The following is a 105,000-nucleotide window of genomic DNA, read 5'->3' as shown; positions in this document are numbered from 1 at the left end:
TCGACTGCATCCTTATGTAATACATGTATCACTAGCCACTTTAACTATGCCACTTTGTTTACATACTCATCTCATATGTATATACTGTACTCGATACCATCTACTGTATCTTGCCTATGCTGCTCTGTACCATCACTCATTCATATATCCTTATGTACATATTCTTTATCCCCTTACACTGTGTATAAGACAGTAGTTTAGGAATTGTTAGTTAGATTACTTGTTGGTTATTACTGCATTGTCGGAACTAGAAGCACAAGCATTTCGCTACACTCGCATTAACATCTGCTAACCATGTGTATGTGACAAATAAAATTTGATTTGATTTGATTTGATTTACTATATGTTAGGGGCGTGGTTTCCTCACCACTCAACAGTGAGTGAGAGTGTCGTTCCAGTTGATCTATTGTGTTGTGTTAAACCATTACACATGTTAAACATGACTACGGTCAGCGAGGGAGTCTTGTGTAAGACTGACGTTTGGCCTTGCATCAACTGAGACCTGTCGAAATCATGTCCTTATGGGACCCCCAGTCGTTCCAGAGCTGGCACTCCTGATTCAACTTGTTAATTAACACAATCAAACCAGTGGTTGTCATTCATCTCCTTATGGGACCCCCAGCTGTTCCAGAGGTGGCACTCCTGATTCAACTTGTTAATTAACACAATCAAACCAGTGGTTGTCATTCATCTCCTTATGGGACCCCCAGTCGTTCCAGAGCTGGCACTCCTGATTCAACTTGTTAATTAACACAATCAAACCCCACGGTATTTCAACAAGTGCCCAGTATTGTTCTTCAAATGGTTCTTTATAGAACCAATAAAAGGGTTCTGCTATGGTTACAAGCCAAAGAACCCTCATTGGGCACTATGTAGAAACATTTGTTTTTAGTGAGTAAATTAGACATCACACAACTAGGATTGTGTACCAAATGGCACCCTATTCCCTATATAGTACACTACTATAGACCAGAGCGCTATTCCCTATATAGTGGTACTACTATAGACCAGAGCCCTATTCCCTATATAGTGGTACTACTATAGACCAGAGCCCTATTCCCTATATAGTGGTACTACTATAGACCAGAGCCCTATTCCCTATATAGTGATACTACTATAGACCAGAGCCCTATTCCCTATATAGTGGTACTACTATAGACCAGAGCCCTATTCCCTATATAGTGGTACTACTATAGACCAGAGCCCTATTCCCTATATAGTGGTACTACTATAGACCAGAGCCCTATTCCCTATATAGTGGTACTACTGTAGACCAGAGCCCTATTCCCTATATAGAGGTACTACTATAGACCAGAGCCCTATTCCCTATATAGTGATACTACTGTAGACCAGAGCCCTATTCCCTATATAGTGGTACTACTATAGACCAGAGCCCTATTCCCTATATAGTGGTACTACTATAGACCAGAGCCCTATTCCCTATATAGTGATACTACTGTAGACCAGAGCCCTATTCCCTATATAGTGGTACTACTATAGACCAGAGCCCTACTCCCTATATAGTGGTACTACTATAGACCAGAGCCCTATTCCCTATATAGTGGTACTACTTTAGACCAGAGCCCTATTCCCTATATAGTGGTACTACTATAGACCAGAGCCCTATTCCCTATATAGTGGTACTACTATAGACCAGAGCCCTATTCCCTATATAGTGGTACTACTATAGACCAGAGCCCTATTCCCTATATAGTGGTACTACTATAGACCAGAGCCCTATTCCCTATATAGTGGTAGTACTATAGACCAGAGCCCTATTCCCTATATAGTGGTACTACTATAGACCAGAGCCCTATTCCCTATATAGTGGTACTACTATAGACCAGAGCCCTATTCCCTATATAGTGGTACTACTATAGACCAGAGCCCTATTCCCTATATAGTGATACTACTATAGACCAGAGCCCTATTCCCTATATAGTGGTACTACTATAGACCAGAGCCCTATTCCCTATATAGTGGTACTACTATAGACCAGAGCCCTATTCCCTATATAGTACACTACTATAGACCAGAGTCCTATTCCCTATATAGTGGTACTACTATAGACCAGAGCCCTATTCCCTATATAGTGGTACTACTATAGACCAGAGCCCTATTCCCTATATAGTGATACTACTGTAGACCAGAGCCCTATTCCCTATATAGTGGTACTACTATAGACCAGAGTCCTATTCCCTATATAGTGGTACTACTATAGACCAGAGCCCTATTCCCTATATAGTGGTACTACTATAGACCAGAGCCCTATTCCCTATATAGTGGTACTACTATAGACCAGAGCCCTATTCCCTATATAGTGGTACTACTATAGACCAGAGCCCTATTCCCTATATAGTGGTACTACTATAGACCAGAGCCCAATTCCCTATATAGTGGTACTACTATAGACCAGAGCCCTATTCCCTATATAGTGGTACTACTATAGACCAGAGCCCTATTCCCTATATAGTGGTAGTACTATAGACCAGAGCCCTATTCCCTATATAGTGGTACTACTATAGACCAGAGCCCTATTCCCTATATAGTGGTACTACTATAGACCAGAACCCTATTCCCTATATAGTGGTACTACTATAGACCAGAGCCCTATTCCCTATATAGTGGTACTACTATAGACCAGAGCCCTATTCCCTATATAGTGGTACTACTATAGACCAGAGCACTATTCCCTATATAGTGGTACTACTATAGACCAGAGCCCTATTCCCTATATAGTGGTACTACTATAGACCAGAGCCCTATTCCCTATATAGTACACTACTATAGACCAGAGCCCTATTCCCTATATAGTGGTACTACTATAGACCAGAGCCCTATTCCCTATATAGTGGTACTACTATAGACCAGAGCCCTATTCCCTATATAGTGGTACTACTATAGACCAGAGTCCTATTCCCTATATAGTGGTACTACTATAGACCAGAGCCCTATTCCCTATATAGTGGTACTACTATAGACCAGAGCCCTATTCCCTATATAGTGGTACTACTATAGACCAGAGTCCTATTCCCTATATAGTGGTACTACTATAGACCAAAGCCCTATTCCCTATATAGTGGTACTACTATAGACCAGAGCCCTATTCTCTATATAGTGGTACTACTATAGACCAGAGTCCTATTCCCTATATAGTGGTACTACTATAGACCAGAGCCCTATTCCCTATATAGTGGTACTACTATAGACCAGAGCCCTATTCCCTATATAGTGGTACTACTATAGACCAGAGTCCTATTCCCTATATAATGGTACTACTATAGACCAGAGCCCTATTCCCTATATAGTGGTACTACTATAGACCAGAGTCCTATTCCCTATATAGTGGTACTACTATAGACCAGAGCCCTATTCCCTATATAGTGGTACTACTATAGACCAGAGCCCTATTCCCTATATAGTGGTACTACTATAGACCAGAGCCCTATTCCCTATATAGTGGTACTACTATAGACCAGAGCCCTATTCCCTATATAGTGGTAGTACTATAGACCAGAGCCCTATTCCCTATATAGTGGTACTACTATAGACCAGAGCCCTATTCCCTATATAGTGGTACTACTATAGACCAGAACCCTATTCCCTATATAGTGGTACTACTATAGACCAGAGCCCTATTCCCTATATAGTGGTACTACTATAGACCAGAGCCCTATTCCCTATATAGTGGTACTACTATAGACCAGAGCCCTATTCCCTATATAGTGGTACTACTATAGACCAGAGCCCTATTCCCTATATAGTGGTACTACTATAGACCAGAGCCATATTCCCTATATAGTACACTACTATAGACCAGAGCCCTATTCCCTATATAGTGGTACTACTATAGACCAGAGCCCTATTCCCTATATAGTGGTACTACTATAGACCAGAGCCCTATTCCCTATATAGTGGTACAACTATAGACCAGAGCACTATTCCCTATATAGTGGTACTACTATAGACCAGAGCCCTATTCCCTATATAGTGGTACTACTATAGACCAGAGCCCTATTCCCTATATAGTGGTACTACTATAGACCAGAGCCCTATTCCCTACATGGTGGTACTACTATAGACCAGAGCCCTATTCCCTATATAGTGGTACTACTATAGACCAGGGCCCTATTCCCTTTATAATGGTACTACTATAGACCAGAGCCCTATTCCCTATATAGTGGTACTACTATAGACCAGAGCCCTATTCCCTATATAGTGGTACTACTATAGACCAGAGCCCTATTCCCTATATAGTGGTACTACTATAGACCAGAGCCCTATTCCCTATATAGTAGTACTACTATAGACCAGAGCCCTATTCCCTACATGGTGGTACTACTATAGACCAGAGCCCTATTCCCTACATGGTGGTACTACTATAGACCAGAGCCCTATTCCCTACATGGTGGTACTACTATAGACCAGAGCCCTATTCCCTATATAGTGGTACTACTATAGACCAGAGCCCTTAACCCTCTACATGCTGACAGGAGTAACAGACCACTCCCCCTGTGTTGTCAGCCAGTCACATTAACCCTCTACATGCTGACAGGAGTAACAGACCACTCCCCCTGTGTTGTCAGCCAGTCACATTAACCCTCTACATGCTGACAGGAGTAACAGACCACTCCCCCTGTGTTGTCAGCCAGTCACATTAACCCTCTACATGCTGACAGGAGTAACAGACCACTCCCCCTGTGTTGTCAGCCAGTCACATTAACCCTCTACATGCTGACAGGCGTAACAGACCACTCCCCCTGTGTTGTCAGCCAGTCACATTAACCCTCTACATGCTGACAGGAGTAACAGACCACTCCCCCTGTGTTGTCAGCCAGTCACATTAACCCTCTACATGCTGACAGGCGTAACAGACCACTCCCCCTGTGTTGTCAGCCAGTCACATTAACCCTCTACATGCTGACAGGAGTAACAGACCACTCCCCCTGTGTTGTCAGCCAGTCACATTAACCCTCTACATGCTGACAGGCGTAACAGACCACTGGAGACTAGGATAAAGTGATATCAGACAGAAAGCCCTGAAACACACTGGCCATGTTTGGAAACTCCCACTATAGTACTAAATAGTATGCAACATTTTGTACTTTTATCGTATGTGACATTTTGAAAATAGTACTCCAAATTCATCTACAGTATAATCTATAGCTTCTCCCCACTCTCTCTGTGTGACTCTCTCTGTGTGTGTCTGTGTGTGTGACTCTCTCTATGTGTGTCTGTGTGTGAGACTCTCTCCGTGTGTATGAATCTCTCCGTGTGTGTCTGTGTGTGTGACTCTCTCTGTGTGTGTGACTCTCTCCGTGTGTGTCTGTGTGTGTGACTCTGTGTGTGTGACTCTCTCCGTGTGTGTCTGTGTGTGTGACTCTCTCTGTGTGTGTATGTGTGTGACTCTCTCTCCGTATGTATGTGACTCTCTCTGTGTGTGTCTGTGTGTATGACTCTCTCCGTGTGTGTCTGTGTGTGTGACTCTGTGTGTGTGACTCTCTCTGTGTGTGTCTGTGTGTGTGACTCTCTCTGTGTGTGTCTGTGTGTGAGACTCTCTCCGTGTGTATGACTCTCTCCGTGTGTGTGTGTGTGACTCCGTGTGTGACTCCGTGTGTGTGACTCTGTGTGTGTGACTCTCTCTGTGTGTGTCTGTGTGTGTGTGACTCTGTGTGTGTGTGACTCTCTCTGTGTGTGTCTGTGTGTGACTCTCTCTGTGTGTGTGACTCTCTCTGTGTGTGTCTGTGTGTGTGTGACTCTCTCTGTGTGTGTGACTCTCTCCGTGTGTGTATGTGTGTGAGACTCTCTCTGTGTGTGTGTCTGTGTGTGTGACTCTGTGTGTGTGACTCTCTCTGTGTGTGTCTGTGTGTGTGTGACTCTCTGTGTGTGTGACTCTCTCTGTGTGTGTCTGTGTGTGTGTGACTCTCTGTGTGTGTGTGACTCTCTCCGTGTGTGTATGTGTGTGAGACTCTCTCTTCGTATGTGTGTGACTCTCTCCATGTGCGTGTGTGAATCTCTCCGTGTATGTATGTGAATCTCTCCGTGTGTGTGTGTGAATCTCTCCGTGTGTGTGTGTGAATCTCTCCGTGTGTGTGTGTGTGTGTGTGTGTGTGTGTGTGTGTGTGTGTGTGTGTGTGTGTGTGTGTGTGTGTGTGTGTGTGTGTGTGTGTGTGTGTGTGTGTGTGTGTGTGTGTGTGTGTGTGTGTGTGTGTGTGTGTGTGTGTGTGTGAATCTCGCCGTGTGTGTGTGTGAGATTCTCCAGCAGCAGGCCAGGACATTGAGGACATTGGAACAACGTCCCCCTGACAGGAACCTCCATAGGTAACAGTGTATTCAATACAACATCCAGATAGATGACCCCCAGTGTCGCCATCACAACGGGATATTTATTTCTGACACTGAGGCAGAGGACAATAATAAGGAAACAAGAAACATTATGATGTCACGTTTATTTTAATGAACAACACTTAAACACACACTGTGTTGTTTTCCTGGAAGTAAACAAGTTGTATGCATTAATGTGAAGACATGAAGCATTTAAGAAGAGCGACCCGAGGACTGGCCGACCAATAAATAACTGTATCAACATTTAAAAATAAAAAAACAGATTCACAAAATATAAATATAATATGACATTAATGAACAACTTCCTAAATACTGAACACTTCTCATACAACTCAAGTCAAAATAACTTGAATAGAAAAACTAAAAACGACCCAAATAAATACATGAATAAATTAAATGAGAAACCTGGCAACTTCATAAATACTGGTCTTCTCATGAAGATCAATCAAAATCTGCTTGAAAAGAAATGTTGTTCACTCCTGTGACCGACAGTGAGTATATACAAAACATTAGGAACACCCCTCCTCCACTTTAGCCCTCAGAGCATCCTCAACTTGTCAGGTCGTGGACTCTACAAGGTGTTGAAAGCCTTCCACAGGGTCTCTACAAGGTGTTGAAAGCCTTCCACAGGGTCTCTACAAGGTGTTGAAAGCCTTCCACAGGGACTCTACAAGGTGTTGAAAGCCTTCCACAGGGTCTCTACAAGGTGTTGAAAGCCTTCCACAGGGACTCTACAAGGTGTTGAAAGCCTTCCACAGGGACTCTACAAGGTGTTGAAAGCCTTCCACAGGGTCTCTATAAGGTGTTGAAAGCCTTCCACAGGGACTCTACAAGGTGTTGAGTTAGCTAGGGTTAGCTAATGTTAGAGTTAGCTCGGGTTAGAGTTAGCTCGGGTTAGAGTTAGCTCGGGTTAGAGTTAGCTCGGGTTAGAGTTGCGTAAATTCAAATCTGGTATCAGGATAAATATAACAATGAGTCACCGATTTTATAGTATGCATTTTTTATTAGCTAAGTAATAAATGGCAAATGCAACTTTCGTATATACGGGCTCTCTGTAATACCACGCAGGGCAGAACAGAGAACTGACAAGACGTATGTAAAACAGTATTCTTTATACTGTGATAGACAGTTCCAACCCGTCTGTTGGCCTATCACAGTAGAGGCTGGGCGTGGTTTAAACTTGCTCGGCCTATTGCAGGCGCTCAGGCGGGTCCCCGCCTCTTGGCGCTTCTGTTGATAGATGTAACTTGCTTGTGAAGAACTTCCAGGTTCTCATACCGTTATCTCGCACCTGGCTCCTGTTATCTAACAAAAGGCCGCTTGTTCTCGCAACACCCCGCTCTGAATGTGCCCCCCTCCCAACTCATTGAACAGTTCCTGTCTTCATGCTTCTCTGTATTTTTCCATCATGAGAAAGTCCCATGGCCCTGATACTTTTAACAATGTTTCAAGTCAGCTATGTTGCATAACACATACATACATCCACACAAGCCAACAGCAGATAATATTCAATCATATATATGGTAATGGCTATAATGTAAAATACAGGATCCAACACTCGTGATAGCTAGGGTTAGAGTTAGCTAGGGTTAGAGTTAGCTAGTGATAGCTTAGGTTAGAGTTAGAGTTAGCTAGTGATAGCTTAGGTTAGAGTTAGCTAGGGTTAGAGTTAGCTAGTGATAGCTTAGGTTAGAGTTAGCTAGGGTTAGAGTTAGCTAGTGATAGCTTAGGTTAGAGTTAGCTAGGGTTAGAGTTAGCTAGGGTTAGAGTTAGCTAGTGATAGCTTAGGTTAGAGTTAGCTAGGGTTAGAGTTAGCTAGTGATAGCTTAGGTTAGAGTTAGCTAGGGTTAGAGTTAGCTAGTGATAGCTAGGGTTAGAGTTAGCTAGGGTTAGAGTTAGCTAGTGATAGCTTAGGTTAGAGTTAGCTAGGGTTAGAGTTAGCTAGTGATAGCTTAGGTTAGAGTTAGCTAGGGTTAGAGTTAGCTAGTGATAGCTTAGGTTAGAGTTAGCTAGGGTTAGAGTTAGCTAGGGTTAGAGTTAGCTAGGGTTAGAGATAGCTAGGGTTAGAGATAGCTAGGGTTAGAGATAGCTAGGGTTAGAGTTAGCTAAGCCAGTTTGTCCCAGAGGTCTTGGCTGTAGAGACACACTTGATAGAGGATAGCCAGATCCACCAGTACCTGAGTCAACCCACACAACAGGAACTGGAGCGGGCTCTCCTTCAGGGCAAAGTAGGCCGTCTTGAAGCTGTCCCCGGCCATCCACAGTAGGACCATGTTCACACTGAAGACAGAAAACATGTCAATAAGAAAACAGGATCATTGACCATCACTTTGAATGACAGAGTCACTGAGAAGCGGAAACATGGTGCTGCACCTGTTTGCCTCCAGGTGTGTCTTTAGATCGGTTTGAGCACCGAACTGAAGAGGTCATTATTGATCATCAGTGTCAAATAGGTCCGACTGGTGCCCGAGGCAGTCCAACATGGGGCCAATGACACCCAGAAGGTCTGTAGGCCAGGCCGACTGGTGTCTGAGGCAGTCCAACATGGGGCCAATGACACCCAGAAGGTCTGTAGGCCAGGCTGACTGGTGTCTGAGGCAGCCCAACCTGGCCCTATAGCCCTATAACACCCAGAAGGTCTGTAGACCAGGCTGACTGGTGTCTGAGGCAGCCCAACCTGGCCCTATGACACCCAGAAGGTCTGTAGGCCAGGCTGACTGGTGTCTGAGGCAGCCCAACCTGGCCCTATGACACCCAGAAGGTCTGTAGACCAGGCTGACTGGTGTCTGAGGCAGCCCAACCTGGCCCTATGACACCCAGAAGGTCTGTAGGCCAGGCTGACTGGTGTCTGAGGCAGCCCAACCTGGCCCTATGACACCCAGAAGGTCTGTAGGCCAGGCTGACTGGTGTCTGAGGCAGCCCAACCTGGCCCTATGACACCCAGAAGGTGTAGCAGAGTCCTCTTTAGGACTAACTAGCACACGATGCCGGCTCCTGCCTGATGTGTACCGGAGTCCTCTTTAGGTCTGGCTAGCATACGGTTACCGCTACCTACTGTACTGGAGTGCACCTGGCTCCCGGAGTCATAGCATAACATTTTTACCCAACGAAGTATAAAGAGGGATTCCTGCAGATGAATGGCGGTCTGCAGTCGCACCGTTCTCCCTGTGCCAAGCCACAAACTGGTATAAGCTTAGCATCTGTATATGTAGCTTATCTTAATGATGATCTATCATATCCAATTTAAACAGAGGAGCATAGCATGGTTGACAGTCTCACATTATCGTGACCTCAACTCTGCAATGTGCCAAGCCACAAACTGGTATTAGCTTAGCATCTGTATATGTAGCTTATCTTAATGATGATCTATCATATCCAATTTAAACAGAGGAGCATGGCATGGTTGACAGTCTCACATCATCGTGACCTCAACTCTACAATGGTTGTTGACTTAATGGTGGTTCTTCATTATCATAACCAACAGGTTTTGGCAGACAGCCGGGTGTCATCTGAGTATTATTAGATCACATCCCAAATGCCAACTTAATCCCCAGATAGTGCACTGTGTAGGTGCATTGCATTATAGGTAGGGAATACGGTGCCATTTTGAGACAAACTTAGTTCATTTAGTAGGTCAGTTAGTGTGTCTCAGGGTACGGCTGGAACGCGTTTCAGAGGATGGCTCTCGTCAAGTCTGGGTTCTGGGGAGGGACATTTTAACGTCTGGGTTCTGGGGAGGGACATTTTAACGTCTGGGTTCTGGGGAAGGACATTTTAAAGTCTGGGTTCTGGGGAGGGACATTTTAAAGTCTGGGTTCTGGGGAAGGACATTTTAAAGTCTGGGTTCTGGGGAGGGACATTTTAAAGTCTGGGTTCTGGGGAGGGACATTTTAACGTCTGGGTTCTGGGGAAGGACATTTTAAAGTCTGGGTTCTGGGGAAGGACATTTTAAAGTCTGGGTTCTGGGGAAGGACATTTTAAAGTCTGGGTTCTGGGGCCTGGGAAAGGACATTTTAAAGTCTGGGTTCTGGGGAAGGACATTTTAAAGTCTGGGTTCTGGGGAAGGACATTTTAAAGTCTGGGTTCTGGGGAGGGACATTTTAAAGTCTGGGTTCTGGGGAGGGACATTTTAACGTCTGGGTTCTGGGGAAGGACATTTTAAAGTCTGGGTTCTGGGGAGGGACATTTTAAAGTCTGGGTTCTGGGGAAGGACATTTTAAAGTCTGGGTTCTGGGGAGGGACATTTTAAAGTCTGGGTTCTGGGGAAGGACATTTTAAAGTCTGGGTTCTGGGGAGGGACATTTTAAAGTCTGGGTTCTGGGGAAGGACATTTTAAAGTCTGGGTTCTGGGGAGGGACATTTTAAAGTCTGGGTTCTGGGGAAGGACATTTTAAAGTCTGGGTTCTGGGGAGGGACATTTTAAAGTCTGGGTTCTGGGGAGGGACATTTTAACGTCTGGGTTCTGGGGAAGGACATTTTAAAGTCTGGGTTCTGGGGAAGGACATTTTAAAGTCTGGGTTCTGGGGAAGGACATTTTAAAGTCTGGGTTCTGGGGAAGGACATTTTAAAGTTTTAAAGCTATTTTTTGCCGTTTTAAAGCTAATTTTCTGTAACAGTACAAATGTTTCCATGGCGCAAAGATAATTTCGCAGTTTAAAAAAAATTAAATTACAGTGCTAAACACATTTTTGGGGGGAATACAAGAAGTAATGCATTGAAAACTGGATAATTGATAGAGTGGGCCTACTGTGGATTCCTGTGAGCCTCCCAGGCTCCGTTGTGCATCCAAGGGTAACCTATATTATATCATTGTATTATATTGCTAAATTGAAATTATTCGCTCCTATGGCCTATTTATTGCCTACCTCATCATGCCTTTTGCACACACTGTATATAGACTTTCTTTTTTTTCTACTGTGTCATTGACTTGTTTTATTGTGTGTAACTCTGTGTTGTTGTCTGTTCACACTGCTTTGCTTTATCTTGGCCAGGTCACAGTTGTAAATGAGAACTTGTTCTCAACTAGCCTACCTGGTTAAATAAAGGTGATCTGGTCTACCTGGTTAAATAAAGGTGATCTGGTCTACCTGGTTAAATAAAGGTGATCTGGTCTACCTGGTTAAATAAAGGTGATCTGGTCTACCTGGTTAAATAAAGGTGATCTGGTCTACCTGGTTAAATAGAGGTGACACCCCACCCCCCTAGTTTTCATAAATAAACACACACCACTCTCTCGGTGTCCAACAAACACACACTGCTCCCAACTTTAAAAAAATGTTAGGCACCAAACAGAATTTAAGTAGCCCAAGAAAAAGATAATTATTTTATAGTTTAGTCTTCCATTAGGCCTATATGAATCCTATATAGTTTAGTCTTCCATTAGGCCTATATGAATCCTATATAGTCTCCCATTAGGTAGGCCTATATGAATCCTATATAGTATAGTCTCCCATTAGGCCTATATGAATCCTATATAGTATAGTCTCCCATTAGGCCTATATGAATCCTATATAGTTTAGTCTTCCATTAGGCCCATATGAATCCTATATAGTTTAGTCTTCCATTAGGCCCATATGAATCCTATATAGTTTAGTCTTCCATTAGGCCTATATGAATCCTATATAGTATAGTCTCCCAATAGGCCTATATGAATCCTATATAGTATAGTCTCCCATTAGGTAGGCCTATATGAATCCCATATAGTATAGTCTCCCATTAGGCCTATATGAATCTTATATAGTATAGTCTCCCATTAGGTCTATATGAACCCTATATAGTCTCCCATTAGGCCTATATGAATCCTATATAGTATAGTATCCCATTAGGTCTATATGAATCTTATATAGTATAGTCTCCCATTAGGTCTATATGAATCCTATATAGTCTCCCATTAGGCCTATATGAATCCTATATAGTATAGTCTCCCATTAGGCCTATATGAATCTTATATAGTATAGTATCCCATTAGGTCTATATGAATCCTATATAGTCTCCCATTAGGCCTATATGAATCTTATATAGTATAGTCTCCCATTAGGCCTATATGAATCTTATATAGTATAGTCTCCCATTAGGCCTATATGAATCCTATACAGTTTAGTCTCCCATTAGGTAGGCCTATATGAATCCTATATAGTCTCCCATTAGGCCTATATGAATCCTATATAGTTTAGTCTGCCATTAGGCCTACTTGAATCCTATATAGTCTCCCATTAGACTTATATGAATCCTATATAGTTTAGTCTCCCATTAGGCCTATATGAATCCTATATAGTTTAGTCTCCCATTAGACTTATATGAATCCTATAGAGTTTAGTCTCCCATTAGGCCTATATGAATCCTATATAGTCTCCCATTAGGCCTATATGAATCCTATAGAGTTTAGTCTCCCATTAGGCCTATATGAATCCTATATAGTCTCCCATTAGGCCTATATGAATCCTATATAGTTTAGTCTCCCATTAGGCCTACTTGAATCCTATATAGTTTAGTCTCCCATTAGGCCTACTTGAATCCTATATAGTTTAGTCTGCCATTAGGCCTATATGAATCCTATAGAGTTTAGTCTCCCATTAGGCCTATATGAATCCTATAGAGTTTAGTCTGCCATTAGGCCTATATGAATCCTATAGAGTTTAGTCTCCCATTAGGCCTATATGAATCCTATATAGTTTAGTCTCCCATTAGGCCTATATGAATGCTATATAGTTTAGTCTCCCATTAGGCCTACTTGAATCCTATATAGTTTAGTCTCCCATTAGGCCTACTTGAATCCTATATAGTTTAGTCTCCCATTAGGCCTACATGAATTCTATATAGTTTAGTCTGCCATTAGAAAAAAGGTGTCTCTGGTAAAATGTCTCGTGTTTTTTAAGACGAGGCGTTTTCCTTTCTGTAATGCTGAAGACATGCCTGTCGCGAAGCTGTGCTCCATTTTCCCTCTGGCACTCAAGAGACTGTGTGACAGGCGAGCAAACGTGTAATTGCAAAGCTTACTCAGACTGGCCCGTGCTCTTGGTTATACCAGGAAATTAAATTATACAATGTATCAAGTTGGCTCGCTCTGCTCCAATGTATAACATGTTCAAATGTAACAACAAAACACTCATCAGGGTCTTCATCCCCGCTCGCCATCACGGCTACATTATATTATAAAACAGAGAGGAATAGATGGGTATGAAGAGCGGACAGAGAGACGCAGGTGAGTGAGGGCTGGTAGGATATGCTGAGAGAAGCAGGTGAGTGAGGGCTGGTAGGGGATGCTGAGAGAAGAGAAGCAGGTGAATGATGGCTGGTAGGGGATGCTGAGAGAAGAGAAGCAGGTGAATGATGGCTGGTAGGGGATGCTGAGAGAAGCAGGTGAGTGAGGGCTGGTAGGATATGCTGAGAGAAGCAGGTGAATGATGGCTGGTAGGGGATGCTGAGAGAAGAGAAGCAGGTGAATGATGGCTGGTAGGGGATGCTGAGAGAAGAGAAGCAGGTGAATGATGGCTGGTAGAGCATGCTGAGAGAAGAGAAGCAGGTGAATGATGGCTGGTAGGGGATGCTGAGAGAAGAGAAGCAGGTGAGTGAGGGCTGGTAGAGCATGCTGAGCGAAGAGAAGCAGGTGAATGATGGCTGGTAGGGGATGCTGAGAGAAGAGAAGCAGGTGAATGATGGCTGGTAGGGGATGCTGAGAGAAGAGAAGCAGGTGAATGATGGCTGGTAGGGGATGCTGAGAGAAGCAGGTGAGTGAGGGCTGGTAGAGCATGCTGAGAGAAGAGAAGCAGGTGAATGATGGCTGGTAGGGGATGCTGAGAGAAGAGAAGCAGGTGAATGATGGCTGGTAGGGGATGCTGAGAGAAGCAGGTGAGTGAGGGCTGGTAGGGGATGCTGAGAGAAGCAGGTGAGTGAGGGCTGGTAGGGGATGCTGAGAGAAGAGAAGCAGGTGAATGATGGCTGGTAGGGGATGCTGAGAGAAGAGAAGCAGGTGAATGATGGCTGGTAGGGGATGCTGAGAGAAGAGAAGCAGGTGAATGATGGCTGGTAGGGGATGCTGAGAGAAGAGAAGCAGGTGAGTGAGGGCTGGTAGGGGATGCTGAGAGAAGCAGGTGAGTGAGGGCTGGTAGAGCATGCTGAGAGAAGAGAAGCAGGTGAATGATGGCTGGTAAGGGATGCTGAGAGAAGAGAAGCAGGTGAATGATGGCTGGTAGGGGATGCTGAGAGAAGCAGGTGAGTGAGGGCTGGTAGAGCATGCTGAGAGAAGAGAAGCAGGTGAATGATGGCTGGTAGGGGATGCTGAGAGAAGAGAAGCAGGTGAATGATGGCTGGTAGGGGATGCTGAGAGAAGAGAAGCAGGTGAGTGAGGGTTGGTAGGGGATGCTGAGAGAAGCAGGTGAGTGAGGGCTGGTAGGGGATGCTGAGAGAAGCAGGTGAGTGAGGGCTGGTAGGGGATGCTGAGAGAAGAGAAGCAGGTGAGTGATGGCTGGTAGGGGAAGCTGAGAGAAGCAGGTGAGTGAGGGCTGGTAGGGGATGCTGAGAGAAGCAGGTGAGTGAGGGCTGGTAGAGCATGCTGAGAGAAGAGAAGCAGGTGAATGATGGCTGGTAGGGGATGCTGAGAGAAGCAGGTGAGTGAGGGCTGGTAGGGGATGCTGAGAGAAGCAGGTGAGTGAGGGCTGGTAGAGCATGCTGAGAGAAGAGAAGCAGGTGAATGATGGCTGGTAGGGGATGCTGAGAGAAGAGAAGCAGGTGAATGATGGCTGGTAGGGGATGCTGAGAGAAGCAGGTGAGTGAGGGCTAGTAGGCGATGCTGAGAGAAGCAGGTGAGTGAGAGCTGGTAGGGCATGCTGAGAGAAGCAGGTGAATGAGGGCTGATAGGGGATGCTGAGAGAAGCAGGTGAGTGAGGGCTGGTAGGCGATGCTGAGAGAAGCAGGTGAGTGAGAGCTGGTAGGGCATGCTGAGAGAAGCAGATGAATGAGGGCTGATAGGGGATGCTGAGAGAAGCAGGTGAGTGATGACTGTTAGGGGATGCTGAGAGAAGCAGGTGAGTGATGGCTGGTAGGGGAAGCTGAGAGAAGCAGGTGAGTGAGGGCTGGTAGGGCATGCTGAGAGAAGCAGGTGAGTGAGGGCTGGTAGGTGATGCTGAGAGAAGCAGGTGAGTGAGGGCTGGTAGGTGATGCTGAGAGAAGCAGGTGAGTGAGGGCTGGTAAGGGATGCTGAGAGAAGCAGGTGAGTGAGGGCTGGTAGGCGATGCTGAGAGAAGCAGGTGAGTGAGGGCTAGTAGGGCATGCTGAGAGAAGCAGGTGAGTGAGGGCTGGTAGGCGATGCTGAGAGAAGCAGGTGAGTGAGGGCTGGTAGGCGATGCTGAGAGAAGCAGGTGAGTGATGGCTGGTAGGGGAAGCTGAGAGAAGCAGGTAAGTGAGGGCTGGTAGGGCATGCTGAGAGAAGCAGGTGAGTGAGGGCTGGTAGGGGATGCTGAGAGAAGCAGGTGAGTGATGACTGTTAGGGGATGCTGAGAGAAGCAGGTGAGTGAGGGCTGGTAACCTTTATCTGAGTAGAGCGGGTAGTAAATTTCCTGAAGAAAATGTGTTTGTTTCCTTAGCCTCACCTCATGCCGGTGGTGGAGTGGTTGCGTTGGTTCTGGAGCAGCTGTGGTAGCCCCAGCATGGCCTCCGTCAGCACGGCCAGGAAGCCCAGGGACTCAACAAACAGAGAGGAGTCCAGGAGGAGAAGGGTGGTGAAGGCACAGGGCAGCGTGAAGGCCAACAGGAAGATGAGGTAGTCCTCAAAGCCATCCCAGCTCCAAAAGAACCGGGGTTCCAGATCTGATAGAGAGAGAGATGGGGTGGATGGAGAGAGAGAGCGAGACAGAGACACAGAGAAACACAGACAGAGACAGAGACACAGAGATACAGACAGAGAGAGCGACCGACATAGACACAGACAGAGAGACAGAGATACAGACAGAGAGACATGGATACAGACAGAGAGAGACAGAGGAACACAGACAGAGACAGACACAGACAGAGAGACATAGATACACACAGAGAAACACAGACAGAGACACAGAGATACAGACACAGACAGAGATACAGACAAGAGACATAGATACAGACAGAGAGACATAGACACAGACAGAGAGACAGAGAGAGATACAGACAGACAGAGAGAGAAATACAGAAGGTAAATATTGGAAGGTTTTTGTTTCCTCTTTCCTCCCCAATAGCTCCCTCTAGTGGTAAAACAATAGAACAGCTGGATGGTTATTACATGGTGGATAGATGGGTGATAGATGGCTGTCTTATGGTTTTTAAAAGGATGTTGTTAGCCTTTGCTATCATCTTTCAACGTAACCAAACGCCTGGAGACGAAGTCAGATGGCTGTTAGATAGTTATTCTACGGGTGCTATATGGTTGTTGTTACCTGTGATGTGGTGCTGTTTGGTGCTGATACGGTTGGTGTTCTGTACAGAGCAGCAGAGGTTGAGCATCACCAGCATGGTGAGAATCATCACCACACTCTGCAGGAGCAGAGTCACCTCAAACTGCTTCCCAAACCTGCAGGTGTGAAAACACACACACACACAAACAAACAGGCAGACGCACACACATACACACAGGCAGACGCACACACAAACACACAGGCAGACGCACACACATACACACAGGCAGACGCACACACAAACACACAGGCAGACGCACACACATACACACAGGCAGACGCACACACAAACACACAGGCAGACGCACACACAAACATACACACACACACACACAAACAGGCAGACACACACACATACACACAGGCAGACGCACACACACACACACACACAGACGCACACCCATACATACACACACACACACACACACACACAAACAGGCAGACGCACACACATACACACAGGCAGACGCACACACAAACAGGCAGACGCACACACAAACATACACACACACACACACACACAAACAGGCAGACACACACACATACACACAGGCAGACGCACACACACACACACACACACACAGACGCACACCCATACATACACACACACACACACACACACACACACACACACACACACACACACACACACACAAACAGGCAGACGCACACACAAACATACACACACACACACGCACAAACAAACAGGCAGACGCACACACATACACACAGGCAGACGCACACACATACATACACACACACAAACAGGCAGACGCACACACACACATACACACACACACACACACACACACACACACACACACACAAACAAATAGGCAGACGCACACACACACACACACACACACACACACACACACACACACACACACACACACACACACACACACACACACACACACACACACACACATACAAACAAGCAAACAGACGCACACACATACACACAAACAAACAAACAGACGCACACATTAGCGGAAAACCTGACACTGCATTACCCCCAGGTAAACCTTACCCCCAAACACCCAAACCCACTCGCCAGAAGAGGATGCGGAGGATGTTAGCGACCAGCAGAACCAGGCAGACGCGTGTAGAGAAGCCGTCTGTGTTCTTGGTCCGAAGGATCTGCTGGTACTGTGAGGCGTAGGGCAGAGCCCCTCCAACCACCATCACACAGGACGTAAGCCAGTCCAAAGAGTGCCACAGCGTCCCCACATCTCCCTCCTCTTCATCACCCTGACCCAGTCTGTTGTCCATGTCGCTCACAACGAATAGGACACCACAGCACAGCTTTCCACCAGTAGGCTCTGATCCAATGCACCGAACATAACGTCAGACTTTAGTTCCGTTAGTTCAATAGTGCATATAGGTATAGGCCCTAAACAGAATCTGTAAGATTTTGTTGTAGTTTTGTTCATTTACTTTTTAACTGCAAATCAATCAGACAGTAAACTGTAACCTATTTCAAAGCTGAAAAGTCTGCTGAGCTCGTATTCTGGCATGAATTACAAATCAACACGAGGTGAGAAATAAAAACGGACTGTAGCCAACCTACCTATATGACAGGGAGGCTTTTGTTAATCAAAGCCAGGATAAGAAAAAGTCAAGAGTTGAGTGAATTCAACCGGCAGAAAATGAATGCCGATTAAATAAATGTCCGTTTCATAAATCAAATCGAGGAGGATGCAATTTCCTTTGAAATATATATTTCCTACTAAATGCTTGTTCGCCATGCATCATGTTCCAGGTTCTGCTCTATTTCTTCCAAATACTCACTAATGTTGTTGCATTATATTATAAACGCTTCTAATCCAATACCTTTTGCTCGTTTCCCGTTTTGGTAAACTCGCGAGATTTATCATGCGCATGCTTCACTGTTTACTCGTTGGGGGTCTGTAGCTCGTCAGTGAGGGATTCGTTTCATCTCGCTCTGGCGCCCGTGTTAGTGTGTTTTACACCGGCTCAAAGTTGAACGCATTTGGAACCGGGCTGCTTTTGGGCATGAGCAAGGTGCCATGCCCTGACCGTCAGGTTGCGAAATCGACTCAAAACAAAAGTTTGGTAATCAAGCACATGTAGTAATTAGTTAGAGTATGTATTTTTCCATGTGATTGCTTTTGATTAAAAAAAACCGCTTTATCTGCCATCCCAATTAAAACTAATTAGAACATGTATTTTATTGGAAAATATATGTTGTATGTTTCTGGACGATGCACCATGCTGCCTTGTTGACAACATGACCAAGTGGTGTCGATTACTGTTCCATTTGAGAAGGGCGCTCCTCCCTCTCCGTTTTTGGCCGATGAGGTAAACGGCCATTGCCCAGTTCAATCCAGGCCAGTGTAAAATAATTCCCTCAATCATTCAAGGTTGTTTCGCTTCGACTGCAGAGAAGGAAGAAGACGTCTCGGACGAGCCAGTGGTTTATAAGTACAGCAGCGCCACGAATTTAGTGCAATGTCAGAGATCCAGGATCCGAAATCTGTACAGGACCTGACTGGGGTGGTGAGTCTTATTAGACCCAAATCCTTTCCATATCCTGTCCCATTTGAAAACCTGAGAACTAGCTAGCGTTAGCTAGCAGGCTGGCTAACTGGCTAAAGTTACTGTTTTTTTTTCTCCCCCAATCGTTTTTGTAGCAACATTAACTTTTTTTGTTGTTTTATCTCAATGAAATAGTTGCAGTCAAATTCTGTTTAGCTACATTACCTTTTGTTTTAGTCCTATTTAGCTAGCTAGCTACAACTATTGTTATTGAAATGTAACTGATAGATGGGTGATAGATGGCTAAATGTAATTGTGTTCCCGGCTTGTAAAAGCTTGACTTTTGTTTTTTCTTGACGACAAAACTGCAAATCCCCATGGTTTCCATGGTATCAGCGGTGTAGGCATCAGAGGCAGCTTCAACGCCCACAAAGTTCAATAGTATGCATGCATGCAATACGATTCTGCTAAGCTACAGGATATAAACGTGTCCACCCACACATAGCAACAAACAGTGATTACATGTTCTGTCCTCCTCTCTTACAGGTCCAGACATTGCTGCAGCAGATGCAGGATAAATTCCAGACCATGTCAGACCAGATCATTGGAAGAAATATCCTGCCTTTTTACAATTTCAATGCTATTTTTCACCATTTCAATGCTATCAAAGACAGACTTTTAGAATGACACCGTTTTATGTTACAATTGAATTGGATTGCTCATAGCGTAGTCTAATGATATCAATGACTTGATCATTCAGATACATGTAATGCACTCAACCCTGGAGGTTTTGTCAGCCCGGGTTTGAAGCAATTGTGTAAATCAATCACTATTATTTGTCACATGCTTCTTAAACAACAGTTGTAGACGAACAGTGAAATGTTCAACTTTTGCTAACATTTCCAAATACAGAGCATTAATATCGGCGTTGTATTACTGATGGACCGCTGTAACAAGCAGACAGATTGGGCCAAAGGGATTGGTGCTACATAGTTCTATGGATAGGAGTTTGGGATGTTTTGTAAAGTAGGCATGGTACCTGAATGTTGTTCCCACTTCCTTGACAAGAGTACTCGATGAGATGAGTGGCCGCATCGATGACCTGGAGAAGAACATTGGTGACCTGATGACCCAGGCTGGCGTGGAGGAGATGGAGGCGGAGAACAAGGTCAAGGAGGAACAGGGCTCTGCTTAAAAGGTAATCAACATGGAGTCCACTGAGCGTTCTTGCTTGTTTTTGTCATCTCCTATAGATCTCTCTGTGTGTGTGTGTGTGTGTGTGTTCGAAGGGTTTTTCCAATTAAACTGTCCAATATTTGTCAACAACACTGTGTATGTTTTCAGGTTGTAACTACTAGAACCAGATCCATATGTTGTTGTTTTTTTTTGGGGGGGGGGGGGTCTGATTACTATTTTTGGGGTGTCAAAAGTTCCCGATGCCAATATATTGTCTTTTTTAGAGTGGGAAATGAAAACGTGTCATCTTTCTACTCTGAATTCTCAGACATTTCCCTCCAAAAGAGCAATTGTCCAATAACTATGCTTCAAATGTCGATTTCATATTTTGTGACGATAATAATGTCATGCAAAATGGCTGCAGGTGTTCAGATCAGCGTGAGATTCCCTTGTTTCATTCTATTTATTCAATATCGGTTATCAGTGAATATCCGCCCGTACCTATTTAGTGGTTAAAAAGGACAATGTCGGTGATAGTACTGGTACCCCTTGACTTAATTACACATTTTGCGTTCCAGTCTGAATTTAAAATGGATTTAATGTATTTTTTTTGTCTAATCCATTTATCTACACACAATGCCCTATAATAACAAAGTGAAAACATGTTTTTTTGTTGAAAATATATTGAAAGATGAAATACAGAAATATCTAATTTACATCAGTATATACACCTCTTTGCTATGACGCTACAAATTGCATCCAATGTCCTTTGATCATGCTTGGGTATGTCTCTTAAACTTGATTTGAAATCTACATGTGGACCTGATTTCGAAAAAAAACACAGCAGTGTGTGTAAATAAAGTCCCACTGTTGACAGAGCAGAAACTATAGCATGAAGTCCAAGGAACTGTCCCGTAGTGCTCTGAGATATACTGAATGCTTAATCACAATTAAATCTGGGGGAAGGGTATAAAAACTGTTTAGATTGTTGAAGAAGTTTCCATGAGCCCAGTGGTCTCCATCATAGGAAATTGAAAAAATATGGAACTACCCAGACTGCTTAGAGCTGGCTGTCTGACCTAACTGAGCAAGAACCCAATGACCACTGTAACAGATCTACAGAGTTTCTTGGCTGAGATGGGAGAACCTGTCAGAAGGACAACAGTCTTTACAGCACTTCACCAATCTGGGCTTTATGGGAGAGTGGCCAGACAGAAGCCGCTCCTGAGAAAAGGGTACATGACCTGGTGTTTGCAAAAAGGCATGTAAAAGACAGAGCATCAGGCAAAATATCCTGTGGTCTGATGAGACAAAATATATAACTCTTTGGCGTGAATGTAAATCAGTGTCTGGAATAAACCAGGCACAGCTCATCACCTGTCTTAACACATTCCCTACTGTGAAGCATGGTGGTGGAAGTGTCATGCTATGGGGGATGCTTTTCAGCAGCAGTGACTGATAAGAATAGAGGGAACAATGAATGGAGCCAAATACAGGAAAATCTGTGATAAGAACCTGCTTCAGAGCGCAAACAACCTTAGACTGGGAGCAAAGAGTTACGTTTCAACGGGACAAGGACCCCAAGCATACAGCCAAAGCAACGCTTGAATGGCTTCAGAACAAGAATGTGAAAGTCCTTAAGTGGCGTACACTTGAGTCCCATTTAAAATCTGTGGAAAAACTTGAAGATTGCTGTTCACCGCCACTCCCCATCTAACTTAAGAAAGCTTGAGAAAATCTGCAAGGAAAAATTTGAGAAAATGCCCAAAATCCAGATGTGGAAAGCTGATACAGACATACCCGACACGACTCTAAGCTGATACGGACATACCCGACACGACTCTAAGCCGATACGGACATACCCGACACGACTCTAAGCCGATACGGACATACCCGACACGACTCTAAGCCGATACGGACATACCCGACACGACTCTAAGCCGATACGGACATACCCGACACGACTCTAAGCCGATACGGACATACCCGACACGACTCTAAGCCGATACGGACATACCCGACACGACTCTAAGCCGATACGGACATACCCGACACGACTCTAAGCCGATACGGACATACCCGACACGACTCTAAGCCGATACGGACATACCCGACACGACTCTAAGCCGATACGGACATACCCGACACGACTCTAAGCCGATACGGACATACCCGACACGACTCTAAGCCGATACGGACATACCCGACACGACTCTAAGCCGATACGGACATACCCGACACGACTCTAAGCCGATACGGACATACCCGACACGACTCTAAGCCGATACGGACATACCCGACACGACTCTAAGCCGATACGGACATACCCGACACGACTCTAAGCCGATACGGACATACCCGACACGACTCTAAGCCGATACGGACATACCCGACACTAAGCTGATACGGACATACCCGAAACGACTCTAAGCCGATACGGACATACCCGACACGACTCAAGGCTGTATTTGCCTCCAAACGTGCTTCCACAAAGTATTGACTCAGCTGTTAAAATTGTATGTAAATTAGATTTCTGTATTTCACGTTAAATAAATGAGCAAAAACTTCTAGACATGTTTTCACTTTGTCACCGTGGGGTATTGTGTGTCGATAGGGGGAGGTGTAAGATAATGCATTTTGAATTCAGGCTGTAACACAACCAGATGTTGAACATTTTCTAATGGCATTGTATCGGTCAGGCTCCAGTAACTAGTGTTTTTGTGATTTGAAAGATCTTTGGTTTATTTAACATGGCCTCTTCTCTTTCCACCCTCAGGTTTCCAAGTAACAGGATGGTGGAGACTAAATGGGAAACAGACAATTTTTCAGGAGTATTGTATATTTAAGTTTTTTTGTTTTAATTATTAGTATTTTAATTTACTGTGTCTGTAACATGTTTTATAGTAACTCTTGTAATAATGTTCACTCTTGACATTTTTTTTTTTTTTTGAATTGACTTTTTTTTTTTTTTGAATTGATATTTAACTTAACTTGAGACACTATCCTGAATAATGGCTCACTCAGGTGACTCGGGCTCACTCAGGTGACTCGGGCTCACTCAGGTGACTCGCTGGGCCAGTAACTGATTATGTCAACTAGCCAATTGAACATTTTAACAATATTTCAACACAAAACATTTACTGCTATTCAAATGTTCTAAAAAAAATTGTGTGTTAAGATTTCTTTACTTTCAGTCTTTTTCACAATAAACCAGGGCTTGCATACACTTTTGGTCCTCTTCTCTCATACAGGTTGAAAACAGCAGTGCCTCGAGGACATGAGTTGTGCACAAAATGCTTCAAAGAAGCTGTCAATATCTCTGAATAAATGCCCCCTCGGGAAGGATATAACGCCCAGTTTAAAAAGCAGTGAACACCCACATCCACCATACTCAAGGAGTTGGGTTTTAAAAATGTAACAGAGGGAAGGATATAAATCCCAGTTTAAAAAGCAGTGAACACCCACATCCACCATACTCAAGGCGTTGGGTTTTAAAAATGCAACAGAGCGAAGCATGAAATGGAAATGCACAATTTGTATGCTACTGCAATTTATTCTAATATTTTCAATTGGAAAGTCAGTGTATGACACATTGCAAACTGGTACATGTTACAAATGTGACATTACTCCGACTACCATGGAATTACATAGGTTTGGGCACTGATCTACACTGTCAAAATAGAAAGGACAACAACCCTGAAATATCTTGCTTCGTTTGAAAAGTTGGTGCAGAATGTCTTGCAAGTCCATCAGGACAGGGCAATTCACCCATTGGAGCCAAATCGGCCCAGCTGTGTGTGAGAGAAAGTCTTGCAGGTGGCAGCGTTAGCTTCTTTATTTTTTGTATGATTAAGAATATTATGCTTTGAACATGACATCAACAGAGGTGTCTTTACAGCTGAGATTAGACAAATAATGTTGTTTATATTTCAGATTTTTGTATTACCCCTCTGTGCGCAGATTTATAGATATATCGTTTGCTGTCATATGGATTTAACTACAACTACCTTAGAACCATAGCTACCGCACATCAATTTGTGCCATAGATAGGTCGACCGGGAAACCGGTTTCTGAACAACTGGTTAAATTGTACTTGGGGGGAAAAAAAGAGTAGTGGTGAGAGTCAATGTAGTATTGCCGTATAGAATAGTCCTTTGTGCTCACATGCCATCTTTATGCAGATAGACTTATTGCACGATATTTGCTGCTCTTCACTTGCTTTCTATCGGAGTGTGACTGCAGAAGAGCGTAGATCCTATCAGCTGTCGTTGGATTCTTAGGAAGCGCTTTAGAGGTTGTTTATGCAGCACTACTTTTGTGTACATCCGATTATTTTTTAACAAAGTCAGGAAATAATAGTGTTATATTTTTCGAAATCATCAGTTAACTTAATTTAATTGTCAAAACGACTTTAATATATGTTTAATCTTAAACTATTGGACATGATTGATGCCGAATGGCTGGAGTATTCCTCGGGTCTATTTCTTCTGGATGGCAGTGCTTCGCCTTTCTCCTCGCTCCCTGTGCTATAGCCGCCATCTTGAATTTTAATCTTAATTTCTGAAATGTTTTGTTTCCGACGATATTTTTTCCCCGATTACAGTGTCGTACCTATCCTGGATTATTTTTTTTGTTGTTGTTGAAGGATTATCTAATGTTCCTGCTCATCTTGGAATAAATATTGAGTGAGTATTTTTACGTTAATTGTTCAATCGGTGAATGGTCGTTGCAAGACGTCCCTGACACTTTTCTATGGGTGGAAAAATGTTTTCAGAACGTAAGTTACCTCGCTAACAACTGTGCCGTTTTGTAGCCAGCTAGTTACGGTAACATTTGTCAGGTAATGTAGATAACTAGAGGGCTATTAAACATCCAAACTCAGCCATGATAGTAAGTTACCTAGTAATAAAGAAAACAAACGAGATATGGACAAGCAAGTCAGTTTTCCTGAACTAGCGATGCTAGCTGGCTAGCTAACCTCGGTTATTGGGCCTGGGCGAGTATTTTGTCTATCTTGCTTTTCAAAAACAGATAGTTAACGTTTAGCTACGTGTTGTTTATCGTACAGTGTTTGTATATTAGAGGTGTATTTACGATCGACTTCTGTGTTGAAAATCACTAGCTAGATTGTTTCGGTACCTATCTGGTAGATAATTAGCTAGCTGTACAGATGATTTGCTTTAGCTAGTTAACACGGGTGTTTTACTCTACTGTTATTGATTGTTAGCTAACTAACATTACTAAACCCTGTTAACACCAAGGCATTGAAACGAATATCAGTGCCGGTGAGTGAGATGTGTATGTCAACTTTCTGTAAATGGTCAGTCGCTTTCAAGTTTAAGACATCCATAATTTGTTAAGCTAATGCCGGGCCAACCTACATAGCTATGTAACATCGCTAAATATTGTGTAATGTCCACCCTCTGACATGCAAATAGACTACATTAACGACGAGTTGGCTATCATCAGGCCTCTGTTTGAAATGGAAAGTTGGCAAACATGTATCAGTGGTGTCCTTCCGGGTCCTCGTTGAACACTTTTCTCAAAACAGTCAACTAACTAGCGAACGTTAACTCGCACATGATATGGTAACGTTTCTGACATTGATATACCCCTCAGAATGAGGTGTTGCACTAATTTGCCAGCTGGTTTTTGACAAGAGGCCCTGTCAGTACAACCTCTTGTGTTGTTGTTAGCTTGTACTGACGTTACGCCGGGGCGTATTTCAATTGCTAGTGTTCAAGGCTGTAGCTAGCTAAAGAAGTGTTACCAAATCCATTGTTCCATAAAATAAATGCATGGCTTCTATTGCCCTTTAGTTTAACTTCCGATCAATATTTTATTGTTATGTGTGTATCTGGCTGGCAAATAAGACATCATCACACACGTCTCAAACGTACCAAATTTGAGTCAGCCAAGGCGGCTTCCCTCATTCGACCACTAAGTGGCGCTGCAGATATAATCTAAATCAGAATCTGAAGATTCTACACCATTTATATTTTCGATTATTATATAGATTTTTTTTTACTGTTGAGAGTTAAACTATAAATAACTTTTTTATTTATCACATGCTTTGTAAATACAACAGGTGTAGACTAACAGTGAAATGCTTACTTACGGACCTTCCCAACAATGCAGAGAGAGAAATAGAAGAATTACAGAAAGATATAACGTTTTTAGCCAGTAGGAAATATGATATATATATTTTTTACTTGTCCGAAAGCTTAAGCCCCCCCCCCCCCCCCCCCACACACACACACACATAAAAAAGGTCTAACACAAATCAAATGCATTACTATCTATCTTTCCATAGAGCATCAGACAATGTAGGCCTGTCTCAAAATACAACACGGCCCCTTTTAAGGCTTGCCTGGAGGTTGGTGCACCACCCTCGGTAGCCTGTGAAATATTGCAACATTACAATTACACCTAAATACTTTTGGTCTTTTTCTAAAATAATACCCTCCAGGGCTTGAAATTGAGGCCATCCTGTCTTCCCTGGGACAATAAGATATACAGTACCAGTCAAAAGTTTGGACACCTACTCATTCAAGGGTTTTTATTTGTTTTTTTTACTATTTTCTACATTGTAGAATAATAGTGAAGACATCAACTATGAAATAACAAATTGAATAATGTAGTTACCAAAAAAGTGTTGAACGAATCAAGATATATTTTCGATTCTTCAAAGTAGCCACCCTTTGTCTTGATGACAACTTTACACGTTCTTGGAATTGTGCCAACCAGCTTAACCTGGAATGCTTTTCCAACAGTCTTGAAGGAGTTCCCACATATACTGAGCACTTGTTGGCTGCTTTTCCTTCACTCTGTGGTCCATCTCATCCCAAACCATCTCAATTCGGTTGAGGTCGGGTGATTGTGGAGGCCAGGTCATCTGATGCAGCACACCATCACTCTCCTTCTTGGTAAAATAGCCCTTGCACAGCCTGGAGGTGTGTTGGGTCATTGTCCTGTTGAAAAACAAATGATAGTCCCACTAAGCGCAAACCAGATGGGATGGCATGTTTCTTCAGAATGCAGTGGTAGCCATGCTGGTGAAGTGTACCTTGAATTCTAAATAAATCACAGCAAGTGATTTATTAGTGTCACAGCAAAGCACCCCCATACCATCACACCACCACCTCCACACTTCAGTGGGAACCACACACACGCAGAGATCATGCATTCACCTACTTAGCTTGTTGATGTGGACACCAAGGAACTTGAAGCTCTCAACCTGCTCCACTGACCACGCGGTCAGGTCTCTGACCTCCTCCCTATAGGGTGTCTCGTCGTTGTTGGTGATCAGGCCTACCACTGTTGTGTCATCGGCAAACTTGATGATGGTGTTGGAGTCGTGCCTGGCTGTGCAATCATGACTGAAAAAGGAGTACATGAGGGGCCTGAGCATGCACCCCTGAGGGGTCCCCGTGTTGAGGATCAGCGTGGGGGATGTGTTGTTACCTACCCTTACCACCTGGGGGCGGTCCATCAGGAAGTCCAGGATCCAGTTGCAGAGGGAGGTGTTTAGTCCCAGGGTCCTTAGCTTATTGATGAGCATTGAGGGCACTATAGTGTTGAACACCGAGCTGTAGTCAATGAATAGCATTCTCATACAGGTATTCCTTTTGTCCAGGAGGGAAAGGGCAGTGTGGAGTGCAATAGAGATTATATCATCTGTGGATCTGTTAGGGCGGTATGCAAATTGGAGTGGGTCTAGGGTTTCTGTGATAATGGTCATGAAGTGAGTTATGACCAGCCTTTCTGTTAGGCTAGTTCTGTTAGGCAAGTCAGTTAAGAACAAATTCTTATTTTCAATGACGGCCTAGGAACAGTGGGTTAACTGCCTGTTCAGGGGCAGAACGACAGATTTGTACCTTGTCAGCTCGGGGGTTTGAACTTGCAACCTTCCAGTTACTAGTCCAACACTCTAACCGCTAGGCTACACTGCCGCTTAGGAGATGGGCTGTGGGCCTACTGTTGTTCCCATCTATTAAGTTTAGAACTAAACGATAGGTTCGTCTTTTCATTTTCTTCTCTTTTAAAAACAGTAGCCATTTTGCTTTCCAAACTATGTTTTCCCACCATTGTATTGATAAATGTTGCGATATGCCTGGCTGGGCCGTCTTTTACTTTACACTGACTGTCACAACTCAATCATCTATTAGGGTATTTACCAAGCTGGCTGCCTTTCCTTACAACTGTAGGCAATGTGATTTAAAAAAAAAAATATTAATTACGGCTAGGGGAAGCTAATGACCCTCTGTGGCCAAATCATGCTTTAGTAGCTTATATAAATGATTTGATTTAGTTCTGTACAGACAGGAGTAGGCTAATTAGGCTATGTAATTTTGGCAATTTAATTCAATTTACTTAGGCAGTGTGTCTATAAGAAAGACTCAGGGAAAGCTATGTCAATCTACCATCCCCCCCATTGTAGAAAAGTTGCTCTATTCTATTGGTCAGCTTGTCCAGAAAGAAATGGCCCCAACCAGACTCCGGGATGATAGATCACAAATTCATACAACCAGTAGGCCTAGGCTAAGTAAAAATAAAACGATCAGAACGTTTTAGCTTCAAATGTTGATCAACTATTATTTGTTAACATTATTAGTGCAGTAGGGTATGGGTGAATGGGCATCTGGCTACCAGACAATGAGAGAATGTTGAAAACCAACAGAATATGAGAGAAAGAGTCTACTGGTTTCAATGATATGTCTTAATAAAACAATAGACTGCTGGTTTCAATGGTAGATGTCTTTATAAAACAATAGACTACTGGTTTCAATGATATGTCTTAATAAAACAATAGTCTACTGGTTTCAATGGTAGATGGAAGTCTTTATTAAACAATAGACTACTGGTTTCAATGGTATGTCTTAATAAAACAATAGACTACTGGTTTCAATGATATGTCTTAATAAAACAATAGTCTACTGGTTTCAATGGTAGATGGAAGTCTTTATTAAACAATAGTCTACTGGTTTCAATGGTAGATGGAAGTCTTTATTAAACAATAGCCTACTGGTTTCAATGGTGTGTCTTTATAAAACAATAGTCTACCGGTTTCAATGGTAGATGTCTTTATAAAACAATAGACTACTGGTTTCAATGGTAGATGTCTTTATAAAACAATAGTCTACTGGTTTCAATGGTAGATGTCTTTATAAAACAATAGTCTACTGGTTTCAATGGTAGATGGAAGTCTTTATTAAACAATAGTCTACTGGTTTCAATGGTAGATGGAAGTCTTTATTAAACAATAGCCTACTGGTTTCAATGGTGTGTCTTTATAAAACAATAGTCTACCGGTTTCAATGGTAGATGTCTTTATTAAACAATAGACTACTGGTTTCAATGGTATGTCTTAATAAAACAATAGACTACTGGTTTCAATGATATGTCTTAATAAAACAATAGTCTACTGGTTTCAATGGTAGATGGAAGTCTTTATTAAACAATAGTCTACTGGTTTCAATGGTAGATGGAAGTCTCTTTTAAACAATAGTCTACTGGTTTCAATGGTAGATGGAAGTCTCTTTTAAACAATAGACTACTGGTTTCAATGGTATGTCTTTATAAAACAATAGTCTACCGGTTTCAATGGTAGATGTCTTTATAAAACAATAGACTACTGGTTTCAATGGTAGATGTCTTTATAAAACAATAGTCTACTGGTTTCAATGGTAGATGTCTTTATAAAACAATAGACTACTGGTTTCAATGGTATGTCTTTATAAAACAATAGTCTACCGGTTTCAATGGTAGATGTCTTTATAAAACAATAGACTACTGGTTTCAATGGTAGATGTCTTTATAAAACAATAGTCTACTGGTTTCAATGGTAGATGTCTTTATAAAACAATAGTCTACTGGTTTCAATGGTAGATGGAAGTCTTTATTAAACAATAGACTACTGGTTTCAATGGTATGTCTTAATAAAACAATAGACTACTGGTTTCAATGATATGTCTTAATAAAACAATAGTCTACTGGTTTCAATGGTAGATGGAAGTCTTTATTAAACAATAGTCTACTGGTTTCAATGGTAGATGTCTTTATAAAACAATAGTCTACTGGTTTCAATGGTAGATGTCTTTATAAAACAATAGTCTACTGGTTTCAATGGTAGATGGAAGTCTTTATTAAACAATAGACTACTGGTTTCAATGGTATGTCTTAATAAAACAATAGACTACTGGTTTCAATGATATGTCTTAATAAAACAATAGTCTACTGGTTTCAATGGTAGATGGAAGTCTTTATTAAACAATAGTCTACTGGTTTCAATGGTAGATGGAAGTCTCTTTTAAACAATAGTCTACTGGTTTCAATGGTAGATGGAAGTCTCTTTTAAACAATAGACTACTGGTTTCAATGGTATGTCTTTATAAAACAATAGTCTACCGGTTTCAATGGTAGATGTCTTTATAAAACAATAGACTACTGGTTTCAATGGTAGATGTCTTTATAAAACAATAGTCTACTGGTTTCAATGGTAGATGTCTTTATAAAACAATAGACTACTGGTTTCAATGGTATGTCTTTATAAAACAATAGTCTACCGGTTTCAATGGTAGATGTCTTTATAAAACAATAGACTACTGGTTTCAATGGTAGATGTCTTTATAAAACAATAGTCTACTGGTTTCAATGGTAGATGTCTTTATAAAACAATAGTCTACTGGTTTCAATGGTAGATGTCTTTATAAAACAATAGTCTACTGGTTTCAATGGTAGATGTCTTTATAAAACAATAGTCTACTGGTTTCAATGGTAGATGTCTTTATAAAACAATAGACTACTGGTTTCAATGGTAGATGTCTTTATAAAACAATAGTCTACTGGTTTCAATGGTAGATGTCTTTATAAAACAATAGACTACTGGTTTCAATGGTAGATGTCTTTATAAAACAATACACTACTGGTTTCAATGGCATATGGAAGTCTTTCTAAAAAATAATTGCCTCCTTTGATATGGTGGGATTTTGCCAAGGCTACTTTGTGGCATGGTAAAACATGTTAAACGTCCAGTCCCTGAGTCCCGTCCAGGACAGCCCTCACCCCTTGGTTCTTCTCGGGGGCTCCTCCATCTGGCTTCTCCGTATACACTTACAAGCTGGTCCGGTGTCTCGGTTATCGAAACGGATCATTCTGGAAATAATCAGGAAGTTTTCCAGAGACATTGTTGCACGGAAAGGTTCTCTGTCAGTTTCTGCATCCCACAGGGATTCTGTGGATTCTCCATTTGGATCTGAAAACACCAACAAGGAGAAGAACCCCAGAGTTTGCATGTTAATGAGTTTGGTCCATCTCCTTCCATCTCGCTCCAAAAACACACCTTCCCTCCCAAATTAGTGCAGTCCTGAATGATTTTCTGTATGGTGTCTGGGATAAACAGTTGAAGAGAAGACTTTATGTCCTACTCTGCTTGTATGAACTGAGTAACCGCCATCCGCGTCGTCCCTGGTTCCATCCTCCCCGTTAGCAGTCGTGTGGGGGGGGGGGGGGGGCTCATTCCTTGGGCAAGAACACCGTTCAATTTCACCATTTTTTTTAACGTCCATATTTCTCCTCCTGCAGGCTGATGATGAGCTAGTTGCTGACGGGCTGACCCTGGGGCTGGTCCTGAGCCTGGGGCTGGTCCTGAGCCTGGGGCTGGTCCTGAGCCTGGGGCTGGTCCTGACCCTGGGGCTGACCCTGGGGCTGACCCTGGGGCTGACCCTGGGGCTGGCCCTGGGGCTGGCTAAGGGTCAATCTCATCCTCTTCTTACAACTCACTGTTAGATTCTGAATTGACAGAGACATGATCCTCATTCCAAAGTGGAAGACGCTCCTCTCTCTGCAAAAATTGTTTCTAAGGCCCTCTGAGCAGAGATTATTTTTGCCATACTGATTGATTGTGGTAAGGAGTCACACATGCAAAGCTATTTATTTGTTGTGTCCCTCCCCCAATTTGCACCTGGCTGGGGTAAAGTGTGGGGAAATACAGAATTTTTTACAATGTATCGAAATAATGTACTGTAATAACATTGTGCAGGTTCCCGCAAGACATTGTGTAGTTTCACACACTACAAAGGGTAAAGAGTGTGAGAAAAGCGGGAGACAGACAGGTTCTTGGTGCTGTGTGTAAACAGCAGGCCCAGGGAGGAAGGCAGGGAGACAGGTTCTTGGTGCTGTGTGTAAACAGCAGGCCCAGGGACGAGGAAGACAGGTTCTTGGTGCTGTGTGTAAACAGCAGGCCCAGGGAGGAGGGAGACAGGTTCTTGGTGCTGTGTGTAAACAGCAGGCCCAGGGACGAGGAAGACAGGTTCTTGGTGCTGTGTGTAAACAGCAGGCCCAGGGAGGAGGGAGACAGGTTCTTGGTGCTGTGTGTAAACAGCAGGCCCAGGGAGGAGGGAGACAGACAGGCAGGGAGACAGGTTCTTGGTGCTGTGTGTAAACAGCAGGCCCAGGGAGGAAGACAGACGGGCAGGGAGACAGGTTCTTGGTGCTGTGTGTAAACAGCAGGCCCAGGGAGGAGGAAGACAGACAGGCAGGGAGACAGGTTCTTGGTGCTGTGTGTAAACAGCAGGCCCAGGGAGGAGGAAGACAGACGGGCAGGGAGACAGGTTCTTGGTGCTGTGTGTAAACAGCAGGCCCAGGGAGGAGGAAGACAGGTTCTTGGTGCTGTGTGTAAACAGCAGGCCCAGGGAGGAGGAAGACAGACGGGCAGGGAGACAGGTTCTTGGTGCTGTGTGTAAACAGCAGGCCCAGGGAGGAGGAAGACCGAGTGAAGGCACACAGCAAACCTTTTTGTTTAATTTTTCATTGTTTTCACCAACACACACTTTTCCACACTTGTATTACCCTCGGGTCCAGCTGGCCTAACACCACATATGTAATATAAATGTGTAGGGGGGTGCACAGTGTGCCCTCAATGAAAATGAGCCAAGGCCAATGTGTCTCAGGTTGAAAAAATAAATCATAGTATAATTTTTCTTTAGTAAACGTTGAAAATTGGTCCCACAGACCCGAACACCACAAGAGTTAATGAAGCCGATGACTGATGAGGTAAACTCTTCAATGCCATCGTTTGAATCTCGGAACATATTCCACTCTGTGCTAGCAAAACAGTCCTGTAGCTTAGCAACCGCTTCATCGGACCACTTCCGTCACTGGTACTTCCTGTTTTGAATTGTCCTGTAGCTTAGCAACCGCTTCATCGGACCACTTCCGTCACTGGTACTTCCTGTTTTGAATTGTCCTGTAGCTTAGCAACCGCTTCATCGGACCACTTCCGTCACTGGTACTTCCTGTTTTGAATTGTCCTGTAGCTTAGCAACCGCTTCATCGGACCACTTCCGTCACTGGTACTTCCTGTTTTGAATTGTCCTGTAGCTTAGCAACCGCTTCATCGGACCACTTCCGTTACTGGTACTTCCTGTTTTGAATTGTCCTGTAGCTTAGCAACCGCTTCATCGGACCACTTCCGTCACTGGTACCTCCTGTTTTGAATTTTTCCTTGTAAGCAGGAATCAGAAGGATATCGTTATGGTCATATTTGGCCAAATGGTGGGTGAGGGAGAGCTTTGTATGTGTTTCTGTGTGGAGTGAAGGAGATCAAGACGCCTCTAGTTGCACAGGGGACATGTTGCAATTTATAAATGTGGTTGTGCATCAGCAGTTTCTCTCATATCATTCACTGACAGTCACTCAATTACTCAATTAGCCCTTGTCAGCAAAAAACAAATTATATTCGTAAGTTAGTCTAGCGGCTAGCTATCTAAACTTGTAGTAATCATGGTTGAATTACCGACCACTTTTGATTTTTAGTTTCTCTCTCACTCAAATATCATATTAAAAACTGCAAACATTTCTCTCCACCATGTGGAAAAGTATATAGATTTGAAGGAAATAAGCTGTAAAACTACATGTTTTTGACTCTGCTAAAATTGCTAAATCTTCTCTTCGCCCCATGGCAAAATGTGTAGAATGGCAGGAAATTCATTTTTTAATACATTTTTTTTCTCTGCTGTCCGGTGGGGGGCTAAAGTGATTTGCTCGCAAGGTGGGGGGGAAACAATTTCTCATAGGGGCCCCAAAATGCTAGGGCTGGCTTGGACTGAAAATATGGGTACGCAGGCACTTTGATCGGGCCCAGGGTGGAGACCATGTCTTCAGTATGACTGGATGATGTAATGAGATGGTGTGTGTGGTCTCTAACCGGGCCCACACCCATCTCTTCAGGGTGGAGACCTTTTCTTCAGTATCACTGGATGATGTAATGAGATGGTGTGTGTGTGTGGTCTCTAACCGGGCCCACACCCATCTCTTCAGGGTGGAGACCATGTCTTCAGTATGACTGGATGATGTAATGAGATGGTGTGTGTGTGGTCTCTAACCGGGCCCACACCCATCTCTTCAGGGTGGAGACCATGTCTTCAGTATGACTGGATGATGTAATGAGATGGTGTGTGTGTGGTCTCTAACCGGGCCCACACCCATCTCTTCAGGGTGGAGACCATGTCTTCAGTATGACTGGATGATGTAATGAGATGGTGTGTGTGTGGTCTCTAACCGGGCCCACACCCATCTCTTCAGGGTGGAGACCATGTCTTCAGTATGACTGGATGATGTAATGAGATGGTGTGTGTGTGTGGTCTCTAACCGGGCCCACACCCATCTCTTCAGGGTGGAGACCATGTCTTCAGTATGACTGGATGATGGTGTGTGTGTGGTCTCTAACCGGGCCCACACCCATCTCTTCAGGGTGGAGACCATGTCTTCAGTATGACTGGATGATGGTGTGTGTGGTCTCTAACCGGGCCCACACCCATCTCTTCAGGGTGGAGACCATGTCTTCAGTATGACTGGATGATGGTGTGTGTGTGGTCTCTAACCGGGCCCACACCCATCTCTTCAGGGTGGAGACCATGTCTTCAGTATGACTGGATGATGGTGTGTGTGTGGTCTCTAACCGGGCCCACACCCATCTCTTCAGGGTGGAGACCATGTCTTCAGTATGACTGGATGATGGTGTGTGTGTGGTCTCTAACCGGGCCTTCATCCATTCCTCTTCCCACCCCAGGTGACAGCCCCTAGCTTCCAGTCTTCCCCACTCTGAGTGCTCCCTCAACTCAGAGACTCAATGCAACTGGACCAGGGGGCTTGTGGGCATGAAGTGGCTGGGCCAATCCAAGAGCATGGTGTTGAATGGCAGCAGGTACTCCACCAGTGAGCAGCAGCCCGTGAGCCAGAGCCAGACCCGCTCCCAGCAGCAGCTACACCCACAGAGGAGCTCTCTCCGACCAGGGACTGGCAGCAGGAGATGTAGCCGCCGTGAGTACTGGGACTGGGAATATATTCTATCATATGTGGGTCATATTCATAAGTGTACACCGTATCAAAACATTTTACAATGGGAAAACATTTTGCAGCAAAAAAACAAGAGTTTCTTATTGGACGCGTTCAGGTAATCCTGTCCCATTTTCAGTCCGTTGGCTTCAGTTTGTTTCCTCGTGAATGACCCTGGGCCTAGTTCAGTTAGGACACAACATTTTGAAACAGAGCCGTACGTAGGCCTACTGTGTACTTGATACTGTCCAATAACAGCACAGGTTTTTAGCTTTCTGTTGCAAAATGTTTCGCTATGGAATGACCCACTTATCCGAACCTTAACCAATAGTGGGGAAAATGCAACAAGATTCGCGTCTTGGGAGCAGTTCCCAACCTTTTTCCGTTCCCGGGGAACACCAAATCACTGTCAAAAGCTCCACCATTCACGGAACCATTTTAACCTCTCTTGGGTAGGGGGCAGTATTTTCATGTCCGGATGAAAAGCGTGCCCAAAGTAAACTGCCTGTTACCCAGGCCCAGCATCTAGGATACGCATATAATTGGTAGATTTGGATAAAAAAAACTCTAAAGTTTCCAAAACTGTTAAAATGATGTCTGTGAGTAGAACAGAACTGATATGGCAGGTCGAAACCCTGAGGACAAAACACCCCCCCCCCACCTCAACCAACCACTGATTTCAATTGCTGTCACTTTTATTATAAGGTGAAATCCTCGCAGATTGTTGACATCTAGTGGAAGCCCTAGGAACTGCCGCCTTTAGAAAGAGTTTCATGCTGGTTTTTGGAAAAAATTAGCCAGAAATGGTAGTTTTTCTAGGTGGCTCCCATTTTTGGCTTTAGTGTTTCCAAGCGTGTGGAAGAGAGCGCGTTCTTTGGTATTTTTCTCCGGTAAAGACAATAACGATTCTCCGTCTTAACTTGTATTGTTAATTGACGTACTAGGGTACCTAAGGTTTGATTATAAACGTTGTTTGACTTGTTTGGAAAAGTTTATTAGTAACGTTTGGGATTCATTTTGTATGCATTTTGATGGAGTGAAACTGGGTGGATTATTGACTGAAGCGCGCCAGCGAAACTGAGTTTTTATGCATATAAAGAAGGACATTATCGAACAAAAGGACCATTTGTGATGTATCTGGGACCTTTTGGAGTGCCAACAGAAGAAGATCTTCAAAGGTCACGCATTTATTATATCGCTATTTCTGATTTTCGTGGCGCACCTGCCTGGTTGAAATAGGTTTTTCATGCTTTTGTACACTGGGAGCTGTCCTCAGATGGTGAGCTTTCGCCGTAAAGCCTTTTTGAAATCTGACACAGCGGCCGGATTAACAATAAGTTAAGCTTTATATTGATGTATTACACCTGTGATTTTATGAAAGTTAAATATTTATAATTCTGTAGTTTGAATTTCGCCCCTCTGCAATTTCACCGCATGTTGGGATGCTACCGTCTCACCTGCCCATACTGAAGTTAACAACATATATCGGCGGGCAAATGTTGTCCATTTTTGCAGTGAAACAAATGAAAGGCTTATTATTATTATTATTATTATTATCATTCATTATTATCATTATTATCATCATTATTATTATTATTATTATCATTATTATCATTATTATTATTATTATTATTATAATTCATCATTATTATTATTATTATCATTCATTATTATCATTATTATCATCATTATTATTATTATCATCATTATTATTATTATTATTATTATCATTCATTATTATTATCATTATTATTATTATCATTATTATTATTTTCATTCATTATTATTATTATTATTATTCATTATTATTATTATTATTATTATTCATTATTATGATTATTTTCATTCATTATTATTATTATTCATTATTATTATTATTCATTATTATTATTATTTTCATTCATTATTATTATTATTATTATTATTCATTATTATTATTATTCATTATTATTATTATTATCATCATCATTATTATCATCATTATTATTATCATTATTATTATTATCATTATTATTATTATTAGCATTATTATTAGCATTATTATCAGTTCGTATTGTGAAAAGTAATGTAACATTTCTTTATTATTTTATACTCCCAATTGTTATTCATTTTGTGGAAGAAAACATTTATAAATCATAATAATTTGACGAATGTCCACGGTGGTCCACAATTTAAATTATTTATTTTTACAAAATGTTTTTTTTATTGTTCTTTTTTAAATGAATTACAGTTGGGAGTATTCATCGTATTATAATCAATATTACATTACGCTTCACAATGCAAATAGTTAATCATAATATGACCGCCAAGACATGTTAAAATGGTTCCGAGTATGGTGTCCTCGAGCTTTTAAATATTGATTTGTGTGTTCCCTCGGAATGGGAAAGGTTGGGAACCGCTGGTCTTAGGGGTAACTTCACCGTACTCATTTACTCTCATGTTTTTCCCAGGGTTCAGTGCGGCCAGCCTGGAGGCGGAGCGACGCTGTATCCCGTCCTCTGGGATGACCGCCAAGGAACTGTGTGAGCACGATGACCTCACCACCAGCCTCATCCTCGACCCGTATCTGGGCTTCCAGACACACAAGATGAACACCAGGTCAGTCTGGGGCCTTAACCCTAACCTTAAACCTGACTCTGACCCTCATCCTCATCCAATACCTGGGCTTCCAGACACACAAGATGAACACCAGGTCAGTCTGGGGCCTTAACCTTAACCTTAAACCTGACTCTGACCCTCATCCAATACCTGGGCTTCCAGACACACAAGATGAACACCAGGTCAGTCTGGGGCCTTAACCCTAACCTTAAACCTGACTCTGACCCTCATCCTCATCCAATACCTGGGCTTCCAGACACACAAGATGAACACCAGGTCAGTCTGGGGCCTTAACCTTAAACCTGACTCTGACCCTCATCCAATACCTCATCCAATACCTGGGCTTCCAGACACACAAGATGAACACCAGGTCAGTCTGGGGCCTTAACCCTAACCTTAAACCTGACTCTGACCCTCATCCTCATCCATACCTGGGCTTCCAGACACACAAGATGAACACCAGGTCAGTCTGGGGCCTTAACCCTAACCTTAAACCTGACTCTGACCCTCATCCTCATCCAATACCTGGGCTTCCAGAAACACAAGATGAACACCAGGTCAGTCTGGGGCCTTAACCCTAACCTTAAACCTGACTCTGACCCTCATCCTCATCCAATACCTATGCTTCCTCTGCTAAACTCTAGACTGATTTTAAAGAGTGTGAGATTTTGGCAAATAAACTCATGGATATCATTTTTATGTCTGTGTGCAGTTTGAAGGTTGCTAGCTAGCGTTAGCTCAATGACTGGATGTCTATGGAGTTCTAGTCATTGTGCTAACACTAGTTAGCTAACCTAACCGGGCCGCGTGGAGACGGGGCCGCGCGCCGCGCGGCGGGCCTCGTCTCCCCGCGGCGCGGCAGGCCTCGTCTCCCCGCGGCGCGGCGGGCCTCGTCTCCCCGCGGCGCAGGGACATCATTATGTTAATGTGTTTTTTTAAGTAGAATGTGCGTTTTAAAAATTCCCCAGAATATCTCTGCATCATTTGTGTGGTGTTGCCAGGCAACCTGTCTATATCCCGAACTGTATTTACAAAGCATCTCAAAGTAGGAGTGCTGGTCTAGGATCAGGTTCCAGGTTTCTTATTCAATAGGATTTAAAAGGCCAAACTGATCCTAGATCAGCACTCGGGGACACTTTGCGAATATGGACCCAGGTATAGACCTCTTTCCTCCTCTCTCATCACTGAGCCAGGTCTAGACCTCCTCTTTCCTCCTCTCTCATCACTGAGCCAGGTCTAGACCTCCTCTCTCATCTCTGTCAGAGTGCTACTGTCTGGAAAAGCAGTACAGATATTGAATCAATTGCAGTTACTCACAATGAGCACTATAGAATGATCAGGAAATGTTTTTGTATGTGAAATGTTGTCTCTTATTCACTTTATAGTCTTCCTGCTAGAACCTTTGCTAGATAATATGAATGGTATTTGGAAACCGGAATGTTTTGTTGTTATCGACGACACCTGTGATGTCGTGACAGGTTTCGACCAATCAAGGGAAGACAGGAAGAGCTGAAGGAGATTATCGAGCGGTTCAAGAAGCACGACAACCTGGAGAAGGCTTTCAGAGCACTGACCTCTGGAGACTGGTCCAGACACCACTTCCTACACAAGTCTAAAGCCCAGGAGAAGCTCTTCAAACAGCACGTGAGATTACAACACCACAGAGTCACACATGACACCCGATGCCAGGTCACATACAGGACTCTGGTGAAAAGTAGTGCACTATATCATTTGGGATGCACTCCCACAAGTAGCACGGTTCATAGTGAACCACACATCTCTTATTGATGGGGTGCTGGGCTGATGAATAGTCATTGTGTAAGGCAACATCTCTCTCTTAGTGATGTGGTGCTGGGCTGATGAATAGTCATTATGTAAGGCAACACATCTCTCTTATTGATGGGGTGCTGGGCTGATGAATAGTCATTGTGTAAGGCAACACATCTCTCTTAGTGATGTGGTGCTGGGCTGATGAATAGTCATTATGTAAGGCAACACATCTCTCTTAGTGATGTGGTGCTGGGCTGATGAATAGTCATTATGTAAGGCAACACATCTCTCTTATTGATGTGGTGCTGGGCTGATGAATACATTTACATTTAACATTTAAGTCATTTAGCAGACGCTCTTATCCAGAGCGACTTACAAATTGGTGAATTCACCTTCTGACATCCAGTAGTCATTATGTAAGGCAACATCTCTTATTGATGTAGTGCTGGGCTGATGAATAGTCATTATGTAAGGCAACATCTCTCTCTTATTGATGGGGGGCTGGGCTGATGAATAGTCATTATGTAAGGCAACACATCTCTCTTATTGATGGGGGGCTGGGCTGATGAATAGTCATTATGTAAGGTAACACATCTCTCTTATTGATGGGGGGCTGATGAATAGTCATTATGTAAGGCAACACATCTCTCTTATTGATGGGGGGCTGATGAATAGTCATTATGTAAGGCAACATATCTCTCTTATTGATGGGGTGCTGGGCTGATGAATAGTCATTATGTAAGGCAACACATATCTCTTATTGATGTGGTGCTGGGCTGATGAATAGTCATTATGTAAGGTAACATCTCTCTTATTGATGGGGGGCTGATGAATAGTCATTATGTAAGGCAACATCTCTCTTATTGATGGGGGGCTGATGAATAGTCATTATGTAAGGTAACACATCTCTTATTGATGGGGGGCTGATGAATAGTCATTATGTAAGGCTCCCGAGTAGCGCAGCAGGTTTAAGGCACTGAATCTCAGTGCTAGAGGCCTCACTACAGACCCTGGTTCGATTCCAGGCTGCATCACAACCGGCCGCGATTGGGAGTCCTAATGGGGCGGCTCACAATTGGCCCGGTGTCGTTCAGGTTAGGGGAGGGTTTGGCCCGGCGTCGTTCAGGTTAGGGGAGGGTTTGGCCCGGGCGTCGTTCAGGTTAGGTGAGGGTTTGGCCCGGGCGTCGTTCAGGTTAGGGGAGGGTTTGGCCCGGGCGTCGTTCAGGTTAGGGGAGGGTTTGGTCCGGGCGTCGTTCAGGTTAGGGGAGGGTTTGGCCCGGGCGTCGTTCAGGTTAGGGGAGGGTTTGGCCCGGGCGTCGTTCAGGTTAGGGGAGGGTTTGGCCCGGGCGTCGTTCAGGTTAGGGGAGGGTTTGGCCCGGGGTCGTTCAGGTTAGGGGTGGGTTTGGCCCGGCGTCGTTCAGGTTAGGGGAGGGTTTGGCCCGGCAGTCGTTCAGGTTAGGGGAGGGTTTGGCCCGGCAGTCGTTCAGGTTAGGGGAGGGTTTGGCCCGGCAGTCGTTCAGGTTAGGGGAGGGTTTGGCCCGGGCGTCGTTCAGGTTAGGGGAGGGTTTGGCCCGGCAGTCGTTCAGGTTAGGGGAGGGTTTGGCCCGGGCGTCGTTCAGGTTCGGGGAGGGTTTGGCCCGGGCGTAGGCCGTCATTGTAAAATAGGAATTTGTTCTTAACTGACTTGACTAGTTAAACCAAGGTTCAATAAATAATACTAAATGAAGTAGAGTCTGCACCAATCAACTGATCCAACAACATATCTTTTATTAGGTCGGTCATGCACAAGATCCAGTCCCTTCTTTTCCTTGTAACTTGTTTGTTTGTTTTCCATTTTGTTCCAGGTGTTTGTGTATCTGCGGATGTTTGCGGCTGACAGTGGGTTTGAGATTCTCCCGTGTAACCGCTACTCCTCGGAGCAGAACGGAGCCAAGATCGTGGCCACAAAGGAATGGTGAGGAACGCTGTTTTTTTTTCTTCTTCTTCACACTTCCTGTTGTTCTGACATCATCGTCGTCATTGAAATGGACCGACAGTCACACTTCCTGTTGTTCTGACATCATCGTCGTCATTGAAATGGACCGACCGTCACACTTCCTGTTGTTCTGACATCATCGTCGTCATTGAAATGGACCGACCGTCACACTTCCTGTTGTTCTGACATCATCGTCGTCATTGAAATGGACCGACCGTCACACTTCCTGTTGTTCTGACATCATCGTCGTCATTGAAATGGACCGACCGTCACACTTCCTGTTGTTCTGACATCATCGTCGTTGAAATGGACCGATCTTCTTTCAAACCACTAAAATCACTATGCTCTTTAGTCCTTGATTTTCTGTGTTGTATTGATCACGTCCCTTATTTGGATCGACATTTCTATCTTTTTCTCTTTCTATCTTTCTTTCTCTCTCTTTCTTTCTTTCTCTTCCTTTATTTCTCTTTCTTTCTCTTGTATTTCAGGAAAAGGAACGATAAGATTGAGTACTTGGTGGGCTGCATCGCCGAGCTGTCGGAGAGCGAGGAGAACATGTTGCTGCGTCACGGGGAGAATGACTTCAGTGTCATGTACTCGACACGCAAGAACTGTGCTCAGCTGTGGCTGGGGCCTGCAGCCTTCATCAACCACGGTACGACAGTCTCCACTGCCAACACAGTACAGGTTGTCATTGGAAATACCAACGGGATCTTCATTCACTTACCTTTATAAATTACTACACCACATTTTAAATGAATCAAAATATAACAAGTAAACCAACTTACATGAAAAAAATACAGCCAGCACTCCCAAATAAAGTTTACCGATAGATGTATTCTGGGTAGTTACAATGGACAGATTTATTCTGGACAGTTACAATGGATGTTTGGGTCCGTCTCCAACACGGAAACAGATAATAGGTGTTTAATATCAGACCCTGGTCCAAAGTAGTGCACTAAATAAGTACCAGGGTGCCGTTTGGGGCGTGACCCTTTGTCAAGTGTTCCAGAAGAACAATTGAAGTTATGCTGCAGTCTCTCTCTGTGAGGAAACTGGGATCCTAATCTTCTGTGTTGCTTTGTTTTTTTTCAGATTGCCGGCCAAATTGCAAGGTGAGTGTGACGAAGCCCAGGGCTCAATACAATAGGCTGCTACCCTTGGTGAGTGTGACGAAGCCCAGGGCTCAATACAATAGGCTGCTACCCTTGGTGAGAGTGACGAAGCCCCCAGGGCTCAATACAATAGGCTGCTACCCTTGGTGAGTGTGACGAAGCCCAGGGCTCAATACAATACGCTGCTACCCTTGGTGAGAGTGACGAAGCCCAGGGCTCAATACAATAGGCTGCTACCCTTGGTGAGTGTGACGAAGCCCAGGGCTCAATATAATAGGCTGCTACCCTTGGTGAGAGTGATGAAGCCCCCAGGGCTCAATACAATAGGCTGCTACCCTTGGTGAGTGTGACGAAGCCCAGGGCTCAATACAATAGGCTGCTACCCTTGGTGAGAGTGACGAGGCCCAGGGCTCAATACAGTAGGCTGCTACCCTTGGTGAGAGTGACGAAGCCCCCAGGGCTCAATACAATAGGCTGCTACCCCTGGTGAGAGTGACGAGGCCCCCAGGGCTCAATACAATAGGCTGCTACCCTTGGTGAGAGTGACTAAGCCCAGGGCTCAATACAATAGGCTGCTACCCTTGGTGGGAGTGACGAAGCCCAGGGCTCAATACAATAGGCTGCTACCCTTGGTGAGAGTGACGAAGCCCAGGGCACAATACAATAGGCTGCTACCCTTGGTGAAAGTGACGAAGCCCAGGGCTCAATACAATAGGCTGCTACCCTTGGTGAGAGTGACTAAGCCCAGGGCTCAATACAATAGGCTGCTACCCTTGGTGAGAGTGACGAAGCCCAGGGCTCAATACAATAGGCTGCTACCCTTGGTGAGAGTGACGAAGCCCAGGGCACAATACAATAGGCTGCTACCCTTGGTGAAAGTGACGAAGCCCAGGGCTCAATACAATAGGCTGCTACCCTTGGTGAGAGTGACGAGGCCCAGGGCTCAATACAGTAGGCTGCTACCCTTGGTGAGAGTGACGAAGCCCCCAGGGCTCAATACAATAGGCTGCTACCCTTGGTGAGAGTGACTAAGCCCAGGGCTCAATACAATAGGCTGCTACCCTTGGTGAGAGTGACGAAGCCCAGGGCTCAATACAATAGGCTGCTACCCTTGGTGAGTGTGACGAAGCCCAGGGCACAATACAATAGGCTGCTACCCTTGGTGAGAGTGATGAAACCCCCAGGGCTCGATACAGTAGGTTGCTACCCTTGGTGAGAGAGACGAAGCCCCCAGGGCTCAATACAGTAGGCTGCTACCCTTGGTGAGAGTGATGAAGCCACCCGGGCTCATACAATAGGCTGCTACCCTTGGTGTGAGTGACGAAGCCCAGGGCTCAATACAGTAGGCTGCTAACCTTGGTTAGCGTGACGAAGCCCATGGCTCAATACAATAGGCTGCTACCCTTTGTGAGAGTGATGAAGCCCCTAGGGCTCAATTCAATAGGCTGCTACCCTTGGTGAGAGTGATTAAGCCCCCAGGGCTCAATACAATCGGCTGCTACCCTTGGTGAGAGTGACTAAGCCCAGGGCTCAATACAATAGGCTGCTACCCTTGGTGATTGTGACGAAGCCCAGGGCTCAATACAATAGGCTGCTACCCTTGGTGTGGAATGAGGTTAACACAATACACTTGGTGTATTGATTAAGATGGCAGAAACAGGGTGGTTCACACACATACAATAAAATATATTATTATTTTTAATTTGTAATTTTTTCTTTCTTGGTGACAACAAAAGATTGGTAAAACATTAAAGATGTGACTGAAAATGTTCACTTCATTAAAAGTTTTTAATTATTTTCCTTTGCTTTGAATTGTTCCCTTCAGTTTTTGTATTCTGCTACCCACCTGTGATTAAAGGTGACCTCAGGGTCCATATTTATAAAGTGTGGATTTTAGGATCATGTCCTTCTCCTCCATATTATCGTATTCATCAAATTGTATTTTGTCATATGCGCCGAATACAACCGTTACCCAGCGCCGTTAAATGCACCGGTACCCAGCGCCGTTAAATGCACCGGTACCCAGCGCCGTTAAATGCACCGTTACCCAGCGCCGTTAAATGTACCGTTACCCAGCGCCGTTAAGTGCACCGTTACCCAGCGCCGTTAAGTGCACCGTTACCCAGCGCCGTTAAGTGCACCGTTACCCAGCGCCGTTAAATGCACCGTTACCCAGCGCCGTTAAATGCACCGTTACCCAGCGCCGTTAAATGCACCGTTACCCAGCGCCGTTAAATGCACCGGTACCCAGCACCAACCTTAGCGTTAAATGCTTAATTATAAGCCCTGAACCAATGCAGTTTTAACAAAATAAACTAAAGAAAAAATAACAATAACAAGGCTATACACATGGGTACCAATTCAGTGTGCGGAGGGTACAGGTTAGTCAAGGTCATTTGTACATGTAGGTATGGGTAAAGTGACTATATATAGATAATAAACAGTAACATCAGTGTAGGTAGGGGTAAAGTGACTATATATAGATAATAAACAGTAACATCAGTGTAGGTAGGGGTAAAGTGACTATATATAGATAATAAACAGTAACATCAGTGTAGGTAGGGGTAAAGTGACTATATATAGATAATAAACAGTAACATCAGTGTAGGTAGGGGTAAAGTGACTATGTATAGATAATAAACAGTAACATCAGTGTAGGTAGGGGTAAAGTGACTATATATAGATAATAAACAGTAACATCAGTGTAGGTAGGGGTAAAGTGACTATATATAGATAATAAACAGACAGTAACATCAGTGTAGGTAGGGGTAAAGTGACTATATATAGATAATAAACAGTAACATCAGTGTAGGTAGGGGTAAAGTGACTATATATAGATAATAAACAGTAACATCAGTGTAGGTAGGGGTAAAGTGACTATATATAGATAATAAACAGACAGTAACATCAGTGTAGGTAGGGGTAAAGTGACTATATATAGATAATAAACAGACAGTAACATCAGTGTAGGTAGGGGTAAAGGGACTATATATAGATAATAAACAGTAATATCAGTGTAGGTAGGGGTAAAGGGACTATATATAGATAATAAACAGACAGTAACATCAGTGTAGGTAGGGGTAAAGTGACTACATAGAGATAATAAACAGTAACATCAGTGTAGGTAGGGGTAAAGTGACTATATATAGATAATAAACAGTAACATCAGTGTAGGTAGGGGTAAAGTGACTATATATAGATAATAAACAGTAACATCAGTGTAGGTAGGGGTAAAGTGACTATATATAGATAATAAACAGTAACATCAGTGTAGGTAGGGGTAAAGTGACTATATATAGATAATAAACAGTAACATCAGTGTAGGTAGGGGTAAAGTGACTATATATAGATAATAAACAGTAACATCAGTGTAGGTAGGGGTAAAGGGACTATATATAGATAATAAACAGTAACATCAGTGTAGGTAGGGGTAAAGTGACTATATATAGATAATAAACAGTAACATCAGTGTAGGTAGGGGTAAAGTGACTATGTATAGATAATAAACAGTAACATCAGTGTAGGTAGGGGTAAAGTGACTACATATAGATAATAAACAGTAACATCAGTGTAGGTAGGGGTAAAGTGACTATATATAGATAATAAACAGTAACATCAGTGTAGGTAGGGGTAAAGTGACTATATATAGATAATAAACAGTAACATCAGTGTAGGTAGGGGTAAAGTGACTATGTATAGATAATAAACAGACAGTAACATCAGTGTAGGTAGGGGTAAAGTGACTACATATAGATAATAAACAGTAACATCAGTGTAGGTAGGGGTAAAGTGACTATATATAGATAATAAACAGTAACATCAGTGTAGGTAGGGGTAAAGTAACTATATATAGATAATAAACAGTAACATCAGTGTAGGTAGGGGTAAAGTGACTATGTATAGATAATAAACAGACAGTAACATCAGTGTAGGTAGGGGTAAAGTGACTATGTATAGATAATAAACAGACAGTAACATCAGTGTAGGTAGGGGTAAAGTGACTATGTATAGATAATAAACAGTAACAGCAGTGTAGGTAGGGGTAAAGTGACTATATATAGATAATAAACAGACAGTAACATCAGTGTAGGTAGGGGTAAAGTGACTATATATAGATAATAAACAGTAACATCAGTGTAGGTAGGGGTAAAGTGACTGTATATAGATAATAAACAGACAGTAACATCAGTGTAGGTAGGGGTAAAGTGACTATATATAGATAATAAACAGTAACATCAGTGTAGGTAGGGGTAAAGTGACTATATATAGATAATAAACAGTAACATCAGTGTAGGTAGGGGTAAAGTGACTACATAGAGATAATAAACAGTAACATCAGTGTAGGTAGGGGTAAAGTGACTATATATAGATAATAAACAGTAACATCAGTGTAGGTAGGGGTAAAGTGACTATATATAGATAATAAACAGTAACATCAGTGTAGGTAGGGGTAAAGTGACTATATATAGATAATAAACAGTAACATCAGTGTAGGTAGGGGTAAAGTGACTATATATAGATAATAAACAGTAACATCAGTGTAGGTAGGGGTAAAGTGACTATATATAGATAATAAACAGTAACATCAGTGTAGGTAGGGGTAAAGTGACTATATATAGATAATAAACAGTAACATCAGTGTAGGTAGGGGTAAAGTGACTATATATAGATAATAAACAGTAACATCAGTGTAGGTAGGGGTAAAGTGACTATATATAGATAATAAACAGTAACATCAGTGTAGGTAGGGGTAAAGTGACTACATATAGATAATAAACAGTAACATCAGTGTAGGTAGGGGTAAAGTGACTATATATAGATAATAAACAGTAACATCAGTGTAGGTAGGGGTAAAGTGACTATATATAGATAATAAACAGTAACATCAGTGTAGGTAGGGGTAAAGTGACTATGTATAGATAATAAACAGACAGTAACATCAGTGTAGGTAGGGGTAAAGTGACTATGTATAGATAATAAACAGACAGTAACATCAGTGTAGGTAGGGGTAAAGTGACTATGTATAGATAATAAACAGTAACAGCAGTGTAGGTAGGGGTAAAGTGACTATATATAGATAATAAACAGACAGTAACATCAGTGTAGGTAGGGGTAAAGTGACTATATATAGATAATAAACAGTAACATCAGTGTAGGTAGGGGTAAAGTGACTGTATATAGATAATAAACAGACAGTAACATCAGTGTAGGTAGGGGTAAAGTGACTATATATAGATAATAAACAGTAACATCAGTGTAGGTAGGGGTAAAGTGACTATATATAGATAATAAACAGTAACATCAGTGTAGGTAGGGGTAAAGTGACTATATATAGATAATAAACAGTAACATCAGTGTAGGTAGGGGTAAAGTGACTATGTATAGATAATAAACAGTAACATCAGTGTAGGTAGGGGTAAAGTGACTACATATAGATAATAAACAGACAGTAACATCAGTGTAGGTAGGGGTAAAGTGACTATATATAGATAATAAACAGACAGTAACATCAGTGTAGGTAGGGGTAAAGTGACTATATATAGATAATAAACAGTAACATCAGTGTAGGTAGGGGTAAAGTGACTATATATAGATAATAAACAGTAACATCAGTGTAGGTAGGGGTAAAGGGACTATATATAGATAATAAACAGTAACATCAGTGTAGGTAGGGGTAAAGGGACTATATATAGATAATAAACAGTAACATCAGTGTAGGTAGGGGTAAAGTGACTATATATAGATAATAAACAGTAACATCAGTGTAGGTAGGGGTAAAGTGACTATATATAGATAATAAACAGACAGTAACATCAGTGTAGGTAGGGGTAAAGTGACTATATATAGATAATAAACAGACAGTAACATCAGTGTAGGTAGGGGTAAAGGGACTATATATAGATAATAAACAGTAACATCAGTGTAGGTAGGGGTAAAGTGACTATATATAGATAATAAACAGTAACATCAGTGTAGGTAGGGGTAAAGTGACTATATATAGATAATAAACAGACAGTAACATCAGTGTAGGTAGGGGTAAAGTGACTATGTATAGATAATAAACAGTAACAGCAGTGTAGGTAGGGGTAAAGTGACTATATATAGATAATAAACAGACAGTAACATCAGTGTAGGTAGGGGTAAAGTGACTATGTATAGATAATAAACAGTAACAGCAGTGTAGGTAGGGGTAAAGTGACTATATATAGATAATAAACAGACAGTAACATCAGTGTAGGTAGGGGTAAAGTGACTATATATAGATAATAAACAGTAACATCAGTGTAGGTAGGGGTAAAGTGACTGTATATAGATAATAAACAGACAGTAACATCAGTGTAGGTAGGGGTAAAGTGACTATATATAGATAATAAACAGTAACATCAGTGTAGGTAGGGGTAAAGTGACTATATATAGATAATAAACAGTAACATCAGTGTAGGTAGGGGTAAAGTGACTACATAGAGATAATAAACAGTAACATCAGTGTAGGTAGGGGTAAAGTGACTATATATAGATAATAAACAGTAACATCAGTGTAGGTAGGGGTAAAGTGACTATATATAGATAATAAACAGTAACATCAGTGTAGGTAGGGGTAAAGTGACTATATATAGATAATAAACAGTAACATCAGTGTAGGTAGGGGTAAAGTGACTATATATAGATAATAAACAGTAACATCAGTGTAGGTAGGGGTAAAGGGACTATATATAGATAATAAACAGTAACATCAGTGTAGGTAGGGGTAAAGTGACTATATATAGATAATAAACAGTAACATCAGTGTAGGTAGGGGTAAAGTGACTATGTATAGATAATAAACAGTAACATCAGTGTAGGTAGGGGTAAAGTGACTACATATAGATAATAAACAGTAACATCAGTGTAGGTAGGGGTAAAGTGACTATATATAGATAATAAACAGTAACATCAGTGTAGGTAGGGGTAAAGTGACTATGTATAGATAATAAACAGACAGTAACATCAGTGTAGGTAGGGGTAAAGTGACTATATATAGATAATAAACAGTAACATCAGTGTAGGTAGGGGTAAAGTGACTATATATAGATAATAAACAGTAACATCAGTGTAGGTAGGGGTAAAGTGACTATGTATAGATAATAAACAGTAACATCAGTGTAGGTAGGGGTAAAGTGACTATATATAGATAATAAACAGACAGTAACATCAGTGTAGGTAGGGGTAAAGTGACTATATATAGATAATAAACAGTAACATCAGTGTAGGTATGGGTAAAGTGACTATATATAGATAATAAACAGTAACATCAGTGTAGGTAGGGGTAAAGTGACTATATATAGATAATAAACAGTAACATCAGTGTAGGTAGGGGTAAAGTGACTATGTATAGATAATAAACAGTAACATCAGTGTAGGTAGGGGTAAAGTGACTATATATAGATAATAAACAGACAGTAACATCAGTGTAGGTAGGGGTAAAGTGACTACATATAGATAATAAACAGACAGTAACATCAGTGTAGGTAGGGGTAAAGTGACTATATATAGATAATAAACAGACAGTAACATCAGTGTAGGTAGGGGTAAAGTGACTATATATAGATAATAAACAGACAGTAACATCAGTGTAGGTAGGGGTAAAGTGACTATATATAGATAATAAACAGTAACATCAGTGTAGGTAGGGGTAAAGTGACTATATATAGATAATAAACAGTAACATCAGTGTAGGTAGGGGTAAAGTGACTATATATAGATAATAAACAGTAACATCAGTGTAGGTAGGGGTAAAGTGACTATGTATAGATAATAAACAGTAACATCAGTGTAGGTAGGGGTAAAGTGACTACATATAGATAATAAACAGACAGTAACATCAGTGTAGGTAGGGGTAAAGTGACTATATATAGATAATAAACAGTAACATCAGTGTAGGTAGGGGTAAAGGGACTATATATAGATAATAAACAGTAACATCAGTGTAGGTAGGGGTAAAGGGACTATATATAGATAATAAACAGTAACATCAGTGTAGGTAGGGGTAAAGTGACTATATATAGATAATAAACAGTAACATCAGTGTAGGTAGGGGTAAAGTGACTATATATAGATAATAAACAGTAACATCAGTGTAGGTAGGGGTAAAGGGACTATATATAGATAATAAACAGTAACATCAGTGTAGGTAGGGGTAAAGTGACTATATATAGATAATAAACAGTAACATCAGTGTAGGTAGGGGTAAAGTGACTACATATAGATAATAAACAGTAACATCAGTGTAGGTAGGGGTAAAGTGACTATATATAGATAATAAACAGTAACATCAGTGTAGGTAGGGGTAAAGTGACTATATATAGATAATAAACAGTAACATCAGTGTAGGTAGGGGTAAAGTGACTATGTATAGATAATAAACAGACAGTAACATCAGTGTAGGTAGGGGTAAAGTGACTATGTATAGATAATAAACAGACAGTAACATCAGTGTAGGTAGGGGTAAAGTGACTATGTATAGATAATAAACAGTAACAGCAGTGTAGGTAGGGGTAAAGTGACTATATATAGATAATAAACAGACAGTAACATCAGTGTAGGTAGGGGTAAAGTGACTATATATAGATAATAAACAGTAACATCAGTGTAGGTAGGGGTAAAGTGACTATATATAGATAATAAACAGTAACATCAGTGTAGGTAGGGGTAAAGTGACTATGTATAGATAATAAACAGTAACATCAGTGTAGGTAGGGGTAAAGTGACTATATATAGATAATAAACAGACAGTAACATCAGTGTAGGTAGGGGTAAAGTGACTATATATAGATAATAAACAGTAACATCAGTGTAGGTATGGGTAAAGTGACTATATATAGATAATAAACAGTAACATCAGTGTAGGTAGGGGTAAAGTGACTATATATAGATAATAAACAGTAACATCAGTGTAGGTAGGGGTAAAGTGACTATGTATAGATAATAAACAGTAACATCAGTGTAGGTAGGGGTAAAGTGACTATATATAGATAATAAACAGACAGTAACATCAGTGTAGGTAGGGGTAAAGTGACTACATATAGATAATAAACAGACAGTAACATCAGTGTAGGTAGGGGTAAAGTGACTATATATAGATAATAAACAGACAGTAACATCAGTGTAGGTAGGGGTAAAGTGACTATATATAGATAATAAACAGACAGTAACATCAGTGTAGGTAGGGGTAAAGTGACTATATATAGATAATAAACAGTAACATCAGTGTAGGTAGGGGTAAAGTGACTATATATAGATAATAAACAGTAACATCAGTGTAGGTAGGGGTAAAGTGACTATATATAGATAATAAACAGTAACATCAGTGTAGGTAGGGGTAAAGTGACTATGTATAGATAATAAACAGTAACATCAGTGTAGGTAGGGGTAAAGTGACTACATATAGATAATAAACAGACAGTAACATCAGTGTAGGTAGGGGTAAAGTGACTATATATAGATAATAAACAGTAACATCAGTGTAGGTAGGGGTAAAGGGACTATATATAGATAATAAACAGTAACATCAGTGTAGGTAGGGGTAAAGGGACTATATATAGATAATAAACAGTAACATCAGTGTAGGTAGGGGTAAAGTGACTATATATAGATAATAAACAGTAACATCAGTGTAGGTAGGGGTAAAGTGACTATATATAGATAATAAACAGTAACATCAGTGTAGGTAGGGGTAAAGGGACTATATATAGATAATAAACAGTAACATCAGTGTAGGTAGGGGTAAAGTGACTATATATAGATAATAAACAGTAACATCAGTGTAGGTAGGGGTAAAGTGACTACATATAGATAATAAACAGTAACATCAGTGTAGGTAGGGGTAAAGTGACTATATATAGATAATAAACAGTAACATCAGTGTAGGTAGGGGTAAAGTGACTATATATAGATAATAAACAGTAACATCAGTGTAGGTAGGGGTAAAGTGACTATGTATAGATAATAAACAGACAGTAACATCAGTGTAGGTAGGGGTAAAGTGACTATGTATAGATAATAAACAGACAGTAACATCAGTGTAGGTAGGGGTAAAGTGACTATGTATAGATAATAAACAGTAACAGCAGTGTAGGTAGGGGTAAAGTGACTATATATAGATAATAAACAGACAGTAACATCAGTGTAGGTAGGGGTAAAGTGACTATATATAGATAATAAACAGTAACATCAGTGTAGGTAGGGGTAAAGTGACTGTATATAGATAATAAACAGACAGTAACATCAGTGTAGGTAGGGGTAAAGTGACTATATATAGATAATAAACAGTAACATCAGTGTAGGTAGGGGTAAAGTGACTATATATAGATAATAAACAGTAACATCAGTGTAGGTAGGGGTAAAGTGACTACATAGAGATAATAAACAGTAACATCAGTGTAGGTAGGGGTAAAGTGACTATATATAGATAATAAACAGTAACATCAGTGTAGGTAGGGGTAAAGTGACTATATATAGATAATAAACAGTAACATCAGTGTACGTAGGGGTAAAGTGACTATATATAGATAATAAACAGTAACATCAGTGTAGGTAGGGGTAAAGTGACTATATATAGATAATAAACAGTAACATCAGTGTAGGTAGGGGTAAAGGGACTATATATAGATAATAAACAGTAACATCAGTGTAGGTAGGGGTAAAGTGACTATATATAGATAATAAACAGTAACATCAGTGTAGGTAGGGGTAAAGTGACTATGTATAGATAATAAACAGTAACATCAGTGTAGGTAGGGGTAAAGTGACTACATATAGATAATAAACAGTAACATCAGTGTAGGTAGGGGTAAAGTGACTATATATAGATAATAAACAGTAACATCAGTGTAGGTAGGGGTAAAGTGACTATGTATAGATAATAAACAGACAGTAACATCAGTGTAGGTAGGGGTAAAGTGACTATATATAGATAATAAACAGTAACATCAGTGTAGGTAGGGGTAAAGTGACTATATATAGATAATAAACAGTAACATCAGTGTAGGTAGGGGTAAAGTGACTATGTATAGATAATAAACAGTAACATCAGTGTAGGTAGGGGTAAAGTGACTATATATAGATAATAAACAGACAGTAACATCAGTGTAGGTAGGGGTAAAGTGACTATATATAGATAATAAACAGTAACATCAGTGTAGGTAGGGGTAAAGTGACTGTATATAGATAATAAACAGACAGTAACATCAGTGTAGGTAGGGGTAAAGTGACTATATATAGATAATAAACAGTAACATCAGTGTAGGTAGGGGTAAAGTGACTATATATAGATAATAAACAGTAACATCAGTGTAGGTAGGGGTAAAGTGACTATATATAGATAATAAACAGTAACATCAGTGTAGGTAGGGGTAAAGTGACTATGTATAGATAATAAACAGTAACATCAGTGTAGGTAGGGGTAAAGTGACTACATATAGATAATAAACAGACAGTAACATCAGTGTAGGTAGGGGTAAAGTGACTATATATAGATAATAAACAGACAGTAACATCAGTGTAGGTAGGGGTAAAGTGACTATATATAGATAATAAACAGACAGTAACATCAGTGTAGGTAGGGGTAAAGTGACTATATATAGATAATAAACAGTAACATCAGTGTAGGTAGGGGTAAAGGGACTATATATAGATAATAAACAGTAACATCAGTGTAGGTAGGGGTAAAGGGACTATATATAGATAATAAACAGTAACATCAGTGTAGGTAGGGGTAAAGTGACTATATATAGATAATAAACAGTAACATCAGTGTAGGTAGGGGTAAAGTGACTATATATAGATAATAAACAGTAACATCAGTGTAGGTAGGGGTAAAAGGACTATATATAGATAATAAACAGTAACATCAGTGTAGGTAGGGGTAAAGTGACTATATATAGATAATAAACAGTAACATCAGTGTAGGTAGGGGTAAAGTGACTACATATAGATAATAAACAGTAACATCAGTGTAGGTAGGGGTAAAGTGACTATATATAGATAATAAACAGTAACATCAGTGTAGGTAGGGGTAAAGTGACTATATATAGATAATAAACAGTAACATCAGTGTAGGTAGGGGTAAAGTGACTATGTATAGATAATAAACAGACAGTAACATCAGTGTAGGTAGGGGTAAAGTGACTATGTATAGATAATAAACAGACAGTAACATCAGTGTAGGTAGGGGTAAAGTGACTATGTATAGATAATAAACAGTAACAGCAGTGTAGGTAGGGGTAAAGTGACTATATATAGATAATAAACAGACAGTAACATCAGTGTAGGTAGGGGTAAAGTGACTATATATAGATAATAAACAGTAACATCAGTGTAGGTAGGGGTAAAGTGACTGTATATAGATAATAAACAGACAGTAACATCAGTGTAGGTAGGGGTAAAGTGACTATATATAGATAATAAACAGTAACATCAGTGTAGGTAGGGGTAAAGTGACTATATATAGATAATAAACAGTAACATCAGTGTAGGTAGGGGTAAAGTGACTACATAGAGATAATAAACAGTAACATCAGTGTAGGTAGGGGTAAAGTGACTATATATAGATAATAAACAGTAACATCAGTGTAGGTAGGGGTAAAGTGACTATATATAGATAATAAACAGTAACATCAGTGTAGGTAGGGGTAAAGGGACTATATATAGATAATAAACAGTAACATCAGTGTAGGTAGGGGTAAAGTGACTATATATAGATAATAAACAGTAACATCAGTGTAGGTAGGGGTAAAGTGACTATGTATAGATAATAAACAGTAACATCAGTGTAGGTAGGGGTAAAGTGACTACATATAGATAATAAACAGTAACATCAGTGTAGGTAGGGGTAAAGTGACTATATATAGATAATAAACAGTAACATCAGTGTAGGTAGGGGTAAAGTGACTATGTATAGATAATAAACAGACAGTAACATCAGTGTAGGTAGGGGTAAAGTGACTATATATAGATAATAAACAGTAACATCAGTGTAGGTAGGGGTAAAGTGACTATATATAGATAATAAACAGTAACATCAGTGTAGGTAGGGGTAAAGTGACTATGTATAGATAATAAACAGTAACATCAGTGTAGGTAGGGGTAAAGTGACTATATATAGATAATAAACAGACAGTAACATCAGTGTAGGTAGGGCTAAAGTGACTATATATAGATAATAAACAGTAACATCAGTGTAGGTAGGGGTAAAGTGACTATATATAGATAATAAACAGTAACATCAGTGTAGGTAGGGGTAAAGTGACTATATATAGATAATAAACAGTAACATCAGTGTAGGTAGGGGTAAAGTGACTATGTATAGATAATAAACAGTAACATCAGTGTAGGTAGGGGTAAAGTGACTACATATAGATAATAAACAGACAGTAACATCAGTGTAGGTAGGGGTAAAGTGACTATATATAGATAATAAACAGACAGTAACATCAGTGTAGGTAGGGGTAAAGTGACTATATATAGATAATAAACAGACAGTAACATCAGTGTAGGTAGGGGTAAAGTGACTATATATAGATAATAAACAGTAACATCAGTGTAGGTAGGGGTAAAGGGACTATATATAGATAATAAACAGTAACATCAGTGTAGGTAGGGGTAAAGTGACTATATATAGATAATAAACAGTAACATCAGTGTAGGTAGGGGTAAAGTGACTATATATAGATAATAAACAGTAACATCAGTGTAGGTAGGGGTAAAGGGACTATATATAGATAATAAACAGTAACATCAGTGTAGGTAGGGGTAAAGTGACTATATATAGATAATAAACAGTAACATCAGTGTAGGTAGGGGTAAAGTGACTACATATAGATAATAAACAGTAACATCAGTGTAGGTAGGGGTAAAGTGACTATATATAGATAATAAACAGTAACATCAGTGTAGGTAGGGGTAAAGTGACTATATATAGATAATAAACAGTAACATCAGTGTAGGTAGGGGTAAAGTGACTATGTATAGATAATAAACAGACAGTAACATCAGTGTAGGTAGGGGTAAAGTGACTATGTATAGATAATAAACAGACAGTAACATCAGTGTAGGTAGGGGTAAAGTGACTATGTATAGATAATAAACAGTAACAGCAGTGTAGGTAGGGGTAAAGTGACTATATATAGATAATAAACAGACAGTAACATCAGTGTAGGTAGGGGTAAAGTGACTATATATAGATAATAAACAGTAACATCAGTGTAGGTAGGGGTAAAGTGACTGTATATAGATAATAAACAGACAGTAACATCAGTGTAGGTAGGGGTAAAGTGACTATATATAGATAATAAACAGTAACATCAGTGTAGGTAGGGGTAAAGTGACTATATATAGATAATAAACAGTAACATCAGTGTAGGTAGGGGTAAAGTGACTACATAGAGATAATAAACAGTAACATCAGTGTAGGTAGGGGTAAAGTGACTATATATAGATAATAAACAGTAACATCAGTGTAGGTAGGGGTAAAGTGACTATATATAGATAATAAACAGTAACATCAGTGTAGGTAGGGGTAAAGTGACTATATATAGATAATAAACAGTAACATCAGTGTAGGTAGGGGTAAAGTGACTATATATAGATAATAAACAGTAACATCAGTGTAGGTAGGGGTAAAGTGACTATGTATAGATAATAAACAGACAGTAACATCAGTGTAGGTAGGGGTAAAGTGACTATGTATAGATAATAAACAGTAACATCAGTGTAGGTAGGGGTAAAGTGACTACATATAGATAATAAACAGTAACATCAGTGTAGGTAGGGGTAAAGTGACTATATATAGATAATAAACAGTAACATCAGTGTAGGTAGGGGTAAAGTGACTATGTATAGATAATAAACAGTAACATCAGTGTAGGTAGGGGTAAAGTGACTATATATAGATAATAAACAGTAACATCAGTGTAGGTAGGGGTAAAGTGACTATATATAGATAATAAACAGTAACATCAGTGTAGGTAGGGGTAAAGTGACTATGTATAGATAATAAACAGACAGTAACATCAGTGTAGGTAGGGGTAAAGTGACTATGTATAGATAATAAACAGACAGTAACATCAGTGTAGGTAGGGGTAAAGTGACTATGTATAGATAATAAACAGTAACAGCAGTGTAGGTAGGGGTAAAGTGACTATATATAGATAATAAACAGACAGTAACATCAGTGTAGGTAGGGGTAAAGTGACTATATATAGATAATAAACAGTAACATCAGTGTAGGTAGGGGTAAAGTGACTGTATATAGATAATAAACAGACAGTAACATCAGTGTAGGTAGGGGTAAAGTGACTATATATAGATAATAAACAGTAACATCAGTGTAGGTAGGGGTAAAGTGACTATATATAGATAATAAACAGTAACATCAGTGTAGGTAGGGGTAAAGTGACTATATATAGATAATAAACAGTAACATCAGTGTAGGTAGGGGTAAAGTGACTATATATAGATAATAAACAGTAACATCAGTGTAGGTAGGGGTAAAGTGACTATGTATAGATAATAAACAGTAACATCAGTGTAGGTAGGGGTAAAGTGACTATATATAGATAACAAACAGTAACATCAGTGTAGGTAGGGGTAAAGGGACTATATATAGATAATAAACAGTAACATCAGTGTAGGTAGGGGTAAAGTGACTATGTATAGATAATAAACAGTAACATCAGTGTAGGTAGGGGTAAAGTGACTATGTATAGATAATAAACAGTAACATCAGTGTAGGTAGGGGTAAAGTGACTATGTATAGATAATAAACAGTAACATCAGTGTAGGTAGGGGTAAAGTGACTATATATAGATAATAAACAGTAACATCAGTGTAGGTAGGGGTAAAGTGACTATATATAGATAATAAACAGTAACATCAGTGTAGGTAGGGGTAAAGTGACTATATATAGATAATAAACAGTAACATCAGTGTAGGTAGGGGTAAAGTGACTACATATAGATAATAAACAGACAGTAACATCAGTGTAGGTAGGGGTAAAGTGACTATATATAGATAATAAACAGACAGTAACATCAGTGTAGGTAGGGGTAAAGTGACTATATATAGATAATAAACAGTAACATCAGTGTAGGTAGGGGTAAAGTGACTATATATAGATAATAAACAGTAACATCAGTGTAGGTAGGGGTAAAGTGACTATGTATAGATAATAAACAGTAACATCAGTGTAGGTAGGGGTAAAGTGACTATGTATAGATAATAAACAGACAGTAACATCAGTGTAGGTAGGGGTAAAGTGACTATGTATAGATAATAAACAGACAGTAACATCAGTGTAGGTAGGGGTAAAGTGACTATGTATAGATAATAAACAGTAACATCAGTGTAGGTAGGGGTAAAGTGACTATATATATATATATATAGATAATAAACAGTAACATCAGTGTAGGTAGGGGTAAAGTGACTATATATAGATAATAAACAGTAACATCAGTGTAGGTAGGGGTAAAGTGACTATATATAGATAATAAACAGTAACATCAGTGTAGGTAGGGGTAAAGGGACTATATATAGATAATAAACAGTAACATCAGTGTAGGTAGGGGTAAAGTGACTATATATAGATAATAAACAGTAACATCAGTGTAGGTAGGGGTAAAGTGACTATATATAGATAATAAACAGTAACATCAGTGTAGGTAGGGGTAAAGGGACTATATATAGATAATAAACAGTAACATCAGTGTAGGTAGGGGTAAAGTGACTATATATAGATAATAAACAGTAACATCAGTGTAGGTAGGGGTAAAGTGACTACATATAGATAATAAACAGTAACATCAGTGTAGGTAGGGGTAAAGTGACTATGTATAGATAATAAACAGACAGTAACATCAGTGTAGGTAGGGGTAAAGTGACTATGTATAGATAATAAACAGTAACAGCAGTGTAGGTAGGGGTAAAGTGACTATATATAGATAATAAACAGACAGTAACATCAGTGTAGGTAGGGGTAAAGTGACTATATATAGATAATAAACAGTAACATCAGTGTAGGTAGGGGTAAAGTGACTATATATAGATAATAAACAGTAACATCAGTGTAGGTAGGGGTAAAGTGACTATATATAGATAATAAACAGTAACATCAGTGTAGGTAGGGGTAAAGTGACTATATATAGATAATAAACAGTAACATCAGTGTAGGTAGGGGTAAAGGGACTATATATAGATAATAAACAGTAACATCAGTGTAGGTAGGGGTAAAGTGACTATATATAGATAATAAACAGTAACATCAGTGTAGGTAGGGGTAAAGTGACTATGTATAGATAATAAACAGTAACATCAGTGTAGGTAGGGGTAAAGTGACTACATATAGATAATAAACAGTAACATCAGTGTAGGTAGGGGTAAAGTGACTATATATAGATAATAAACAGTAACATCAGTGTAGGTAGGGGTAAAGTGACTATGTATAGATAATAAACAGACAGTAACATCAGTGTAGGTAGGGGTAAAGTGACTATGTATAGATAATAAACAGTAACATCAGTGTAGGTAGGGGTAAAGTGACTATATATAGATAATAAACAGTAACATCAGTGTAGGTAGGGGTAAAGTGACTATGTATAGATAATAAACAGACAGTAACATCAGTGTAGGTAGGGGTAAAGTGACTATATATAGATAATAAACAGACAGTAACATCAGTGTAGGTAGGGGTAAAGTGACTATGTATAGATAATAAACAGACAGTAACATCAGTGTAGGTAGGGGTAAAGTGACTATATATAGATAATAAACAGTAACATCAGTGTAGGTAGGGGTAAAGGGACTATATATAGATAATAAACAGTAACATCAGTGTAGGTAGGGGTAAAGTGACTATATATAGATAATAAACAGACAGTAACATCAGTGTAGGTAGGGGTAAAGTGACTATGTATAGATAATAAACAGTAACATCAGTGTAGGTAGGGGTAAAGTGACTATGTATAGATAATAAACAGTAACAGCAGTGTAGGTAGGGGTAAAGTAGGGGTAAAGTGACTATATATAGATAATAAACAGTAACATCAGTGTAGGTAGGGGTAAAGTGACTATATATAGATAATAAACAGTAACATCAGTGTAGGTAGGGGTAAAGTGACTATATATAGATAATAAACAGTAACATCAGTGTAGGTAGGGGTAAAGGGACTATATATAGATAATAAACAGTAACATCAGTGTAGGTAGGGGTAAAGGGACTATATATAGATAATAAACAGTAACATCAGTGTAGGTAGGGGTAAAGTGACTATATATAGATAATAAACAGTAACATCAGTGTAGGTAGGGGTAAAGTGACTACATATAGATAATAAACAGTAACATCAGTGTAGGTAGGGGTAAAGTGACTATATATAGATAATAAACAGTAACATCAGTGTAGGTAGGGGTAAAGTGACTATGTATAGATAATAAACAGACAGTAACATCAGTGTAGGTAGGGGTAAAGTGACTATGTATAGATAATAAACAGTAACAGCAGTGTAGGTAGGGGTAAAGTGACTATATATAGATAATAAACAGACAGTAACATCAGTGTAGGTAGGGGTAAAGTGACTATATATAGATAATAAACAGTAACATCAGTGTAGGTAGGGGTAAAGTGACTGTATATAGATAATAAACAGACAGTAACATCAGTGTAGGTAGGGGTAAAGTGACTATATATAGATAATAAACAGTAACATCAGTGTAGGTAGGGGTAAAGTGACTATATATAGATAATAAACAGTAACATCAGTGTAGGTAGGGGTAAAGTGACTATATATAGATAATAAACAGTAACATCAGTGTAGGTAGGGGTAAAGTGACTATGTATAGATAATAAACAGTAACATCAGTGTAGGTAGGGGTAAAGTGACTATATATAGATAACAAACAGTAACATCAGTGTAGGTAGGGGTAAAGTGACTATATATAGATAATAAACAGTAACATCAGTGTAGGTAGGGGTAAAGTGACTATGTATAGATAATAAACAGTAACATCAGTGTAGGTAGGGGTAAAGTGACTATATATAGATAATAAACAGACAGTAACATCAGTGTAGGTAGGGGTAAAGTGACTATATATAGATAATAAACAGTAACATCAGTGTAGGTAGGGGTAAAGTGACTATATATAGATAATAAACAGACAGTAACATCAGTGTAGGTAGGGGTAAAGTGACTATATATAGATAATAAACAGTAACATCAGTGTAGGTAGGGGTAAAGTGACTATATATAGATAATAAACAGTAACATCAGTGTAGGTAGGGGTAAAGTGACTATATATAGATAATAAACAGACAGTAACATCAGTGTAGGTAGGGGTAAAGGGACTATATATAGATAATAAACAGTAATATCAGTGTAGGTAGGGGTAAAGGGACTATATATAGATAATAAACAGACAGTAACATCAGTGTAGGTAGGGGTAAAGTGACTACATAGAGATAATAAACAGTAACATCAGTGTAGGTAGGGGTAAAGTGACTATATATAGATAATAAACAGTAACATCAGTGTAGGTAGAGGTAAAGTGACTATATATAGATAATAAACAGTAACATCAGTGTAGGTAGGGGTAAAGTGACTATATATAGATAATAAACAGTAACATCAGTGTAGGTAGGGGTAAAGTGACTATATATAGATAATAAACAGTAACATCAGTGTAGGTAGGGGTAAAGTGACTATGTATAGATAATAAACAGACAGTAACATCAGTGTAGGTAGGGGTAAAGTGACTATATATAGATAATAAACAGTAACATCAGTGTAGGTAGGGGTAAAGTGACTATATATAGATAATAAACAGACAGTAACATCAGTGTAGGTAGGGGTAAATTGACTATGTATAGATAATAAACAGTAACAGCAGTGTAGGTAGGGGTAAAGTGACTATATATAGATAATAAACAGACAGTAACATCAGTGTAGGTAGGGGTAAAGTGACTATATATAGATAATAAACAGACAGTAACATCAGTGTAGGTAGGGGTAAAGTGACTATATATAGATAATAAACAGTAACATCAGTGTAGGTAGGGGTAAAGTGACTATATATAGATAATAAACAGACAGTAACATCAGTGTAGGTAGGGGTAAAGTGACTATATATAGATAATAAACAGTAACATCAGTGTAGGTAGGGGTAAAGTGACTATGTATAGATAATAAACAGTAACAGCAGTGTAGGTAGGGGTAAAGTGACTATATATAGATAATAAACAGACAATAACATCAGTGTAGGTAGGGGTAAAGTGACTATATATAGATAATAAACAGTAACATCAGTGTAGGTAGGGGTAAAGTGACTGTATATAGATAATAAACAGACAGTAACATCAGTGTAGGTAGGGGTAAAGTGACTATATATAGATAATAAACAGTAACATCAGTGTAGGTAGGGGTAAAGTGACTATATATAGATAATAAACAGTAACATCAGTGTAGGTAGGGGTAAAGTGACTATATATAGATAATAAACAGTAACATCAGTGTAGGTAGGGGTAAAGTGACTATATATAGATAATAAACAGTAACATCAGTGTAGGTAGGGGTAAAGTGACTATATATAGATAATAAACAGTAACATCAGTGTAGGTAGGGGTAAAGTGACTATGTATAGATAATAAACAGTAACATCAGTGTAGGTAGGGGTAAAGTGACTATATATAGATAACAAACAGTAACATCAGTGTAGGTAGGGGTAAAGTGACTATATATAGATAATAAACAGTAACATCAGTGTAGGTAGGGGTAAAGTGACTATGTATAGATGATAAACAGTAACATCAGTGTAGGTAGGGGTAAAGTGACTATATATAGATAATAAACAGACAGTAACATCAGTGTAGGTAGGGGTAAAGTGACTATATATAGATAATAAACAGTAACATCAGTGTAGGTAGGGGTAAAGTGACTATATATAGATAATAAACAGACAGTAACATCAGTGTAGGTAGGGGTAAAGTGACTATATATAGATAATAAACAGTAACATCAGTGTAGGTAGGGGTAAAGTGACTATATATAGATAATAAACAGTAACATCAGTGTAGGTAGGGGTAAAGTGACTATATATAGATAATAAACAGACAGTAACATCAGTGTAGGTAGGGGTAAAGGGACTATATATAGATAATAAACAGTAATATCAGTGTAGGTAGGGGTAAAGGGACTATATATAGATAATAAACAGACAGTAACATCAGTGTAGGTAGGGGTAAAGTGACTACATAGAGATAATAAACAGTAACATCAGTGTAGGTAGGGGTAAAGTGACTATATATAGATAATAAACAGTAACATCAGTGTAGGTAGAGGTAAAGTGACTATATATAGATAATAAACAGTAACATCAGTGTAGGTAGGGGTAAAGTGACTATATATAGATAATAAACAGTAACATCAGTGTAGGTAGGGGTAAAGTGACTATATATAGATAATAAACAGTAACATCAGTGTAGGTAGGGGTAAAGTGACTACATATAGATAATAAACATTAACATCAGTGTAGGTAGGGGTAAAGTGACTATATATAGATAATAAACAGTAACATCAGTGTAGGTAGGGGTAAAGTGACTATATATAGATAATAAACAGTAACATCAGTGTAGGTAGGGGTAAAGTGACTATGTATAGATAATAAACAGACAGTAACATCAGTGTAGGTAGGGGTAAAGTGACTATATATAGATAATAAACAGTAACATCAGTGTAGGTAGGGGTAAAGTGACTATATATAGATAATAAACAGACAGTAACATCAGTGTAGGTAGGGGTAAAGTGACTATGTATAGATAATAAACAGACAGTAACATCAGTGTAGGTAGGGGTAAAGTGACTATGTATAGATAATAAACAGTAACAGCAGTGTAGGTAGGGGTAAAGTGACTATATATAGATAATAAACAGACAGTAACATCAGTGTAGGTAGGGGTAAAGTGACTATGTATAGATAATAAACAGTAACAGCAGTGTAGGTAGGGGTAAAGTGACTATATATAGATAATAAACAGACAGTAACATCAGTGTAGGTAGGGGTAAAGTGACTATATATAGATAATAAACAGTAACATCAGTGTAGGTAGGGGTAAAGTGACTATATATAGATAATAAACAGACAGTAACATCAGTGTAGGTAGGGGTAAAGTGACTATGTATAGATAATAAACAGACAGTAACATCAGTGTAGGTAGGGGTAAAGTGACTATGTATAGATAATAAACAGTAACAGCAGTGTAGGTAGGGGTAAAGTGACTATATATAGATAATAAACAGACAGTAACATCAGTGTAGGTAGGGGTAAAGTGACTATATATAGATAATAAACAGACAGTAACATCAGTGTAGGTAGGGGTAAAGTGACTATATATAGATAATAAACAGTAACATCAGTGTAGGTAGGGGTAAAGTGACTATATATAGATAATAAACAGTAACATCAGTGTAGGTAGGGGTAAAGTGACTATATATAGATAATAAACAGACAGTAACATCAGTGTAGGTAGGGGTAAAGTGACTATATATAGATAATAAACAGTAACATCAGTGTAGGTAGGGGTAAAGTGACTATATATAGATAATAAACAGTAACATCAGTGTAGGTAGGGGTAAAGTGACTATATATAGATAATAAACAGTAACATCAGTGTAGGTAGGGGTAAAGTGACTATATATAGATAATAAACAGACCGTAACATCAGTGTAGGTAGGGGTAAAGTGACTATATATAGATAATAAACAGTAACATCAGTGTAGGTAGGGGTAAAGTGACTATATATAGATAATAAACAGACAGTAACATCAGTGTAGGTAGGGGTAAAGTGACTATATATAGATAATAAACAGACCGTAACATCAGTGTAGGTAGGGGTAAAGTGACTATGTATAGATAATAAACAGTAACATCAGTGTAGGTAGGGGTAAAGTGACTATATATAGATAATAAACAGTAACATCAGTGTAGGTAGGGGTAAAGTGACTATGTATAGATAATAAACAGTAACATCAGTGTAGGTAGGGGTAAAGTGACTATATATAGATAATAAACAGACAGTAACATCAGTGTAGGTAGGGGTAAAGTGACTATATATAGATAATAAACAGTAACATCAGTGTAGGTAGGGGTAAAGTGACTATATATAGATAATAAACAGTAACATCAGTGTAGGTAGGGGTAAAGTGACTATATATAGATAATAAACAGTAACATCAGTGTAGGTAGGGGTAAAGTGACTATATATAGATAATAAACAGTAACATCAGTGTAGGTAGGGGTAAAGTGACTATATATAGATAATAAACAGTAACATCAGTGTAGGTAGGAGTAAAGTGACTATGTATAGATAATAAACAGACCGTAACATCAGTGTAGGTAGGGGTAAAGTGACTATGTATAGATAATAAACAGTAACATCAGTGTAGGTAGGGGTAAAGTGACTATATATAGATAATAAACAGTAACATCAGTGTAGGTAGGGGTAAAGTGACTATGTATAGATAATAAACAGTAACATCAGTGTAGGTAGGGGTAAAGTGACTATATATAGATAATAAACAGACAGTAACATCAGTGTAGGTAGGGGTAAAGTGACTATATATAGATAATAAACAGTAACATCAGTGTAGGTAGGGGTAAAGTGACTATATATAGATAATAAACAGACAGTAACATCAGTGTAGGTAGGGGTAAAGTGACTATATATAGATAATAAACAGACAGTAACATCAGTGTAGGTAGGGGTAAAGTGACTATATATAGATAATAAACAGTAACATCAGTGTAGGTAGGGGTAAAGTGACTATATATAGATAATAAACAGACAGTAACATCAGTGTAGGTAGGGGTAAAGTGACTATATATAGATAATAAACAGACCGTAACATCAGTGTAGGTAGGGGTAAAGTGACTATATATAGATAATAAACAGACCGTAACATCAGTGTAGGTAGGGGTAAAGTGACTATATATAGATAATAAACAGTAACATCAGTGTAGGTAGGGGTAAAGTGACTATATATAGATAATAAACAGACAGTAACATCAGTGTAGGTAGGGGTAAAGTGACTATATATAGATAATAAACAGACAGTAACATCAGTGTAGGTAGGGGTAAAGTGACTATATATAGATAATAAACAGTAACATCAGTGTAGGTAGGGGTAAAGTGACTATATATAGATAATAAACAGTAACATCAGTGTAGGTAGGAGTAAAGTGACTATGTATAGATAATAAACAGACCGTAACATCAGTGTAGGTAGGGGTAAAGTGACTATGTATAGATAATAAACAGTAACAGCAGTGTAGGTAGGGGTAAAGTGACTATGTATAGATAATAAACAGTAACATCAGTGTAGGTAGGAGTAAAGTGACTATGTATAGATAATAAACAGTAACAGCAGTGTAGGTAGGGGTAAAGTGACTATGTATAGAATAAACAGTAACAGCAGTCATCTAAAAGGCTAAACTGATCCTAGATCAGCACATATTCTCAGACTTGTTGTAAATTCCGATTCTGGTCTCCAACCGTTTTAGTTGTTTGTCTAGATGGCTGAAGGTGTTAAATGAGTCTCCAACCGTTTTAGTTGTGTGTCTCGATGGCTGATGGTGTTAAATGAATCTCTAACCGTTTTAGTTGTGTGTCTAGATGGCTGAAGGTGTTAAATGAGTCTCCAACCGTTTTAGTTGTTTGTCTAGATGGCTGATGGTGTTAAATGAGTCTCTAACCGTTTTAGTTGTGTGTCTAGATGGCCGATGGTGTTAAATGAATCTCTAACCGTTTTAGTTGTGTGTCTAGATGGCTGAAGGTGTTAAATGAGTCTCCAACCGTTTTAGTTGTTTGTCTAGATGGCTGATGGTGTTAAATGAGTCTCTAACCGTTTTAGTTGTGTGTCTAGATGGCCGATGGTGTTAAATGAATCTCTAACCGTTTTAGTTGTGTGTCTAGATGGCTGATGGTGTTAAATGAATCTCTAACCGTTTTAGTTGTGTGTCTAGATGGCTGATGGTGTTAAATGAATCTCTAACCGTTTTAGTTGTGTGTCTAGATGGCTGATGGTGTTAAATGAATCTCTAACCGTTTTAGTTGTGTGGTCTAGATGGCTGATGGTGTTAAATGAGTCTCTAACCGTTTTAGTTGTGTGTCTAGATGGCTGATGGTGTTAAATGAATCTCTAACCGTTTTAGTTGTGTGTCTAGATGGCTGATGGTGTTAAATGAATCTCTAACCGTTTTAGTTGTGTGTCTAGATGGCTGATGGTGTTAAATGAATCTCTAACCGTTTTAGTTGTGTGTCTAGATGGCTGATGGTGTTAAATGAATCTCTAACCGTTTTAGTTGTGTGTCTAGATGGCTGATGGTGTTAAATGAATCTAACCGTTTTAGTTGTGTGTCTAGATGGCTGATGGTGTTAAATGAATCTCTAACCGTTTTAGTTGTGTGTCTAGATGGCTGAAGGTGTTAAATGAATCTCTAACCGTTTTAGTTGTGTGTCTAGATGGCTGAAGGTGTTAAATGAATCTCTAACCGTTGTGTGTCTAGATGGCTGATGGTGTTAAATGAGTGTCTTGGTGTGTTCCAGTTTGTGTCGACGGGCCGTGACACGGCCTGTGTCAAGGTGCTAAGGGACATCGAACCGGGAGAGGAGATCTCCTGTTACTACGGCGACGGATTCTTCGGGGAGAACAACGAATATTGTGAATGCTACACGTGTGAACGGTATGTATGGTCTTGACGTCCATTTTCTATTGATTTTGAATAACAACAAAAATCTGTTGGTTTTCCTTCTCTCCTTTTTTTTTTGTACATCATTTGAGGTGATGCGACTTAATGGCACAATTAAATCCCCCCCAAAAAAACATAAACACTTTTTTTTAATAAGCAGTGTTTATTCATATGGCTGGAGGAATATGAAAACAAGGTGTTACCCAAGGCACATGTTGTGAACTTTACTGGTCCGTTGTTTGTTGTTGTTGTACAGACGTCTCACTGGCGCGTTCAAATCCAAAGCTGGGCTCCCGGCGGAGGCTCCGGTGATCAACAGCACGTACGGGTTACGGGAGACGGACAAGCGCCTGAACCGGCTGAAGAAGATGGAGGCGGGAGAGGGCAGCAGGAGCTCCGACAGCCACTCTGTGGGCTCCCACACCGACGTAGACTCTCAGGACATACCAAACACACACACGTGTAAGAACAGCTTGAAACCAGGGTTGAAATTAGGGCTGAGGTTTGGGGTTCATTCAGTTTGTGGTTTTCGGTGGATCTCCTCCCCTGCTTGTATTGTTACAATTCTCTATGCTTAATATGGGGATATTTTTTTTTTTTTTTTTTTTTAAATGTGTAAAACGAATTTTAACAGTTAATTCAAGAATGACGTTTAAATTGAATTTAGAAATGATCTGATGTTTAGTTTCCCACTCTTCTTCTCTCCCCCCCTCAGCTGGAAGGAAAAAGACTTCCTCCAATATGAAGTTCAGCAGAACCAGAACTCAAAGCAGACCGTCTCTTTCCAGAGCACTAACCTCTACCTCACCTTCTAAACCAAGTCACAGAAACACTGGCAGGATACCAAAGAGACTCCGATCCAAACCCGCCAGGCCTTCGCTCTCCAAGGTCCGGTTGCGCAGTAGATGCAGCAGGGGCAGAGGTTCGGAGCCCAAAGCGGCGGCGGCGTTGGTGGCCCGAGGGGAGGTGCTGGGTACCACCGGGCCCGGTCGCCTGGGTCTCCGGGAGCCGAGGACGTTGTCGCTGTGTAAGGCGGGCGTGTCTGTGAAGAAGGAGAAGGATGCACAGGGACCAGTCCAGACAGCACTGGGCCAGCGGGGGTGTCTGACCCGCCATGCGGCCAAGGAGAACAACACCCCGGCAGTCTGCGAGGGCAGCCAGAGCCAGCCTTGCACTTACAGGACTCGCAGGTCCACCAGGACCCTGGTAAAGGTCCAGGACACCGGGTCAGCTGGGGTTAAACTGGAGCCTGGGGGCCTGGAGGGCCACGGCACCGTCCCTGGAGGGTTGGAGATTAAAACGGAGCCTGCTGACCTGGAGCAGTACCTGGGTCACGGGTTGGGCTCGGATCTGGGCGGAGGTCTGGGTGCTGGCTACTCGAGCAGAGGGGTCTGTACCAGACGCAGCCAGCTCACCCAGCTCCGGCCCGAACGGACGGTAAAGCACGAGGACTCGTCGTACGGCGAGCTGTTCCCGCCGGTAGCGGTGGCCCCGGTGGCTTCCTCCCAACATCCCCATCACCACCACAGTACTGCCGACACGGCAGACTGCGACAAGATGCTGCTGGGCCTCTCTGTCCCAGAGCGCCACTGGGACTACAATGGGAGCGAGGCCCTCCGGAGGGAGCGGGGGGAGGACAGGGGGAGCGAGCCCCTCCGGAGGGAGGACAGGGACAATGGGAGCGAGGCCCTGCGGGGGGAGGACAGGGGGAGCGAGCCCCTCCGGAGGGAGGACAGGGACAGGGACAAGGGGAGGGAGCGGGGGGAGGACAGGGACAAGGGGAGGGAGCGGGGGGAGGACAGGGGGAGTGAGCCCCTCCGGAGGGAGCGGGGGGAGGACAGGAACAGGAACAATGGGAGGGAGCCCCTCCGGAGGGAGCGGGGGGAGGACAGGGGGAGTGAGCCCCTCCAGAGGGAGCGGGGGGAGGACAGGAACAGGAACAATGGGAGGGAGCCCCTCCGGAGGGAGCGGGGGGAGGACAGGAACAGGAACAAGGGGAGGGAGAAAGGGCGTCGGCATAAAGGGAAGGGAGGTTACCGGAGCCACAGGGGGGACAGGGGGCAGAGCAAAGAGAAGAAGAAACAGAGGATCACGCGCTACGACGCCCAGCTGATCCTGGAGAACAGCGGAGGGATCCCCAAACTGACGCTCCGCCGGCGCAGAGACAGCAGCAGCAGCAAGACCAACGAGCCCAGCGAGCCAATCAGCACGCAGCAGCAGGCTAGCAGCACCACCACCACGCCGCAGCCTTCCGCCCAACCCCCGGTCAACTCCTCTTCGTCATCTTCCTCCTCGTCAACGTCCAAGATCAGCATTATGTTCAGGAAGGACCCGTCTCAGGACAGGGAGAAGGGCAGTTCCTGCAGCTCCTACCACGTGTCCAAGCTGAACGGGTTTGGGCCTCCCGGGCTCCACAGCACCAGCAGCTCCACCAAGCTGAAGATCCAGCTGAAGAGGGAGGATGACGGACGGGCCCAGACGCACACCGACAACAGGGGGGACACGGAGGGCTGCGGTCTGGGTGGTGGGGCCTTCGGCCTGGAAGCCAGGAATGGTGGGAGCCACGGGGGGCACAGGATACGAAACATTGTGGTAGATGAGTCTTCGTCTGATGATGATGAGGAGGAGGAGGAGGAGGACGACGATGACTACTTTGACGATGAGTTTGAGGACGATTTCATTCCACTCCCGCCGGCGAAACGGTTGCGTCTCATTGTGGGGAAAGACTCAATAGACATCGATATCTCATCCCGGAGGAGAGAGGACCAGTCTCTGAGGCTCAACGCCTGATAAGCTCTCTGAATGGAGTTCATATCTGCGTCCCAAATGGCAAACCGTTCCCTATGCAGTGCACTACTTTGTATGTGGTAAATAGCAGGACACTAGGTAGGGAATAGGGTGCCATTTTGGGACACAGTCCATCACTCCACCTTTACATGTACAGAAGACACTTGACTCACTAATCAACTGTTGTGTTGATGATGTTTAAAGAAGTACAGTCATTTAAAAAAAAAAAAAAAAAAACTTCAAAAGTTGCAACAAAAAAAACAAAGCGAATCAGAAGGAAGATGTTTGTATAAATGAAAAGTGAATGCACTTCTGTCATGATTAATATTCATAATGAACATGAATATTGTCGAAGGTGTACAGATATTATGGTGACTATCCTCTGTCCCGTAGACAGACTTATTGAACTTTTTATTTTAGATTTTGTCTCACAGTACGCAATTCTAAATTCTGTTGGCAAACCAGACTTTTTTGTTTTGTTTTATTTTTAATTTAGTTTTTTGTAAAAACCCATATTATATGGGGATATGGGTCCAGTAACGTTCTGATCGGGATCAATCCGTTCAGTTGTCGTAATGATGACAGGTTTCTATCAACTCATGAATGAACTCAGTCCCACCAACACACTAGAATCATAGTGGGTTCTATCAGCTGCTCATCAGGGTTGAGCTCGATTCCAATTCCGGAAACAAACAGGAATTCCGAATTGGAATTGGAATCTCAGTTTGCTTCCTTGTCTGAATTGAAATGGAATTGAGTCCAACCCTGCTCCTCCTGTTCTCCTGGCTGTGTTTTTGTTATTCTCTAAGAGAACGTTGACCCTGGCTGTGTTTAAAGCTCACACAGTACTGTTTACAGAATGATGGGTAATGGGTCATTGACAAGCCAACAAATGGACCAATATTTTGGTGATTTTTAAGCTTCATTTCTGATTTCAGGAGCCTCTGATTGGTTTTTGACTAGATTGTATACAGCTACGGACAGAATGAACTTCCTAGCAGGTTAGGAGAATTAGGTTAAGGTTAGGAAAAGGGTTGGAGTTAGCTGAAATGCTAATATTCTACCCGACACCAACGTGCAACGTTTAATTTTTTACCGTTGTTGAATACCAGGGGTGTCAAACTCATTCCATGGAGGGCCAAAGTGTCTGCTGTTTTTGTTGGTTGTTCCTTTTAAGACCTCGACAACCAGGTGAGGGGAGTTCCTTACTAATTGGTGACCTTGAGTCATCAATCGAGAACAAGTGGAGGAGCGAAGACCTGCATACACTTTAGCCCTCCGTAGAACACATGCTGTATACCGTCTAGCCACGAGGGGTGGTTTAACGTTTTAAACACTAATCAGTTAAATAAATACATGGCGTGTACGCTGTGTGCTGTTTTTAAACGCGTCATCAGGAAGTAACACGAAGAAGACCAGGAGTCGTGTTACAGAAACACTGAATCATGTTCTGGAAAACGAGTTCAAACTCACTAGAGTATTTAGTTGTTGTTTTTCTTAGATCCAAATCATACATAATGAACACATGAGAACTTCATAGAATATTATCCCCAACGAAATAGTCATTTTCACAAACAGTATTAGGTGCCTTACAAACAACTCTTGGGGTATCTGTTGAAGGCCTAGTTAAAATAAATGATTATCAGAAGGTGAAGAACTGCAGGTTGTCCCTCAGTAACTGTAACTACGGGAACACTTTCTCCCCCCACCCCCAAGTCTTTCTGTATAGTCTTTCTATTTGAGTTATTTTAGGGCTGGTTTCCCAGACATATTCAGACGAGCCTCGAACTACCAAGCTATTTCAATAGAGATTCTCCATCGACCGTGTTTTTTTTTTAGTCTTTAATCGTTGTCTGGGAAACCAGTCTTTTTAAGTGTGGAAGTACTGAACTGCCAAATTTAATCAAGGGATCAACTGAGATGAATGTTAACTCCACTTTCTGTTGTCCTGTACTGTTCATATCACCAGCAAGCAGCGAATCACAGTGATAAACAAGGGTTGTGTTCATCTCGGCACAAAAAGGGGAGGGGGGGGGGGTGCTTCCTTGACTTGTCCAGTAAGAAATTGTCACTTTTTTTCTTTTTTTTTCTGTTGCAAAACATTTTCTGTTGTGTGCCCTAATGAACACAACCCTGGCTATACGTGTACCTCCCTCTGTATGGGTGTCAGTCACTCTCCATTCTGTACTGTTCCAGGTGTACTGTGTGATCTTATGTTCAATAGCCAGCTGTCGACATTTCTGATTTGATGAAATTCAATAACAACAACAAACAAACAAAACAAAAGAAAGAAAGAAATGTGAATCGTTTGCAGACATTTTTTAGTGTTGCGTGGGTTAGTGGGGGAAAAACACTTAAAAACAGACCTTTAAACCGGAGCAGTGCTTTTATGTCCAGTATGTAAAAAAATATGACGTGAACACACCCTGTACTTATTTAACAGTTTTGGAATACTTGAAAACATAAAGTTTCTTTGTGAGAATAAACAATTTTTCTGTGGTTAATGTCTTGCTTCCAAACATGTTAGAATAAGGAATTATTCAACTCATTTTTTTATATATTTTTTTTATCTGAAATGTTTCCAATACTTTAAGCCTACTGAGCGTGGAGCCTGGGTCTCGTATTCACTAGGAACCAAACGGCAGGGCTCTACCAAAATTTGTCCAATAAGAAATGTTTTTCCCCTATGATGTACACTAATGAATACTACCCCAAGTGAATGCACTTCCCAGCCAATCAATATATATGATCAAACTACCAGGGAGAATGAACACAATAAAGTAGGATTGTAGAAGTGGACCGTCTAAGTTGTACGGAGTACCCTTGGCATTCATGATAGAGGTCTTTTTGAAAGTGCTTTTTTTTGTGTGTGTGTCTTGGGACTAATGTATTTTTCACTAGGCTCTGTTGCCTGGATACAGCGGTTAAGCAGGAAGTTGTTTTCTATGTAGTGAGTGGGGATGTTTGTCTGGTTTGACCTATTCCATAACAACAGCCCCTGGCAGGTTTTGTATCAACTAAAAACAGGCCGAGCACCACCTCCTGGAACTGACCATGTCTTAGCTGCAACTCAGCCGAGCTTAGTTTAATACAATGACTGTGATAGCCTAGCCTAGCTTAGTTTAATACAATGACTGTGATAGCCTAGCCTAGCTTAGTTTAATACAATGACTGTGGTAGCCTAGCCTAGCTTAGTTTAATACAATGACTGTGGTAGCCTAGCCTAGCTTAGTTTAATACAATGACTGTGGTAGCCTAGCCTAGCTTAGTTTAATACATTGACTGTGGTAGCCTAGCCTAGCTTCGTTTAATACAATGACTGTGGTAGCCTAGCTTCGTTTAATACAATGACTGTGGTAGCCTAGCTTCGTTTAATACAATGACTGTGGTAGCCTAGCCTAGCTTCGTTTAATACAATGACTGTGGTAGCCTAGCCGAGCTTAGTTTAATACAATGACTGTGGTAGCCTAGCCGAGCTTAGTTTAATACAATGACTGTGGTAGCCTAGCCTAGCTTAGTTTAATACAATGACTGTGGTAGCCTAGCTTCGTTTAATACAATGACTGTGGTAGCCTAGCCTAGCTTAGTTTAATACAATGACTGTGGTAGGCTAGCCGAGCTTAGTTTAATACAATGACTGTGGTAGCCTAGCCTAGCTTAGTTTAATACAAATACTGTGGTAGCCTAGCCGAGCTTAATTTAATACAATGACTGTGGTAGCCTAGCCGAGCTTAATTTAATACAATGACTGTGGTAGCCTAGCCTAGCTTAGTTTAATACAATGACTGTGGTAGCCTAGCTTAGTTTAATACAATGACAGTGGTAGCCTAGCTTAGTTTAATACAATGACTGGTAGCCTAGCATAGCTTAGTTTAATACAATGACTGTGGTAGCCTAGCTTAGTTTAATACAATGACTGTGATAGCCTAGCCTAGCTTAGTTTAATACAATGACTGTGATAGCCTAGCCTAGCTTAGTTTAATACAATGGCTGTGGTAGCCTAGCCTAGCTTAGTTTAATACAATGGCTGTGATAGCCTAGCCTAGCTTAGTTTAATACACTGACTGTGGTAGCCTAGCTTAGTTGAATACACTGACTGTGGTAGCCTAGCTTAGTTTAATACAATGACTGTGGTAGCCTAGCTTAGTTGAATACACTGACTGTGATAGCTTAGTTCAATACACTGACTGTGATATGTGGTAGCCTAGCCTAGTTTAATACACTGACTGTGAGTCACTCTGGATAAGAACTACTAAATGACTAAAATGTTCCTGGAACAGAGAACATCTTAATCTGAAACGGCCGAACAGCTGGACCTGTCAATCAGTCTGCCATGTTGATCTTGTATTTATAATGATCAAGCTGTGACAGACAGCTGAGAGACAATGGACGTGTCAGTCCAAAGAAAGAAAGAGGGAGGTTTCATTCCAGAACGGTGAGGATTCAGGAGGAAAGGACAACCCCACCCAGCAGAGGGAGCCGTCTCTGTCTTTACCACACAGGTTGCATCCTCCTATAATGAACCTGTGTAACAGAAGGGAGGGGGGGGGATTTCAGATTCAAGACTTTTCAATAATCTGATGCATGTTTTCACTTATGATGGAACTTAGTTGACCTACTGATTGACCTTAGTTGAGCTACTGATTGACCTTAGTTGAGCTACTGATTGCCCTTAGTTGACCTACTGATTGACCTTAGTTGACCTACTGATTGACCTTAGTTGACCTTAGTTGACCTACTGATTGCCCTTAGTTGACCTACTGATTGCCCTTAGTTGACCTACTGATTGCCCTTAGTTGACCTACTGATTGACCTTAGTTGACCTACTGATTGACCTTAGTTGACCTACTGATTGACCTTAGTTGACCTACTGATTGACCTTAGTTCACCTACTGATTGACCTTAGTTGAACTACTACTGATTGCCCTTAGTTGACCTACTACTGATTGCCCTTAGTTGACCTACTGATTGACCTTAGTTGACCTACTGATTGTCCTTAATTGATCGTGTGTGTGTGTGTTGTGACCATTGAGGTTTGCTGTTCTTAATTGTGTGAACATTCTTACCCACCCTCCTCAGACTGGAGCATCTCCTGGCAGTTCACACCCTCTTTATAAATCTGGGGATCACTGTTAGGCCTCCAGACCCTCTGTTAGGCCTCCAGACCCTCTGTTAGGCCTCTATACCCTCTGTTAGGCCTCCAGACCCTCTGTTAGGCCTCCAGACCCTCTGTTAGGCCTCCAGACCCTCTGTTAGGCCTCCAGACCCTCTGTTAGGCCTCCAGACCCTCTGTTAGGCCTCCAGACCCTCTGTTAGGCCTCCAGACCCTCTGTTAGGCCTCCAGACCCTCTGTTAGACCTCCATCCCCTCTGTTAGGCCTCCATCCCCTCTGTTAGGCCTCTATACTCTCTGTTAGACCTCTGTACTCTCTGTTAGGCCTCCGTACCCTCTGTTAGGCCTCCGTACCCTCTGTTAGGCCTCCGTACCCTCTGTTAGGCCTCCGTACCCTCTGTTAGGCCTCCGTACCCTCTGTTAGGCCTCCGTACCCTCTGTTAGGCCTCTAGACCCTCTGTTAGGCCTCTAGACCCTCTGTTAGACCTCTATACCCTCTGTTAGGCCTCTATACCCTTTGGGCTGCACGGGGAGATGATGGTGGAAAGTTGGAAGTTTGGGGTTAACTGGGTTAGACACATGTACTTAGCCCTCTCTCCTAGAGACAGACAGACACATGTACTTAGCCCTCTCTCCTAGAGACAGACAGACACATGTACTTAGCCCTCTCTCCTTCCCTGTCTCTCAGCCCTCCCTCCCAGTCTCTGCCCTCCTTCCCGATCTCTCAGCCCTCCCTCCCAGTCTCTCAGCCCTCTCTCTCAGCCCTCCCTCCCAGTCTCTCAACCCTCCCTCCCTGTCTCTCAACCCTCCCTCCCTGTCTCTTAACCCTCCCTCCCTCCATCTCTTAACCCTCCCTCCCTCCATCTCTTAACCCTCCCTCCCTACATCTCTTAACCCTCCCTCCCTCCATCTCTTAACCCTCCCTCCCTCCATCTCTTAACCCTCCCTCCCTCCATCTCTTAACCCTCCCTCCCTACATCTCTTAACCCTCCCTCCCTCCATCTCTTAACCCTCCCTCCCTCCCTCTCTTAACCCTCCCTCCCTCCATCTCTTAACCCTCCCTCCCTCCATCTCTTAACCCTCCCTCCCTCCATCTCTTAACCCTCCCTCCCTCCATCTCTTAACCCTCCCTCCCTCCATCTCTTAACCCTCCCTCCCTCCATCTCTTAACCCTCCCTCCCTCCATCTCTTAACCCTCCCTCCCTACATCTCTTAACCCTCCCTCCCTCCATCTCTTAACCCTCCCTCCCTCCATCTCTTAACCCTCCCTCCCTCCATCTCTTAACCCTCCCTCCCTACATCTCTTAACCCTCCCTCCCTCCATCTCTTAACCCTCCCTCCCTCCATCTCTTAACCCTCCCTCCCTCCATCTCTTAACCCTCCCTCCCTCCATCTCTTAACCCTCCCTCCCTCCATCTCTTAACCCACCCTCCCTCCCTCCATCTCTTAACCCACCCTCCCTCCCTCCATCTCTTAACCAACCCTCCCTCCCTCCATCTCTTAACCCACCCTCCCTCCCTCCATCTCTTAACCCACCCTCCCTCCCTCCATCTCTTAGCCCTCCCTCCCTGTCTCTTAACCCACCCTCCCTCCATCTCTTAACCCACCCTCCCTCCATCTCTTAACCCACCCTCCCTCCATCTCTTAACCCTCCCTCCCTACATCTCTTAACCCTCCCTCCCTGTCTCTTAACCCTCCCTCCCTCCATCTCTTAACCCTCCCTCCCTCCATCTCTTAACCCTCCCTCCCTCCATCTCTTAACCCTCCCTCCCTCCATCTCTTAACCCTCCCTCCCTCCATCTCTTAACCCTCTCTCCCTCCATCTCTTAACCCTCTCTCCCTCCATCTCTTAACCCTCCCTCCCTCCATCTCTTAACCCTCCCTCCCTCCATCTCTTAACCCTCCATCCCTCCATCTCTTAACCCTCCCTCCCTCCATCTCTTAACCCACCCTCCCTCCCTCCATCTCTTAACCCTCCCTCCCTCCCTCCATCTCTTAACCCACCCTCCCTCCATCTCTTAGCCCTCCCTCCCTGTCTCTTAACCCACCCTCCCTCCATCTCTTAACCCACCCTCCCTCCATCTCTTAACCCACCCTCCCTCCATCTCTTAACCCTCCCTCCCTACATCTCTTAACCCTGCCTCCATGTCTCTTAACCCACCCTCCCTCCATCTCTTAACCCACCCTCCCTCCATCTCTTAACCCACCCTCCCTCCATCTCTTAACCCACCCTCCCTCCATCTCTTAACCCACCCTCCCTCCATCTCTTAACCCACCCTCCCTCCATCTCTTAACCCACCCTCCCTCCATCTCTTAACCCACCCTCCCTCCATCTCTTAACCCTGCCTCCATGTCTCTTAACCCACCCTCCCTCCATCTCTTAACCCACCCTCCCTCCATCTCTTAACCCACCCTCCCTCCATCTCTTAACCCTGCCTCCATGTCTCTTAACCCACCCTCCCTCCATCTCTTAACCCACCCTCCCTCCATCTCTTAACCCTGCCTCCATGTCTCTTAACCCTGCCTCCCTCCATCTCTTAACCCACCCTCCCTCCATCTCTTAACCCACCCTCCCTCCATCTCTTAACCCACCCTCCCTCCATCTCTTAACCCTCCCTCCCTACATCTCTTAACCCTGCCTCCATGTCTCTTAACCCTCCCTCCCTCCATCTCTTAACCCTGCCTCCCAGTAGAGTAACCTGTAAAAATAATGTTTGGGGGAAACTGTTGGCAGATGTTCCTTTGTAAGATGTAATAAAACAGATTAACACAGAGGAACACTGAATCAAATAAATGGCCTTTGCCCAGCAGTAGACACAGAATCATCAGACCACAAAATAAAATAAAAAAAAGCTTCTATTTGTCGCCATCTCAGAGGAAAACGGATGAAAAGAGATGTTAAACTGCATTTTCAAAGTGGAAAGGTCACAGGAAGCATTCATATAAGATCCACTGGCTTGTATGTGTTATCTTAAACAGAAGCAGAGAGAGAGAGAGAGAGGTGTATGTTACCGTCAGCCAGACATCTCTGAGGAGAATGGCTTTGGTCATAAAGCTCAGCATTCTACTGGCTGTTCAGATCAGAACCATCCATCCAGACCAGGATATCAGAACCATCTGTCCAGACCAGGATATCAGAACCATCCGTCCAGACCAGGATATCAGAACCATCTGTCCAGACCAGGATATCAGAACCATCGGTCCAGACCAGGATATCAGAACCATCTGTCCAGACCAGGATATTAGACCCATCTGTCCAGACCAGGATATCAGAACCATCCAGACCAGGATATCAGAACCATCGGTCCAGACCAGGATATCAGAACCATCCGTCCAGACCAGGATATCAGAACCATCTGTCCAGACCAGGATATCAGAACCATCTGTCCAGACCAGGATATCAGAACCATCTGTCCAGACCAGGATATCAGAACCATCTGTCCAGACCAGGATATCAGAACCATCCGTCCAGACCAGGATATCAGAACCATCTGTCCAGACCAGGATATAAGAACCATCTGTCCAGACCAGGATATCAGAACCATCTGTCCAGACCAGGATATCAGAACCATCTGTCCAGACCAGGATATCAGAACCATCCATCCAGACCAGGATATCAGAACCATCGGTCCAGACCAGGATATCAGACCAGGATATCAGACCAGGATATCAGAACCATCGGTCCAGACCAGGATATCAGACCAGGATATCAGAACCATCGGTCCAGACCAGGATATTAGACTAGGATATCAGAACCATCCATCCAGACCAGGATATCAGAACCATCGGTCCAGACCAGGATATCAGAACCATCGGTCCAGACCAGGATATTAGACCAGGATATCAGAACCATCGGTCCAGACCAGGATATCAGAACCATCTGTCCAGACCAGGATATTAGACTAGGATATCAGAACCATCCATCCAGACCAGGATATCAGAACCATCGGTCCAGACCAGGATATCAGAACCATCGGTCCAGACCAGGATATTAGACTAGGATATCAGAACCATCCATCCAGACCAGGATATCAGAACCATCCATCCAGACCAGGATATCAGAACCATCTGTCCAGACCAGGATATCAGAACCATCCGTCCAGACCAGGATATCAGAACCATCCGTCCAGACCAGGATATCAGAACCATCCGTCCAGACCAGGATATCAGAACCATCTGTCCAGACCAGGATATTAGAACCATCTGTCCAGACCAGGATATTAGACTAGGATATCAGAACCATCCGTCCAGACCAGGATATCAGAACCATCGGTCCAGACCAGGATATCAGAACCATCTGTCCAGACCAGGATATCAGAACCATCGGTCCAGACCAGGATATCAGAACCATCGGTCCAGACCAGGATATCAGAACCATCGGTCCAGACCAGGATATCAGAACCATCTGTCCAGACCAGGATATCAGAACCATCTGTCCAGACCAGGATATCAGAACCATCGGTCCAGACCAGGATATCAGAACCATCCGTCCAGACCAGGATATCAGAACCATCGGTCCAGACCAGGATATCAGAACCATCCGTCCAGACCAGGATATCAGAACCATCCAGACCAGGATATCAGAACCATCTGTCCAGACCAGGATATCAGACCCATCCAGACCAGGATATCAGAACCATCGGTCCAGACCAGGATATTAGACTAGGATATCAGAACCATCCATCCAGACCAGGATATCAGAACCATCTGTCCAGAATATCAGACCAGGGTGTGAGAACCATCCATTCAGACAAGGATATACTCGGAGACCTACCCCCTGGTGAGAGACCTACCCCCTGGTGGGAGACCTACTCCCTGGTGAGAGACCTACTCCCTGGTGGGAGACCTACTCCCTGGTGAGAGACCTACTCCCTGGTGGGAGACCTACTCCCTGGTGAGAGACCTACTCCCTGGTGAGAGACCTACTCCCTGGTGAGAGACCTACCCCCTGGTGAGAGACCTACTCCCTGGTGAGAGACCTACTCCCTGGTGAGAGACCTACTCCCTGGTGAGAGACCTACCCCCTGGTGAGAGACCTACCCCCTGGTGAGAGACCTACCCCCTGGTCAGAGACCTACCCCCTGGTCAGAGACCTACCGCCTGGTGAGAGACCTACTGCCTGGTCAGAGACCTACCCCCTGGTCAGAGACCTACCCCCTGGTCAGAGACCTACTCCCTGGTCAGAGACCTACTGCCTGGTCAGAGACCTACTGCCTGGTCAGAGACCTACTGCCTGGTCAGAGACCTACCCCCTGGTCAGAGACCTACCCCCTGGTCAGAGACCTACTGCCTGGTCAGAGACCTACTGCCTGGTCAGAGACCTACCCCCTGGTCAGAGACCTACCCCCTGGTCAGAGACCTACCCCCTGGTCAGAGACCTACCCCCTGGTCAGAGACCTACCCCCTGGTCAGAGACCTACTGCCTGGTCAGAGACCTACCCCCTGGTCAGAGACCTACCCCCTGGTCAGAGACCTACTGCCTGGTCAGAGACCTACTGCCTGGTCAGAGACCTACCCGTGCCGGTGGAAGTACAGTAAAATATTGTCCCGGGACTTATAATCACATCTTGTCAGCCTACAGCCCATATATGGCATGGAACATAGCCAGGTAACAAACAGAAGGACAACTCATATTCTGTTCTTCTCAAATACATCATATTCTGTTCTTCTCAAATACATCCTATTCTGTTCTTCTCAAATACATCCTATTCTGTTCTTCTCAAATACATCCTATTCTGTACTTCTCAAATACATCCTATTCTGTACTTCTCAAATACATCCTACTCTGTTCTTCTCAAATACATCCTATTCTGTACTTCTCAAATACATCCTATTCTGTTCTTCTCAAATACATCCTATTCTGTACTTCTCAAATACATCCTACTCTGTTCTTCTCAAATACATCCTATTCTGTACTTCTCAAATACAATTCAATTCAATTCAAGGGGCTTTATTGGCATGGGAAACATGTGTTAACATTGCCAAAGCAAGTAAGGTATATAATATATAAAGTGAAATAAACAATAAAAATTAACAGTAGACATCACACATACAGAAGTTTCAAAACAATAAAGACATTACAAATGTCATATTATATATATATATACAGTGTTTTTACAATGTGCAAATGGTAAAGGACACAAGATAAAATAAATAAGCATAGATATTTGTTGTATTTACAATGGTGCGTGTTCTTCACTGGTTGCCCTTTTCTCGTGGCAACAGGTCACAAATCTTGCTGCTCTGATGGCACACTGTGGAATTTCACCCAGTAGATATGGGAGTTTTTCAAAATTAGATTTGTTTTCGAATTCTTTGTGGATCTGTGTAATCTGAGGGAAATATGTCTCTCTAATATGGTCATACATTGGGCAGGAGGTTAGGAAGTGCAGCTCAGTTTCCACCTCATTTTGTGGGCAGTGAGCACATAGCCTGTCTTCTCTTGAGAGCCATGTCTGCCTACGGCGGCCTTTCTCAATAGCAAGCCTATGCTCGCTGAGTCTGTACATAGTCAAAGCTTTCCTTAATTTTGGGTCAGTCACAGTGGTCAGGTATTCTGCCGCTGTGTACTCTCTGTGTAGGGCCAAATAGCATTCTAGTTTGCTCTGTTTTTTTGTTAATTCTTTCCAATGTGTCAAGTAATTATCTTTTGTTTTCTCATGATTTGGTTGGGTCTAATTGTGCTGCTGTCATGGGGCTCTGTAGGGTGTGTTTGTGAACAGAGCCCCAGGACCAGCTTGCTTAGGGGACTCTTCTCCAGGTTCATCTCTCTGTAGGTGATGGCTTTGTTGTGGAAGGTTTGGGAATCGCTTCCTTTTAGGTGGTTATAGAATTTAACTGCTCTTTTCTGGATTTTGATAATTAGTGGGTATCGGCCTAATTCTGCTCTGCATGCATTATTTGGTGTTCTACGTTGTACACTGAGGATATTTTTGCAGAATTCTGCGTGCAGAGTCTCAATTTGGTGTTTGTCCCATTTTGTGAAGTCTTGGTTGGTGAGCGGACCCCAGACCTCACAACCATAAAGGGCAATGGGCTCTATGACTGATTCAACTATTTTTAGCCAAATCCTAATTGGTATGTTGAAATTTATGTTCCTTTTGATGGCATAGAATGCCCTTCTTGCCTTGTCTCTCAGATCGTTCACAGCTTTGTGGAAGTTACCTGTGGCGCTGATGTTTAGGCCAAGGTATGTATAGTTTTTTGTGTGCTCTAGGGCAACAGTGTCTAGATGGAATTTGTATTTGTGGTCCTGGTGACTGGACCTTTTTGGAACACCATTATTTTGGTCTTACTGAGATTTACTGTCAGGGCCCAGGTCTGACAGAATCTGTGCATAAGATCTAGGTGCTGCTGTAGGCCCTCCTTGGTTGGTGACAGAAGCACCAGATCATCAGCAAACAGCAGACATTTGACTTCAGATTCTAGTAGGGTGAGGCCGGGTGCTGCAGACTTTTCTAGTGCCCGCGCCAGTTCGTTGATATATATGTTGAAGAGGGTGGGGCTTAAACTGCATCCCTGTCTAACCCCACGACCCTGTGTGAAGAAATGTGTGTGTTTTTTGCCAATTTTAACCGCACACTTGTTGTTTGTGTACATGGATTTTATGATGTCGTATGTTTTACCCCCAACACCACTTTCCATCAGTTTGTATAGCAGACCCTCATGCCAAATTGAGTCGAAGGCTTTTTTGAAATCAACAAAGCATGAGAAGACTTTGCCTTTGTTTTGGTTTGTTTGGTTGTCAATTAGGGTGTGCAGGGTGAATACATGGTCTGTTGTACGGTAATTTGGTAAAAAGCCAATTTGACATTTGCTCAGTACATTGTTTTCATTGAGGAAGTGTACGAGTCTGCTGTTAATGATAATGCAGAGGATTTTCCCAAGGTTACTGTTGACGCATATTCCACGGTAGTTATTAGGGTCAAATTTGTCTCCATTTTTGTGGATTGGGGTGATCAGTCCTTGGTTCCAAATATTGGGGAAGATGCCAGAGCTAAGGATGATGTTAAAGAGTTTTAGTATAGCCAATTGGAATTTGTTGTCTGTATATTTGATCATTTCATTGAGGATACCATCAACACCACAGGCCTTTTTGGGTTTGAGGGTTTTTATTTTGTCCTGTAACTCATTCAATGTTATTGGAGAATCCAGTGGGTTCTGGTAGTCTTTAATAGTTGATTCTAAGATCTGTATTTGATCATGTATATGTTTTTGCTCTTTATTCTTTGTTATAGAGCCAAAAAGATTGGAGAAGTGGTTTACCCATACATCTCCATTTTGGATAGATAATTCTTCGTGTTGTTGTTTGTTTAGTGTTTTCCAATTTTCCCAGAAGTGGTTAGAGTCTATGGATTCTTCAATTACATTGAGCTGATTTCTGACATGCTGTTCCTTCTTTTTCCGTAGTGTATTTCTGTATTGTTTTAGTGATTCACCATAGTGAAGGCGTAGACTCAGGTTTTCCGGGTCTCTATGTTTTTGGTTGGACAGGTTTCTCAATTTCTTTCTTAGAATTTTGCATTCTTCATCAAACCATTTGTCATTGTTGTTAATTTTCTTCGGTTTTCTATTTGAGATTTTTAGATTTGATAGGGAAGCTGAGAGGTCAAATATACTGTTAAGATTTTCTACTGCCAAGTTTACACCTTCACTATTACAGTGGAACGTTTTACCCAGGAAATTGTCTAAAAGGGATTGAATTTGTTGTTGCCTAATTGTTTTTTGGTAGGTTTCCAAACTGCATTCCTTCCATCTATAGCATTTCTTAATGTGACTCAGTTCCTTTGGCTTTGATGCCTCATGATTGAGTATTGCTCTGTTTAGGTAGACTGATTTTGCTGTGGTCTGATAGGGGTGTCAGTGGGCTGACTGTGAACGCTCTGAGAGACTCTGGGTTGAGGTCAGTGATAAAGTAGTCTACAGTACTACTGCCAAGAGATGAGCTATAGGTGTACCTACCATAGGAGTCCCCTCGAAGCCTACCATTGACTATGTACATACCCAGCGTGCGACAGAGCTGCAGGAGTTGTGACCCGTTTTTGTTGGTTATGTTGTCATAGTTGTGCCTAGGGGGCATACGGGGAGGGAATGCTGTCACCTCCAGGCAGGTGTTTGTCCCCCTGTGTGCTGAGGGTGTCAGGTTCTTGTCCGGTTCTGGCATTTAGGTCACCACAGACTAGTACATGTCCCTGGGCCTGGAAATGATTGATTTCCCCCTCCAGGATGGAGAAGCTGTCTTCATTAAAATATGGGGATTCTAGTGGGGGGATATAGGTAGCACACAGGAGGACATTTTTCTCTGTTAGGATCATTTCCTTTTGAATTTCTAGCCAAATGTAGAATGTTCCTGTTTTGATTAATTTAATGGAGTGAGTTAGGTCTGCTCTATACCAAATTAGCATACCCCCTGAGTCCCTTCCCTGTTTCACACCTGGTAGTTTGGTGGATGGGACTACCAGCTCTCTGTAACCTAGAGGGCATCCAGTGGGTCTGTCTCCTCTATACCAGGTTTCTTGCAGGATGACAATGTCTGTATTACCGATTTCTTTGGTGAAGTCCGGGTTTCTGCTCTTCAGGCCAAAGGCAGATGACCTCAGGCCTTGGATATTCCAGGATGAAATAGTAAAGGCTTTTTGTTCCATAAAGTGTCCAATGTTGTTGGTCGTGGTTTGGCCTCAGGCCAGTAAGTGTGAGCAGAGCCTGCTGAGCATCTGGTACATGCCATTGGCTTGGGCGAGTGTGAGAGTGGGGGTTGGGACTGTTTGCCCGCTCACTACCTGGGCGTATGTGTGGCTTCCATGTTGAGGCCCTCTTTGCGGGGGTGGGGTGCATGGGGTGGGCAGGAGTGGCATAGGTCTGATCTGAGGGGGCCTAAATGGGGTGTGGGCATGATTGACGTGGGGGGGTGTTGATTGGTTGGGGTAGGGGTGTGGATGTGTCTGTTCTGTTCTGTTCTATTCTGTACTTCTCAAATACATCCTATTCTGTTCTTCTCAAATACATCCTATTCTGTTCTTCTCAAATACATCCTATTCTGTAGTACTTCTCAAATAGATCCTATTCTGTAGTACTTCTCAAATACATCCTATTCTGTAGTACTTCTCAAATACATCCTATTCTGTTCTTCTCAAATACATCCTATTCTGTTCTTCTCAAATACATCCTATTCTGTTCTTCTCAAATACATCCTATTCTGTTCTTCTCAAATACATCCTATTCTGTACTTCTCAAATACATCCTATTCTGTACTTCTCAAATACATCCTATTCTGTTCTTCTCAAATACATCCTATTCTGTTCTTCTCAAATACATCCTATTCTGTACTTCTCAAATACATCCTATTCTGTACTTCTCAAATACATCCTATTCTGTTCTTCTCAAATACATCCTATTCTGTTCTTCTCAAATACATCCTATTCTGTAGTACTTCTCAAATAGATCCTATTCTGTAGTACTTCTCAAATACATCCTATTCTGTAGTACTTCTCAAATACATCCTATTCTGTTCTTCTCAAATACATCCTATTCTGTTCTTCTCAAATACATCCTATTCTGTTCTTCTCAAATACATCCTATTCTGTTCTTCTCAAATACATCCTATTCTGTACTTCTCAAATACATCCTATTCTGTACTTCTCAAATACATCCTATTCTGTTCTTCTCAAATACATCCTATTCTGTTCTTCTCAAATACATCCTATTCTGTACTTCTCAAATACATCCTATTCTGTACTTCTCAAATACATCCTATTCTGTTCTTCTCAAATACATCCTATTCTGTTCTTCTCAAATACATCCTATTCTGTACTTCTCAAATACATCCTATTCTGTACTTCTCAAATACATCCTATTCTGTACTTCTCAAATACATCCTATTCTGTTCATCTCAAATACATCCTATTCTGTACTTCTCAAATACATCCTACTCTGTTCGTCTCAAATACATCCTATTCTGTACTTCTCAAATACATCAAACACCTCCCTCTAAGGACCATGGGACCGAACACCTCCCTCTAAGGACCCTAATCAGGTCAACACTCACAAGGCCGCGGGGCCGGACAGTATCCCATGGCGCGTTTTCAGAACGCGCAAAGAAAACAGCTGGCAGGCATATTCATGGTCATTTTTTTTCAACCTGTCCTTGTCCCAGTCTGTTAATCCCCACGTCCTCAAGTTGACCACCCTCGTTCCCGTTCCCAAGAGCTCTTTAAGGGCTTCCTGCCACAACGACTACAGCAGCACTCACAATCTGTAATCAGGAAGTGCTTTGAAAGGCTAGCTATAGCACACCAACTCCATCATCCCAGACCCACTCCGATTTGCATACCGCCCCATCAGATCCATTGACTACGCAATCTCAGTTGCAACTCCACACTGCCTTCACCCAACTAGATGATAGGAAATACCTATGTGAGAATGCTGTTCATTAACTACAGAGTGTTCAACACCATAGTCTCCTCCAAGCTCATCACCTAGCTTGAGACCCTGGGGCTGGACACCTCCCTCTGCAACTCGATGCTAGACTTCCTGCTAGGCTGGCCCCGGGTGGGGAGGGTAGGCAACGCTGACAGGGGTATGTGCTTAGTCCCCTCCTGTACTCCCAGTGTACCCACGACGACTCCAACAACATCATCAAGACAGTCTACAGAATTCATGGCACACTTAACCGGCATGGCTACCAGAGCATTCTGCAGCGATACGCCATCCCATCTGGTTTGGGCTTGGTGGGGACTATCATTTGTTTTTCAACTGGACAATGACCCAACACACCTCCAGGCTGTGTAAGGGCTATTTCACCAAGAAGGAGAGTGATGGAGTGCTGCATCAGATGATCTGGCCTCCACAATCCCCCGACCTCAACCCAATTGAGATGGTTTGGGATGAGTTGGAAAAGCAGCCAACAAGTTCACAGCATATGTGGGAACTCCTTCGACTGTTGGAAAAGCATTCCAGGTGAAGCTGGTTGAGAGAATGCCAAGAGTGTGCAAAGTTGTCATCAAGGCAAAGGGTGGCTACTTTGAAGAATCTCAAATATAAAATATATTTTGATTTGTTTAACACTTTTTTTTGGTTACTGCATGATTCCATATGTGTTATTTCATAGTTTTGACGTCTTCACTATTATCCTGCAATGTAGAAAATAAAGAAAAGCCCTTGAGTAGGTGTTCTAAAACATTTGACTGGTAGTGTATATCGTATATTATATCTATTGTTGACTATATCTATGTCGTCTATTATCTCTTGTCTATATTGTATCTATTATATATATTATCTATATTGTATATTTTTACCTATATCTATATTGTATCTGTGGTATCTATTATATAAACTGCCCCAAAAAATAAAGGGAACACTTAAACAACACAATGTAACTCCAAGTCAGTCACACTTCTGTGAAATCAAACTGTCCACTTAGGAAGCAACACTGATTGACAATACATTTCACATGCTGTTGTGCAAATGGAATAGACAACAGGTGGAAATTATAGGCAATTAAAGACACCCCCAATAAAGGAGTGGTTCTGCAGGTGGGGACCACAGACCACTTCACAGTTCCTGGCTGATGTTTTGGTCACTTTTGAATGCTGGCGGTGCTTTCACTCTAGTGGTAGCATGAGACGGAGTCTACAACCCCCACAAGTGGCTCAGGTAGTGCAGCTCATCCAGGATGGCACATCAATGCGAGCTGTGGCAAGAAGGTTTGCTGTGTCTGTCAGCGTAGTGTCCAGAGCATGGAGGCGCTACCAGGAGACAGGCCAGTACATCAGGAGACGTGGAGGAGGGCAACAACCCAGCAGCAGGACTGCTACCTCCGCCTTTGTGCAAGGAGGAGCACTGCCAGAGCCCTGCAAAGTGACCTCCAGCAGGCCACAAATGTGCATGTGTCTGCTCAAACGGTCAGAAACAGACTCTGAGGGTGGTATCAGGGCCCGACGTCCACAGGTGGGGGTTGTGCTTACAGACACCAAGATTGGCAAATTCGCCACTGGTGCCCTGTGCTCTTCACAGACGAAAGCAGGTTCACACTGAGCACATGTGACAGACGTGACAGTCTGGAGACACCGTGGAGAACGTTCTGCTGCCTGCAACATCCTCCAGCTTGACCGGTTTGGCAGTGGGTCAGTCATGGTGTGGGGTGGCATTTCTTTGGGGGGCCGCACAGCCCTCCATGTGCTCGCCAGAGGTAGCCTGACTGCCATTAGGTACCAAGATGAGATCCTCTGACCCCTTGTGAGACCATATGCTGGTGCGGTTGGTCCTGGGTTCCTCCTAATGCAAGACAATGCTAGATCTCATGTGGCTGGAGTGTGTCAGCAGTTCCTGTAAGAGGAAGGCATTGATGCTATGGACTGGCCCGCCCGTTCCCCAGACCTGAATCCAATTAAGCACATCTGAGACATCATGTCTCGCTCCATCCACCAAAGCCACGTTGCACCACAGACTGTCCAGGAGTTGGCGGATACTTTAGTCCAGGTCTGGGAGAAGATCCCTCAGGAGACCATCCGCCACCTCATCAGGAGCATGCCCAGGCTTTGTAGGGAGGCCATACAGGCACGTGGAGGCCAGACACACTACTGAGCCTCATTTTGACTTGTTTTAAGGACATTACATCAAAGTTGGATCAGCCTGTGGTGTGGTTTTCCACTTTAATTTTGAGTGTGACTCCAAGTTGATAAATTTGATTTCCATTGATCATTTTTGTGTGATTTTGTTGTCAGCACATTCAACTATGCAAAGAAAAAAGTATTTAATAAGAATATTTAATTCATTCAGATCTAGGATGTGTTATTTTAGTGTTCCCTTTATTTTTTGGAGCAGTGTATTTATGAGAGGTATTGGATGTGTTGAATGCACACAATATCTGTTATATATATTATCTATATCTATATTGTATATTTTACCTATTGTCTATATCTATATTGTATCTATTATGTATATACATTTCTACCTTCCCTTCGTTGCCCTTTCTCACTCAACATCAATTTTCCCTCACAAGCTATTTTATTTATTTAACCTTTTATTTAACTAGGCAAGTCAGTTGAGAACAAATTATTATTTACAATGACGGCCTACCAGAAGGCAATAGGCCTCCTGTGGGACCGGGGCTGGGATAATATATATATATATATATATATATTTATAAAATGCCTTGCTATGTTGTTGTCCTTGGTCTCTCTTTATGTAGTGTTGTGTCTGTCTTGTCCTGATGTGTGTTTTGTCCTATATTATATATATAATATAGGACAAAACACACATCAGGACAAGACAGACACAACACTACATAAAGAGAGACCCAAGACAACAACATAGCAAGGCAGCAACACATGACAACACAGCATAATAGCAACACAACAACATGGTACAAACATCATTATTGGGCACAGACCACAGCACAAAGGTAGAGACAACAATACATCACACAAAGCAGCCACAACTGTCAGTAAGTGTCCATGATTGAGTCGTTGAATGAAGAGATGGAGGTAAAACTGTCCAGTTTGACTGATTGTTGCAGCTCTTTCCTGTGGCTAGCTGCAGCGAACTGAAAAAACGATATGTTCATCATAGCAAGGTTGTCAATATATTTTTGTGTAAAGTAAGCTCTATATATTGCATATACCTGCACTATTACTTCTGTATTATAACTGTATATATTCAGATTAAAAACTAAAATGAACGACATGGATTCATGAAATATGGCATTAATTCAACCTGTCAATCAATAATTATTCGAAGGCGTTGTGTAGTCCACGGATTACGGTACATAAATTTGCGCCGCGAAATCCGGTTGTCATACCTTTACGGTAAATGTGTTGGTTTCTGTTGGGGGACTGGAGTCAGCGTGGCGCTCTGCGAGAGACATACTGCCTTGGATCTATAAACTATTGGAAGGAAAGTTCCTCGTCTGCAAGGTAAGGCGCTCGAAAAACAACTACGTTTACTACTTTTTAAAAATAGAATAAGTGTTCGTGGTGTTATTGTGGGTATGGTATTTTATGAAACGTTACAAGGTTTCATTTATAGACACGAAGTGCAGTGAACAGCCGATTTATGTAAACAATGTTGTGTTTTTACGCACATGACTGAACTTTCATACAGACTGGGCGACATGGACTAAATGATTGCGTTTACGCATTGAACAACTCGTAAATATATATCAAATCCTCCTAAATATTACAGATTAAACATCTTTGTTGATAGGTTTTGATGGATTTCAACATGTTATTTAGCTTTTCATCCGCATTTGACTGTTGTCCCGCGTGTGTAGGATACAGTACACTTGTTTGCTGTTGTCTTGTAATTGTATGGCTAATTGTCATTATGGAGAAGCGTCTCCTCTTTACTACACCAGACTACGCAGCCTGAATTGTTCTCATTCCCACGTGCTTTACAACAGCCAGGAGGCGGATATCTCCTGGTTAATAATGTGGTATGTCCTCCTTGTCATCCCCTTTCTCGTCCTCCTCTCATCCACATCCAATGATGTTGGGCAGCTGCCTATACATTAACACTATACAGTCATCACATAATGTCATGTACATTAACCAAGCATCCGCCCCTTTTATTTTTTTCAAGTTTCGCCTGACATGACATACCCAAATCTAACTGACTGCTCAGCACCTGAAGCAAGGATATGCATGTTCTTGGTACCATTTGAAAGGAAACACTGAAGTTTGTGGAAATGTTAAATTAATTTAGTAGAATATAACATGATAGATCTGGTAACCGAAAAGACAAAGAAATTGGCCAAAGACATTTGTTTTGTACCATCATCTTTGAAATGCAAGAGAAAGGCCATAATGTATTATTCCAGCCGAGGCGCAATTTAGACTTTGGTCACTGGATGGCGGCAGTGTATGTGCAACGTTTTAGACTGATCCAATGAACCATTGCTTATATGTTCAAAATGTCTGCTGTTCAGGTATGATGAGGATTTCGCACGCAGAAGTATGTACCGTAATCCGTGGATTCCTTTTAGTCGGGGGGTGAGTTTGGCCTCTCCTTTTAGTCGGGTGGTGAGTTTGGCCTCTCCTTTTAGTCGGGTGGTGAGTTTGGCCTCTCCTTTTAGTCGGGTGGTGAGTTTGGCCTCTCCTTTTAGTCGGGTGGTGAGTTTGGCCTCTCCTTTTAGTCGGGTGGTGAGTTTGGCCTCTCCTTTTAGTCGGGTGGTGAGTTTGGCCTCTCCTTTTAGTCGGGTGGTGAGTTTGGCCTCTCCTTTTAGTCGGGTGGTGAGTATGGCCTCTCCTTTTAGTCGGGTGGTGAGTTTGGCCTCTCCTTTTAGTCGGGTGGTGAGTTTGGCCTCTCCTTTTAGTCGGGTGGTGAGTTTGGCCTCTCCTTTTAGTCGGGTGGTGAGTTTGGCCTCTCCTTTTAGTCGGGTGGTGAGTTTGGCCTCTCCTTTTAGTCGGGTGGTGAGTTTGGCCTCTCCTTTTAGTCGGGTGGTGAGTTTGGCCTCTCCTTTTAGTCGGGTGGTGAGTTTGGCCTCTCCTTTTAGTCGGGTGGTGAGTTTGGCCTCTCCTTTTAGTCGGGTGGTGAGTTTGGCCTCTCCTTTTAGTCGGGTGGTGAGTTTGGCCTCTCCTTTTAGTCGGGTGGTGAGTTTGGCCTCTCCTTTTAGTCGGGTGGTGAGTTTGGCCTCTCCTTTTAGTCGGGTGGTGAGTTTGGCCTCTCCTTTTAGTCGGGTGGTGAGTTTGGCCTCTCCTTTTAGTCGGGTGGTGAGTTTGGCCTCTCCTTTTAGTCGGGTGGTGAGTTTGGCCTCTCCTTTTAGTCGGGTGGTGAGTTTGGCCTCTCCTTTTAGTCGGGTGGTGAGTTTGGCCTCTCCTTTTAGTCGGGTGGTGAGTTTGGCCTCTCCTTTTAGTCGGGTGGTGAGTTTGGCCTCTCCTTTAAGTCGGGTGGTGAGTTTGGCCTCTCCTTTTAGTCGGGTGGTGAGTTTGGCCTCTCCTTTTAGTCGGGGGTGAGTTTGGCCTCTCCTTTTAGTCGGGGGGTGAGTTTGGCCTCTCCTTTTAGTCGGGGGGTGAGTTTGGCCTCTCCTTTTAGTCGGGGGGGTGAGTTTGGCCTCTCCTTTTAGTCGGGTGGTGAGTTTGGCCACTCCTTTTAGTCGGGTGGTGAGTTTGGCCTCTCCTTTTAGTCGGGTGGTGAGTTTGGCCTCTCCTTTTAGTCGGGGGGGTGAGTTTGGCCTCTCCTTTTAGTCGGGTGGTGAGTTTGGCCACTCCTTTTAGTCGGGTGGTGAGTTTGGCCACTCCTTTTAGTCGGGTGGTGAGTTTGGCCTCTCCTTTTAGTCGGGTGGTGAGTTTGGACTCTCCTTTTAGTCGAGTGGTGAGTTTTAGTACCACTATATAGGGATTAGGGCTCTGGTCTATAGTAGTACCACTATATAGGGCATAGGGCCCTGGTCTATAGTAGTACCACTATATAGGGAATAGGGCTCTGGTCTATAGTAGTACCACTATATAGGGAATAGGGCTCTGGTCTATAGTAGTACCACTATATAGGGAATAGGGCTCTGGTCTATAGTAGTGTACTATATAGGGAATAGGGCTCTGGTCTATAGTAGTACCACTATATAGGGAATAGGGCACTGGTCTATAGTAGTACCACTATATAGGGAATAGGGCTCTGGTCTATAGTAGTGTACTATATAGGGAATAGGGCTCTGGTCTATAGTAGTGTACTATATAGGGAATAGGGCTCTGGTCTATAGTAGTACCACTATATAGGGAATAGGGCTCTGGTCTATAGTAGTACCACTATATAGGGAATAGGGCTCTGGTCTATAGTAGTACCACTATATAGGGAATAGGGCTCTGGTCTATAGTAGTGTACTATATAGGGAATAGGGCTCTGGTCTATAGTAGTGTACTATATAGGGAATAGGGCTCTGGTCTATAGTAGTACCACTATATAGGGAATAGGGCTCTGGTCTATAGTAGTACCACTATATAGGGAATAGGGCTCTGGTCTATAGTAGTACCACTATATAGGGAATAGGGCTCTGGTCTATAGTAGTACCACTATATAGGGAATAGGGCTCTGGTCTATAGTAGTACCACTATATAGGGAATAGGGCTCTGGTCTATAGTAGTACCACTATATAGGGAATAGGGCTCTGGTCTATAGTAGTACCACTATATAGGGAATAGGGCTCTGGTCTATAGTAGTGCACTATATAGGGAATAGGGCTCTGGTCTATAGTAGTACCACTATATAGGGAATAGGGCTCTGGTCTATAGTAGTACCACTATATAGGGAATAGGGCTCTGGTCTATAGTAGTACCACTATATAGGGAATAGGGCTCTGGTCTATAGTAGTACCACTATATAGGGAATAGGGCTCTGGTCTATAGTAGTACCACTATATAGGGAATAGGGCCCTGGTCTATAGTAGTACCACTATATAGGGAATAGGGCCCTGGTCTATAGTAGTACCAGTATATAGGGAATAGGGCTCTGGTCTATAGTAGTACCAGTATATAGGGAATAGGGCTCTGGTCTATAGTAGTGTACTATATAGGGAATAGGGCTCTGGTCTATAGTAGTGTACTATATAGGGAATAGGGCTCTGGTCTATAGTAGTACCACTATATAGGGAATAGGGCTCTTGTCTATAGTAGTGTACTATATAGGGAATAGGGCTCTGGTCTATAGTAGTACCACTCTATAGGGAATAGGGCTCTGGTCTAAAGTAGTACCAGTATATAGGGAATAGGGCTCTGGTCTATAGTAGTACCAGTATATAGGGAATAGGGCTCTGGTCTATAGTAGTGTACTATATAGGGAATAGGGCTCTGGTCTATAGTAGTGTACTATATAGGGAATAGGGCTCTGGTCTATAGTAGTACCAGTATATAGGGAATAGGGCTCTTGTCTAAAGTAGTACCACTATATAGGGATTAGGGCTCTGGTCTATAGTACTACCACTATATAGGGAATAGGACTCTGGTCTATAGTAGTGTACTATATAGGGAATAGGATTCTGGTGTATAGTAGTGTACTATATAGGGAATAGGGCTCTGGTCTATAGTAGTACCACTATATAGGGAATAGTGCTCTGGTCTATAGTAGTGTACGATATAGGGAATAGTGCTCTGGTCTATAGTAGTGTACGATATAGGGAATAGGGCTCTGGTCTGTAGTAGTACCACTATATAGGGAATAGGGCACTGGTCTATAGTAGTACCACTATATAGGGAATAGGGCTCTGGTCTATAGTAGTACCTCTATATAGGGAATAGGGCACTGGTCTATAGTAGTACCGCTATATAGGGAATAGGGCACTGGTCTATAGTAGTACCACTGCATAGGGAATAGGGCACTGGTCTATAGTAGTACCACTATATAGGGAATAGGGCACTGGTCTATAGTAGTGTACTATGAAGGGAATAGGGCTCTGGTCTATAGTAGTACCACTATATAGGGAATAGGGCTCTGGTCTATAGTAGTACCACTATATAGGGAATAGGGCTCTGGTCTATAGTAGTGTACTATATAGGGAATAGGGCTCTGGTCTATAGTAGTACCACTATATAGGGAATAGGGCGCTGGTCTATAGTAGTGCACAATATAGGGAATAGAGCTCTGGTCTATAGTAGTACCACTATATAGGGAATAGGGCTCTGGTCTATAGTAGTACCACTATATAGGGAATAGGGCTCTGGTCTAAAGTAGTGCACTATATAGGGAATAGGGCTCTGGTCTAAAGTAGTACCACTATATAGGGAATAGGGCTCTGGTCTATAGTAGTACCATTATATAAGGAATAGGGCTCTGGTCTATAGTAGTGTACTATATAGGGAATAGGGCTCTGGTCTATAGTAGTACCACTATATAGGGAATAGGGCGCTGGTCTATAGTAGTACCACTATATAGGGAATAGGGCTCTGGTCTATAGTAGTACCACTATATAGGGAATAGGGCACCTGTCTATAGTAGTACCACTATATAGGGAATAGGGCTCTGGTCTATAGTAGTACCACTATATAGGGAATAGGGCTCTGGTCTATAGTAGTGTACTATATAGGGAATAGGGCTCTGGTCTATAGTAGTACCACTATATAGGGAATAGGGCTCTGGTCTATAGTAGTACCACTATATAGGGAATAGGGCTCTGGTCTATAGTAGTGCACTATATAGGGAATAGGGCTCTGGTCTATAGTAGTACCACTATATAGGGAATAGGGCTCTGGTCTATAGTAGTACCACTATATAGGGAATAGGGCTCTGGTCTATAGTAGTACTACTATATAGGGAATAGGGCTCTGGTCTATAGTAGTACCACTATATAGGGAATAGGGCACTGGTCTATAGTAGTACCACTATATAGGGAATAGGACTCTGGTCTATAGTAGTACCACTATATAGGGAATAGGGCACTGGTCTATAGTAGTACCACTATATAGGGAATAGGGCACTGGTCTATAGTAGTACCACTATATAGGGAATAGGGCTCTGGTCTATAGTAGTACCACTATATAGGGAATAGGGCTCTGGTCTATAGTAGTACCACTATATAGGGAATAGGGCACTGGTCTATAGTAGTACCACTATATAGGGAATAGGGCCCTGGTCTATAGTAGTACCACTATATAGGGAATAGGGCTCTGGTCTATTGTAGTACCACTATATAGGGAATAGGGCTCTGGTCTATAGTAGTACCACTATATAGGGAATAGGGCTCTGGTCTATTGTAGTACCACTATATAGGGAATAGGGCTCTGGTCTATAGTAGTACCACTATATAGGGAATAGGGCTCTGGTCTATAGTAGTGCCACTATATAGGGAATAGGGCACTGGTCTATAGTAGTGTACTATATAGGGAATAGGGCTCTGGTCTATAGTAGTACCACTATATAGGGAATAGGGCTCTGGTCTATAGTAGTACCACTATATAGGGAATAGGGCTCTGGTCTATAGTAGTGTACTATATAGGGAATAGGGCTCTGGTCTATAGTAGTACCACTATATAGGGAATAGGACTCTGGTCTATAGTAGTACCACTATATAGGGAATAGGGCTCTGGTCTACAGTAGTACCACTATATAGGGAATAGGACTCTGGTCTACAGTAGTACCACTATATAGGGAATAGGGCTCTGGTCTATAGTAGTGCCACTATATAGGGAATAGGGCACTGGTCTATAGTAGTGTGCTATATAGGGAATAGGGCTCTGGTCTATAGTAGTACCACTATATAGGGAATAGGGCTCTGGTCTATAGTAGTACCACTATATAGGGAATAGGGCTCTGGTCTATAGTAGTACCACTATATAGGGAATAGGGCTCTGGTCTATAGTAGTACCACTATATAGGGAATAGGGCTCTGGTCTATAGTAGTACCACTATATAGGGAATAGGGCTCTGGTCTATAGTAGTGTACTATGAAGGGAATAGGGCTCTGGTCTATAGTAGTGTACTATGAAGGGAATAGTGTGCCGTTTTCGATGCAGACCTCTGCTCTGCTGATCTCCTCACCTCTCACAGACAAAGTGCTTTTTCATGGCTGCAAAAGGGCCTAAAATAAGGCCCTAATTACGCTAGCGAGCGGCACCGGGCTTGAAAGGGGCCCATCACAGAGTCAAGCAACAGTAAAGTTGCGACCCGGAACCCTCTTTTTGGTAAACAGCTGAGGGGATGGTCCTGGAGAAAGGTAAGGACAGAATTCTGGATGCATGGACTGACCAGCCCTGATATCAACATGATACGGTTCACCATGTTAGGAGGCTATACAGTGTTTGTTTAGTAAACTAAGATTAAAATGGGTTCTGGTGGTGGAATAGAGTTGAACTAAGATTATAATGGGTTCTGGTGGTGGAATACAGTAGAACTAAGATTATAATGGGTTCTGGTGGTGGAATACAGTTGAACTAAGATTATAATGGGTTCTGGTGGTGGAATACAGTAGAACTAAGATTATAATGGGTTCTGGTAGTGGAATACAGTTGAACTAAGATTATAATGGGTTCTGGTAGTGGAATACAGTTGAACTAAGATTATAATGGGTTCTGGTGGTGGAATAGAGTAGAACTAAGATTATAATGGGTTCTGGTGGTGGAATAGAGTAGAACTAAGATTATAATGGGTTCTGGTGGACAAATACATTTGAACTAAGATTATAATGGGTTCTGGTGGTGGAATACAGTAGAACTAAGATTATAATGGGTTCTGGTGGTGGAATAGAGTTGAACTAAGATTATAATGGGTTCTGGTGGTGGAATAGAGTAGAACTAAGATTATAATGGGTTCTGGTGGACAAATACAGTTGAACTAAGATTATAATGGGTTCTGGTGGTGGAATACAGTAGAACTAAGATTATAATGGGTTCTGGTGGTGGAATAGAGTTGAACTAAGATTATAATGGGTTCTGGTGGTGGAATACAGTAGAACTAAGATTATAATGGGTTCTGGTAGTGGAATACAGTTGAACTAAGATTATAATGGGTTCTGGTGGTGGAATAGAGTTGAACTAAGATTATAATGGGTTCTGGTGGTGGAATAGAGTTGAACTAAGATTATAATGGGTTCTGGTGGACAAATACAGTAGAACTAAGATTATAATGGGTTCTGGTGGACAAATACAGTAGAACTAAGATTATAATGGGTTCTGGTGGTGGAATACAGTAGAACTAAGATTATAATGGGTTCTGGTGGTGGAATACAGTTGAACTAAGATTATAATGGGTTCTGGTGGTGGAATACAGTTGAACTAAGATTATAATGGGTTCTGGTGGTGGAATACAGTAGAACTAAGATTATAATGGGTTCTGGTGGTGGAATACAGTAGAACTAAGATTATAATGGGTTCTGGTGGTGGAATAGAGTTGAACTAAGATTATAATGGGTTCTGGTGGTGGAATACAGTAGAACTAAGATTATAATGGGTTCTGGTGGACAAATACAGTTGAACTAAGATTATAATGGGTTCTGGTGGTGGAATACAGTAGAACTAAGATTATAATGGGTTCTGGTGGTGGAATAGAGTAGAACTAAGATTATAATGGGTTCTGGTGGTGGAATACAGTTGAACTAAGATTATAATGGGTTCTGGTGGTGGAATACAGTAGAACTAAGATTATAATGGGTTCTGGTGGTGGAATACAGTAGAACTAAGATTATAATGGGTTCTGGTGGTGGAATACAGTAGAACCAAGATTATAATGGGTTCTGGTGGTGGAATACAGTAGAACTAAGATTATAATGGGTTCTGGTGGTGGAATAGAGTTGAACTAAGATTATAATGGGTTCTGGTGGACAAATACAGTTGAACTAAGATTATAATGGGTTCTGGTGGTGGAATACAGTAGAACTAAGATTATAATGGGTTCTGGTGGTGGAATAGAGTAGAACTAAGATTATAATGGGTTCTGGTGGACAAATACAGTTGAACTAAGATTATAATGGGTTCTGGTGGTGGAATACAGTTGAACTAAGATTATAATGGGTTCTGGTGGTGGAATACAGTAGAACTAACATTATAATGGGTTCTGATGGTGGAATACAGTTGAACTAAGATTATAATGGGTTCTGGTGGTGGAATACAGTAGAACTAAGATTATAATGGGTTCTGGTAGTGGAATACAGTTGAACTAAGATTATAATGGGTTCTGGTGGTGGAATACAGTAGAACTAAGATTATAATGGGTTCTGGTAGTGGAATACAGTTGAACCAAGATTATAATGGGTTCTGGTGGTGGAATAGAGTTGAACTAAGATTATAATGGGTTCTGGTGGTGGAATACAGTTGAACTAAGATTATAATGGGTTCTGGTGGTGGAATACAGTAGAACTAAGATTATAATGGGTTCTGGTGGTGGAATACAGTAGAACTAAGATTATAATGGGTTCTGGTGGTGGAATAGAGTTGAACTAAGATTATAATGGGTTCTGGTGGTGGAATACAGTTGAACTAAGATTATAATGGGTTCTGGTGGTGGAATACAGTAGAACTAAGATTATAATGGGTTCTGGTGGTGGAATACAGTAGAACTAAGATTATAATGGGTTCTGGTGGTGGAATAGAGTTGAACTAAGATTATAATGGGTTCTGGTGGACAAATACAGTTGAACTAAGATTATAATGGGTTCTGGTGGTGGAATACAGTAGAACTAAGATTATAATGGGTTCTGGTGGTGGAATAGAGTAGAACTAAGATTATAATGGGTTCTGGTGGACAAATACAGTTGAACTAAGATTATAATGGGTTCTGGTGGTGGAATACAGTTGAACTAAGATTATAATGGGTTCTGGTGGTGGAATACAGTAGAACTAACATTATAATGGGTTCTGATGGTGGAATACAGTTGAACTAAGATTATAATGGGTTCTGGTGGTGGAATACAGTAGAACTAAGATTATAATGGGTTCTGGTAGTGGAATACAGTTGAACTAAGATTATAATGGGTTCTGGTGGTGGAATACAGTAGAACTAAGATTATAATGGGTTCTGGTAGTGGAATACAGTTGAACTAAGATTATAATGGGTTCTGGTGGTGGAATAGAGTTGAACTAAGATTATAATGGGTTCTGGTGGTGGAATACAGTAGAACTAAGATTATAATGGGTTCTGGTGGTGGAATACAGTTGAACTAAGATTATAATGGGTTCTGGTGGTGGAATACAGTAGAACTAAGATTATAATGGGTTCTGGTGGACAAATACAGTTGAACTAAGATTATAATGGGTTCTGGTGGTGGAATACAGTAGAACTAAGATTATAATGGGTTCTGGTGGTGGAATAGAGTAGAACTAAGATTATAATGGGTTCTGGTGGACAAATACAGTTGAACTAAGATTATAATGGGTTCTGGTGGTGGAATACAGTTGAACTAAGATTATAATGGGTTCTGGTGGTGGAATACAGTAGAACTAACATTATAATGGGTTCTGATGGTGGAATACAGTTGAACTAAGATTATAATGGGTTCTGGTGGTGGAATACAGTAGAACTAAGATTATAATGGGTTCTGGTAGTGTAATACAGTTGAACTAAGATTATAATGGGTTCTGGTGGTGGAATAGAGTAGAACTAAGATTATAATGGGTTCTGGTGGTGGAATACAGTAGAACTAAGATTATAATGGGTTCTGGTGGTGGAATACAGTTGAACTAAGATTATAATGGGTTCTGGTGGTGGAATACAGTAGAACTAAGATTATAATGGGTTGTGGTGGTGGAATAGAGTAGAACTAAGATTATAATGGGTTCTGGTGGTGAAATACAGTAGAACTAAGATTATAATGGGTTCTGGTGGTGGAATACAGTAGAACTAAGATTATAATGGGTTCTGGTGGACAAATACAGTTGAACTAAGATTATAATGGGTTCTGGTGGTGGAATACAGTAGAACTAAGATTATAATGGGTTCTGGTGGTGGAATACAGTTGAACTAAGATTATAATGGGTTCTGGTGGTGGAATAGAGTTGAACTAAGATTATAATGGGTTGTGGTGGTGGAATACAGTTGAACTAAGATTATAATGGGTTCTGGTGGTGGAATAGAGTAGAACTAAGATTATAATGGGTTCTGGTGGTGGAATACAGTAGAACTAAGATTATAATGGGTTGTGGTGGACAAATACAGTAGAACTAAGATTATAATGGGTTGTGGTGGTGGAATACACTTTTTGCTCGTGAAGAATTTGTAAATCATATTCTTGAAGAATCTATTAGACTAGACATCATTCATTTTAAAAGTAAAAAAAAAAAAATGATCCTGACTCAGACTTGGGTTGTATTTCATCTCAATAGCAGCAGTAATTCTGGTGCCAACTGAGCCAGTTCTATTCATCTGGTTCTGACACAGCTAGTAATGTGTCTGGCTTTGTGCTCCTCACAATGCCACTCATTATGTGTCTGATAGAGCCAACTCGCCGTCTGTTTGGCGGGCTGAAGTTGCCACGTCATTCAGGACAGGGAGAGACAACACTGTATATAGACCTAATATGAACTCTGTAATGTCTTTATTCTTCTGTATGTGTGATGTTTACTGTTCATTTTTATTGTTTATTTCACTTTTGTATATTATATACCTCACTTGCTTTGGCAATGTTAACATATGTTTCCCTAGTGTATAAAACCCTTTTAATGGAATTGAATTGAGAGTGTGAGAGATGGGGGGGGGGGGGGATAGAGGAGAAAGACAGAGACAGGAGATGAGGGAGAAGGAAAGAGAGACAGGAGACGAGGGGGAAGGAAAGAGAGACAGGAGACGAGGGAGAAGGAAAGAGCGAGAGGAGAGAGCTTCTCACTGATTGATTCACACGTCCTGTCTGCCTACTCATCTCGTCCTGAGTGCTGCTCTCTGAGGAAGCATGTCGTTGAAGCTTGAATAGATTAATGTGTTAGAACTACAGTAACACCGTCAAAACATCAAAGAACAGGAAGTAAATACGTTAAAACTGGCAGGACATATATAACCTTCTGTTGTTGATTAGCTTTGATCAGGAAACAAAGCCTTGCTCTCTGTCTCTGTTTCTCCCTCTTCTCTCTGTGTCTGTCTCTGTCCCTCTCTCTCTGCCTCGTCTCTCTGTCTCTCTCCCCCTGTCTCTCTGCCTCGTCTCTCGATCTCTCTCTGTCACTCTCTCTGTTTCTCCCTCTTCTCTCTGTCCCTCTCTGTCCCTCTCTCTCTGCCTCGTCTCTCGATCTCTCTCTGTCACTCTGTCTCTGTTTCTCCCTCTTCTCTCTGTCCCTCTCTGTCCCTCTCTCTCTGCCTCGTCTCTCTGTCTCTCTCCCCCTGTCTCTCTGTCTCGTCTCTGTCTCTCCCTCTTCTGTCTCCCTCTTCTGTCTCAGTGTACATTACTACCGATCTATCAGTGTGAATGTGGGTTAGAATTGGACCAACTAAAATACTTCTGATCTCTGCTTAGGCTAGTCGTTGTGTCGTCACTGCCCTTTACAAAGGCCTTTATCATTCACAGACAGTAGGACTTCAATTCAAGTGCTGCTAGTTCTGCCACTTGACAAACCTATTGAGAGTAATTTAGTGACTGTGTAGTGCTGTGTGGCACCTCTCTCCGTTGCTCTCTTTCACTTTCTGTCTCACGCTCTTGATCTTGTTCTCTTTCTCCTCTCTCTGTCTCGCTCTCTTTATCTCTCCATGTCTCTTTCTTTAATTCTCTTTTTTTAATTTCTCTCTCTTTTCTTATCTATCTATCTATCTCTCTCTGGTAAAGTCTCTCTTTGACACCTCTCTCTCTGTCTCCTTCTCCCTCTCTCTGTCTCCTTCTCCCTCTCTGTCTCTCTATTTCTCTGAGGTGTTGGTAATGTTGTCAGGTGAATCACAAGGTGTCTGCCAGGATGGTGGTGCTTGGCAGACCTGTTATTCTGACCGGTTTTGAAGGCTCTCTGAGGAGAGTGAAGTGTGACTGTGTTAGTGAGAGAGAAAAGGTGCTGATACTGTGTGTGGATTAACCCTGTCCACTGGTGTGAGACAGAGAATAGGTAACTGAATGGCCAGCAGAGCAGACTGACCGAATGGCCAGCAGAGTAGACTGACCGAATGGCCAGCGTAGCGGACTGGACCGACTGGCCAGCGGAGCGGACTGGACCGACTGGCCAGCGGAGCGGACTGGACCGACTGGCCAGCGGATAGGACTGACCGAATGGCCAGCGGAGCGGACTGGACCGACTGGCCAGCGGAGCGGACTGGACCGACTGGCCAGCGGAGCGGACTGGACCGACTGGCCAGCGGAGCGGGACTGGACCGACTGGCCAGCGGAGCGGACTGGACCGACTGGCCAGCGGAGCGGACTGGACCGACTGGCCAGCGGAGCGGACTGGACCGACTGGCCAGCGGAGCGGACTGGACCGACTGGCCAGCGGAGCGGACTGGACCGACTGGCCAGCGGAGCGGACTGACCGAATGGCCAGCGGAGCGGAGTGGACCGACTGGCCAGCGGAGCGGAGTGGACCGACTCGCCAGCGGAGCGGAGTGGACCGACTGGCCAGCGGAGCGGAGCGGACCGACTGGCCAGCGGAGCGGACTGGACCGACTGGCCAGCGGAGCGGAGTGGACCGACTCGCCAGCGGAGCGGAGTGGACCGACTGGCCAGCGGAGTGGACCGACTGGCCAGCGGAGCGGAGCGAACCGACTGGCCAGCGGAGCGGAGCGG

The 105,000-nt window shown here is 42.1% G+C and overlaps 3 protein-coding genes across 3 annotated transcripts; 2 read left to right on the top strand and 1 right to left on the bottom strand.

The window, feature by feature from the left end:
• Positions 1 to 7,347: 7,347 nt before the first annotated feature.
• LOC135537989 (solute carrier family 66 member 2-like) lies at positions 7,348 to 18,603 on the bottom strand. The gene is made up of 4 exons (XM_064963995.1): positions 17,824 to 18,603; positions 16,749 to 16,882; positions 15,933 to 16,149; positions 7,348 to 8,625 (listed from the first exon to the last, which is right to left on the bottom strand). The coding sequence occupies exons 1-4, from the start codon at positions 18,039 to 18,041 to the stop codon at positions 8,451 to 8,453; spliced, it is 744 nt and encodes a 247-aa protein (XP_064820067.1). The 5' UTR covers positions 18,042 to 18,603; the 3' UTR covers positions 7,348 to 8,450.
• A 534-nt stretch (positions 18,604 to 19,137) lies between these two features.
• LOC135537984 (heat shock factor-binding protein 1-like) lies at positions 19,138 to 23,670 on the top strand. The gene is made up of 4 exons (XM_064963991.1): positions 19,138 to 19,289; positions 19,815 to 19,881; positions 20,342 to 20,466; positions 23,221 to 23,670. The coding sequence occupies exons 1-3, from the start codon at positions 19,242 to 19,244 to the stop codon at positions 20,461 to 20,463; spliced, it is 237 nt and encodes a 78-aa protein (XP_064820063.1). The 5' UTR covers positions 19,138 to 19,241; the 3' UTR covers positions 20,464 to 20,466; positions 23,221 to 23,670.
• Positions 23,671 to 24,386: 716 nt separating this feature from the next.
• Positions 24,387 to 74,524, top strand: LOC135537985 (histone-lysine N-methyltransferase KMT5B-like). The gene is made up of 11 exons (XM_064963992.1): positions 24,387 to 25,129; positions 35,515 to 35,765; positions 38,231 to 38,378; positions 39,857 to 40,022; positions 41,993 to 42,102; positions 42,612 to 42,778; positions 43,219 to 43,238; positions 68,863 to 68,999; positions 69,262 to 69,467; positions 69,721 to 70,654; positions 71,054 to 74,524. The coding sequence occupies exons 2-11, from the start codon at positions 35,603 to 35,605 to the stop codon at positions 71,793 to 71,795; spliced, it is 2,793 nt and encodes a 930-aa protein (XP_064820064.1). The 5' UTR covers positions 24,387 to 25,129; positions 35,515 to 35,602; the 3' UTR covers positions 71,796 to 74,524.
• Positions 74,525 to 105,000: the final 30,476 nt, after the last annotated feature.

This window comes from Oncorhynchus masou, unplaced genomic scaffold (genome assembly GCF_036934945.1).
Source record: "Oncorhynchus masou masou isolate Uvic2021 unplaced genomic scaffold, UVic_Omas_1.1 unplaced_scaffold_881, whole genome shotgun sequence".
NCBI lineage: Eukaryota > Metazoa > Chordata > Actinopteri > Salmoniformes > Salmonidae > Oncorhynchus > Oncorhynchus masou.
The sequence above is the reverse complement of the archived record's forward strand: the minus strand, read 5'-3'. Positions and strand labels throughout refer to the sequence as shown.

Excerpts from the sequence above, each read along its gene's own strand:
- LOC135537989 (XM_064963995.1), bottom strand. The coding sequence starts at position 18,041 with ATGGACAACAGACTGGGTCAGGGTGATGAAGAGGAGGGAGATGTGGGG. Across the intron at positions 16,883-17,823 it reads ATCCTCCGCATCCTCTTCTG|GTTTGGGAAGCAGTTTGAGG; the intron begins GCGAGTGGGTTT and ends TCACACCTGCAG. Across the intron at positions 8,626-15,932 it reads CACTCCACCACCGGCATGAG|TGTGAACATGGTCCTACTGT; the intron begins GTGAGGCTAAGG and ends TTCTGTCTTCAG.
- LOC135537984 (XM_064963991.1), top strand. The coding sequence starts at position 19,242 with ATGTCAGAGATCCAGGATCCGAAATCTGTACAGGACCTGACTGGGGTG. Across the intron at positions 19,290-19,814 it reads TACAGGACCTGACTGGGGTG|GTCCAGACATTGCTGCAGCA; the intron begins GTGAGTCTTATT and ends CCTCTCTTACAG. Across the intron at positions 19,882-20,341 it reads AGACCAGATCATTGGAAGAA|TCGATGAGATGAGTGGCCGC; the intron begins ATATCCTGCCTT and ends TGACAAGAGTAC.
- LOC135537985 (XM_064963992.1), top strand. The coding sequence starts at position 35,603 with ATGAAGTGGCTGGGCCAATCCAAGAGCATGGTGTTGAATGGCAGCAGG. Across the intron at positions 42,779-43,218 it reads TGCAGCCTTCATCAACCACG|ATTGCCGGCCAAATTGCAAG; the intron begins GTACGACAGTCT and ends GTTTTTTTTCAG. Across the intron at positions 43,239-68,862 it reads ATTGCCGGCCAAATTGCAAG|TTTGTGTCGACGGGCCGTGA; the intron begins GTGAGTGTGACG and ends GGTGTGTTCCAG.